The sequence below is a fragment of the Castanea sativa genome, chromosome 1, assembly GCF_040712315.1.
Source record: "Castanea sativa cultivar Marrone di Chiusa Pesio chromosome 1, ASM4071231v1".
NCBI lineage: Eukaryota > Viridiplantae > Streptophyta > Magnoliopsida > Fagales > Fagaceae > Castanea > Castanea sativa.
The window spans coordinates 58,985,589-59,129,767 of record NC_134013.1 but is presented as its reverse complement, the minus strand read 5'-3'; the positions used below and the strand labels follow the sequence as shown (position 1 = coordinate 59,129,767).

The following is a 144,179-nucleotide window of genomic DNA, read 5'->3' as shown; positions in this document are numbered from 1 at the left end:
CATGCATGAAGTCCACCAACAACTCAGTGCAATTACTCATAGTCTATAGATATATTTTTTTTGATACACTATAGAAAGTGAATGAAGTAGAACAAAGGAGGCAACAACAATAGACAACAAGAGTTACTACCACCCAAGCAGAGAATGCTCTTCCTATCAACCTTCCAAAACCCATGAAACTTGAATTTTCAAGGTTTAAGGTGGAAGTACCTGCTGCATGGGTGTAAAAGGCTACCCACTACTATCATACTCCAGCCAATGTGAAGATTTTGATGGCCTTTTTCCACATGGATGGGGAGGTTAGGAGTCTCTAATTAATTGAACTTATACTATAACATATAGACTTAATAGAGATGAAAAATATTTCTTTCTTTTTGAATTTGAATCATTTTATTATGCATTCAGTAGCACATCATTTAAAATCTATAAAACCACCACATAAATAAGAAATATAAATTTATGGATTTAAATTTCATTATGTTATATTAACTTTTTGATTGATTGATTTATTTATTGATATAGCTAGGATAGGACTTTGACATGCATCATGCATGTCTATATCCAAAATATTTAAAGTGTTTTAAGTCTGATAAAACTTCATGCCTACCCTAAAAGAATCTCTTACAAAAGCTCCAGCGCCCTAGAGAAGCAGAAACACTGCCTCTCAAAGGACCTATTACAACCCTTTAAGAAATAATAAAAGGACTAGTGTATCATTGCACTGTTCCACCAAGCAAGCCAGTAGTGTATTGATGACATTGATTGAAATGCCAATATATCATAGACAGACTTGTATCATTTTACTACATAGACCAGGAACAAGTTCCGATATATAGTATGAGTATTTTTTTTTTTTTTGAATTACGTTTTTTTTTTCTAATGAAAATAATTATGTTGGATTGTTGCTTATATTAGAGATTTAGAGGTGTGGTTTGAAAATTTTTTGACTAAAAGATTTACTCATAATCTATGCACCTTGATTATCCTGATTGGTTAACTTTTCTATTTTTGTATTACCTAGCATGCTCAAAACACTTGAGAGGTACCAAAAATGCAGTTATGGTGCGGTTGAAGTAAACAAACCTGGCAAGGAGCTCGAGGTATAGCTTAACCGTTTACTGTATCTTTTTTAATGCGACAACTGTTTTATTGTATCTCACTGCCTTTTTTTTTTTTTTTGAGAATCATATCTCTCACTGCTTATACCTGACTTTGAAGTAATCATCAGATTTTTACCATCATAGGAACCAATAGGTCTAGGGACACCTAATTCTATATCTAATTTCACATGTATCCAATTAATTAATGTGTATAGGTATGATTGATGAGTAATAAAAATAGTATCAGCAGTAAATTCATGGGAAAATAATATTGCTTCCATTATTAATAGTCAACTTAATTAGCAATATATTAAATTGAGTGTGTCCGTAGGATTGTTGGAGGGATTGTAATCTAGTGCTCTTTTGGTTTGTTGTCTCACTGTTAGAATGTGGCAAATATGGATGTCAATTTTTTTTTTTTTTTTTGAGCGACTAATTTATGGTATAAAGTATAAACTAAATAATTTTTTATTTATTTATTTTGTCTAAACCTTGTACTATGCCTCAGTTTGTGATTTTAATATCACTGTTATCATGTAATGTAACAGATCAGTTACCGGGAGTACTTGAAACTGAAAGCTAGGTTTGAGTCCCTACAACGAACTCAGAGGTAATTATTGTTTGGAAAAATTAAATTTGGCTAGTATTTTTATTTAGTGCTGTTATAAAATGATTGAGATGGATGATTTCTTTGGATAATGGTGTAAAATGATAATATATATATATATATATATATATATATATATATATATATATATATATATATATAGCTATTAAACCTTAAACCTGTGTAACAAAGTAAATCTTATAGTTTCAAAAGTGACATTAAATCATGACATTAACAAAAATAAAAATAAAATAAACCTTTTAGTTTCACAATTAACAAATTAACCCTAAAGTTCAAAAAATTAAAAGTTAAATCTCAAGCCATTTTAGTGGAACAGTATTGTGTTTGAAGTTTAATATAGCCTGAGGGTTTACTTGGTGACTTTACAATATTTCAAGGTTTAATTTGTTACTTTTTGAAATTATAAATTATAATTTGATACTCTTGAAAATGCAATTTTTTTTTTTCACTCCTAAATTATAGGGCTTAAAATATAACTATCCCAAAAAAATTTATAGCTTTAGCATTGGATTAGAAATATTGTGGCATCCGTTGTTTATGAGCTCAGCTGTTTTTCTACCACACAAGTGCATTCACTCATGAAAGGTTTCTCCTTGGTCCTTCAGAAACCTTCTTGGGGAAGATTTGGGCCCATTAAACACAAATGACCTTGAGAGGCTTGAGCGGCAATTGGACTCATCCTTGAAACAAGTCAGGTCCACTAAGGTAATTGAATTTATGTTAATGCCTTGCATAAGCACGTTTTACTTTGCTTGACACATTTTATATTTTGTAATATGCAGAAATTGAGTAAATTTTAAAATTTTCTTCTTGGGAAATTACCATTTACCCTATGTTGTTTAGTTTTATTAATAATATTATTTTTTTAATCAATAGTTTTATAACTCAATTAGTACTTCTAATTTTTTTTAACAAAAACATCTAAGATTTAAATCTTCCTTCCTCAATGTAATTACTGAAAATAATAATAATAATAATAATAATTAACAAAGTGCTTTAAACATAATTTAGTTCAACTCCTTTAAATTGCTGTCCAAATCCTATGGGGGATCAATGTAATGTAAAAGTTAAAAGATCTTGTGGAACAAAGTCATCGTGATTAGGCAAAACCACAAGGGATAATTTGTAATCAAAGGTTTGTCCACAATAGAAAGACATAAGTATATTTGGTGAGGTAATATATCGTTTGGGATTATATTGATACAAAAATTTGCTCACACAAAAGTAATGCACAAAATAATCTGTACCCGTGTGCCGTTGATTTTGTATACAATTTTGAAAAAATAAGATGTGACAATTTGATTTGATCATTTTAACAGTGTAGATTGATTTTGTGAGTTTTTATATAATTTATGTTTTTAATAGCATAATCCTATCTTTTGTGTTGGTAAGTATACATGCGTATATATGTAATATATTTGAACTTTTAAGGATCTAATTGGTGTCATGTCAAGGTTGTTTCACTCAAAATTCTTGTTTTGAAAGTTGGTGAATTCACAAAGAACTCTTTGCTTTTTATTTCTTTCTTTCACTCCTGGTTTGAGTAGATGGGTTTTAAAAACTTTCATAAACTCCACACATATACTCCATGCTCATTTAATGCATAAAGCTCTTGCTCTTCATAAACTTAGTTTAATTTAAAAATAAATAAAAACAAACAAACTTAACTTTTAATTAATGTCTTCCTTTAAACTCATTCTGATCATTCCTAACAATGCCTAGAATTTATAATAGATGTCATATATTAGTGGATTGGTGAGTACGTATGGAATTTGATCATGGCTTCATAAACTCAAGTTCAACATGTTTTCAGGCAATAGATTCTCAAATAATGGAAAACTTGATGTGCTTATTTCTATAATGGAAAACTGATTCTTTGTCAGACCTATTGTTGATTTGTTATGAACTTCTCTCTTTATTATATTTTCATGTGAATGTAGCATCGCCCATGTATAACGCAAACCCTGTTCTATTTTTGTCGTCCATTTCTCCAACTCAATTGCTATCACTCTATAACCTACACACTTGAATCTTTTAAGGATGAATAAAAATTATAAAACAATCCAAAATCAAGTGACCTTTCGCATGGTAAAAAAATTCTATTGGCAATCTTCAAATGAGACACGGTAGGCAATTTTATATATCAACTAACAAGTCGAACACCAAAAAGGCTTGAGAATTACAATCAAACTCTTAAAAAATATTGAAATTTCTCTCTCCATTGTCATCTTTGATAATTTAACACCACATTTCACAGGGTGCTTACTAGCTAGTAATCTAGCATTTCAAATTCATTAGGGGTCTCTTTAGAAAAGCCTTCTTGAGAAAATAAAAATCTCAATCTCATTCTCCATTTGCTTTACCTCAATGCCAAGATAGTAGGCCACAGTTCAATATCAATCATTTCAAATTTATGACCCATTACTTTCTTCAAAGATACTTGGATTGTTACCTATAAGAATTAAATCAACCATAGAAAAAAAAGGTCAAGATATATCTCAATTTTCATGCACTTTAGAAAAAAGTGTGTTCATGTGGACAGTGAGTCCAAAAAACTCTTCTTTAGAAAGATTCTTACATTATCAAATAAAAAATTGTCTTCCGGGACATTTAGAGAATCTATTCTTGTGAAAGTATCTATCAACTGCATTGTTTCAAGTATTTAATGCCTCTACAACCTCTTTAAAAGTCATGCTTAATAGGCTTTCTATTAGGGTTACAAAAAATATCCCATCAGATCAAATACTGAATCTGCAATCCATGATCAATCCAGGATGTATCGAGAATTTGTCAAGATTATATCTCGATCAATTGAGCATGTGTCAAAATTTCAAAAACATCATTTTCTTCGATAGATCTTGAGTCTTCGTTTTAGATTCACAAATACTCATCAAAGACTCAACAATACTGAAACCTTTTTGTCATTTGACATTATTAATACATTGTCATTAGATTGTTGAGCATATATTAAAACATTTGACTAAAAGGTGATCATGTAATCATATATACGGATCTTACAAAAATCCATGGGAGGTTTCTAAAATTTTTGAATTTAATTTGATCGAATGACATATGGAAATTGGATCATTATATGCCTATTTCACCGTATGCTGTCTGGTCAGACAACAAAGACTTTGTCTTCTTTATTTCTTTGGGAAAAAAAAAGGTTTTTTTTTATATATATATATATTTTTATATGTGATATATAAGTCATTATCTTTTATGTTTATATATATATATATATATATATATATATATATATATATATGGACAAAACTTAAATATAAAATAGATTAAGCCTAAGGTTACAATATTCTTACTCCATATCTTTTAATTGGAGGTGAATTTTGACAAATCTATGATTGGATTTCATTTTTTTTTTATATCTTCACACTTGCAAAATTTCTAGATAGTTAAAATCAATAGATATGTTGTCAATAAATTTTTTAAGTTACAAGTTTTTGTTATTTAAAATTATGCATAAAATATAAGCCTATAGAACATATAGTAAATAGTATTTGATTGACACAAAATTTGATATGTGTATTAAGAGCATAAAGAATATGCAATTCTATGGTTAGATTTTCAAAAACATAAAGAATATACAATCTTATGGTTAGATTTTCAAAATACATAGTAAAGTTAATGATATAGTTTCTAAAAACTATTTTGTAGTTAAATTTTGTCCTATATATATTATTTTACCTGAAAAATAGATGGCTTTGTCTATAAAATCAAATCCTGATATGGTTTCTAAAAAATTTAACAAGTTGAAATTCCAGTTTCATGTGAGGAGAGCTCTCTCTAACCGTCTCAATCTACTTTGCAGACACAATATATGCTGGACCAGCTTTCTGATCTCCAAAATAAGGTATCCACATACGGCATGATAATGATGGTAATTCTATTTTATTTGCTTCTAATGTCAACATTCTACTGTTTAAGTACAGGAACACTTATTAGTGGAAGCAAACAGGGCTTTGACAATAAAGGTAATGTCTGTGCTGATTATCATTTTCATAAATAGTTGGGCGTTGTTCACTACTATGTGGAACTCAAGTACCACTCTCTGCATGGTCTGCTACTTTGCTCTTTTCATGTGCTTGTCTTTGCAGAACTTTTAGCACAGCCAGTTAAAAGTTGACTCTTGATTACCTAGACACTGAAGCCCCTGAATCATTTTCATTCACTGCCTTTTTTTTCCTCACAACCTTCATGAGTATACATTCAAGTCTCAATCTTGGGCAAAAATTGCTAACTGGGTTTCTTAATATGGAGGCAAATCAATGCTCCTTTGTTTCAATTCTCTATAAAAGTTTCCATTTGATATTTCTTTGGGAAAAAATCAAAATACTGAAAGATTGAATTTTTGAGAAAACCATGGCAGTGGTATACATAAATGGTGGGATGGCAACTACTCCTATTATCCAAGGCTCATATATTTTACGTCCATTGTCTCTTTTCCTCCTACGACACAAAAATTTTTCATGGCTAATATGATTGTTATTCGTTAACCACTCACTTATGTTTTCAAATTTGCTTTCTCGCAGCTGGATGAAATTAGTTCAAGAAATAACCTTAGACAATCATGGGAATGCGGTGAGCAAAGTATGTCATATGGTCCTCAGAATGCTCATTCTCAGAGTTTTTTCCAGCCTTTAGATTGCAATCCCACATTGCAAATAGGGTAAGCATCCAAACCATATTTAATTAGTTTCAATACTCAAACCGTTGTGACTATCTAACTTCTTGTGTCTTTAATTCCTTTTTTGGGACAGGTATAATGCATCTGGTTCCGACCAGCAGTTAAGTGGCACAACTCATGCTCAACAAGTCAATGGGTTCATCCCTGGTTGGATGCTTTGAGTCATTTGCCAAGCACGTACGTAGCTAAATGCTTCTTGTTGGTGGCAATATCTAAATGATTTCATGAGCATTTATAGCTTATATTGTCATAAAAGCAGCAGTGACTGACTTTCAAAGCACTATGGAACTTTAAGCCACAAGCATTGAAGCATATAAGGATTTTTATAATTAATGTGTTGAAAACCCTTACGGGAGATATTTATTATACTTTTAAGATAACATAAGGTTGTGGTTTTACCTACCTCTTGATGATCTTCACAGTTTTTATCGATATTCTGTGTTGAAATTGAAAGTTTGAAATACCATAACATTGAAGTTGCTCAAAACTTTCTGACTTGCAAATGCTCGCTGCACTTATAGGCCTCCCAACCACTCATTCATAAAGATGCTTGCACTTTGTGATTCCAACAACATATGTTTTTCCATAATATATTTTTAGGGGAAAAAATTATTTGCTTTTCTCCATAGACACTTGTCCATAGGCTGCTCAGGTCTTTCATATGCAGCTCAGTTGTCAGGGTTCTTGCATATATGAGCCGATTGGATTCTCATCCCTTACACAACACCTCCAATTCTGCAGAACACCCTTTGCCCTTGGAGAGCACTGAAGTTCAAAAATTCTCTTTATGGGACTGTTCCTCACAAAAGTATAATGATCTGCCCATGATATCATGTGCAGATCATTAGTTTTGGCGGGGGGGGGGGGGGGGGTGTGTTGGGGGGTGGGGGGAGGGAACTAATAGTCCCATATTTCACTATACTGGACTTTCACATGAACTATGGGTCATTAGGCTCCTGCCTCTTGGGTTACAGCTTAAAGGGTAGATTGATTCGTCTAATATATACTTCATTTTGGACGCTTAAGTTTGGCATTTGTTGGGCTCACTTTGCTACATGACCCCGTAATATCATGAGCTTCTTGCCCATTTAAGCCATTATCTGAATCTCCCAATGGGCCTCCAAGAAGTCATATCATATCTAGATTCAATCGCCAGCCCAACCCGTCCCCTGATTCCCCAACTTCAAAATGAATTCTCTATTTCTCTATGCAAACTCCAAACCATTAGCCAACCACCACCACAACCAATGCCAGTCAACCCAAATTGCAACCACTCTGTCGCCTTCGCTCGAGAGAGGGAGAAGAGAGAAGTCTAAAATCAACCAACACCGATCTCATCATGTTGTCACCATCCACCAACTTGTCATTGCTCAAAATGGAGCGAGGAGAGAGAGGTATGAGAATAGACGGTAGAGGAAAGAGTGAGAGACAACTGAAAGGAAGAGAGAAGAGTGGAACTGCTACATAGCTAATGCTAAAAACATTTGGCATTAGACATACTCAAATGGAGAGGTTTTTTTGTGCTAAATTATAAATATGTTAGAAATTAGGACATCCAATATTAGTGCTCTTCCCCAGTACTAATGCTCTTAGTACTCCAATGCTAATGCACTAATTGATTGACTAATTTAAACTCTCACTTTAAACAGGTGGGGTCAATTGGATTTTAGTCCAAAATTAAAGGGATGTTTTTGGGATCATATCAGATGGCCAAATTTGCAATTTCGACAATGCTCCATTAAGAAAACACAATCTTATAAAATATTAAATAAATAAATAAAACATTAGCACCAACTCATTATTTGACTTTTCAAACCCAAAATAAACAATCTCAATACTCAAATCTCCTTCACGCAACCAGCCTCCACTTTCACTTACCAGACCAATAGCCTCTCTACTCCTTCTCTCATAAACTCTCTTCTCTTTCAAGAAAGAAGAATTGACAATGCTGTACAAGAAGAAAGGACGCTGCCTTGCACTTCCAATTAACCCAGTTCTCCAAGTGCGTTGAGGTCCTTCACTAGATCTTGCTCCACAAACAACACGATCCCAAAATAAACTTCCCTCACTCATTCTCTTGCACTTACATTCATATTGCGCCAAATTTTCCAAATAGCACTATTTTAGCAATATTTTAAGAAAAGAGCACCATAGCAAAGTTATAACAAAGTTATTTAATTATATAGCATATTTTTGGAACTCAAGTTCCAACTCAAATTCTAGATATACATAACTAAATAACTTTGCCATAATGCGTTTTTCCTAAACTTTTGCTACAATTGTGCTATTTGGCTCATATCTTGCTCAAAAAATAACCCATGTTGTTTTTATATTGATAACATAATTTAATAGAATTACTACCTTTTTATATGAGAAACATGTGGAGGTTGATGCAATTTTTGGCTGTGAAGTTCAAGCCCTTATATGTGTGTGCTTTTAGCTTGAATGAGTGAAAGTGGAAATAAGGATTTGTGATTGAAGGGTGTGAAAGAGAAAAAGGGAATCTGATTGGTACGTCCAGTGAAGCTAGAGGCCAAGGAAACAAGGGAGATTTGAGGGTAAGTTCGCTTGTTTTGGATTTGAGTATTTGACACATCACATGATGAGTTGGAGTTAATGTTGATGTATTATTTTTATTAAATAACACTTTTTATTGTATCATTATTTTTTTTGAATGACATTTTTTATTGTACCATGACAAAGATTTCATATTTAGCAATGGTAAGTGATATGGTCTCATGTTATTGCATTTTATTCCCTTTTGTTTTATACGATAAAATACAAAAATCACCTTTAGTTTGGTTTAATACTAGCTAAGTATTACAAAGACTTTTAAAAAATATTCAATTTGTTCTTTAAAGACAAACTACACTTAACATTGTTTAAAATTTTCTTGCTTTTCTAAGTTCTCTACTTATTTCCAACAATTTGTCTTAACTGCATAGGTCTCACAATAATTGCATAATAAAATTTATATGTGCGATGGAGAGAGTTTTTGGGTAACTGATGGTAAATAGATAGCAGGCAAATTTTTTATTTACTTATTTATTTTTAAATGTAGCAATAGGAGCAGCGGCATTTTCAAATGGTGAGTGGCATTTGTATCTAAGAAAGTAAATTTGATATTTTTGAAGAATTTTTATAGTGTCTGATATTTGTCCAAACCTCAGATATAGTTTTTGTATTTTTATCTTAGATTTTGTCCAAACCTAAGAGCATACATTAATTTATTATTTTTAGAAAAAAAATTTCTTGAAAATTGAAAAAATTTTACAACTTTTTCAATTCTAGAAATTTTTTTTTTCAAAAATAGATGAGTTAATATATGCCCTTAAGGCACACGTTAACGGGATCCATTTACCTTTTATTTTATTTTATTTTATTTTATAGACATTTGCTGCCCCACTCACCACAAACAATGCATATAAAATATAAATACTTCTGCTTTGATAAGATAACCTATTACGGTAATACCTATACGTGAGACTGACTGGCCCCCCACATAGCATATATAGTGAACGAGGATTTTACATAATGGGTTGCATATTTTAATCACTCATTACGAAAACCAATTAATCATTATAAAATAAGTCAGCACCAAAAAAAAAAATTCATTATGAAATGGCCCCGTTTCCAAGTTTCCTTCCTAGGTAAAAAAATAAAAAAAATAAAAAAAACCTTGCTATTCTTGACTCTTGAGTGTATAAAGAAAATGATAGGAGCAGTATCAGAATCACACCTAGACTAGCAATGGCCATATAAAGTAACCAAGAAATAATGGGAATCCTTTGACGCCTTGTACCATCGGCTAAAATATTGGTAAGTTTGCGTTCATACTATTTAGAGAGAGAGAGAAAAAAAAATGTCTAAAATATTCTCTTCCATTTCTAATTTTGGCCAATCATTTTTAAATTATAAAAAAGTAGATACCTAATAATTCAATTATTTAACCTTGGGCAACTATAGCCCACCATAAAACATTTTAATATTGTAATTATTCTTTAACTACTTTAAAGGTTAATTTTCCCCAATAAACAAAGCTTTTTTTTTGTGTGTGTGTGGGTAAATTCTTGTTTTTAATTTCCCATGTATAGTGAAGGAGAATAAAAATATATGTGACGGATCTATGTGGCTGGATGCGACGGTACAAAGATGATAGGTTTATAGTTGACGAAACCAAGGAGCACGGATCCACAATGGACGAACGGATACAACATAGCAGTCATCCTTCCAGGTTTGACTCCAAGGATCCCTAAATGGAATTTGCATTTTACGATTAAATCTGATGTGGCTTTGCTTGATCTTCAAGCAAACATGTATAAGGAGAGTTCTTGCGTCACACATTTAACCCTAATTAAAGGACTCCTATAAAGAAAAGAATTCTAGAAGGTATGCAAAAGGGAAGAGTTTCAATCCTAGAAGTAAAGGACTTTATGGTCAAGGCATGGATGTTAACCCTAGACCCCTATAAATACCCCAAAACCCTCACAAATCAAGGTACGCATAATGCACTCAACTCTGACATTCTAGGGTTACGAAAAATTCTAACTTGACTTTCAGAGGGTTTTTGGCCGGCACCACATCAGTGCTCTCTGTGAGGTCTTTTCTTTTCGTTTTGTAGGTATTGTTTTGGTTTGTGAAAGCGTGCAGCTTATTAGTGATTTTTCGACATCATCATATAGAATTCTTTAAATCCTTATAGCACACATTAGCAAAATCCTATAAATATATATATATATATATATACACAATCAAACTCAGTTGTATTTTTATCAACAAAAAAAAAACTGTTGTATTATGTCTCATGAAGCGAAAATCACTGTCGTGAATATCTCTTTCCTTTCTCCATTCTCTCTTTTTTTCTTATAGGATTTTTTTTTTCCATTCTCTTGAGTACAAATAAATATTAAAAAATCAATAAGTTAAAAAAAAAAAACCTTAAAATTTCTAGGTTCCACTACGGTCTTATAGATAAATTAGTTTTTCTTTTTTGATAACCATAATTAGACTTTAGCGCTAGTGTACTACCTAGGGTGCGATATCTTAAAAGACTCAAAATCTATTATATTGATCAGTGTACAAAATGTATAAAAGATTGGCTTTATATTGGCAAAATAATGAGTGTTGTACAAAATTCATAATTTTGCTACAACACTAATAATTTTGCCAATATAAAGTGAATATTTATACATTTTACACTGCATTATAGTAGAGGGGATGCAAAAATATGTTTTGATGTTCTATCCAAAGAGGAAGAACCTAGTGATTGGTCTATTTCTATTATTATTTGTAATGTTTTTGAATTAAATTTATCTTTCGATGATTGTGAGTTTTGCAGGATTAGGAGATATCTAAACTCAACAGCTCATTCTATGACTAAACTTGCTTTTACTCTTAAAGCAAGTTTCTCTTATAATAATTGTAATTTGTCTTCTCCTATCTTGGAAGCTTGTAGGCATAATTGTTGTACTGCCTTTGTCTCTGTTTAGCCTTAATAAAATTGAAATGGCAATTTATCAAAAAAAAAAAATTACAAATAAAGGAGTGCAGTACAAGTAATTAGTAAGGTACAATAGGCCTAAAGTCTGTTGGGATTGTAGTCTAACTGTTCCTCTCAAACCCATATTGGGTAAAGCAAAACCAAAGTTAAGTTTGAAAACTAAATTACTAATGTGATGCCCCAATTTGATTAATTGTGTGATATGTGTGGGTGTGTGATGAGTCCTACATCGAGTATTTTCTAGGTAGATCTGGACTTTATTAATAACTATAAAGAGTTTCAATTGTGACTAGTCCTTTTGAGATATTGGCGTGGTGGCGAGGCGGGTGGCGTGGTTGAGATCAGCGTGGAGACTGACATGGAGAATGGCATAGAGACCGATGTCGAGAGTGTGTTTTTTTGTGGTTGTTGTGGCGAGTGTTAGGGTTTGGCTGTCATGTGGTTTCTGGGTTTGGTGGTGGCATGGTGGTTGGTTTCTTGTGGCTGTTGTGGAGGTTTCTTGGTGGTTCTTGCTGTGGCTGTAGTGTTTGGTGGGTGTCCATCTGAATATAGGGTGGTGTGTTTTGATTTGGGTTTGATTTTTTCCTTTGATTATCACCATGGGTGTGACTGGTGTTTGGTGTGTTTTTTAGTGTTAGTTTTGTGGGTTTTGTGTGTGGAGGTGGTGGTGGATTTTATGGGTTTTGTTCCTGATGGTAGGGTGGGTTTTTTTCACGATGGTGGTGGTGGGTTTCTTGTGGCAAATGTGGTGGTGATGGGTGGTTGAAAGAGAGAAATAGTGAGTAAAATATAATCAGAGTGATGGGGGAGATGAGAGAGAGAGAGAGAGAGAGAGAGAGAGATTAGATTAGATTATTTTATTAGGTAGTATATATTATTTTAATGGATTGAATAGAAAAATAAAAATTGGAATATTAGGTGTGTTGTAAAATGGTATGATATAATAGATAAAATAACTTTTAAAATGGTAAAATGAAATTTTTTAAAGAAACCGGATGTAAATGCTCTTATGAGAAGATAGGTTGTATTGTAAGGTATCCTAAAGTAAATAATGATCAACGAAGTAGCAATCAATTTCAATATAGTTAGCGTGCACATGGAAGTTGTCATTGTCAGAACTTTGAATGGCAATTCGACTACCACAATATAGTAAGTCTTGTGTCACACATTTTGACACAACAAATGCCACAATTCGCCACATGACGAGTTGTTGTTGGTGGAGGAGTGATAGTGGGTCCATGTGGGAACACCCTTCCACCAACCACAATTAGCTATGTGGCGAGTTGTAGCATTTATTGTGCCAAAATGTGTGGTACTAGACTTATTTTTTCTTAGTGTATCAAGAGACGGGGGAGCCACAAAAAAGAAAGCAAAATCCTAATGAAATAGTGGTCTATTGGATTTCTTGCGTAGTCTGCATCAAAGTTAGCCAACAAGATAGGCTAATGGTGACTGCTGGAAGAAGTGAAGTTCATAAAACAAGGTGCTTTCAAATACTGAAGAACTCGGAGAATAACTGCATAGCGAGAGAATCATGGTGCAACCATGAATTGACTGACATTATGGAGTACATAGGAGACATCTTAACAAATAATAGTGAAATAGGCTAGAATCTAAACTAGTTGTCTATAGAGGATAGCATGTATAAATTATATAAATGACTGTCTTTAATCTTTGCAGAATTGTTTCAAAAAAAAAATTCTTTGCAGAATTGAGTTCTATACAAATAATAAGATTGCACTACGAATAAGTGAATAATAAGAGCATTCTCATTAAGAATGTTAAATGTTATAAATGCTAAATTTTAACATCAAGTTTGTAAAAATTATCAAAAAACAAGTTACAACAAACATGCTAAACTTAAAAAAAAAAATAACAAGTGAGCTTTTCAAAGATGAAAAGCTCACTGTAGCTCCAATTAAAAAATTATTATTATTTTTATACTTGTGGTGAAAAAGATGATTTGTGTAGTTGTTTTTTATTATTTTAATGAGTAGTTTCTATTATTTTAAACAAAATGATAAAAAAATAAAACTTTTAATGTTAATTGTATTATAAAATAAATTGTTAAAATTAATAAAATGATATTTTGAGACGTTAAATGTTAAAGTTTTAAAAAACTGGAATGCTTTAATAGGTCTAAAGCCCGTTGAACTTGTACTCTTAATTAACAAATAAAAATTACCCAGAAAACAATAACAAACTAACAAGACTCTAGTTTATTGATATTGGTAAAAGCAAGCTGCATACGTGGCAAAGGGTTAATTTCCTTTGTAGTAATTAACCAATTATGGATCTACAACACGGGTCATATTGACTACTCCCACCCCTGTTTAATCTTACAGAATAATTTTGCGATAACCTTTTGTCCTCCACTCTAATTCCTTTTTAGTGAAGTTTCTTTCTAGCATAACTAGGGAACAGCTATACGGCTATTCCTCTAGCAGGAGCAGCTAATGGGATTTAAAAGTATGATTTGACAACAGAGACTAGTAGTTCGTTCACCCAAAAAGTGCCTCAGTGAAGGTAGTAGGCTGGTAGCTAGCTAGCTATGATGCTCGGGTATAGGTTTTTTTTTAGAGTTTTGAGGAAGGCAGAAGGGTTTGGCTTTTCTGGCAAACCTAAATCAACTCTCTAGACTATTATTAACGGTGGCAAGGTTTTCAAAATCAGGGTTTTAATTAGAATCGCAAGGGGTAGGTGAAATCATGAATTATAAGATTGGATCGTGAATTGTAAAATTTTATATCATTTGAAAAAATAAAAAAAAATACATATTAGTATGTTAAATAATCACATAATTTTTTTTGGTGAAAAGGAGATTCATTAACAGAACTAACTGACCTAAAAAACAAAGGCTACATCACGAGATTAAAAAGTACAAGCAGAATCTAAGTTAAGAAGAAAAGCTACATCAAATGGAGGATCCATGAAAATAGTAAAATCCTGATTCAGATTGGCTCCCCTACGTGCAAGAGCATCTACACATTTATTCGCCTCTCTGTAACAATGTTGAATACGCACCAAAGGAATCTCCTTCAGCCCTTCTCTGCAATCAGCAACCAATACGCCAATACCATTCAGGTTTTCCACATCTTTCTCCAAAAGATCAATGACCAACTTCGCATCGAGCTCAACCACAAGTGCTGGGATTTTAAGGGAGATACAAAGCCGGATACTATCTCTTAACGCCCATAACTCCGATGCAACACTGGAAGCACAGCCAATAGCTCTTGCATAGCCTTTCACCCACTCCCCACAATCATTACGGATTAGCCCGCCTCCCCCAGCCAGACCGGGGTTTCCCATGGAAGAACCATCCGATTTTAACTTCAACCAATTGGTTGGAGGGTTTAGCCACTTGACCTGGATATTTGTTCTAGCTTTCATGTGCTTCTCGGCAATCCCCAGATACACCATCTCAACAGCTTTTGCTAGGGTCTCAGCCTTTAAATCTTTTTGAGTGAAGGACTTACCAAAAACTATATTATTCCGGTTTAACCAAAGAACCCAAACCGTAATGGGGAAAATAATAGCCCAATCTAACTCAGAGCCATGACACTGCCTCATCGTCTTACAATTAGTTCTCAACCACACCATAAGGTAAGGACCATAAAAGGAAGCGGCAGAGCAAGGGGGAGAAAGGAATTCCAGAAGAGTTGGACCTTAGGACAATCTCTAAGGCCATGAATGATTGTTTCAGGGGCTGCATTACAAATAGGACACAGAGGAGTGATGTTCATACCTCTTTGGGTGAGGATCGCACGAACTGGGATGCTATAATGACTGCATTGCCAAAGGAAGCACTTTATTTCCGGAATTGTAGAAATTTTCCAAACCCACTCCTCACTGTAAGGCCGAGTCATGAGCTTAGGATCATTGGTAATTGCTTTACGATAGGCATCTTTGAGCTGGAATTCTCCACTAGGGGAAGGACCCCACGACAACTTGCCCTCTCTTCGACTTGAAAAAGGCATTGGGGTAACTTTAATGTCCAACAAAACCTATTTGGGAAGAATAAAATACAACCTCTCCCATTTCCAGCCAAAGAAACCAGCCACATCCTTTAATTTGATATCCTCTTCATCTCTGTTTAGTGGACCAGAAATGCAGCTTCTGAGAGTACTAATGTCCATCCATTTATCAAACCAAAGAGAAAGGCAGCTATCACTTCCAACTACCCACTTTACTCTCTTTTTAAAAGTATCTTCACCCATCTTAATGCCAGTCCAAGTGGTTGAGCAAGAGGCAATGTTAAGTAAGTTTGGGGGTCTTCTCCTCTGCCCTCGGTACTTAAGGGACAGAATTCGAACCCATAACGCTGCTTTCTCAGTTTTAAACCTCTAATTTAGCTTAGCTAATAGGGCAGTATTTTTCGGCTTCGCTGCTGGAATGCCTAAACCTCCTTCCTCCTTATCCCTCGTAACTTTGTTCCATCCAATAAGATGAAGTTTCTTCTTACTATCCGATGAACCCCATATAAAGTTTCTATTTAACCTGTCAACACCTTTAAGGATTTTGGGAGGGAGAGCCACGCACTGCATTGTATAGTTGGGAATGGTGGAAGTCACTGATTGGGTCAGCACAATTCTCCCCGCAAAAGATAACAAATTAGCCTTCCAACCTGCTAATTTACTTTGAATTCGATCAATAATGAGCCCAAAATCTTGCGGAGTACCCTTGTGCTTAATGGGAAACCCCAAATACTTCCCAAGGGAAGGGGTAGATCTAAAACCCAACACATCGCTAAGCTCTTCTCTAGAATTCTGATCCACATTAGGAGAAAAATAGACCCGAGACTTCTCTTCACTGATTTTCTACACCGAGAAAGAACAAAAGGTATCTAGCATATCCCTGATTGCAATGCAATTTTTCCGGTCTACCTTTGCAAAAAGCATAAGGTCATCCACAAAAAATAAGTGCGAAAAAGCCGGACCACTCTACGAAGATTTGATAGGATTCCAAAGCCCCTCCTTACATTTATCTTCAATTAAAGCCCCCGACACCTCCATACAAAGGATGAAAAGGTAAGGCGACAAAGGATCTCCTTGTCGGATTCCTTGCGAGGGGTGAAAAGCCTCCAAAGCACCCCCATTGAATAGAACAGATATCGCCAATGAAGATATACATCTCATAATTAGGGAAATCAAGTTATTGGGAAACCTAAAAAGCTTTAAGGTGTCTCTAATGAAACTCCACTCTAGGCGGTCATAGGCCTTTTCCAAATCTAGCTTAATTACCATCACCCCTCCCTTCCCTTTCTTCTTGTCCATCGTATGGATGATTTCTTGGACAATTATCGCATTATCCATACCCTTCCTCCCTAGCACAAAGGCTGACTGAAAAGGAGAGACAAGATTTGACAAAAAAGGCCGGATACGAGCAACGATTATCTTAGTCACCAGCTTATAGATAGTGTTACACAAGCTGATAGGCCGGTAGTTGTTCAAGGATTCGAGGTTCTTACACTTGGGAATCAACGTGATGAGAGTTTTATTCAAGTATTCTAGCATAGTTCCAGAGCTGAAAATAGACTTCACCTCATTTTTCACAGATTTCCCCACAACAAGCCAAAACCGTTGGAAGAAACCTGCGTGAAGGCCATCTGGGCCAGGGGCCTTAAAAGGTTTCAGACCCTATAACCCGGCTGAAATCTCCTCACCAGACACAAAATTATCAATGGAGGCAGCTTCTTCCTCATTAAGATAGGAGTACCAGAACGGAGGATCCCAATCCGCTTAGGAGGCAGAGCAGTGATCACTTTTAAAAAGCTCCATGAAACCTTTTCTAATGTAATCTGCAATCTCTATATCTCCACTCAACCAATTCCCTACTTTGTCTTTCATGCATAAAATTTGATTCCTCCTTATGCGAACAAGGGCTGAGGTATGGTAAAAGGCAATATTCCGATCCCCCTCTACCAGCCAGAGGATTCGAGCCTTCATTGCCCAAAACTCTTCCTCCAACCTAACCACTTCAGCATATTCTAACCTCAGATTTCTATCCAGTTCCACCAAATAATCGTTTGGCCGAATTGATAAATTCTCCTGAATTCCCTTAAGCCTAGCCGATATTCTCCTTTTCCCATGGAAAAGATTTCCAAAAACTGTCTTGTTCCAAGTAATCACCTTATCAGAGAAAGAAGACAGAGCTTGATTCAGAGAAGGAAAACTTGACCATGCATCTCTCACAACCCCCGGAAAAGAGGGGTGGGAAAGCCATATAGGTTGGAACTGGAAAGGCCTAGGAGGATTAAAATTCCTATTATTATCAAGGCACAACTTAACTGGGCAGTGGTCAAAGTGGGTTTTTTCTAAGTGGAGAACTACCGCTTCAGGGTGAAGGCCATTCCACTCGACGTTAACAAAAACCCTATCAATACACTCTTGGACCAAATGAGCTACTGGCCGATGGTTGGACCAGATGTATCTAGGGCCAGAGAAACCAATATCTATCATATTACAAGTGTCCAAGCATTCTTGAAAAAGCAGGGCTCTTACTAAACTGACTGGTCTACCTCCAAACTTATCCTCCCCCATCAAGACTTCATTAAAATCTCCTGCAATAACACACAATATGGAATGGAGCCCAACTACAGTTTTAAGATTATCCCACAACAACCGTCTTTCAGCAAATCTTGGGCTGCCATACACAATTGACAACAACCAGGAAGGTTTACTTGTGGATGAAATTATGGCGTGAATCTCTTGTTCAATTGAGGATAACTCTATTACATCCACCTGATTAGTATCCCAAAGAACCCACAAACCACCAGAAAAACCAAACGAGTTTGCAATGATTGCCCCATCCAGAGGGAGCGTGTTAGCAATCCTTTGAGCTTGGTCACCACTAACTTTAGTCTCAATGCCAATCATAATAGCAGGGGAATGAACACGGACTAAATCACTAATATTAGTACCAAAGGTGGGGCTTAGCGCACCCCGACAATTTCATATCAACAAATTCATTATTAAAGGAAAAGGAAAAAAAGTTTTATGCAGGAAAATTAAATGGAAGGTTGGAGAATGTCACCTCCCTGTTTGATTTGCAAATCCGCCTCAATGGGCTTCCCATCTCTCTTCTGGTGATCATCTTCATCTCCATACACTGCTATTCTAGACCGAAGGGTAGGATCAATTCCTTTCAGCTCCACGCTAGCTATCTTCTGAGCATCCTTATCCACGCAGTTACTCAAATGTATTTCCTTTGATACAGGACAATTTAAGGTTTCTGCCAAAGGTTTTCTACCCGTCACTAGGAGGTGATGTGTTTGCATCATATCTTCCATGCATTCCATCTCCGAAGTGGGTTCAAAAGACATCTCCGAACTTTCAATCTGCTTACTTTCCTTTCGGCCTTCAACATCGGAGTTTAAGATAGGATCACTCGGCCTTGGTACTAGTTCCATAGAGCAACCAGCATGAAATCCATTGAAGTCCATTCCTAGACTAGAGAAATCTATCCTTTCTGAGCCTCTATTGAGAGAAGGACTTGACCCAAATGACTTGGATTTTGCAATTCTCCATTCAGAGGATTTTTTTTTTGCTATGGCTACTTTGCTGTCTACGGCTGGAAACCTTTCCCTTTTGAGCTCTTTGCTTAGCTGTGGACGTGTCAAGACTTGGATTGCTCATAGTGCGATCTACACTTATCCCATTATCTCCTGTCAAATCACCGAAAGTGTGCTTTTCCTTGTTTGACCTCAGTCCTAGCGTGACAGGCCCTGTTGATGGCGATCTGCACTTATACATTCATTGATATAATTATCATACATTACTACATCCATTTGTAAGCATCATTTAAAGTGGCCAAAAATCTTAAGACGTGACACTCTGTTGTGATATTTTTTATTTGAGTCCAATTGAACACTTTCTACATTAAAGTAGAATAACTTGGTTTATTGAGATTTTATTCTTCATTTGGGTCTAACTGAGCCTTCTATTAAGTTCAAGAAGATTACAAAAAATTAAAGTCATTTAGGATTGTCAGAATTGTACGATCCTATCAATCTCAAACGATCGCTAAGATCCTTGAAAAATTCAAATCGTTTTAGGCAGGTGGGATCGTAAAATCGTAGGATCGTAGGATTCGGATCGGAGTTTTGACAACCATGAATGGTGGTGTTAAAAAGTTATATTACTATTTTTAATACCATCAATTACAAAATTGAGGCTACATTAATGGAGCTAAAATCAAATAATTTGGCTTTTCAGTTATAATGCACAACTACTTTTGGCTATGCATTGTAACTTAAATTTAAAAAAAAATAGGGGTAATTACACTAAACCTACTTGTGGTTTAAACGAAAATTACTTTGCTTACCCGTAGTTTGAAAAGTATCACTTAACCCACCTGTGATATGTTTTGTTTGTTTTTTGTAACCCATCTCTGTTAAAATTAGGAATAAACAGGTATTTTTGCTATGTCTCTCTCCTCCTAAAACAAAAAATAGCACAAAAATGCAAGAGAAACAAAATCAAAAAGTAGTATTGGCCTCTCTCTCAATTCACATAAATCTTGAACATGAAGAACATACCCAGTTTTCTTAGTAACCAAACAGAGGTAGAAAATAAATTTTATGCAAAAAACAAAATTCTTATATTAACTTTAGCATAATAGAGGCAAGCTTCTAAATTCAGGTAACATAAATCATTAAACCCATAATTTTTTTTTTCACATTCCTAAGGTCTCTCAAATTTTCTCAGCAACCATATAACTATAAAAAGAAATCAAACTCTTCAATCTTAGTTTTAAACACCCATTTGGCTCAACTTTCAGTAAGTCTCTCATCTTTACAAGAACCTCAACAACGTAAATCACAAAACCCAAAATTTCTTTCTCCTTCCCAATCGAAAACAAATCAAAAGTTTCAACCTTTACACAGCAATATAAAGCTCAAACAGCACAAACTACAATACCCAATATTTTTTTCCCTTTTATTTTCTTGGAAACCAAACATAGAGAGAAAATTGAATAATGGGTATGTGTTAAACCTTTATAAAAATAAAAAAAAAAAAAAGCTTACCAACATACAAGGACGATTTGGAGAAGAATTTAGAGAAGCCAAATGCTTGATATGACTGTGGTGAGATTGGGATTGTAAACCCATAACCAAATTCTCTAAAATCCAAAACCTCTATCTTTATTTTCTCTCTATTATGAACCCATGACCAAATCCACCAATAACCACTGGCCACCATGATTTCTGGAAAAAAAAAAAAAAAAAAAAGCAAACCCAAATGCAAAAACCAACAAAACCCACAAATGATGACACAAAACCACCAAATGGAGAGCCACAACCCATTAATGGTGAGAAAATTTGTAACCACTTATCGGGAGCCAAAACCACCGTGACGAGATGAAACCACCGAGCCGGGACAGGCCGAAAAAGAGATATAAAAACACATGTTTTCTCCCCTAGCTTCGATGTTGCAAAACATGTGTTTTCTCCCCCTCCAGACACTCCAAACCATAAAGAACACGTTGATCTCACCACAAGTCTCTCTCTCAAAAAGTTAATGAGATTTTGGTGTTTTGATTCACTTTATGTTGTGTTTTGGGGGTTAAGAAGTGTTTTTATAATGGCTAGGCTTGAGGTGGGTTACGGAGATTGTTAGAAATATACCACAGGTGGGTTAAGTGATACTTTTCAAACCACGAGTAGGCAAAGTGATTTTCGCCCAAACCACAGATGGGTTATGTGTAATTATCCAAAAAAAAAAATATATATATATATATATATATATATATTTCTCTCTCTCTCTCTCTCTCATTTTCTTCAACGTCTCTTTTTCTCTCCAACGCCACCCCTATCTCCCTCTCAACTGAACCAAGTCTTTCTTCTCTTTGTGGTGTCACCTAAGTTCATTGAGATCGCCAATGTGGGTTCGTGGTAGTGGTCCAGTGTGGGTCAGTTGGGTGGGTTCGTGGTGGAGGGTCAGTGTGGGTCGGGTTTCTCTAGGTTTGTATGGTTGGGTGGTTTGAACCGGTGGTCTTAATGGTGGTGTGGGTTGTTGCTGGGATCGGTGGCCAGCTAGGTTGTTGTTGGGATCAATGGGTCGGTGGTGGTTATTGTTGTTGTTGTTTTTTTTTTTTTTTTTAAATTAGAGTTGTGGAGGTGGATTTTTGGGTGTTGATTTTTGGGTTTTTAGTGATTTTTGGGTGTTGATTTTTGGATTTGCCTTGATTAGTGATGGTTGTGGGTTGTGATTTGTGGTTGTAGTGGTGATAGATGTGACCGGCGGTGGTGTGGGTGTGTTGTTTGTTCACAAACAGGGAGAGGAAGAGAGAGAGGGGAAGAATAAAAATAATATTTAAATGAAGTAGCTAAAAAAATAGAACCATTGATGTTGGGTGTGTTGTGAAATGGTTAGTTAAAATAGATAAAGTGGCTTTTTGTGGAGCCAAAAAAACTAAAAATTTGCCTCCACCAATGTGGATGCTCTGTAGTCTTCTTATATATTTATATCCCCCAACTATTTTACCCAAAATATTTAATTTGTGCCAATGTATGTATTACACAATGAAGCACTGAGGCTGAATTGGTCAAGTACTATTGTTTGGCAAAATATGTATGGATTGACCACTGTTTGCAAAATAATTAGGATCTACTACTTTTTTAAAACTCCAGTTTGTCATGTAACTCAAGTTTTACAAACTCGAGTTCCATGAAATTTTTTTTATGAAACTTGAGTTCCATAAAAAATAGCATGACAAATTTGGAAGCTATTTTTTCAAAGAATTCGAATTTCTAGAACTCGAGTTTCATGACAAACTCGAGTTCCAAAAAGGTGGTAGATTGCTAATCACAAACAGTGATATATTGTTAAATATTTTACCAAATTGTGGGTATATAGCCATTTTGGCCGAAGCACTGGGCTATTTGTCCGACTTGAGCAGTTTCCCAAGGCTGTCAATGTACATGAGGGCATGACCCTCCCTCAAACTTTTTATTATTATTATTTAATAATTCAATAGTTTTGAGAAATAGATAATTCAAATTTTAGGTATTTTTGTTGATAATACCACAATGAGGCTCTCGGTTGCTTCCCCAAACAAATGGGGGACACTAAAGGCAAAATTTGCTCAACAACATTTTTTCAGAAAAATATTAGATACACAACATGTGTTTGAAGTTATTTAGTAAGTTGAACTGTTTTTTGAAAATCGTGTTTGTGAAACTCGAGTTCCAACCCAAAATCGACTTTCTCAAACTTGATTTACGCCAAACCTTGATTTTTTTTTTTTTTTAAAAGGTGGAACTCGAGTTTACTAAACTTGAGTTTCATTTAAAAAAAAATAACATAACTTGTGTTTCCTACACGCGAGTTCCATTTGGGTTTTTTTTTTTTTTAAAAGCATGGAATTCGAGATTGTTATACTCGAGTTCCACCTCTTTTTTTTTTTTTTTTAAATCAAGTTCGGCGTAAATCGAGTTTGAGAAACTTGATTTTGGGTTGGAACTCGAGTTTCACAAACTCGATTTTCAAAAAACAGTCCAACTTACTAAATAACTTCAAACACGTGCCAGCCACCGAATGTTTTCCAAAAAATGTACTGTTGAGCAAATTTTGCCGACACTAAACTTAAAAACTATATGCAGAGGTGACTTTAGCAGATGCGATAGGACCCATAATAAAGAAAATAGAATAAAATTTTAGGTCCTATTAATGATACCCATTTCTTTTTTATCAACAAACTTGTGTGAGTTCCGGTTAATTAGTTCAATCGATAAAATCTCTGATAGTTCAATAAGAGATTTGGGGTTCAATCTCCGTCTACACTAAAAACTGATTGGTATCTTAATCTAATGATAAAAAACCATTATCAAGAGCGAACGTCATGGATTGAAATTATCTTTAAAAAAAAGAAAACATGTGAGAAGTTATTTTGTAAGATGAAATATTTGACAATATGGAAACAAATCTAGAGCTAAAATTAATGAGCGTTAATTCTGAAGTTGGCATCGTTGCGCATGATTAGGTTAAAGGTTGAATGTTTAAGTGGGGTCACATCCTAAACCTAATAATAGATTATATTATAAGTAAAGACTGAAAGATTGAGTGAACGGTTAGAAGAAGAACACGGCGAGTCTTGGGAATCTTTTCTTCTTTAATTTTTGAGGAAAAGGAAAATCGCAATTCGCAACCCACCCTTTTTTTTTGTTTTATTGGATGCGATGGGACTGGATATGATTCTGTCTGGTTTCTCGTACTAATTCGCAACCCACCCTTCGTTCACACTGAAAATGACATCCACCTTGTAATTCACTAATTCTAAACGGTTTTGGGTTTTTTGAATGGTCCAATATTGGCATTTAAAGAATAAAAACAAAAAAACAAAAACAAAAACAAAAATGAAAAAGAAAAAGAAGAAGGAAGAAGTATCTGTCAAATTTCTATAAAAAAAAAAAAAAAAAAAGGTATCTGTCAAATTTATGGTTAAGAAACGTGTTCGACTTGCACAATTCAACAGAAGTTGGTGTATTTTGTTTTAATATTTATTTACCATTCGATTTTTAATATATATACATAACTCAGACCTATATACAAATTTCGTTTGATTTCTATCTCAATTATGTGGCCTCTAAAAAGCCACTCAGGATGTATAAGAGGGGCGAAACTCAGCCTCCAAAACATTTTTCCTATGACATGTAAAATCCTTATGCCATATGGAAAAAGTTTGTTCAATCTAATAATATCAGTTAATTTGTTATATCTAATTCTCTATTTAGTTCAATACTTTCAAGTAATCTTCTATATTTCATTAGTTGTTTACTATCTTAACCCGCTTCCAAAATTATCTTCTTACACCCCTTTGAATCTATGTGTCCCTTCCCTTGTGTCACTCTTTCGCTCTATATTTGATATTAGAGCCATACCATTTTCACCTCATTTGATTAGTATATTTTGATTATTATCCTGATTAGTATGCTCTATGATTTACAGTTACCACAATATGTGGATTCTTTGTACTAATCACATCAAAACATTGGATTTGATCATCAAATAGAACACTTAGGAGTTTGCTTTTCAAAGGATCCAACTAATCCAGTTTACCGCAATCACCTTGTGGACATAGGAGCCTAGAGTCAACATTATTGTCCTATTAGGTTTTGGGTCAACTATTCTTTCCTAAAGAAAGCACTATGGCCAGTTCATCTTCCGCAGATATTGATACCTCCAATTTCTCCTCTGAACTTCCCCTTCATAAATCTACTACAAATAGACTAGACTACCTGTATGAATTCTCTCATGTACCCGAAGACAGTAAGATACCTATTACTAACTTCCCCATTGTAAATACACTATATTTAATAAACTCCAGTCTTCACTCAAAAAACCATAAAAAAAATATATTGGCCCTTCTCAATCCTTTACTGTAAAAGAATATATCCAAACTTCTAAGTTTGACCAGTCCAATATCCTAGCAAATGACAATGAAAATTTCATTACCCTTGCTCTCCCTAAGAATTTTTATTCCATGGAAAAAACAAGAGTACACTCATCTCCATTTTGGTGCTATAAGATTAGCACTAACCTTTCACAGAAGAAAATGACTCCCTGCAATCTCTAGAATTGCACTCCTTAACTCCAAATTTTTGGAGTATCAACATGCAATTATAAGAACTGTTCAAACAACACTCAATGCGAAAACTATCATTGTCACACTTTTTCCAAACTTCAACATGCCTCTCAAAGATCATCATCTTCGTGATGCTCTCAAAGTTCAAGTTCAAATTATGGGAGCTTCCTAAATACAAGACACTTATGTAGCCACCCTTCATTATCAACTTGCTTATTGGCTTCAAAATCATGCCTTTGATATGGCAGTCTCAGATATGGCTCAAACTAATGATGCTCTACTTATCCAAGTTGATTTAGGACTTACATCCCAAGACAACTAACAAGGGACCAGATGACTTCGCTCTTTCCAAAATCATAGATTATGAAATATGAAGAGCTTCACTAAGCAGTTAAGCCAATTTAGTCTAACAATCCTTTCTTCATCAAGAAAGAAAATGGCAAAGTTGAGACAAGATTTTTGAAGGTCCCATCAGGAAAGAAAGATATGGCAGTTTCCCAACCCAGATGACAATGCTTCAACCTGTGTCATATGTTTTTGAATATAGCCTTAAAATTAAAGCATTTTGTGAAGATGGAAAACCTTATTATGAAAGAAAATCACCTTCTGGCCACATATGGTGGGATATTTGTGATTGAAATGCATGCAAAGAAGTAGTAATCTAAGATGATGACCAACCAAGAAAAAGGAAGAAAAAATCGTCCCAACAACACCTGAAAGAGAGATATGAAACAAGTGATCCAGAAGTAGATCTCCTTAGAGAATCCTCGGGGAAATTTGACTTTTATGTCTCTTATCCTAGAACCAGAAAGCAAAAACCCCAATTCCCTCCAAATAAAGAATCCAAGCCTAGATACGATGGTGACTAAGAGCCCAAACCACCACTAATCCCATACTACAAAAATAACCTTTCCCAACTACCTAAATATCAAACCTTCCCTAGCAGATAAACCCAAACACAAAAATCTTTCCCTTGTTACATGTTTGATAGAGCTCCACCCTCTTATTCACAAGATTTTCCTCCTTTTGAAAGTTTTGAGCACCCCCAAGCCAACACAAAACATGTTTGGAAAATCAAAACCCTTGTTGGAACCAACCCAGATAGGGCTTGAAAACATGTTTTGTCAGCAGATTCAACTTTAAATTGGCAAGTAGAAAATGATGTGGCATAAAATCAGGCCCTTTCAAAGATACTTGATAATCAACAAAAGTTTGCTGAAGTTATGACTCGGACCCTTTCATCCTTAGATTCTCTGGTTAATGATTTGAAGAAAAAAATCAAGATGATTGAACAAGAGCTTGCAACAATTGCATCCACAGTTAAAGACATGTCTGTTTTCTTCCCTTTCATAGGGCAAAAAGAAAATGAAAGAAAGCAATTATCGACACAACTCCAGTCCATAAAGATCTCATAAGACAATTGCACAAGCCTCCCCCATGATTGTCTACACCTCTCACCAACCTAGGCAATCATTGTATAAAGATCTTTCTATACCCTTAGCCTCCTCGTTTTTATCAAACCCTCCAAGTCAAAATTTTCAACCTCTAGCCATAATACATCCTGATTACAACCTCCTCAAGACAAGTGGAATCTTCCCAACAATAACTTACCTGTTACAACTTTAGCTAGAATCCCCAAACCAATCACAAAAAAAAAAAAAAAAACCCTTTCTTGTCGGGAAGAACAAAGATCCATTGTTTCAACTTTCAAACCCAACTGTTGGTGCATCCTCAAAACGCCCAAACCTAAGCATGTTGGCCATAGACCCTGATCCTCCAAATTCAATCTCATAATTTCTAAAAAACCTTACTCTTGAAGATTCAAGATCCTCTTCTGTGCTCCCAGTAATTAGGGATAATAATTTTTACCCAACCCACAGGTACCCGACCAGACTCGACCCTTATGGGCCGAGTTTAACCCAACTCACGAAATAGTAGGGTCAAGTCTAAGTTTTTAAAATAAAACTTGAAGCGGGTTCGGGTTGGGTGTAGGTTTTAGTGATATCCGCCTTGAATCTGACCCGTATACATATATAATATCAAAAAAATTAAAAAACCCTAGGTATAAATACTCCTCTTTCTCATTTCTTAGTCACCGTCTCTCTCTCTCTCTCTCTCTCTCTCTCTCTCTCTCTCTCTCTCTCTCAAGCTTTTACGCGTAGCTGCCATTCACCCTCCTCAGCCTCCCCTCATGGCCTCACTTAGATGCTCCACTCTCTTTCAAGCCCTCCTCGGCCTCCTCTCAAGCTTTCACAGATGAGTTTTTTTTTTTTTTGGGTTCATTTCGTCTCTCGTTGTTCTTTCTTTGTTCTTTTTGTGTTTGTGTTTTTTATTTTGAAAGGGAAAATCATAATAAATCTGAAATTTTTGTGTGGTTGTTTGTGGTGGCTTCAGATTGGTTTAGGTGGGTGGGCTTCGAATCAGCCTTGGCAGGTTGTGGATTGTCGGTGAGTCGTGGTAGGCGTGGAGGCCGTGGGGTTGTGGGGTTGTGTTGAGTCGTTGTGGGCGTGGGACCGTGGTGGGTCTTGGTAGGTGTGGGTTGTGTGATATGGGTTATGTGGGTTTGGGTTTTGGTGGGTCATTAGGTGGTGGAGATTTGGTTTTTTTTTTTTTTTTTATTTGAGTTTGTGGGTATGGATTTGGCAGTGGTGGTGGTGGTGGTGTTGGATTTTAGTTGGTGGTGGTGGCTAGTGTACTGTGGGTGAGGGTGGTGACTGGTGTGCTGTGGTAGTTTAGTTTTTTTTTTTGCTATGAGATTGATTTTTAGACTAATTTGGCATTTGGGCCACAATATTAGGCTTAAATCTAGGTGAATAATTTTTCTATATTGGGCCACAATATATGCTTTAGTCCAACATAATTTTTTTATTGGGCCATGGATTAGGCCATGAAGTGGTATGGATGGATAGGGCCCACATGGGCCCGACAAGGTGGGTTTGGAGATTTTAAAAAAACCCGTGTAATAAACGGAGTGGGGTTGGGTAACAGGGGTAGGTTCGGGCATAAAGAAACTCACCCCAAACCCAACTTGTTGCCATTCCTAACAATGATCGCTAACACTGATTTAGACCTTTCTAATCTAGGTCTAGAAGAGGTATTTATGCATTAACCAGGGGATCAACCAATTGTAGAAGAAGATAATGCTCTTCATCTTCCACCGCCACCGCCTATTTTTCCTCCTCCACCTTTTGTCCCAAACAACTAGACTTGCCTTACTTATTCATCAATTACAGATTCAAAACACTTGTTTACCATTGATGATATTCCTCCTTCTAGATGACATGAAAAATTCTTTGATATGTATTCTTGGTACACAATTGAGCTCCAAACTCCAAATTCCACAATTACTCAAGTCATTGTTAAGTTCATTGCAAGACTTATAGGAAGAATAAGAGAATGGTGGGTTGCCTTAGGAGAATTTCAACAAAGGCATGCAGCCTAATCCCAAACACTAGAAGAATTTTTCACAATCCTTCATAACGAGTTCCTTGGCGCAGTAACATATTATACATTAGTTGCACAAGAAGAATTCCTGGCCATGAAATGTTGTTCATTTGAAAGGAAAGATCTGGAAGACACTTTGATAGAATGTCAAGACGATTTTATTTTATCAACGGTATGGATGATGTAAACATCAAGCGCACCTTCCTAAACTCCCTCTTAGAGCCATTTGGAGATGAAACTCTTCACATGATGAACATCCAAAGAATAACCTTGCATCAAGCCTCCTTAGGAGAAATCTATCAACACATGCCCATTGCTCTGGAAAAGCTCTGTAACCAGTGAAAATTCCTTTTAGAAATGGAAAAGGTTCATAATAAGCTCAAACACAGTTGTAAAAGGAAAGATTTGCAAATAAAATGCTATGACAAAAGCTGTGATTGCTCATAGAGAAGGAGTCACTTCAAGAAGTATCATTTGAGAAAGAAATACCATACAAAACCAAAAAAAAAAAATTCAAAAAAATAAAATGGAAATTTCTTAGAAGGAAGCAATTGAAAGGAAAATTTTTAAAAGTTTGTTTCATGTGTAGAAAGCCAAACCACTTTGCCAAAAACTACCCAAAAAAGGAAAAGGCAGTAAAGCTTCTTGAACAAGCCCAAATTCATGCAAAAGACAATCCATTCTTTGGTGTAGAATCACTCTTTTCACTTGATGACGAATACTCTCCCCAAGCTCTAGTAGTCATGGGACATTCTACAAGAGAAGAAGACTTAGATTCACTTAATTCAGACATCTCAGACCTAGGAATCCAAACCATCTATACTTCCCAGCCTATTATATCCCTCTTAACCAGTCTTACTCCCATAGCCCAAGTACATGTAGTTATAGCCCTTTTTGACATTAGAGTCAGAGCAACAATTCTCCATCCCAAAATTTTACCTAAAGAATTCAGGTTGCTTATTATGTTTCGAACAGCAAATAGAGAAACATTTCTAGTAACCCAAAGGAGCAAGCCTATCCCATCAGAATTTTCCCAAAACTTACCATAAAACACTAAGTCCTTGGATTCCCTCTCACGGGCAGAGTCTTTCTTATAGGTTTTGATATTCTTCACCAAATACATAGCCTCAGGTGTTCCTTAAAAGAACTCTCACACAAACAACATCTTCTCACTAGGATCCAAGTCCCCTACCTATTCATTGTTGATCCTTATGATTCCCCAAGAATCCAGATCATCAATGATTGTTGTGCAAATAGCCATTCTGACTTTCTCCTTAAGAATCCAAATCCTTTATGGAAGAACCCAAACTTCTTTCTACATCTCCCTTTCAAGAAAAATGAAGATGTAAATCCCACAAAAGCCATCCATTGAAGAATGAACCCAAAACATTTAGCTCTTGCTAGACAAGAGTTATCAACACTCCTCATAGAAGTCCTTATTGAACCCACATCCTCCCTGTGGGCATGTGAAGCCTTTTATGTCAATAAGCATTCTGAGAAAATCCGTGGAAAACTCAGATTGATGATCAATTACCAAGATCTCAACCACTTCTTGGCTGCTGAAAAGTTCCATTTGCCAAACAAATGTGCTCTCTTCTATCAACTTTCAAATGCAAAAGTATTTTCAAATTTAATCTTAAAGTAGGATTTTGGCAACTAGGAATCCACCCAAAAGAAAGGTATAAAATAGCATTTGGCATCTCAGATCATCTTTACCAATGTACAATTATGTTCTTTGGACTCAAAAATGCCCCATCTCATTTCCAAAAGGCAATGGTAACTCTGTTCTAACCTCTCTTGGCTAATGCATCAATCTATGAAGATGATATTCTTCTGTTCTCAAAAGATACATATCCCATGAAAAATTCCTCACTGAATTTTACAATTTAGTGAAATCTCAAGGGATTATGCTCTTAGAAAAGATGGTCATTCAACAATCATCTATAGAGTTTTTAGGAGTAGACATTGCAGATGGGAAATACTCTTTGTAGCCAGACATTGCTACCTCTCTTGCCGAGTTTCTAGATTAGCTCACAAGTGTTAAACAAATACAAAAGTTTCTTAGAATTGTTAATAACATGTCTGATTTCATTTCAAAAATCTCTAGATACAAGAAATGTCTAGCCCAACTCCTGAAGAAAGCCCTTCCAAAATGGAACTCCTTTCACACAGAAGCAGTCCAGCAATTGAAAAAAATTAGTAGAGAAGCTTCCCCCGCTACAGATTCCGAGACCAGGCAAACGAATACTACAACAGATGCAAGTGATGACTATTGGGCAGCAGCCCATTTTGAAGAAAATAATGGAAAAAAAAATATTTGTGGATATACAAGTGGTGCATTCAAGCCCTTGGAATTTCATTACCATTCCACGTTCAAGGAAATACTTGCAGTAAATCATGGAATTGAAAGTTACACTAATGTATACAAAGTGACACTAAAGTACAATTTTTGTAGAGATTGTGTACATTTTTCTTGATGTTATTATGCCTATTCATTTTTATTAAATTTATAATTTAAAAATTTTGACATTAGATTAAATTTTCTTTATATTGTTAAAATGCATAGCCAATTATGTGTTAATAAGATTTTATTTACTAATCAAGATATAAAAAAAAAATTATGCATAATTTTAAAATACAAAAACTTGAAATTTAAACATTTATAGATGATATAACTATTGATCTAATTGTCAAAATTTTTGCAAGAATAAAGTGTATAAGAAGAAAATATTATCTTGTTAGAGAATTAGCATTTGGGATTGTATAAAATTTGCTATTATACAATACAACTTTACAATACACCCAACATCTCAAACTTTATTTTTTTATCACTTCATTTAATTATTCCTTTATTATTATTATTATTATTATTATTATTATTATTTATTTCTTTATTTACTATTTCTTTTGTTCTTTATTTATTATCTCTCTCTCTCTCTCTCTCTCTCTCTCTCTCTCTCTCTCTCTCTCTCTCTCTCTCTCTCCAAGCAACCATCACCCTACAACCAAACTCCCAACCACGCAACCACCATTGCCAAACCTACCACCCCACCACCATTGCACCACACATAGCAACCACCTCTTTCTCTCTTTTCCTCTTCCACTTAAGCAACCAACAACCACAACAACACACTACCACCACCACTCATATCCCAACAAACCCATAGACCGCCACCCAGAAACCGCCACTGCGAACCCACATCAACCACCACAACCATAATACCCACCACCATGCCAACCACCAAAACCCATTAAGAAAAACCATAAAACCAAAACGTCACAACCATAACAGCCACCACCATGTCAACCCCCAAAACCCATTAAAAAAAACCATCAAACCAAAACCAAAACCACACTGCAACCACTGTAAATTACACAACTCAACCACCATCGGACCAACACCCAGCAAGCAACAAATTGGTGGAGACCAGACTGAAACCCACATCCTTAATCTTTGCTTCTCATCTCCCACCAATCTTTGCTTCTTTGTTCTATTGGCTTGGAGGCCTAACACCAGCATCAAAGGGGTAGGTGTTAGGTGAGAGAGAGAGAGAGAGAGAGAGAGAGAGTGAATAAAACCTATTATTTTATTTTACCCACATTGCTACAATGAGTTATATTTTTTAAGATATCACCGTAACCGAGTTGTAAAAATTTTTACAACTAGAAACTCAGGTAATGCATGTGTTTTGTGGTTTAAGACTATAAAACAGCAAATTGGGAGTTTTAAAATTCCCAATGCTAATACTCTTAGATTTTATTTTATGTTAGAAAATCATGAACAAAACATGTCTTGTAAGTTGTTTCAATGCTTTATTTTTTAAGATTTTAGGGTCATATTTATTGTAATTGGCTAATCCTTTGACAAAATGCACTTTACTTGTAATTGGGTAGACCTAAGATGAGTTTAGTACTTCAAGAAACATGTTGATCAAGTCAAGTATTAAAGACATGGAAATTGATCTAAGAAACAAGTGAAGAAAAACTACTCATTAAGTTTCGACAAATAGCTCGACAGATGTCTGCTATCGAGACTTAATATAAAGCTCGATAGATAGTTCAATAGTAGTTCAATATATTAAGAATTATGATTTCAGAATTTTCAGATCTGAAATTCGTCATGGTCTTGTATATTTGTTTGGGGTTTCTTTTCTCACAACCCTAGATATATATAAGACTTATTCTAAAAGCCGTCATATACGGAAAGAGAGTCCAAGGGACTTATATTCTTTGTGTGAAGCTATTGCGTTTGTATGCCATAAGATTTTGTAACTGATTTGTTCTAGATCTTCATTGTTAATGAAATGAAGAACTTTGCAGTCAACAATATCTGTTCAAGTTGCTAAAGTTAGTCACATACTTGAGATCCGTGCAAAGGGTTAGTCACAAATTAGAGGTTCGTGCATCAAAGGAAAGAATGCTACTACAAGAATAAGTACAATTGGGTATTGGAGTTAAGATTCAACTGTAGGTTAATATTTCAGGATAGGCCAAGGTTAGTTAGTAAGATTCCTTATACTTGTAACCGCTTGATTATTGATTAGTAGATTCTTAGGAGTGGTGACTTTAAAATCACTCGATGGTGTTTTTGCCTTGCAAGTTTTTCCCATTTGTAAACAAATCATCATATCTTTTTTTTTTTCTTTTTTTTTTTGCATTTAGTATTTTTGGTGATTTGTTGGTGCCTCCATGATTTGCATGTAATTTGACCTAATTAATCAACTTGTGTAATTAAATTAATTAATCGGGGTCAAGCTATCTTAACCCAACAAGTGGTATAAGAGTAGGCACACTCTGATTATATTTTAATCTTTGCTGTGTGATCCATTGACCTATGTTGTTATGGATCGTGAATAATCTTTGATTATTCCTCTTTTATTTGATGGGACTAACTATGCATACTTTAAAGTACGCATGAGAACATTTTTGCAGTCCTTAGATGAGAAAGTCTAGCTGGCAGTTGAAGTAAATTGGAAAAAGCTTGAAGAGCCACTTGCAACATGGGATGATACCAAGATCAAGGCTGCTAACTTCAATAGTAAGACACTGAATGCTCTATTTAGTGTTGTAACGAATGAAGAATTCAAAAAGTTCTCTTCCACTGACAATGCCAAGGAAGCTTGGACTATTCTTTAGAATACTTATGTGGGCACTAAAGTTGTTAAGAACTCTAAGCTTCAAATTCTCACTACTTGCTTTGAGGAAATTAGGATGGATGAGGATGAATCGTTTGATGAATTCTATGCCAAGTTCAAGGACATAGTGAATTCAACATTCAATCTGGGAGAATAGATTCTAGAGCCTAAGATTGTTAGGAAGATCCTCAGATTACTTTTAGAGAGATTCCATGCCAAGATTATTGTCATTGAAGAATCAAAGGACCTTGACCCTATTCCTTTGATAGAACTCATTGGGAACTTGCAAACCTATGAACTAGGGTTAGCAAGGGTTGGCAAAGGTGGCAAAGGTAAGAACATGGCCTTAAAGACCAAGAACGATGACAATGATGAGTTATCTGATGATGAGAATACCAAGCTAAAGTCATATATCACCAGACAATTCAAGAAGTTCATTAAAAATGCAAATGTCAAAGCTGATGATAAGGATCAGAAACAGACTACTTTCTCTCAATGTAAGTCCTAAGACAAAGGCTAGAGAGAATCCAAGGATGCTCGCCAAGGCAATGGTATTTCTGCTGGATCGAAGTGCTATGGGTGTCATGGATTTGGACATATGAAACAAGAGTGTACTACATACCTTAAATTCATTAGCAAGAGCAAAGCCCTAGCTGCCACCTTGAGTGATTTAGAACTAGAAGTAGATTCTGATGAGAATGACCAAAAAGGGATTGTAGGTTCTTTTACAGCTACTGTTGAATCTACTAAGGGAGAAGTAGTGGTAGTTGATGAAGAAGAAGAGCTGATGGAGTCAAAGTTTAAAAAGATAGATGATCAGGATGACATTCATACTACTTACACCAAGCTCTACAAAGTCTCTGAGAAGCTTGAGAAGCTCTACAAGGTTGACCACAAGAAAACTCAGTGAAGTGAAGTTGGAACGTGAGGAACTGTCCATCAAGTTTGATGAAACTAATCAGACTATTGGAGTACTAAGATTTGAGAATAATGTTCTTGTTTAAAATGCCAAGAAGCTGGATACTAAACTATTTCAAGTTAGAGCACAACTGGAAAGGACTTCAAGTGCCAAACTGAATAAAATGATGAATGTTCAGAAGTCGATATCTGACAGAACAAGTCTCAGGTATGATCACTCTCTCTCCTCTTGTAGTATCTCTTCTAATGCTTTGAATAGAGTTATTTTTGTTCCTTCTGCTAATAATGATATCTCTGAAAACAATAAGGTAACTGATATTAAAATTGGGAGTGTAAGTGAAGATAGGGGCACCCCCTAAGGTTGGTAAGAAAGAGACTAAGAAAAAAAATCATCGCTCCACCAACAAGAAGTCTCCACCAAAGAAGCCTCATTTCTGTCACTACTATGGAGCATCCGGGCACACACGTCCAAATTGCTATAAGTGGTTATCCACTCAACAAAGTAATAGTGTATCATCTTTGGGGAACCAAATTCAACTCCAACTCTCTTTAGCCCCTCTTGGTGAACTTTTTAAGATGGTCATGCTTCTTTCGAACTTCAACAGTTTCAACTCTCCTCCTTATCCATCGGGAAAAAAGTTCATGTAGAAGAAAGGATCTCCATCCAGGTCTCCTGTCTAGAAGGAAAAAGATCCTAAGTGATTTCTCCTCTTTTGATCTTTTGCATGGTTTGCGTTGTGATTGGAATCAATCTAGTTTTGATACTTTACTAGTTTGTTTGTTTGTTTGTTTGTTTTTGCTTTATTTTAAGTCTTTTTTAATAAATAAATAAATATATATATATATATCAGAAAAATACAAAAACAGTGTGTGTTTATTTATATTAGTACTTATGTACCTTGGATGGCCTTTGAAACAAAGTTTCCCAACTTTGTATCACTTGTAGCTTAGATGAACATCTTCATGCACAACTAAGCAATGTGAACTTTGTGGCTCGTTTTATGTGATTTGTATGATTTGGTTGATCTCTTATCTTTCATATCTTAAATCACTCTTTTTGATGGGAAGGATTAGAAAATCCTAAGAGAAATGCATAGATAAACATCTCACCACTAAAACTCGTCAATCATAAAACATCTATGTGCAATTCATAAAAGCCATGCTTGGTAAGGTGTAGCACTTGCACAGCAAAGTAAGGATGTTCAAGCTTACGTAATTGGGTATTTTCTTTTCTCTCTCTTATATGTCCATGCATGATATGCTTAAAAGTATATTATGCAAAGAACATGAATAGAAAAAAGAATCAAAATGCTTTTAATATGGTTGCAAGCGTGTTTTTAGGAGATATGGGAGTTATATGATGTACCTCGGAGGTGATAGTCTCCATCAAACAGTTATGATTGTGTGCGATTGTGTTTGATCCTCCTATATCATTACTTGTCATATAATGATAACCTTGCTCTCTTGCAAAAGTTTCACACACAACATGCATAATCTTTGCTACCTTTGATACTGTGATTTGGCCATCACAGGGAATATATGTGGTAGTATATGCTCTCTAAACTGTCCAAACTTATTTTGAAATAAAATTTGGCTTGATATGTTTAGTGTGTTTTGATCTAAGAATGTTTTACATCTAGAGTTAAGGTTGTGTTTCTATGCTTAAACATGCTCTTTGAATGCTTGCTTTGATAGTTATCTTGGTTGCATTCATCTTGTGTTGTTTCTCCTCCTTAAAATCTCTTGTTCAGGGCTTTCGACAGATACCTTGATACCTCCTTGATACTTGCTCAACACCTCCTCGATACAAGCCTTTCTATCGAGCTTTCTTGGATTTTCTCAATACCTCTCGATAGATAGCCCAATCCATCGAGCCAAATTCTTTGGGGTCTCTGTCTACTCGATAGCTTCTCTATACCTTCCTCGATCTATCAAGATTTTTTCCATTGACACCTCCTCAATACCTCTCAATCTATTGAGCTTTTTTTCTCGATTGAAGCTTAATACCTCTTCGATCTATCGAGCTGTGTTTTCTATATATAGTTTGAGATCTGACCCGATTTTGTAATTTCTCAAATATTTCTCTCTCTCTCTCTCCTCTTGTGACCTAAACACGTCTCTCTCTCACTAAAATCACTCCTCCCATCAGATATTTGGCCAAACCCAAGTCTCCCTCACTTGGTAAGTGTTCTTAATCTCTTCTTTTTCCTTTTCTTCATGCATTCATGCATCTTTTGACCTAAGTTTTCAATTTTTGGGAAATTTTTAGGGTTTTTGTGATTTTGTCAAAAAATTTGCATTAGGTGTTGTTAAAATGAACTCATATGATCATGCATTGCATTCTAAGTTCATTATAACTTTGTTTCATGCATTCTAGGATTGTGTGTTTGTTTATATCTTGTGAGTGTTGTTAGGTTGGATTGGGTATTTGCCCATGATACTATTTATTTTTGCATGTCACATCTTCATGCATTGCACATTCTTTTTCCTTCTTTCCTGTAGTTTCTGTTGTGCTTCTGTTGTTCTCTCTATCTCTCTCACTTAGTCTCCTCATCATGGCACCCAAAAAGTCTATTCCTTCTAAAAACCCGATTCATTGTGGTTCTTCATCTTCTTCCTTTCCTCCTGATTATATTCGGTTTCGTGATAAGAAAGCCCGAGATGACTTCTTTAAGAACTTTTCTAACTAGGTGATTCATTCAGAACGCCAGGTCATTCTATCTAATTTTCCAGACACTCCTCTACCCGGTGCGTTTAGCTCTAGGGTATGGGCTTCTCTTTGTGAGAAACCCTCGAGGTGTCCCGACGTGTTCATACATGAGTTTTACTCCAACATGCACGCCATCGATACCTTTATACCTAGATTTACTATGGTATTCCAAGATACACATATCGTAGTCACCCTGGATTTCATTTTCAAGGTACTACAAGGTCCTAGGGTGGTTCGTCCGGATTACCCTAGTCACTCTTCTATGAGAAGGCCATGTTATGGGGAGGTGCCCTTAATTTCTCCACAACCGAGTTTGCTAAGGGTCCATAGATCCTTAATATGGTAATGACCTTTATACTCACTCCACGGTCACACTATTTTTGAGCCTCGTGCTCATTTCAATCTTTCTTTTATGGAGGGTCTCTTTATAGACTTTACTTCACACACGATAAAGTATATTATAGATTGTTATCGCAACACGGCTACACGTGATAAGCTCATCTTTCTATCGACTATCACGCGTATTCTCACACACCTGCACATCACTATCCCTCTCTCTCCTCACTTCTACGTCATTGGTGACATTAGTAGGGACTCTATTTGGCGGAGTGCAACGTAGCTTGTTGCAAAGCGACCATGGGTGGAGCCTTCCGATGCAACCCCAGCAGATCCTGCAACTCCTTCCTCTCAACCTTCTTCATCCTTTGCCCCTTCTTCCTTATCTTGGCCCACTGTCTCCCTTGCTAATATCATGGAGCAACTTCAGCTCATGCGTGCTGATTTTGGTAGTCATCTGGACCATCTATCAAATGTGATGTGTCAGATGAATACCAGAATCAGTTGCATCGCTCGTTGCCAATCTCGGCTTGGTGGTTTCACACCCTCATCTTCACCAGAACCTGTTGAGGAGTCCTCTTCTTCGGATGGTGAAGATGATGATGATGATGCTTCTAGCTTAGAGTATGATGATGAAATGACGACCTCTCAGTGATACACCATGTGTCACTCATGACAAAAAGGAGGAGTAGTTTTTCTTCACCTTTGTCTCACATGTGTTGTTTCTTTTCTATCTTTATACACATGTTTCTTCGTGTATAAAACTTGTCTATGTTTCACACTTGATGCCTTGATGAATCTTGTTTAAGTGTTGTAGTTAAGACAGGTTGCAATTCTATCATGCCATGATCTCTCTTCTTGCAAAGTTTTTCAAGAGTTTGTGTTTGGGTTGGACTTATGTACTTTTGCATATTGTGGTATAGTTATGTTAGACTTCTCTCATAATTGCTTTTTGTGGTTATGTCATAGATTGCCAAAGAGGGAGATTGTTAGGATCATATTTTGTTGTGATTGGCTAATCTTTTGACAAAATGCACTTTACCTATAATTGGGTAGATCTAAGATGGGTTTATTACTTTAAGAAACATGTTGTTTAAGTCAAGTATTAAAGACATGAAGATTGATCCAAGAAACAAGTGAAGAAAAACTGTTCATTAAGTCTCGACAGATAGCTCAACAGATGCCTGCTATCGAGACTTAATGTGAAGCTCGATAGATAGCTCGACAGCAGCTCGATTTATCGAGAATTAGAATTTCAGAATTTCTAGATCTGAAATTTAGCCCAGTCTTGTATATTTGTTTAGGATTTCTTTTCTCACAACCCTAGACATATATAAGGCATATTTTAAAGGCATATGGAAACAGAGACCAAGAGACATATATTCTCTGTGTGAAGCTACTGCATTTGTATGCTATAGGATTTCGTAACCGAGTGCTTCTAGATCTTCATTGTTGATGAAGTAAAGAACTTTGCAACCAATAACAACTGTTCAAGTTGCTGGAGTTAGCCACGTACTTGGGATCCGTGCAAAGGGTTAGTCACAAATTGGAGGTTTGTGCATCAAGAGAAAATAGGCTACTATAAGACCAAGTACAATTGGGTATTGGAGTAAAGGTTTAATTGTTGGTTGGTATTTCGGGATAGGCCAAAGCTAGTTAGTAAGATTCCTTATACATGTAACTGCTTGATTATTGATTAGTAGATTCTTAGGAGTTATGATTTTAAAATCATCCGGTGGGGTTTTTGCCTTGCAAAATTTTCCCCATTTATCAACAAATCATCATATCTAATTTATGTTTCGCTGCATTTAGTATTTTTGGTGATTTGTTGGTGTCTCCACGATTTACATGTAATTTGACCTAATTAATCAACTTAAGTAATTAAATTAATTAATCGAGGTCAAGCTATCTTAACCCAACATAAGACAAGATAGTTGTATAGTTTTGCATATTACTTTCAAGTTTCTATCATTTCAACCAAAAGTCTTATAACTTAATTGACATCTCCCAATACATAAAGTGCTTGAAATAGTTTGAGTTGTGAATTTAGCTACCTAAAAAAAATTATATCATTTCAACAGTTTTTGACAATTAGTCAGTTGATCGAGATTGTAAGTTTTAGATTGTTAGAGAACTTAGGTCTATTGGTCAAAAAAATTAGATTAGAATGTAAATTTCAAGCCCAACCCATTGCCCGAACTTCTAGGGTTTCGTGCCACTTGTTTCAAACTACTAAAAAAAAAAAAGGCATGTAAGATGTGATTACAGAGAGAAAAGGGTTTCTTATTTTGTATGTATATAGGGTTTGTATGCCCAAAACTCTCTCAAAACTTCTACTAGTGATATTCTTTGAAGAAACTGAAGATGCAATGCCGTAGAAATTGTTGCAGACTCCAAAAAAACATAAGTTGCTGGAATCAAAATCTTCAAGTGAGTACTTGGAGTCAGGGAATGGTGGTTCACGTTCAAAAAAGTTTGCTAATTAAGGGAATCCTTGGACTCAAAGCTGAATTGGGTAATATTAGTAAGTTTTACTAGGAATAAGGTGATTCAGTATTGTACAACTTCTACTCAGTTAATGGATTTGTTTTACCTTGAAGTTGATAAGTTAAATCCCTCTAAGATTTTTACTATGGAGTTTCAATTCCATTGTTTTCCCAAGTTCACCGTATCACTATCTTATGTATTTTCCGCTATTCTTACTATTTTGTTGGTGACATATTTAATTCATGGAAATTAACCTAGAAATCAATCTTAATTCATAACTCATTGATTTTTTAAAGTTGATTAATTCTACTGTAAATAAAATCAACTAAGAGTATATAAAAATAAAAAAATAATAAAAAAAAACCTTAAAAATCTAACAATAGATTTATCAAAATTATTAGATAGTGTAAACTAACTGCTAAAAGTTACTTTACGTGTAATTTGAGTCCAACCTTAATATTCTTTTAACAAGTGTTTTTAGTGTGAAAGTTGTTGTGTGATTGTGTGTGATGATTGAATGATGAGCGGAAGCATCAAAAAGAGAACACATACAAAAATTTAAGTGGTTTGACCTAACGGCTCATGACCATAGTGAGAAAGCCTTGGTGGCTACATATTATTTTAAACACCTATGTTACAATGAACATAATGTAGGGTTTATATACTAGAGAATATATGACTAACCCTAAGCTAACCATGGACTAATCTAAGATTAATATGCTTGTCTTAAAAGTACATGGGTCTACCAAAGCTTGAGTTTGGAATGTCTATAGCTTAATGTGGCACCTATGCTACTCGATTCACATGGCAAGATCTTGTGTCGCTGACATGTATGCGGATGTCCTAGTTGGTATGACAGAACTACTATGGCAGATAGGATTCTATGTCAATACCTTGTATAGAATTACACTACTTAAAAACAAGTTATATGTGGGTACGGCTGACGTGGTAGCACCTTGTGAATTTTTATTTTTGAGATACTTGAAAGTTGAATCCCTTAGGTTTTTGAAACCAACCATAGTGACGCTGTGAAACCCCTTGTGTGAGTGACTCCATAGTCTATAATATGCTTGCAAAAGCTTGTGGACACATTTAATCTTAGCCAAAAGGCGGAGAAAGGTATAGGCTTGTGGACACATGTAGACAGACTTGGATTAAAAGTCGTAGACCCACAATGTTGTTCAGCAATATGAAACATTGAATAATGTTTCCCCGTGTACCTTGTTTGGTGACCACGCCTATATGATTTGGCACTGGAAAGTACCCCACCACTACCATATTGTCCACCATATTCTTTAGCGGAGTCACTCATTCACATCTGAGCACGTTAGCGATTCAAGAGATGGGAAACTGTGGTGATGGTTGAAGGCAGAGGCAGATGACGGCGGTGCCTCATGGCTTGATGGAGGACCTGGTGTCTTCGGTTCTGTCTTCGAGTGCAGCGTCTATAGTTGGTGAACGCGAAGAACAGATCTGGGTCAAGCTTGGGTTGGTGGCGACTGGCGACTGGCGACAAATGAGTTTGTGAGTGTACACGATTGTTACGATTGTTTGGGTTTCTCAGCCAAAATCTCCGGTACCATGAAAGTTGTTATGGGATTGTATGTAATAATTGAATGTTGAGTGAAGTTCTAAAGAGAGAGCACACACTTTTCCATGGGACGGCCTAATGACCTACGGCTACATTGAAAAAGCAAATATACTTGTGTTACAATGGACTTAGAATATATGACTAACTTTAAGTTAACCAAGATCTAACCTAAAATTAATATGCCAAAGCTCAAGAAGCCTATTTTGATTTTTAACTATTTTTCGAAATTAATACAATTTGTTTTAAAGATCAGCTAGCTAGTAATCATTTAAAGAACTCTCCATCTTACCACAAACCTCCCCTCCAAATAAACTTTGGGCTTCATTGGTAGAGTTTATTAAAAGTGTTATAAAAAAAATTCTAATTTTTTAAAGATTAAAAACAAAATATTTTTTTATTATTTAAAAAAATGTGTTTAGAATGATATGAATAAAATAAAATAAAAAAATAAACCTAAAGTAAAAACTTGTTTTATAAAATAAAGCGAAAGCTCAAAATCAATTTTTTTTAATCTCAACATTTTGACTAAATTCCCTCGTTTTTGTCATACCCACCCATGACTAAAGGGGTGTTTGGTTGTGTTGTTTAAATAACACAACACATATTTCTACAATACTTTTTTACCTACACGTATTTCTACAATATTTAAACAACGTTGCTAGGATAACATTATCAAACGGACCCTAACAAATCCAAAACCACATCTCAAGAATCCCGTCACATCATCAACGATAAAGATAAAGATAATTACAATACTCAAAAAACTAATCAAACTCGTCCTCAAAATAACATATAGAATCTCAAAATTTTATCTCAAAGCTAATAAACTAATCTGACAACAATCAAAGTTTCAACAAAAAGTTACATCATTCAATTTTTTTCTCATTAGATGCAAATTTTGAAAAATTCATTGTTAGATTTTTTTTTTCTTATACCATTATACTTAAAATATTTCAAAATGATTATAAACCAATAATTATATGATCAATTAAATATTTAACTTAAAAATTTTTTTTAGTTTAAATTATGCATAAAAAATAAGTTAATAGACAAATAATAAATAACATCTAATTATTACAAAATTTAACGTAGAATTTTCAAATATAAATCCACTAAAAATTATTAGGTAAACTTAAATATTTTCTCTAGAGAAATAAGCATATTATAATTGTCAATCTAATTTAGAGATTTCATTCTTTAAAAAGTAGAAAATGGGTTGATAAATTGGATATTAAAGAGGAGGTGAGTGATTATTATATACTTTATAGTACATTGCAATTTTTTTTGTTTAAAAGACGAAAAAACTATTCAAGTTTTAACGCACCGTCCTATCAAAAAATATAAAAAATTAAAAAAAAAAAGTTTTAATCCATTGTTGTTGTTGTTTGTTTACGTAATAAGTGATGCCATCAGCCTCACTAGAAAACAAACGAGGCCCCGCGTAAACGCTATGAAAGTGAAATTAGTCGATTACAACTTTACAAGGGTGCGAGGGGAATAAAAATACCTTAATTATTTGATTTTTTTTTGTCTTTTTCTAAAAGGACAAGTGGGGCTTCCATTGCTTGTACCTCATCACATGCTACAAGGCTTATCTTATCCCCCAATTTCAGGATTTATTATTTATAATTTGTGCACAAATTATATATATATATAATAAATAAAAAAAGATTCCCTTCTTTCAATAGAATTTTTTTGTGATTCAATTTTTTTAAAAGAAAATTATGACATTAGACAAAAAAAAAAAAACTTCATTCATTTTGAATTTAAAAAGAGAATTTCTAAAATTAAGGATTTTTTTTTCCTTCACGTTCATAAAAGAAATTACAGTTAGTACTTATCTCTAAAATTTATCTTTTTTATTTATTTGAAAAATAAAATATATATTTTTAAATTATAATAGGTGCAAATTATTAACTTTTACTCCAAAAAATAGAAAAGCTTCTATGCATTTACGTGAGCATGTGCTCAGAAGCTATTATATATATACTAAAACTCAATAAATCAATGGTATACCTTAGATAAGCAAACATAAATAAATTACCAACAAGTTATGTGCACACTCAACACATGGTCCAGACGAATCTTCCCTTTTATGCTTCTCCTTTTAAAAGGGCTCTTGATGAAGGTAAGCAACCATAATCTCTAAAAGGAATTATCTAAGTTCTGTCTAATATTAAGAGTGGAAAGAGGACTTAAAAGTTTATATATATATATCAGCCCGTAAAGAATTTAAAAGGCACACATATATGATAGATACTAAAACCCAAAGACTCACATATAGATTAAGACTAAAAACCTACACTCTAACTTACATAAGTCCAAAAAAATAATGTTTACCAAGGCCCAATACTGAATTTGATCCTAACATACTTATTCACATCTAGAATCTTCGAACTATTTTATTTTACCATCTCAAAAACTACTTTATTAATTATACCATACTATTTTACAATACATCCAATATCTCATTTCTTATTTATCTCATCTATTCACTAAAATATTAATTTCACCAACTCTTTCTCTCTCTTCCTCTTCATAAAAAAATAATTAAAAATACACACCCACCATCTCTAGGGAAAAAAACATATAAAAATGTATACAAGTTGCTACAGTGCCATCATAAAAATAGGATGGCACTGTAGCACAATTACAAATTTTTTTGTAATTGCAAGACTTTGCAAGACCAGGTAATGAGGGTTTTGAGGTACTGATACTAAATATTGCCAACATATAGCATATACAATACCCAATATGAATGCTCCTCCCTCAGGTTAAATAACTGTCTCACATTCTAACTTATATTACCTCTAATTTCTGAGGCAGAGTGAAGGTGGATCTTAATTTGACTTGAAATCAACACTCATAGGAAGCTTTGTCCTCTTGAAGAAAAATAATATACCACTGCATATGCGGGTTCCGTCAAGCTTTAGTAGCGTAACTTGTGAAAATAGAACATTAAGAGCTCGTTTGGTACATGTATTTAAAAACTGAAAATTGTTGTTTGAAAATATTTGTGGAAATACGTGTGGGTGAAAAAGTGTGTGAAAATACGTCTAATGTTGTTTAAAAACTGAAAATGGTTGTTTAAAAACACAAACCAAACACCCCCTATAGTGTTTAAAGACTTGGATTTGAAAAGGATTTATACCGTTTACCAAAAAAAAAAACAGAAAAGGATAGATACTGACTACTAAATATCAGCATGCCTTTTTGACATGGGTACAAGAGCATTCACATTTGGTGGGCTAAAAGATTTAGGTTTTAGCACACTAAGGAATTACCTTGTCTATTTTAGTATACCCCACCTAACTATACATCATAGGCAAAATTTGTTTAACAGTACTTTTTTAGAAAAAAAAAAAAAAAAGGGTGAATAGCATATGTTTAAAGTTTTTTAGTTAGTTAGACTATTTTTGAAACTCAAGTTTGGGCTAGAAGTTGAGTTTGAGAAACTCGACTTCCAAGCATTGTTTTAAAAATCGAACCAAACCGGCCGGTCCGACCGGTTCAACCGGGAAAACCGGTGCAGTCCGATCAGGTTAAATGCCTCAAAATCGGTCAATAACCGATCAAAAATTGAGAAAAACCGGTCAAAAATCGAAAATTTTGAAAAAAACGGTTTGATTCTCGGTTCGGTTTTTAAAACCATGCTTCCAAGCAATATTGATGCATCCTACTTGGTCCTGCTTGGAAGTCGAGTTTGTCAAACTCGACTTCCAGCCCAAACCCGACTTTCAAAAACAGTCTAACTAATTAAATAACTTCTTTTGTGTGTTGCTTTCCTAAATTTTTTCTAAAAACATACTATTTGGCAAATTTTGCCATACATCATGCATCTCACCTTCTTCTTCTTTTTTTTCTTTTAATCATGCATCTCATCTTCTATTTTAACACAAAACATAGTAAAACATTATAAACAACCAATTAAAATAATATAAACGGCCTATTAATATCAGCCACACCATGAGAGAGGGAATAAATATTAAAATACTAGTAGTAACTTGCTATGTTTTTTTTTTTTTTTTAAAATAGCACTTCAGGATGTAGCATAATTTTTGGTATTTGAGCTACTTAAAATAACGTTTTTGTTAATTTAGCAGCACCTATATGAATGCTCTAAATACACCTCCACTAAATAAGTACCGATTATTAATTGTTTTAATTAAGGATGTGTATATTCCAAAGAAAATGGATTAGTTAATCGATCTGTAGCTCATTCCCTTTAATTAAAGGAAGTATTTCAAGGAAGCACAGGCAGATTATGAAGAAAACAGATTAAGAGTTTGTAAGAGCTCTCATTCTATCTCATCCCCGGAATAAATTTTTTGGGTATGTGTAAAATTTAAAATGGTCCCCAACTCCCCATGTTTCAAGAGAATAAACAAGTTTTATTTTCATCAAACCTCAAATAGGTATCCACACTAATATTTGTGTACCATATGGTCCCCAGCAGTTTCATATCCCAGGACTAGAGTAGGGGTTGCATAGCTTTTCATATTAAGATGATACAAATATGTTCATAGTACTAACGGGACCACGTTTATGAAAATTTAATAAGTTTAGAGCTAAATAGTACAGCACTATATTGAAATAATAATAAATCACAACTACCAACAACATTTTCTTTAAATTTTCGTTTCCCTTAAGTATGGACCACAAGAGCAATTAAAAATAAAAACAAAAACAAAGGGGATAGAAATATCCTAATCCCTTTATCCCATAAATATGTGTTAGTTGGGTTAAACCTCAACTTCAAAAAACTTGAAATTTATACATCGATCTTATAGATAAGATAGTTATTAATCTTTGGTACATAGTACCATCTTAAATTATTTATCTGATTATATTTTGTACTATAAATTTGTCAAATGTATATTTTGTACCCTAAATTATGACACTTGTTATACTTTGCACCCCGTCGTCAAGTTTGTTATTAACTTGAATGTAAAAACATATGACACCATGTGAAAAAACTCAATTGTCAATCTTCTCAACCTCTTAAAAACAAAGAAGAAATTACACTTACCTCCCTAAATTATACTCCCGATTACATTTTGGACTCTAAACTTTAAATTTTCATCCAAATTAATAGCAAACTTGACGTAGGGTGCAAAGTGTAATATGAAGTATAGTTTATGGTAGTAATGTATAATTTTTCCCTGATATTTTACAGGTATGAAGGGTATAAATAAATAATGTAACCCAATGTTGGGTTTATCAAAAACACATCTATTAGAAAGTTATTGAATATATAATATTGAGAAAACATCTATCTCATAAACTCAATGAAACACAAGTAATCTTAGAAATTACGCACAAACACGTTAAATGCGTAGAGAACATGGTATATATGAACAACAACCTTATCAATCCAAAGATTCCAGGAGCCTCTGCAGTATCTAACTTTCAAACAATTGGCCTTTGTAAAGTGGCCTATAAGGTAATCTAAAAACCATAGCCTCAAAAGTGAGAAAGTTACTGAATGTATAATGTTGAGAAAACATCTCATAAACTCAATTAATGTAACACAAGTAATCTTAGAAACCACGCACAAACACATTAAATGCATAGAGAACATGGTATATATGAACAACAACCTTATCAATCCAGAGATTCAAGGAGCCTCTACAGTATCTAACTTTCAAACAATTGGCCTTTGTAAAGTGGCCTATAAGGTAATCTAAAAACCATAGCCTCAAAAGTGAGAAAGTTATTGAATGTACAATATTTAGAAAACATCTCATAAACTCAATTAATGTAACACAAGTAATCTTCGAAACCACGCACAAACACATTAAATGCATAGAGAACATGGTATATATGAACAACAACCTTATCAATCCAGAGATTTAAGGAGCCTCTACAGTATCTAACTTTCAAACAATTGGCCTATAAGTTAATCTAAAAACCATAGCCTCAAAAGTGAATTAATTCTTCCTAAAATCATCAATCACTCTATGGCAGGGGGATTATGTCCTAAGTCAGCTAAATAAAGGCAATAACTCGATGTTCACGAGGTCATTCACTCAAAGAGTAAAAAGGATAGGAAAGAAATTATTCACGGCAACTAGACTTGAAAAGGGCTTTCGAAAAAATGGAATGGTTATTCATCATCAAAATCCTTTGTTATTTTAGGTTTCAATACTCGTTAGATAAAGATGATTGAATAACGCATCTCAATTCTTGTCTTCTCTATTCTCATTAATGGAAGCCCTTTCTATTACTATTACTTCAACTCCTCAAGAGGGTTAAGGCAAAGAGATCCCTTATCTCTCATCCTCTTAATTTATAATTGGGGCGGAAGTTGTCAAGAATTCTTTAGAAGATAGAAAGAGAAGACCAGTTCATGGTTTTAAGGTGTCAAGATCTAGCCTCAGTGTTAATTATCATCAATTTGTAGACGATTACTCATTTTGGGGAGAGTGCTAGTGCTTGCAAAAGTATCAACAATAGTCAGTTTAAACAATAGCAAAATTTCGATAAAAATGTAAAAGAAAGGCTGGTAAGAAAAATTTCCCACGATGTCTATCTGAGAGTGCCAATGAACACCAACAAAATCCAAAAGCAAACCTTTGAAGGAGTGGTGGAGGGGATTAAAGGCAGAATTCAAGGGTGGAAGATGAAGGTCATGTCACAAGTTGCAAGGTTCTGCTTGATAAGATCAATGGTCACAGCCTCACCGTAAATACCTAATGTCTTTCTCTTAGGGAAAAGTATGGAATGAAAGGAATTATTTTGGAATATTCATTTCATTCTTTTGTTTGAGGATTTTAATGGAGAAAATGAAAAGATCACTCTCATTTTTTTTTTTGGGATCACTCTCTTATTTATAAGTTTAAATGAGAGTGAATGAAATTAGTATAAATGAACACTAATTCCCTTCTATTCTCTTAAAACCTCAAATTTTTATTTGCTTTAGGAATGAAATTAAATTTAGGATCATGCTAACAGGTATCTTTAAGTCAATGGTTAACAATCTATTCTAAAAAAGTTTTGACACAACTTTTATGAAAAATGGAAATAACTATCAAAACATTAATTGCTTTTATTTCATTCCCATAAAAATTTTCTTTTAAAAGATTATTAACCATTGCCCTAAGGGCATTCGTTAGGATTTCCCTTAAATTTAATAAAATTTTCACTAAAACTCTGAAAATATTCCTATATATCCAATCATTTATTTTAAAATATGGGTCTAACAGTAATTTTGTCATAAAATGATTTTATTTATTTTTGTTCTCAAACAAAATTACTTACTTTTCATTCTTTTATTTTAAAACATCCAAATCAAATTAATTACTTCATTTTATTCATTTATATTACTTAAATGTATTTCATTCCTTTATACAAGAAATTATTAGGTCCATCAGGTGGACTGCTGATGTGGTCCTCCCTAACCTCCCAACCAATAAAATGTTATTATTTATGCAAATGTGATATCACTTGGTAATTTTTTTTATTTTTTATTCCTTGTATTGATTAGAAAGCTCACTCATACATTTGTATAAATGACATCACCTCATTGGTTGGGAGGACCGCATTAGCAGTCCTCCTAGTGTACCTAACAATTTCTCCCTTTATACACTCTCAAAATGAGCCGTTAGATTTCAAAAGTCAGTTTGCTCCCACATAAACTATATCCTCAAGGTGTGGGGAAGTTTGATTTGAAATCATGGGACTCGATTTGCTAACCTAATATATAGTAGATTTGGAACATATCAAAAAGTTCCAAAACCCACAAATCAAAACACAGTTTTGAAACCCACAAATTACAAGTTTACCCACAGCAAGTTTTTTTCTTACAAATAAAAATTAAATTAACCCATAGCAAATAATAAAATAATATTTTATATATTTTAATAAAATATATATATAATATTTGTACATATTTATAAATAGTTTAGTGCGATTTTTGTCAAAATCCTAAAAGCTAAACCAATAACCACACCACCCAATAATCAAACATGCCAAAATAGCTGATCCCTGAATCATAATCAGTTGGAAGCAGCCAAGAGTTATGTAGAATCGTAGATAGCTTGGCTCCGATCATTAGAGCATTCACATCAGTTTGTATAAAAATTCTTATTTATTTTAGTATAAGAGCATACTTTTTTTACTTTACACGACCATTTTTCAAAAACACCAACATTAGATTATCAATTCTACATTATTTCATTAAAATATTAATTTTTCTTGATTTTTTAAATTGTTTCTCTTTCTTCACACACAACAACTACCTAATCCACTTTCTTCCTTCATTCTCGGGATACATAAAATAAGAAAAAAAAAATTATATGCAAAATATATAATGATAATGTAAATTTACATAATTACTATAGCAACTTTGCAAATTTATACATTTTTTAGCTCAGCTGATGTGGGTTATTTTAGGATTTAGATGTGTAAAATTGAGCACTTTTTTTTCTACTTTACATTGACCAATGCAAAAGCTCTAATTGTCAATTTCAGTTGAAACCTAAACAACAGCCCTAACAGTAGATACCTTCTCACGCTTCATCAAATCACATTTAATTCAACTCATACCTCTATGTTAGGATTTGATTTGAACCTTACTTTTATCACTACATCTTGTTGGCCGCTCTTCTTTTTTTTCTTTTTCTTTTTTCCTAGTAATCCATTTAGATTTTAGAGGATCACTAAATCTTGTTAGTTTTTTCAAGTCTTTCTTGCACCAACCAAGAAAATTATGAGCAAATTTTTCTCTACTTAATGATTCAGAATAAGTATTACAAATCTAAAAGTGCATTTAGTGATATATCTATTTTAAAATTTTAGATGATTATATACAAGAAATAAAATTTAAACCATAAATTGATTCTCTCCATTTATCCTTGAAAATGAGAGAATCATTGTTCGAAAAATTGGGGATCTGCCAAGGCATAAAAAATTTGACTTTATCCCATGACGAGCACCATCCTTCGCAACTCAAAAGCAATGGTAACATTAGAGCAATGGCAGTAGCTTACCCTTTTTTTTTTCTCCCTATTTTTTACTTTCCCTATTTTAGGTAATCACTTTTCTTTTTCGTCTACATTAGATTTTATATTCTAAACTCTATTTCATTTAAATGAGTAACCACATTAAATTCCCCAGATATAGGTAACTTTGTAGCTTAAATGGGTATGGGTAAGCTGATGTGAAAGGTTTTGGGTGTTTGGTTTCCTATTGTCACACTTTTACCCATCTTAAGTAATCTACTACCAATTTTATGGCTATAAAATTTGTTATTTTGTAAATAAATTTTAGGTAAAGTTGGGATTGGACTAGCTTTTACCCTTGAGTCCAATCTTGAAAGCTCCCACTTCCTTCATCCTAATTTAATTGCTAATAAGCTAATAAAAGAGTTATGTTTTTAGACAAAATGCAACATTTCTTATTTGCATACTTATGCAAATAGTGAGGTTAAGCTCCTTAAATAACAATTTCTAGCCATTTAAAGTATTATGATCATCTCTATTTGAAATAGGTTAATTTCATAATTCACATCAGATATTACGAACTTAAAAATAGGAGTGTGCAGCCAATCCATTGATCCACAAAAACTAACCCAATCTAATGGGTTGGGTCAATTTTTAGGGATTGCTGGGTTGGGTGCAAGTCGGTAGATTCATAAATCCGCCTAACTCAACCCAACCCACCTATATTTAATATACATTTAAAATATATATTATATGGTTTTGTTAATTACTCTTTTGCCCATCTCCTTGAAGAAAAAAAAAATTAAAAATAAAAAAAAAAAAACTCCTAGCCTATTTTCTAATTTATTTAAATCTCATATTATTTGTGTTGTTTAATATATACACTAATCAAGTAGTTTGTGATGGTTTGGTGCTATGCTTAGATGTGTAAGGTTATAAATTTGTTGTTACTTGTGTTGATTTGGTACTATGCTCAGGTTTGATTAGTGCATCAAACCAACACAAATAAAATTATAAATCTTCTGTTATTTTTATTAATAATCTTATAAATTTGCTATTAATGCTCAATTTTTTTTTATAAAATAAAATAATAACAAAATATTGTCCAATCCATGGGTCTAACCCAATCCACGTGGGTTGGGTTAAGTTAAACCCTTGTGATGGGTTAGGTTAGGTAGCATTTTTTTCAACCTAACTAAAATGGGTTGGATTGAAAATTTCCCTCAATCTCACCCACTCATGCACAACTAAAGTATATTTTGTACAATTTCGAAGAAGTTAATTTAGGCTATGTTTGTTTCAGGTGTAAAGGAAATTGGAAAAATATTTTACACCCATAAGGGTGTTTAGGTATACATGAAAATACAGTCAAACTGAAAATAAATTTCAATTGATTGTAAAATAACACTCCCTAGACCCATAAATCATTTTACATACTCATTTTACCTTCATTTCATTTTCGGTCTCACTCACAACAGCTACCTAGAGAGAGAGAGAGAAAGCATTAGAAGGTTCTTCCGCCATCACACCAACTGTCATCCCTTGTGCACGCTCCGTCCACTGGTGAATGTAACCTCCTCCTCTCTATTCCTCCTCTCTTTTCTCTTTTCATCATCTCTTCTTCTCTTCCATTTTGTTCGAGCTCTTCCATTCGTCTCTCTCAAACAAAACCTTTGACCAACCAAGGCCAAATCGGACACTACATGTACCCAATCTAGTGCTTACCATCAAGACCCACACCCGAAACTTCCCAATTTAAAAGCTCCATCAACCTCCCTCACCATTAGTCCACTCTCTCTCACTGATTTGTCATTCTCCCTCACATTACCTTTCCAACCACTTCAGTCTCCCTCTGTCTCTCAAGCTCATCCCTCAATCCCACCTTAGATTCACTATCACTCAATTTTTTGTCTCATATTATTATATCGATTAATGTGTTTCTCTTGTGACCAGTTGTTGCTGAATTTTTATGGAAAATAACATGTTTGAATCGCATACAAAACATACGCAGCGGAAAAACAATGGATCTGCTTCATTTATAAATGTTAACGTGCACTACATAAGTTTCAGAATTTAAGAACAAGAGAGTGTACCTTGAAGCGGTGAATTTCAAAACTGAAGATCAGAAGCACTTGGGAACACTTTCAATCTTCACTCCAATTCCACTAACGCCTAAGATGTGTGGTCTCTCAATCAGTTCCAAAGGGAGAATGTCAAAGTGTCTAACACTTCTTTACACCACTTCACAATAGTGTTCTTACAATTCTCTTTTGAAAATTCTATATGTTTCTCCCTTTGTATCTAACCGATTATCTAATTGGACTGGCCTTTTAGGCCTTTCCAATTGAGCTTAAGTGTGTGGCTTAGAGTGAGACCAAAAGAGACCAATAAGACACTAGCTCTAATAGGCCTTGGGCTTTTCTGTCAACTCTTAACAAGTCCAAAGTTACTATTAATTATATTTAATACCACTATATAAATATAATTGCACTCTAGGCCTTATTTATAAATTATATCACAAGACTTTATTGTACATGCAACCCCTTCATAAAATATTCATAGTAATACAAAGTCATGAATGTAGACTGCCACTTTGTTGATTACTACATCTTATCCTTGAGTACCCGGTTTAATCTTTTAAGTTATTAATCATATATTTATGAAATCTAATTCCATAAATATATACTTTAGTAACTCCTTACTAAAGTGGTTAGGCCTAACTCTCTGAATAACAAACCCATTAAACTTATCTCAAGGGAATATTTTGTATCTCCGTTAAGAGACTATGAATTCCATCTTGAAAATATATGTTCCATCAACACTAAATGTGGTTGCCCAACATACTGAGGTTTTGACCGTAACTTTAGATCTCACTCCTGATATATCAAAGTAACCTACCCCTCACGATCAAGTCCATTATTCTCTCAAGATTAAGAGTTCATGCAAATATAAGTTGTGAGTTTATTATTCATTTGACAGTTGTTAGGGGAATAATAAAGCTCACAGCGGTCTAGTTCAACATGTTTTAACTCTTAAAACATATCAACATACCAACTACAAATCTCCATTTCCATAATCAAGACAAATCATCTTAGTTGATATGTTATAGTCTTCGCAGATGAAATGCCCAATTTCATCACCGACTACGAACTACATTTTGAGTTTACAAGGAACTTGTGATTTACATCTTCTGTGACTAAATTACATACAATGCATCTCATGTGCTATATGATAATGTCACAATATTCATGTTACCATTATTTTTAGATAATAATAAACAACTTTAAGTCATACATAATAACATATATAGCATCATACAATAGGATTTAAAGACACACATTCTAACAATTTTTTGATAACCTGATTATGGCATTGTTCCTTTATTGGACTTGTTGATGGTAATATATATGCGTGTGTGTGCACACGCGCGTGTTTGGACTTGTAACAATATATTTTTTCGTGTCTGATTAATACTAATTATGCTAATGGTAGATATTATATATGTATGTGTATTTGGATAGTTGAACAACAATGATTGTGGAGGTATGTGTAGACTGTGATTTTTTTTTGGTAAACCGATTATAGCATTGTTCTTGTAATGGACTTGTTAAAATATATGTTTGGACCTGTTATATTATATATTTTTTGTCTAATTAGTAATAATTATGGTAAATTTGTATGTGTATTTGGATAGTTCAACAACAATTATTGTGGAGGTATATGCAGATTGTGGTTATAGGACCAATGTTGTTGTGTTTATTGACAGGTATCGTTGTGCTATTTTGTTTGTTGATTGTGTGTTTTGGGCTGTGGATTTACTTTACTGTTGTAAATGTTGTATTCTATATACTGACTATGTCTATAATAGCATGCCTGTTTATATACCTCTTATACCACAATATTTGTTATTTTTAGATGAAGAAAAAAAAATCAAAGTAGCACTTCTTGTCTTTCAGTTGCATCTATCCTCATTGAGAGGTTGTAATGTTAAAGAAATTGAGGCGTAAACGATTGGTTAGAGCACCTAATGTTAATCATGCAGCCGAAATAAAGCATTACATATATAGTATTCTTCATAGAAGTGAGAGGCATTGTGTAAGTCAGATTAGGATGAAGCTTATAGCTTTCCACGAGTTATGTAACATCCTCACTAAAAGAGAGCTCATATAATAGATTGTTCACATGTCCATTAGGAAGCAAATAATGATTTACACCATTGTTCATAATATGAGGTGTCATGTAGTTTATAGCTAGTCTATTCCATAGATCAATTGAGATTGTTCATAGATATTTTAGGATTGTCCTTAAGGGGTTTTTGAAATTACATATACTTCTAATAAGACTACCTAGCAAAGATACATCTGTAGAGATAAGGGAAAGCAAAAGGTTTTACCCATATTTTAAGGTAAATATTGGGACTTACTGAATTTTTTGTATATTGTGAAGATTTTGTGTAATTTTTAAAGCATGATATCTGTCAAAAATTAGGACTGTGGTGGTGTGATAGATAGTACACATGTTCATGCATATGTGCCACCTGAAATACAAGGAAAGTTTCATGGTCGAAAAGATGAAACCACTCATAATGTGTTAGCTGCCATTAGTTTTGACTTGAAGTTCACATATGTCTTTGCTAGATGGGAAGGCAGTGCACATGATTTTTGTGTGTTAAATGATGCACTCACTAGGCCAGGGGGATATAAAATTCCCAAAGGTATTATAGGAAGACTTGACTTTTATGGTTTATTATTTTAAAGTTTTGATTTTTTTTTTCTTTAAAGAATAGTAGTGATTTTGTTTAATTTATTGAATATATAGAGGTAAATACTATCTTGGTAATGTTGGGTATGGTAATAAAAATGGACTTTTGTCAATTTATCAGAGTGTTTGATATCATTTGAAAGAGTTTAGTGACCATCCAACTAAGAATGCACGTGAATTGTTCAACCTTCGTCACTCTTCCTTGCAAACTACCATTGAGTGAGGGTTTGGAGTATTGAAGAAATGTTTGCAAGTCTTGGATGCAAAAGCATTTTGGTCATTTGAAACGCAAGTGTAAGTAGTTTTAGTATGTTATGTCATTCATAATCACATTATGGGATTGATCCTAGTGACTATATTATGGAAGTTGCAATGCATCAAGTAGATTCTAGAAGTAGAGAACTGGAAACGTGTTTACGTCGGGACTCCACTCAAGAAAGTAGAGAATGGAATGTTAAAAGAGATGAGATATGTCAAGCCATGTGGACTGATTATACAATGAGTAGAGAATAGTAGTATATGTGTGATTGAATTATCTATATCTTCAATGTGTAATGTATTAATCTATGGTTGATATTGTACTCTGTAAAGTTGTAATTTACAATTGTGCTTTATATTGGCTTTAATTTCATATCAAATTTAATTGTAATTATGTTCAATCATTTCCCTGTATTTTTGTGGGATTTAATGTAAGGGTTGTGTGTGAGAGTTTGGTGAAGAATTTGTAAAAATGAGGATTTCGCAACTAGCTCGCAAGTGCCAACCCGCGAAACAAGCCAAGTAAAAAGCACATGCTAGAATTTGAAGAGCCTTTGTAGGATGGATTTCGCGAGTCGTCATTCGCAACTTAGGCCAAGTCATGAGTGACCCATGAAACTCTCTACCTGATTACTTTTGAGTGTGCCTTTTTTCATTCCTTTACCAACACTATATAAACCCTTATTACCCACGAAATGTAAGATGGTGAAGGAGTATTCACAAGAAAATTTTGAGAGAAAAAACCCTAGCCAAACACTTGGGAGTTAGAGATTGTATAGCCACAATCCTCTACATCATTTTTCTAGATTTTCCATTTACTCCTACCTCTCCATCTACACATTCTTGAAAGGTTCTTAGCTCAAACACTTACCTCACTCATTCTAAGTGTTGAGAGAAGTTTTGGTGCCTATAGGAAGCTTTGGAAGAAGCCATTGAGTGGCAGATGCAATCAAGCAGAATTGCGGGATTCAGATAACTAGTGAAGATAAGACTCCGAGAAGTCCATTGGTAGTCGGAGCGTGGAGGGCTCAAGTACATTAGGTAGATTAGGCTTGAAGGGTCTTTTTGATATTCGTGTACTCCAACTTATTCACTAGTAGATCAATTTCAGCTTGGAGGGACGCAGAGAGGTTTTTTGCCAAGTACTTCAGTTTCCTTTTCGATAACATATCTCGGTGTTATCTTGTGTTTGCATCTCTCTTCCCTACTCTCTCAGCTTTACATTTATCACTTATTGTACTTGCTTATGCATTAGAGTAGTGTTCCGGTTTATTACGCTTCATTTAGTCTTGTTCTACACATAGATAAGTTAGAGTAAAAGCAATTAAGCTGTAATTTAAAATTGGGAGTCTAAACAAGTATTTGTGTTTCTATACTAATTGAGCTTCATACTCTAATATGTTAACTATGTCTTGTGTAAAGACAATATTTACTATGGTCTTGGTAGGTGGATTGAAGTGACTATATTTTGGTTTGTTGTAACGACAATTATCTTATGTTTGTGTTAGTTATAACAAATATTGGTTTGGTTGTTTGTGCAACTCTAAAGGTTGATTGAAGATAATAACTCATTGTTAGTGGCATGCATATTTGTATATATGTTTATTTGTTGCAATCATTTTTAAGTATTTATCAATACCTGTTCTGTTGTTTGTGCAATTCTGAAACTTGATTTTAGATAATAACTCTTTGTCAGTGTTATTTATATTTGTATACATTTTTAAATGTTACTCTCATTGTGAAGTGTTGTGTTTATATGTAGCAATGTTGAAAGAGAATGTGGAGTCTAAGCAATTCTAATGGTTACTACCAATGTACACTACCATGCTTACTCTACTTGTCGAGGAGGCTATGAAAAGAAATATGCCTTCCAATATTTTTAAAGCAGACTCCTTTGGTACTATAGCTAAGGCTATCTCTGTGAAATTTGGAGTCGAGTGTTACCCTTCATTTATTGAGAACCAATTCCGGACTTTGAGGACTATGTGGTCTACCATCCAAGAACTTCGAAAGAAAAGTGGATTTGGATGAGATGACAACTTGAAGATGATTACATGCGATGCCAAAACATATCGGGAGGAAGTTATGGTATGCCATTAAACTCTATATGTTGAATGTATGTTGTTTTTGCTATTCTTGAGATGTGTAGTGCCTTAAATGTGAATAAATATTGAAAAAATCCATATGTTCAACATATTAGGGGAATGATGGTTACAAGTGAATCTTGAAATCTATATGTTTATCTTTTCTCTTACAAGCTCATCGCAAACATGCTAAGTTCTTAAACAAAATGATGGAAATGTATGATGAGTTGTCAATTTTTGTAGGGAAGGATATGGCAATAGATAGTTTTGCCCAAGTCTTAAGTTGATCTTGATTCAAAGCAAGAGAACATTGATGACACTGAGAATGTTACTGCTAATGGCAAGGATAGTGTTGTGGATAAAGGGAAGAATGTCGTACAATCATCCACCATAGGATCAACAATTTCAAAGTCCCACAAGAGAAGTCGTGCGCCTCCCATTAATGACAGTGTTTTCACTGACTCTCTAAGCAATTGAAGGAAATTGTTGTGGCCTTGAAATATATCAACCAGGGGCCTATTCATTACACTCATCTTTATGTTGAGGTAATGGCCATGTCGGTGAAGGGGTATAGCGAAGATATGCTTGCAACTGTATTTGATCATCTCTGTGCAACTTTCACCATTTGGTGTATCGTAAGTAACGGTGTTGTACTGCTCTTCAATCTCAACTAATTTCTTTATCATGGAGGGATCCGCAAGATAGTCAACATCTAAGGAAGCCTTTAGCTTTACTGACTTCTGGTAGGTCCTCTTCAAATCATACACAGACCCTAGACTTTATGACTGGTAGGTTTTATAGCGGACCTGCCTTACTGACAGGGAGGATATGAAATAGATAATTGCGCTTGCCTTCACTTATAAAGGCTATAGACTCTCTCCACATAGAAGTACCCTTCTTCAGTGAGCTTACATTCCAAATCATCCCACACAGACAACAAATACTTGTCATCTGGATGACACGATTCCAATATATCACACCATATCAAGGTGATAGCAATTAACTACTAACCCAGCTAAAAAACCTAACCAGATAGGAAATGATAGTGGTATGATTCGACCAGGCGAGAAGGCCACCAAAACGTGCCTATACTAGTGTCGGTTGAATTAAGGAAATTTTAGATTTCCAACTTCGGGACAAGATCTCAAAGAATGAGAACGAAATAAGAAGGGTCCTTGAAGGGCTGAATGATAGAACCTATAGCTTTTTCTGCGGCCGATGCCTTTGGTATTAGGCCTGACCGCTGGTTGGAAAATTCTTTTAGCTCATCTCACAAGAGAGCTCATATTCAAAGGGCGGACCTTGGCCCTATTAGTGTTATTACATTCTTAGTCTTACTATCACAAAATGAAGCTTGAAGTCAGAAATACAAGACTATATTCTAATAAAGGAAGAAGGCACATCGTCTAACTAGTCTGATCTATCAACTAGAAATAGGGAAAATGAAAAAGCGGCAGCCCTTATTGATTGAGCTAACAGAGAGGATTGTAGTCAAACAGGAAAGAGGAAAGAAAAAGAAGTGACTTATGAGAATACAGAATACTAGAGCAACGCTAGGGGATTTTTGGCCAAAGAATGCTAAGCTTCGAAAGTTTTGGATGAATGGTTACTTTTTTACTCAGCTCTGATGACTTTGGATGGTGTTGGCTTGTAATGGTAGGATTTTTTGTGATGGTGCCATTTTTACTCTTCACTTGTGATGGTACCATTTATGTGACAAATATATATTAACTATAAACATTAGCTGGTATAACTAGGTTATGTATGTATTAGTACCCTTGGACTTCTGATGGTGGTACGTATATTTTATGGATTGTTATACTCCAAGGGATAACAGTCATGTACCTTGACTACTAAGATGTAGTATGTTGTGGACTTGAGATGATACAATGACCCAAGTTATGTATCTTCAATGTTGTTGTGTAAGCTTGGTGGGTATAGGTGTAATATTCAGGTAACTGTCGTAGGTATCATTTTTGTAGACCATGGAGGTTTATACTTCCAACAGTGAATGTTACATTGACATAGATATGTACTCATGTACCAAATATTATGAATGGTAATTCCAATGTTCATCTCTTCCATTTGTGTATTGGATGCTTTGCAATTTTCCAAGAATGTGAAATTTTTCTTGGGATGAGTTTATATTTTTTGAAATTATTATGCACAAACCAAATATTGGAAAATAAATACTGGAAAAAAAAATTCCGTCCAAGACAAACACCGAAAATCATTTTCAGTCATATTTTATGGATCGCAACCAAACATCCGAAAAGTATTTTCCTTACTAGAAAATATTTTTACTTGAAAATATTTCACACTCAGAAAGAGATTTACATAAGAGCCAAACATAGCCTTAATATGAGTTTTAATAATGTATGTCATTAGGAAATATATTAGTAAACCATTTTTAAAAACTTTTTTCTTTTATTGAAAAAACGAAAAAGTTACTTACTTACAACTTTTTAAATTCTCTATAAAATATTTCTAAAAATGATTGATTAATATATGCCGAACATATATTAATCGGATCTATTTAGGGTCTGTTTGGATACCGTTTATTTGTTGAAAACTTTTTGCTGAAAATATTATAGCAAAATAATTTTTAAAGGTATGAATAGTGTGTGTGGGACCCAAATTTATCTAAAAATCTGTATTTTGCTGAGTTTGGTGGTCCCATAAACAGTGTCATGGGACCCAAAAAACGTAAAACACAACTGAAATATAATTTCAAACAAACGCACGCTTAATAATTAAATGACTTGACATTTTATCTATATTTAAATGACTTGACATTTTATCTACCGTCAAATCTATAAAATAAAAATCTTCAATTATGAAATCATAAATGAAACACAGAAGTATGATTAAAAATCTTCAACCATGAAGTCATAAATGAACACGGGAGAGTTTTTCAGGGGAGTTTTTCAGTTGGTCGAGAGGGAGAGTTTTTCAGGGGAGAGATGGGTAGAGAGAGAGAGAGAGCAACAAACAGAAATGGGTAGAGAGAGAGAGAGGCGCGTATATATATCCGGGTAGTTAGAGAAATAATAAAAAATGTGAGAAAATTGATTATTTAATTAAAAGATGTGTAGAATAGATGAACTGATGTGGGTGTTTTGTAAAATTGGATGTGTAAAATAGAAAAAGTAGGTTTTTAGTGTAAAAATTGATGAGTAAAATGAAAGAACTGATGTGGTTGCTCTTAGGGTCTGTTTGGATACCGCTTATTTGCTGAAAACTGAAAACTTACTACTGAAAATACTGTAGCAAAATAATTTTTAAAGGTGTGAATAGTGTTATGAAACCCAAATTTACCTAAAAATTTAGGTTTTGCTGAGTTTGGTAGTCCCATAAACAGTGTCGTGGGACCCAAAAAACGTAAAACACAACTAAAATATAATTTGAGAAATGATATGTTCACAACATTTTTACAATATTTTTACAATAAATTCTAAGTGGCAAGTCGTTACTGGTTATTATTGTTGGGGTAAAAAAGTAATCTTAGTATTAGGTTCAAATTTGAACCAATAACAACTAACCACTTATGATTTGTTATGAAAATATTGTAAAAATGTTGTGGACGTAGCACCTCCCATATAATTTCAATATTGGACAAATGCATGCTTAATATTTAAATGACTTGACATTTTATCTACTGTCATATCTATAAAATAAAAATCTTCAATTATGAAATCATAAATGAAACACGGAAGTATGATTAAAAATCTTCAACCATGAAGTCATAAATGAACACGGAAGTATGATTTGGATTTGTTGGTGACACTTACCTCTCAGTACTACATTAATTTTATTTTGTAAAAATTTAGGCATAAGGTATATAGGAATGACAAAGAAAAATAAACACCAATTATTCTTAGTACATATATATATTGAGTAAAGCTTCAATCCCGTCATCCAGTACAACCTGATGGAACAAGAGAGAGTGACACATGGTGGTACATATATGTTTTTTTTTTTTTGGGGGAACTCATCATGTCTGTATTGATATCTGTCAACAGTAAAAGTTATATCAGTGAAAAATGGGGAAAAAGAGAAAAAGAGAATTAAAACATGCATGTGACAGAAGCTATTGCACAATGAATGCTTTGTTGAGTTGTTGCTATAACAGTGAAAGTGAAAGAGAAGAAGATAGAAGCGCCGTCAGCCAAGTGGGGTGGGGGAGAGAGAGAGAGAGAGAGTGACTCTCAAAATTGCAAAAGACAGAATGCCCCCTTCTGGTCCCGCAAAACTCAGCTGACAAGATCTCTGTACGGACTGCTCTTCAAACCTGTGGCTCAAATTGAGACAGTAACGACTATGTCCCACTCTCCACCAATGGGAGCTCGACAACACAATTGCTTATACTGTCCTGGTTTCCTTACTCCCACCCTGGTTTCCACAATACCATTCCCACTCACTCTCACTACTTGTTTATTATTTCTTTCTCTTTCTCTCTCTGTGTTTGTGTGTGAGACTTTGTTCTCATTCTCTCTTTTCTTTCCCATATATACATAGAGAGCCTTTTGTTTCATATTATATATAACTAAAATTCCTTCCACAAACACAAAAATAGAAAGTTGCAAATATTGCACTAAAAACACTAAATACACACCCAGTTCCCTTCTTCGTTATGCGTTTTTGTTTATCTCCATAAAATGAACTCTCTTTAGGGTTTCTTGAAAAATATTCTTCTGCTTTTGCTTTCTTTCTTTTTTCCATTGGTTGGAAAAAAAAAATTTTGGGGTTGGGAAAAAGAGAAAGTGTACACAAATTGAAATGGGGAGAGGTAGGGTTCAGCTGAAGCGAATCGAGAACAAAATCAGCCGGCAAGTGACGTTTTCGAAGCGCCGGAGTGGGTTGCTGAAGAAAGCTCATGAGATCTCGGTGCTTTGCGACGCCGAGGTTGCTTTGATTGTGTTTTCAACCAAAGGGAAGCTTTTTGAGTATTCCAGTGATTCCAGGTTCTTACTTCTATTCTGTGTTTAATCTTTCATTTTTCTTTTGTTGTTTCTGCTTTTTTTTTAATAAATATTATGTTGGTTATGAAGCATTTTATTAGTCTGGGTTCTTTGCAGAAAAATGAATTTTCTTTTATTTTTCAATCTATTTGGTCAACTGGGTATTCACTATTTTCGTTGTCCTTACTAACTGTTACTGATAGCTTTGCAAATAATATACCTGAAATAACCGAAGCTAGTTAATTTTCCACTTATGTGTCTGTAAATCATGGCCTTCATATTACACCAATATATTTAGTGTATCTTACACTGTTGTTTAGGACAATTGTTAAGTTTTCTTAGATCATACACAAGGTATTTTTTTTTTTTTCCTCTTGTCTCCCAAGTACAAGTAAGGCTGCTGAATAAGGCTATACGAAATAGAAGGTTTTTCTTTATAAAAAAAAAAAATTTAAAAAAATAAATGAGTTTAGTCTCGAGGGGAAGGAAGAAGGGAAAGTGGTTTCTAACCATTGTGCTATCCTTTTTTCTTTTTATTTTTTGATAACCAATGTGCTATCCTTTTGTTTTTTTCTTTTTGATAACCATTGTGCTATCCAATTGTTATGTTTTGACAACCATTGTGCTATCGCTTATGCTATACTAAAAAGAAGTTTGATCTTTGTTAGGGAGCAGTATAATTATTTTTTCCTATATTTCTTCTAGCAGCTACCGGAAACAAAGAAAACTCTAGAGTTCCACTGATTTTGGTTTCTATTTTTGAAAGTGGGACATAGTGTTGGTTGAGTCCAAAGAAAGTTCTTAGTAAATATCCTTTTTCTTTTCGTACAGATACTGTCACACAGTCTCTAAGACACTACATTGCATCTATTGGGTTAGAGATATAGTGGACATCTTTAATACTAATAATAATGCAGTACAAGGAAGAAATTATGAATATAATACAGACACCAGGAGTCCTTGAGCTACGTGTCAATGGGGCGTGGTGTTATTTTTACTCGATTTTGTAACCTAGTATTTGCCATATCCAATGCTGGTGGTGCACCAAGGAGCTAGGAGGTCTCCTCAATGATGGAAAGGGTTGGAAATGAAAAGTTCGTTATTTAAGATCTCCACGAAGATCTTCCACCCACAACCATTTTTAAACCAAACCATGAAAGCAAGGTATAGGTTTAGTGTTACTTATAAAACTTTTTTAGGCTATTTTTCAATTTTTTTCTCATCTTGATTATATATGGTGAATTGCGATGCACAGCAGCATAGTTTGCAATGGGTATAATTGCTCTCATAAAGGGTTCTTAACTGTAGATGTCTTCAGTTAGATTAATGATGGCACAGGATTAGACAATTAAGCTATATATAATGCCACAATTGGTCTCCTTTATTGCTGCTGTACTCTATCAACAGTAATGAATGAGGGGCTGTTAGCACCGTTTTATTAGATCATGATGTAATGGATCTATAGAGTTTCAGTACGTAAGAGAGAAAGCCAACTGATCATATAATTGAAGACTGAAAAAACATAGGTGGCTCAACGCATTATAACTATCGAATTATTAAAAAAAAAAAAACAAGTACGGAAAGTATATAGAATAATAGCAAAGGCTCTTTTTCAAACATTCAAAAAGGTTCTTCAAATTAAATAGGACAAGGACACTTAATGAATAGGAAAAAGCAACAAAACCATATGATTTTCCATAAAACATAAAACCCCTAAAGTTTTGAATGTAACATTAATTTTCTTGTGTTATTGTTTTATGTGTAAACGGTTAAAGATCTGAAAATAAATGGTAAGTTGCTTTATGATGACATTTGTTCATATTTAAAGCAACCGTTTTATGTAAAACGATAGAGGTTTTGTGCTACACTTAAAAATCTCAAGGAGTTTAGTATATACCTAATTCACAGTTTAGGGATAAAATACAACATGAGTATTAAGTGTAATAGTTTAAACCTCAAAGAATGTTCTATATTTTTAGGAGAGATCACCAAGGAGGTTTGTGTGTTTTTCCCTAATAAACAAGAGCCACGGTTAGATTTGAAATGTATGACTAATTTATGCTGCTTGAGTTTGTATAAACTTTTTGTGAAAATTAATTTGTTTCTATATATTGCATCCTTAAAAGTAATGGCAAAGAATTCATTCTACTCTTTTAAAATAAGTCCCAAATGGATGACGTTTTCACTAATCACTAACACAATTATGCAATAACAATACTTGCCTTCAAAAGAAGTTGAACCAAAGAGTACATGGACAGAAGGAAAAGAAGATACCTAGGTAATTATAGTATGAATTCCACAAGGGGTTAGTTATTTCCATCAACTGGGTTCAAGTTGACTTTGGAAGCCATAGCTAACCCCTTGGTTGCTAACTGCACACACCTATATTGAGAATAAGAAGACTGCACATACCTAAGGATTAGTTAATTACTCCAATAGCCTTGAATATATATAGACGAAGCTAACAGAGATATCAAGGCCCAAACCTGTTATAACAAGTCCAGACTCAATGTACAATGACCTACCTATAGTACAATTAAAGTAAATATAATCCTACCTGTGGTAACGTTACTTGTAGTGTAAGTAAAGCAACCTTAGCGTTAATCTAGAGTTTAGTATACTATATATATCCTTTAATAAGCTCATTGTAACACATACTTAAAGACAATAATAATGATTTCACTTAATGGCATTTCGTTGTGGAAATTATCAAGCTGAACCACGTTAATTTTTGTGTTTTCAATTTTTGTGTCTCTTTTCTTGCTCTCATTCTCAGTCCCAATATAAATTCTAACATAATATCAAAGCTATGCCTCAATAATTATAACATGGAATTAGAGCTAGCCTCCACGTTTGGTTCCCCAAAGGTAACTAACTCTATTATGCGCATCACCATAAAAATATGTTTAGCTAATGTCTTCAATATCCCACAATGATATCCTCAAACAATGTCTTCCGACAAGTAGTGTCGCTCTCCATTGGTCTTTTTTGTTGTTGTCCTCAAACCATCATTTGTTGCTAACCACTGATGTTTATCTTGCATATGCCATCTTAAAGCCATTATTCCTCTGCCAATGTCCCCCAGGCCACCTGTGTAGCCATATATACTCCAACTATAGAAGCCATCCTTCAGACATATAAGTCATCATTTGATCTAGGTGCGACCATCGTTTGCCCAAAGTAAGTGCCTTTTGGCCTCCATCCATCACTAATCGTTGTTGTATACTACAGCACTAATTGACTCACTCACTCCACGCTACATTATATCCAATTCATTTTATATTCAATCCGATCCTTCATGGTCATTACTTCCTTCACAACTTCACATTGAAACTTAATGCATCTTCAAGCTTCAAGCTTGAATTTGAAGGGGTGTTAGAGATATTAAGGCCCGAGCCCATTGTAACTTATAGTGTAACTAAAGTAATTCTAATCCTACTTGAAGTACCATTACTTGTAGTGCATGTAAAATAATCTAAGGATTACTTTAAAGTTTAGTCTATTATATAGAGCATTCAATAGACTCATAGTAGAACACAATTTAAGATCATGTAACCACTTAATGGCTTTAAACTATTGACATAAGCTATCAAGCCAAACCATGTTAACTTCTATATGCTTCCCCCCCCCCCCCCCTCTCTCTCTCACTCTCTCTCTCTCTCTCTCTCTCTCTCCCCCAATATATATTTTAATATGGTATCAAAGCTACTTACCGATTTTAATGAAGGGATTGTCCCTCCCCTTTTACCCACTCACCCCACCCAAAAATAGCCTTGCTCATATAAAAACTGAAAATCTGCCTACTTTCTCCGTCCCTCCCTTCCTATAAGAAATGATCTCTCTTTTATTATCTTTAAGATTTCAAAAAATGAGGGAATGAATATACAATAAAAGAATGTGTTGGGGTTTTAGACCCTAGTTAATCTTTATGTGGATTAACCAAGTTGTTCAATTAGTCCAATTATGCCAATTGGCAAGTCACAAACACAAACAATTAAAAGCATATATGGAATGTGAAGTAACGTGTCCATTCAAATGGAGATGGCAATATGGTGATGAAGTAGAAAACCCAAGGAAAACTATTTAAGGGGAAAACCACTACGGGGGAAACCTTCCCCAATGAAGCAATTCCACTATAGTAAGATAAATTTTACCATCTTAGGATTTTTTTTTTCCCCCTCAATACTCTATGACCCATAGAAAACTTCTAGAGAAAACATCTCATTGCACCCAAACGTCTAGATTCTTCAATCATATGGATTGCCACCACAGATGATGCACCCGTGATCATGACCAAAACCTCCAATCGACTTCAAGGACTTCTCAAAAAATTTCTTTATAGCAACAAGTTTGTGGTAGGCATTGTGGCTTTAGCTTTTTCAACTAATCTGCAAATCTACTTGAATAAGGTAAAATTTGAGAGAAACTAGGTTACAAAATCCTAGCCACACAAACAAAGAGTTCTCTTCTCTAAAAAACCTCCTTAGGGATGACTTATAATGTATCTTCTATATCTCAACAAGTACGGCTCAAATTAGGCTTGAAATCGACAAGTTGTTTGGCTTTTTCGTGTTATTGATTTTTGTTAATTTGTGTAGTCTTGACCTATTGAGGTGAATTCGAGGTAGCTCAATCAATAGAGGTTGCTGTCGTGCTTAGAGTCGAGAATACAAAAAGTTTGTTGTTCAAGGTTTAATCAATCAAGATGTTATTGAGGTTGGAGTTTAGCTTGCTGTAAGGCTCATATCAAATATGTATTGACAATTCTGAGATCAAAACGCACTCTATATGTAATTGAGTCTTAGTCTCCAGTGTTTCAAGAAGTACAACAAGTGGCACACAAGTGATATTATTTAAGACACAAGACTGCTCAAGAAACTACTAAAGAAAAGCTGCACCAGTAGGTCTCGATACCTATCAATCTATCGAGAATTAATGAATCTCAATACTAAGCTCGACACCTCTCAATCAATCGATCTTCAAGAAAACTGAATGTTAAGTTCTGTTTTCGGCCTACGATGACTTGAATTTCTATAAATTTGTGCAGTAGGGTTCCAGAGCATATAAAAAACATATTTAACCGTCGTCATCATAATAAGAGGGAGACACATATATCAGGAGTTGCTAAGATGATTGTGCACCTAGGGTTTTGTGCCAAGCTACTTTCGATTCATCCAAATGTGAATTGAAGAACTCTACAAAGTTACAACAATAATATAAAATAAAATAAAAAAGTTGTTATGGAGTTTGTCACGGTTAGGGAGATTCGTGCAAAGGAAAATTCTTCTGCAAGATCATGCCCAATTGGGGAATGTAGCTAAGATTGGTATAGCTCAGTAGGTTATATTGTAGGTAGGTACTTCGAGATAAACCTATAGGGTAAGATTCCTTGTGTTCGTAAATGCTTTTTTTGCTAGTGGATTCTTCGGGAGTGGTAACTTGAAATTCACCCAGTGGAGTTTTGCCTCTGAAGGTTTTCTCCATTGTGATCAAATCGCCGTGTCAAACTTATTTTCCACTACACTTAATTTAGTTTGGTGATTCAATTGTACCTTAATCTGATTTGCCTGTAATTTGACTAATAATCAATTTGGGTAATTGAATTAATTAACTAAAGTCAATCTAAAAGCCAAAAATTGCTATTAAATGGATATGAGCTTGGTATCCCAGTTGGATTCGAGGTCACAAAAACTTATCTTTTCTTGAGAAATTTTTATTTCTTCAACTTGATTTTTAATTACCACTTTAAGACAATGAATATCACAACTCGAAACACAATTTGACATAATTTGTCAACACTAAACCATATAGACCTAAGATAATGGAATGAAAATTAACGAATGAAATATTCTTTTCTCTTTTTGTTACTAAGTTTAGTATTTTATAAAAGTAGTGTGAATCCACAGGGAGTTAATTATTGCCATCAATCGGTTTTAAGGTGACATAAGAAACCATGGCTAACCCATGGCTGACATTCTCCACCATTTATTTTAATAAATATCCCATACCTTGGGAATAAGAAGAATACACATACCTAAGTACTAGTTAATTACTCTAAGAGCCTTGACCACACATAGACAAAGCTAAGTAAGGCCTAAGGGATTCATTGTACTATGATATCTTTATAGTACAACTAAAATAACTATAGCCTACTTTTAGTAACATTACTTGTAGTGCAAGTAAACAACCTTAGGGTTAATCTAGAGTTTAGTTTACTATATATACCCTTCATTAAACTCATTGTAACACAATTCAAGACAGTAAAGATGGTGCTACTCAATTGCTTTTCATTGTGGAATTAGGTTTTCAACTTGAACCATGTTCATTTTTATATGCTTTTCTTTCTCTTCTCACTCTCACTAACAACAACAGCACCTTAGTCCTGAAATTTGGGGTTGGCTAAGAATGCTCAATAGATTAATTAAGGTCAGCCACATATTCTTTTCATCCATTCTACTTTATCTAAAGTCATATTTTATGTTACTTTTTTAATTGCCATGTCCTTTTAAATTACCTCTAATAATGTTTGTTTGTTTGTTTGTTTAGACCCTTTAAACCAGATTGTTTAACCTAATTAATTAACCAAGTTGATTATTAAATTTATTATTCAGATATAGGTTAAACAAGCATATATCATACCATGCATAAAAGCAGAAAAGTAAATAACACCACAATATGATGACTCGAGAAAACCAATGAAACTAATTGTTTCAAGGTAAAAGCCTAAGGAGAATTTGACCTAACTATCCTTAAAGTAAAATAAATCTACTATAAGATAATTGAAATTTTTACAATAAGATTTAACATTAAATCTATTGCTACCTCATGTAGTAACTTATTGACACGACCACATGTAAGCTCCGAATCCACGGGCTCCTTCTCTTCTTAGATTTACACCAACACAAGTAGCCTTGCTTGTGACTTTGAAATCCCACTCAAAGGTTTCTGATCACCTTCAATAATGATCTTGATGCAACAACTATGATCTATCAACACTTGATTGTAGTTCTAGTTTCAGTAGATTCTCGTGAGATCTCACAAAGAGTAACATGCAAGTTTTTCAAAAGTCTTCAAAACATAGTTAGAGTTTCCCTTTTATATGTAGAGAAGTTAAAATGAAACCTTAAACGTTTTCGTGGGCTTAGGCCTATTTAAAAAATTTTGTAGAATTCTATTCCTGCAATTTTCGATCAGTCGAGTCTAATTCTTGATCGGTTGAGCAAGGCAAAACTACACTTCTTTTTTCCGCAGTCAGCTGGACTTGAACCTTAAAACAAATAGATTTAAGCATTGCCTAACACCTAGAATAGACATGTTTTGTTCTCGGTTTGCCAACACAATAAAAATATTATCTAAACATTTACACCTAAATCTTTAGAACCTAACAATGTTATTTTTGGTCTTTTCAATCTTTTTTGATTTCCTCAACTTAGTAAAATTATTATTTCTTACCAGTATATTAATTACTCTCACTCACAATCCAATATAAATTCTAACATTGTATTAGAGGTATGTCAACAATTTTAACACGATACCAGAGCCAGCCTCCTTTTCAGGTTCTTCAAAGGTAACTAAGTCTAACATGACACCATGTATTTGTCTTTCAGCTAATATATTTAGTTTCCCACGATGGTATCCTCAATCGATATCTTTCCACAAACAATGCCACTCTCCACCAGTCTTTGGTGTTGTTGTCCTCTGACCATCATTCAATGCTTACAACCACTATCACCAATGTTTATCTTGCATAGGGCATATTTAAACTTATTTGATCTAGATGCAGCTATCCTTTTGGCTGAACTAATCACCTTTTGGCTTCCATCTATCACTGATCATTGGCGTTTGCAACTGCAACGATTGTGTCATGTGTTCCACTCTACATTATAAGCAGTCCATTCTATATGTATTCAATCTAATCCTCCATCATCATACTTTCTTTCACAATTTCACATTCAAACTCAATGTGTCTTCAAGCTTCCAGCTTGAATTTGAGGGGTGATGTTAGAGATATTAAGGTTCAAGCCCATTGTAACTAGTTCATATTCAATGTATTAGAACCTACTTATAGTGTGAGTGAAGTAATTCTAATCCTATTTGTAGTGCGAGTAAAATAATCTTAAGATTATTTTAGAGTTATTCTACTATGCATACCATTCAATGGGCTCATTGAAACACACAATTCAAGATTGTGTAACCACTGATCAAGACACGTAGCCATCAAGCCGAACCATACTAAGTTCTATTTGCTTTCCTTTTCTTTTGATTTCTCTTTTGTTTCTTTGTCTCACTCTCACAACCCTAATATGAAATCTAATATGGTATCAAGGCTATGTCCTAACCAGCCCCCTACCTGCTTACCACCACCCAAAAAAATTGTCCATATAAAAACTGAAAATTAGCCTACCTTCTTTGTCCCTATAAGAAATGCTCTCTCTCTATGTCTAAGAGTTCATAAATATATAAGAACGGAATGGAAATGAAAAGAATATATGGTGTCCCGATGCGGAGCTACTATTGGTAGAGTTTCCAATCCTAAGCATGGTGCACGTATAATACATACATATATACATACATATATATATATATATATATATATATATATATATATTGGTGTTGGGGGGGGGGAGATTGTGGTTGTTTGATAGTTTATGTAAGAATTTCGACCCTTGGAAAACACAATATGCTTAAATTGATTAGCCAAGTAGTTACTTAGGTTAATTATGCAAGTCTTAGGTTAAAACATAATCAATTATATCATGCATAGTGGAAAATTAAATAACACAATAACATGATGACCCAGGAAAATCAATGAAACAAACTAATTTCAAGGTAAAATAAAAAATAAAAATAAAAAACGGTAAGAACTATCCCAAGAGAACAATCCACTATATCAAATTGAGATTTACAGTCAAGAATACCAATTCGTAGTAAATCTAACACAGTTACCAAATTAGGCTCTAAACTCCTCAGACTTCTTTGATTTGGATCTGCTTTCACATGAACCTTCAGCTCATGTCTTGATCTTCAGTACACTTGATAGCTGAAGGCTTGGCTACAACTTTACTCCACTAATACTAACAACATGAATTTGATCTCCGGTAGGTGCTTGATAGAGTTAGAAGGTACAAAATCTCACAAGTGTAACTCTCAAGACTTTGAAAATATATATTAGGGTTTTCCTTATATACCTAGCAGTGTTGGACTCAAACCTAATTGTTTCGCGAGCTGTTGGGCTTTATCTAAAATTTTGCAAATTCATAGTTCAATCGATCGAGCTTGATAGATTTTAAATTCTTCTTTCTGCAACTTGTACATTCTTAACTTGTATCAACTTGAGCAATGTCTAAAACACTTCAAAGACCCTAAGATCTAATCCTAGACAAGTTTTTGTTCTTGGTTTGCCAACATTCAACATATTTAGAACCTAAACATTAATGACTAAATATTTAGAATCTAACCATTTATAAAAGAAGTTAAGGAAAATAATCAAAATAAATGTATAATTTTGTGGGTGGACAAAGTTCGGCCCAAACCAAACTCGGGCTGAGGCCCACTAACCTTTAGCCCAGTCCACATGTACAAAGTCCTAACTGGGCCATCACATGAGTGACCAAGTTACAACAATAGGATCCGAACAGACCCCACCTATTTCCCGAGGAGTGGAATTAACGTTGATGAGAAATAGTGCCTTGGGGGAAGTCCGCCATCCGAGCACAAGCCTCAATGCTAGGTTCAAATTACTAGGAAATCATTACAACGACAGAGTTAAAAGGACCCACCCACTTGATGTGAGATTAGACATGCTAAAATAATAACCTAAACTTAAAGGGCCACCCAAATCCTACAAATGGCAGGGCCCACACACAGGTGGAATATTCTCATCACTACCAATCCATTAACAAAAGAGTATATAAGGAGAGAAACACGAGTGAACGAGAAAAGGCCACGTGATAGTTGGAAAGAATAGTCCAGCTCAGGATACTTTAAGGGCACCTCGGCCACCTAAAAACCTCCTTGAACAACTAGGATACAACAGATAACCACCTTACAACCACCTCCAATTACCAAATATCAGCCAACACTTCTTGGAACCTTCCATTGTGAGCTATACTTAAAATATCACACAAATTACTTGGAGGTGCAGGCCCAACAGTCACCGCATAGTCGTGGGCCATACCACCACAAATTTTACTTTGTGATGATTGCTTGTTATGAGCCTTCAACCAAAAAAGTTCATTCTGCTACTACTCCTTATAGAAACAATATCTCTGAAATTATATATACATATATATAATAAATTTTAAACTTTATTCAAAATTTAAATTGTTCATTAAATAGTAGAATATATTATTTCATATATAAGCATAAACACAATCATAATAAACATTTAATGCTCGAATATATGATGGTAAATAAAATCATAATCAATATAAAAACCTATTAAAATCTCTACTAGAATTATCAAAATTCATATATAAATAAAAGATAAAAGAGAGAAAAATTATACCATTATGTTTAACTTTCTTTTCTCAAAAATAAAAATGTTAAACTTTCCCATATATTGCACAAATTATCAACTAACATATTCTAGTTGAATGACTGCAAACTACTCTTCCGTAAGTAGGGCTTTAAATATGCAAAAGTAATTAATAGACCATGATGTGAAGCTCTATTTTCAGCAAGCATATAAATGATTTCATTTGAGTTTTGGCAATTAGGACTTGTGGCTCAACAAGGTGTGTAATCGGCAATCCTACTCAATCCTTAAGAAGTTCAATTTTTTTTTTTTTTTTTGATAAGTAATAAAGATAATTTCATTGATATAAAAAAAAAAGAGTCTCCCAAGTACACAGGGAGTATACGAGGGAGAACAAATCAAAGACGAACATTACAAAAGTCAAGAAAATCCAAAATAGAAAGAAAATGATGGCTTCTTCACACGAAGAACCAATCAAGTAAGGTTCGGAAAAAAAGAGACTTAAGGTCAGGCATGGAACTCTCGATGTCTTCAAAACATCTATTATTTCTCTCCTTCCAAATACACCACAACAAGCAATGAGGAACGGCCTTCCAGATATCTTCATTACGATGGCGACCAAAACGACCTTGCCAACAAGCCAAAAGCCCAACAACAGACCTTGGCATAACCCAGCAAACTCCGAATAAACCGAAGACCATATCCCACAACTCCATGGCAACCGGGCAATGAAGGAAAAGATGGTCAACACTTTCACAATTGCACTTGCACATATAACACCAATCCAGAATGCAAACTTTTCTTTTTCTTAAGTTGTCAACAGTCAGACATTTTCCCAAAGCTGCGGTCCAAACAAGGAAAGCAACTCTAGAGGGAATCTTCTGCTTCCAAATACTTTTCCAAGGGAAAATTTGCTCCTTATGGCCAACTAGAAGATGGTAGTAAGTACTAACCGTGAACCCCTTACTCTTACAGGGCAGCCAACAACTCTTGTCCTCCCCATTCCCCCTTACAGGAGTGCTATAAATGGAATTGATGAAGCTCTTGAAAGCTTCCAATTCACGATTATGCATCTCCCTACAAAACTGAAGCTCCCAATGGAGGACACCATTGGTGAACCTCATAAGATCCGCCACAGTTGCCTCTTTTCTACGACAAATCCTATATAATTCCGGATAGCGAACGGCAAGAGAAGAAGATCTACACCAATGATCTAGCCAGAACAGCACCTTTGAACCATCTCCAATATCAAACATAATAAAACGAGAAAAAGAGAGCCACCCCCGTCTAATATTTTTCCATAAACTGACACCATAAGGACCAGAGAAAGAGCTAGAACACCAACCACCCCAATCACAACCATACTTCACCTCAATCACTTGACGCCAAAGAGCATCCCTTTCTTGCCCAAATCTCCATAACCACTTCCCTAGTAAGGCAACATTGAAGGTTCTCAGGTTCCTAATCCCCAACCCACCTGAAGAGAGAGGAGTACACACTGAAGACCAATCAACCAAGCATATACTCCTCGCAAGCTCCTCCCTCCCACCTAATCTCGCCGGCAACAGCAGAAACAGGTAGCGATGAGCCTGTCGCTGTGCCTTCGCCTTCGCACATGGAACCCACGAGCACCGAGAAGTTTCTCTCAGTGCCCGACAACTTCGAAGCCTCCGTGACTGAGTCTAGCTGTTCCGATGCTTCGGTGGATGGGTCCCTATGCTCCGATAATGAAGTGGCCTTGCATCGTGACATACAACGGATCATCCATGAGCACACAAACAACACCATCAGGAAATGGGGAAATTCTAAGCAGTGGGTTCTCGAATTACGCGACGGGAAGAGAATGGCAATCCCGATTCATATTTCTTTGCCACCGGAAGCTGCGGTTGTTGGAGTAGATGAGTTGAACCAGCTGGCGTTGGTTCCAGAGGAGTCATCGGAACTTAGTGAGTTAAATTTAGAACTGGATAAAGGGGTTGAGGTTAGCGTGGAGGATTGGGTATCAGATATTTGTTCTGAGGATACTTCCCAGTTTTCTAATTTACCGCCTCCTCTAAATGTCGAACCTCTGGCCTTCTCCTTACCTATGGGTGTCAGGGATATTCCTGAAGAGTTAGCAACTTTGGTTGTGGAAAGTTTGCTGGGAAAGGACAAGTACTCAGAATGGTTTCAGGATAAATTCAATGGCTTTGATGATTTTCTTGGGACATCTCTCAAAGGTTTGGAAGAGCCAGCTACCAAATTCCTATTGGCTGTTGAAGCTGAGTTACAGCAAAGGGATATTAAGGAAAAATTTGACAAAGCCTTGAAGAGCTCAGGGAGGAAAGGGATAAGGGAATTGAGGGGTTTGTTTAGCTCTGTCAATTATGGTCCAGACTCTTATAGGCGCAGCCTTTTATTAGATTATGATGTCCATCTTAATCTAGAGTAACAAAAATATTAAGTATCTTAGGGCTTTTGGAATTTAGGATTTTGTTTCAAGGTACCGTGGGAGAAGAGGAACCTTAAAAGATAGACAGACAAGTAAGCAGTGAATTGTTAACTAGCATAAACTATAGACATGCATGATGCATTGATGCATCATACAAAATTACAAATCAATCAAGAAATTGAAAAAACCAGTGAACATGTTCATCTATTCAAGAACATTGCATTTGAACCATGTTTAAGTTCCCTAATAACATTATTGGATTTGAACTTTAGTACACAAATTCCATGTGATTCACGCTTTGTTCTCTTCTTTTTTTTCTTTTTTTTTCTTTTCTCTTCGCTCCTCACTACTTGAATTGCCCTCGTTTAGACTTTCCATCATTTTTTTTCTTTTGATACTTGCATCTTGGTTATATTGGCTCTCCTTGTGTTCTACGTGTTCTTTATAGCCCTGCACTAGCTGGCTTCTTGTCTTCACTTAGGCTTAGTCAAGTTGAAGGGGGTGAAAAAAGCCTGCTCTTTAGGCTCCAAAATAAGCAAATACTGTGTTACAAACAAGAAATTAGGAAGAAAGTGTAGGGCAGCCGTACCTTCAAAATTCAAACTCAAAACAATATACCAAATTTTAATGCCTAATGTTGCTTGGTATGAAAACCTTTTTTTTTCTTTAATAATTCCATTGTTACAAAAGGGAGAGAAGATTTTAACCTTGGATATCTCAATTAGAAATACTAAAATGCACCAATTAAATTATAAAGCTCATGAAAAAAAATTAAATTAATACATATATATTTACTTAAACTTCAAGACATTCATTTTGGAATCATCCAAATGGAATCTCAGTAAAGTAACAAAAAACTACTAAAAACATGCCTCAAAAAGAAGGATGTGTTAGAAGAGAATAAGATAAACAAGAACAATAAGACTCAACTAATCTACGAGTTGTCAAGTCATGCGGTCAAGAAGAAGAGAATATAATAATAATAATAATAAAAATGCTGAAGCAACTCTATATATTTCATCTTAAATTATTATTAAATGATAATAAGTTATTTTCTTAGCCTCATGCTTTTATTATTCTGATCTTAATCCTTGTCTCTTTTTTTTAAGAGAAATCTTAATCCTTGTCTTAGTTGTCAATAAGAAACACAACTAATTATATACATGAATCCTGCCCGAATAAGCAAAAAACAAAACCAAATTCAAAAAAGGAAATGTAATCTATAATAGAATAGCAAATCCTAGCAAACAATAAACATTATCTTTCAATTAGGTTGGCTATTCTAACCCGGCTAGCTTTCTATTTGATGGTCTTTATAGTCCTTTTATTCAGGCCTCCACCAATATCAATACTATTTGAGCTATAAAGGCTACTTTCTTCTCAAGTTACAATCTTTCCCAAGGATTATTTTTCTTAAGACCTTTTTTCCTTTGTTGTGGAGGTAGAGGTGTGGGGAGTTAGTATGCTTTTATGAGAACACTTTCCTCAACCTTTCTACTTGTGGCAGTTTTATTAAATTTACGTATCTTTATATAAATTTAGTCTTATGCATTCTGTTCATTTTAACAGACTCTACATGCTTAAAGGCTTCATGATGTTTAAACTTAGACATATCCTTTTGTGACAGCATGGAGACTATTCTTGAACGATATGAAAGATATTCATTTGCAGAACGACAGCTTGTCGCCACAGATTCTGAATCCCAGGTACCAACTGATTATGCTAAATGTCACCTTAACATGACCTATCTTGTGTTCCATGCATCCTCTCTATGAATATTTACAAAGATGCACCCTACTACCTAAATCATTTCGTCTCGACCCATCGAGGATTGCTACTATATGCAAGTAAAAGGGAGAGAAAACAACACACAGAATTTACCTAGGTCGGTAATGTTTCAATATTTTAAAAAGAATAAGATTTATAACGTATATATACTTCCCCAGTTAAAACCCTAATTTGAATTATTAAAATTTCCAAGATATCCTCATTGAATTGCCTAGGACTTTGCTCCCCATACCCTAACCTATTATTGGTCCCAAGCATAACATACTTATTAAGTTGTAGGGGCCCTCAAGAGCTCACTCCGTGCCACTACATTGGTTTACACTCCTCCCATAAAGGCGTAGTATACAAGGTCAATGTTACTCTCTTTTATTTCTTCTCTTTTTGGAAAAATAATTAGAACATGCTGTTAATTTCGCAGTTCGAATTATTTCCTCCTTTAACCTCCAAGCACTTTGTACATAAGGAAGTGTCAATTCAATTACAAAGGCCCTTAACACATCAGTACATTACTTTCTCATTTAGAATATAAGTCACCATCTCTAATGCTCTCCACCTTAGACAATTATTCAGTCATTTAGGAACTATCAAATTCTTACGTCTCCACCTTTGAACCAATAGGCGGGGAAGTTTCTCCTTTTGATATAAAGAAGCACTAACCAAGTCCAAGAAATGCTTGAACTTGGCCATGGGAACAGACTTTGACAACATATTAGTTGCCTTCTCAAAAGCGTGAATTTTTTTTCCCAAGCGCCATGTCACTTCACCTATCTCTATTACAATCAATCGATTTTTCTTGTGAAACCTCACACCAATATGCTATATTCTGGCATGGTGCTTTGCCAACTAAATCGCATTCTAACTGTCACCATACATCTATACTCTACCTTGCTCTATTTTAAACTCTGACTTAGCCTCTTCAACCACATTGCTTGTTTAGTATCTTCAACCATATACAATGTATTCAACTTTTGTAGTAAACATTGCTATCAAGGGTTGTAACATGGATATCCAACAAATAGGTGCACTTGCTAGTGAGAAAACATCGTCTGTAATGGACCTTCTATCATCCAAATCACCTTCATATTCTGAATCTACAAATCCCACAAATGATGCACAATCTTGTTACCTTGCAAGCATAATTTCATAATTTGTTGTACGCTTAAGTACCTGAAATCCACATGACTACTTTCCAGTTCCCTTTTCTTGGGTTTGTCTTGTACTTGTTAACCATGCTGACTATGTGAGCCAAATCAAGCATGGTACAAACCATTGCTACACCAAAATCCTACTATACTAGCATATGGAACCTGTTATATATCTTCAATTTCTTCTTCTAATTTTGGGTATTGACTAACCAAGAACCTGAAATTCGTCACCAATGGTATACTTTATCGGTTGGCATTCTCCATACCAAACTTTTCTAACACCTTCTTGACAGATTTTTTTAGACACCTATAATTTTTTTTTTTTTGAATACTAAATTTTTTTAACACACACAGAAAGATGGGAGAAAGTCTTAAAGAAACTTAATGACTTATCATCCATAATTTTTGACATCCTTGTCCCTATGAATCTGCATACCCATAATCTTCCTAGTAGTTTCCAAATCTTTCATATCAAAATCTTTGCATAACAAATATTTAAGTACGTCAACCTCACACGCTCTTTACAACAGTCAGTATATCATCCACATCAAGAATAGAAAAATATGAGAACCATCTGCAAGAGCTATAAGATAGACAAAACAATCATACTCACAGTGCTTGTAGCCAATTTGAATCCTATGGGAGTCACTACAGACAAGGTGCATCATCTTAGGTTAGATTCTTTTCTAACTTAATCTCATTTTCCTGTAGCAGGACATTGATCTCTTGTTTTTGCTTCCTTCTTACTCCTTTAGTTGCAATTTTGAGACTAATAGGAGCACATTCACATGAATAAGAAAATAAAACATCCACATAAGACAACAATAGTTAATGTGGTTCAGCCAACTCTACTTTTACATCACAGGCAACACCAACCGAAATCCATTATTAATGATATGTAGTACAACCATTCTCAATCAAACCTTACAAACCAAACTCACGTACTCACACAAACATAAACAATATCTCTAACACAAATTAACTCATAAACTTTACACATACAAACTCACAATTTTATAACCCCAATACCCAATAACTATCACACAAAAAAATAGAAAAACACTCAAACCACTCTTAAAGAGACCTACTTTATGATCTTCTAAGAGTCTTCTCCTCTCCCCATGCGGAAGGCCCTTTAGGCCAAAGCCACCAAAATCTTTACAACAATACCTATTTATAAGGTTTCAATTCTATTCTTTGATGTATTAGGAATGCTCAACTCCTTGATCCATCATCACAATGAAATCACAGAAATATTATGTGTTAGCTTCGCATGGTCTTTTTCTTCTTCTTCTTTTTTTTTTTTTAGTGAGTAATTTTCTGCTTATTGAATTAAATCTAGGATCACTCTGTATTGGTTATGAAATGCACTTAACCACTTTGAATCCTGTGGGCTGGCTCTGTGATCCTCCAAATGAAAATGATCTATTCGTATAATGCTTATTAAAAGCATTTGATGTAAAAGAATACTGTTAAATCTTAACCTTTTTATAAATGCTGTCTAGGGAGGCTGGTGTATGGAATTCCCTAAGCTTACCGCTAGAGTGGAAGTCTTACAAAGGAACATCAGGTAATGTGACTTGAGTTGTCATGTCATTTTGAACGGTAATGCCTTTGTATGGGAATTTAAAGAATTAGAATGTACAGGGGAAAAAAAGGCAGAAAAGTGATGATATCTTGTCCAATAGATTTTATTCAAGGAGAACTGCTTTCAAGATTTTCAAGACTTTCACACGACTGAGCTGTTAAGTAGGGTTCACCAAAGTTGAAGAAAAAAAATTATATTGTGCATCGGGTATATGTCCACCAATCTTTCACACAAGCATGGAACTCAGTCTCACCCCTATGTGAGAGGGCGGTTACATATACCCTTTATATTAGATATTGGGCTTGAATCCTGAAAATACAATTAAGTGTATGGCACAAAACATTGCTAAATTAATGTAACTACATGCTTCTTGATTGGATGAAGGCATTATTGGCCAACTTTCAGCAGGATGATGATAAGTCTCAGATATATTTTACACTGATTAATGTAGGAACTTCATGGGAGAAGATCTCGATCCCTTGAGTTTCAGAGAGCTTCAAAATTTGGAACAACAGATTGATGCAGGTCTGAAGCGCATACGAACAAGAAAGGTAATTAACTTGGTGCTTCCTAATTAAGTTTTCATGCCATTTTTTTCAAGACACACATGCACATGAGTAAACACATTTGAATTTCACTTTCTACTATCATATGAATCCAAATTAATGTATGAATCACTTTGACGTGTGCAGAACCAACTTATGCATGAATCTGTTATGGAGCTGCAAAAGAAGGTAAAGATGGTTATGCATATCTGACCTGTTTTTAGAGTGAAATTTTATCTAAGGTTATTCAGCTTAAAAACTTCTAAAAGACAAGGACAGAAAATGATAATTAAAGAAGACTAGTATTTTACCTCCATACTGGGATAAACCAGAAAGTGGCACTTTTGAAAGTCCAGAAAGTAAAATATGGCAAGAATTTGCCTGTCTAATCATCAAATGGTAACCTTTACTGCACCTTCTTAAGCCCCCAAGGTTGCACCCAACAGGTTTAGAGACTATATTACCATGTGAGGGATTGCACGTTTAGTTAACATCCTAAATAAAATTTGGGCAATGAGTTCTAATATAATAGAATCCGTATCCAAACGGATACAAAGAGCAACCATATGCTTCAGACTGTACTAGATGTAAACTATGTACTGAAAAACCATATACTTGTGACGGTTCAAGATGTTAACTAACATTGTGGCTTGTGACAGGAAAAATCTTTGCAGGAACAAAACAGTGTGCTAGCAAAAAAGGTAAAATCTACTCCATATATTTGCCAAAGAATGGTATTCCATAGTAGGGACTTGGGAAGTCACTTCCATTTTCCATTGGGCCATTACAAAAATTATCTGATGTTTACAAACAATTTCTATGACAAATAGCTCAAAGAAAATGAGAAGAACATTCCTGAGCAAGCACACCAAGAGCAACCAAGCCTAGGCCTGCTATCCCTACCGCAGCAGCCAATGCCATCAACGCTGTCACTTCCTTCTCTAACTATCGGGTATACACCCTCTCTCTCTCTCTCTCTCTCTCTCTCTCTCTCTCTCTCTTAAAGGCACATGATTGGGAAGAAGGAACATGCGTGTTAAATTGAATGACATATGCAAGTTTTAATAGACTGCATTGAAAATACAATTAATGAGAAAAGCAGCCTTGATCTCCAGGACGATGGTTTCTTGGTCAGTATTGACAAGGTATTGATGACACTAGTGGTGATCTTACTGACATTAGATTTATAGGTTTGGGTTGAAAATTAGCAGTAGCATATATAGCCAGATCTCTAGCATCAGTTTAATGGGTCTAATCTCTGATTATGCATGAAAACTGCCAAGAAAAAAGAGTACATCGAAGTCCCATCCTAGTGGCTCTCTCTGATTGTTCAAGAACACCTGAACTAACATAGTTTTTTTTTTTTTATCTTCAAAATAAATTATGCAGAGGGGCTTTCCAGGAAAGAGCAGTAGATGAAGATGCTGGAGTTCAGACTCGGCCTACACTCATGCCACCTTGGATGCTTCGTCATGTGAATGGATAGAGAGCTCTCCCTAGCCACCCAAATGCGTTTTGGCGGTGGAAGATATGACATCAAAGTTCTCTATGATCACAAAATTTCTGTACCACATGACTGTATTTTGAAAATTGAACTATCCCAACACTGCAACTTCTAGCGTCAATAATAATTTTATAAGGTCTAAACTTCACGTTGCATGTGACTGTGGCTTGCTTGCGTGCACAAGCGCATTAAAGAAGCCATGGATTGAGCGAAGAGTCCAACAGTCCTAGAAGGGCCGGGCCCTATACACCTGGTCATTTACGAAAAAGTTATCCCAAACAAACAATAGAGCGGATATGAAAGTTACCCCAAATGAACAAGCTCAAGTAGAGCTGATCTCTCCTTTTTTTGGTAAGTAATATAGAGCAGATCACTAATCAAAAAGTACATCAACCTCACTGTTCACTGCTATGGATGGTGGTTCAATGGTCACCAGGCTTGCTCAAGTGATTTGGTGGCACTAGATCCTAGATTTTGACTCCCGCGATGGGAAGCGCCGGCTTAACGCTCATTGTTGCCCCCACAAAACTGGGATAGCTATGACTCATTAAACTTAATAGGTAGGATGTTATTATGGTCACACAGGCCCACGTAGAAAAGCCACCTTCAGTCATCCACCTGCCATGAGCGGCTTGCATTAACAAGAAATACTTTCTCCTCAGTATAGAATCCACTATAATAAAAGCCATGATTCAACAAGGAAATTCAAACCCATGTCTAATTGCACCGCAGCTCAACACTACAGTTCCCAAAAAATGCACAAAGTTATCGATAACTAATAAGTGGCTTTTTGTTTTTTGGGTTGCTGAATAAGAAGTGGCTAAAGTTAAAAACTCTATAACAAACTGCTCGAGTCCAGTAACCTTAAAGTTTCAGCAATACAAACTTCACCATCTTATTATCGTTCTTGACTTAATTTCCTAATCAAATTAGTATCAGAATTACAAACTGAATGAATTATATGTTCATTAAAGATGAGATTCCCCTAACCCATTTGAATAAAGCAGTACTTGATTTTACAGTCCTAACCAAATTGGTCTAATAAAAAAGACCAAAAGGAAAAAATGACTATAACAATGATCAGCCATCTTAAGCCAATTCAATTGTTTCTTCAGTTCTGCATACCATTGACCTCATCAGCTACATGCTCACTTTCACTGCCATCAAGCATATGTTCCCTGTGAAAACAAAGAAGTTAGCAATGGCATCTACATCATGCCTCCCCCCACTCTTCTATATATTATTTGTAACACATGCAATGGTATCTGTATCATACTTGAGCATGGCAAGCATGAAAAATAAAACAAACACAAACCAATGAGGAAATTGCCACATAATCCCAGTTTGAGGCCACACAACTGGTAGTGATGGAATATGCAATAACTACATTATCCACTCACACAAACTAGGCAAATGTCACATATAAATAACGCATGTGAGAGGAAATGGTTGGGTTTGGGTAATTGCGTGTGTGTGCGCGCGCGTGTGTGTGTGTGTTAGAGAGAGATAGTGAGAGAATGAGATAGAGGTCACTGAACTTAACTACCTAACAGAACTCTACTGGGCAGTTTAAATGTGTTTTATATTTAAATATATGATTTTGACATATAACGCTAAAGGATGAAACAAATGCAAATAAAAATTGGCTAAAATACATTTCATTCCCTTCCTTGAGCTTGAAGTCAATTTTTTTTTTTTTGAGAAAGAAGTCAATTTGGTCCTTCAAGTTTCAAAATTAACAATTTAAACCCTTTACTTTTGAAAGGATATCAATATAACCCTTCCGTAAAAATCAATTAACTGCAGACCGTTAAGTGTTCAACACATCATTTTGTCAAGTTTTTGAATTTTTCGAAAATTTATAATAAATAATAATAGTGGTGGAAGAATTCAAGACAGAGACATTCTGATGTGGAATTTTCCATCACAATTGAGGCCTAGGCCAAGCTTAGCGGAGGAACATTCTGTTTTTGTTCTTGTACATTAAAAATAGCAGCAATAATGAGTATTTATTCAAAACTAGCAATGACAGCATCAACACCTTCAACAAGATTCTACGCTTCAGTACTTGGGTCAGGCTTGGACCCAACAGGAGCTCATTTTGGGATGGCTCCTTTGAAATGTGTGGATATTAATTTTTCCTTTTTTTTTCTTTTGACTTTTCAAACTCTTCTTGTGCTCATGTTAGCATTAGGCTGAGCAGCCTTACAGAAATTATTTTTGCTGTTTTGGCTTTGTTTGTCTCAATTCATGGTTGTCATGTTGCTTGGGTGCCATATCAGTTGTCAGGTTGGCCAATGGCCATGGGTGTAAATTGGCTCACTTTGGGTGGCGCCAAAAGGATTGGATTTTGTGCATTTCAGGTAATGAGCTTTGGGTGTTTTTTGGCCATTGAGCTGCTGTGGTGTTTGTTTTGGGTGACTAGATTTCAGATATTTGGGCCATGAATAGTCTTAGGGAGGCAGTGAGCCAGTGACGGTTAAGGAGGGCAATGGTGCATGGATATGGATGTAACCATTGGTATGGGGACAGTTCTTTTTTCCATAAGTGGCATCTAGTGGCACCCATTAAAACAATGTCATTTTAGTGGGGCATGTGGCCATCTTGGTGGGCGATTTACTTATTTAAAAAAAGCATCAAAGATTGTAAAAATTAGAAAAAATGCATTGTTTCACAAACTTAACAGTGGAGAAGTTGACAGAGCATGACAGAAGGACCAAATTAACAATTCAGAAGTTAGAAAGTGACAAATTTTCAACATTGATACTTGAAAAACCAAAACGACAGCAACCTAAAAGTTAAGAGGAATAAATTGTATTTTAACCTGCAATTTTATTGTATATTTTTGCAGCTTTTTCTGTATTAGTAGTATATCTGTGCACATGTGTGTAAGATTCTTTACACAAAAGTCATAACAATTTTAAGAAGCACAAGGAAAAGTATAATCAAATAACTTGTTTCTAACAACCCTTTAGAAACCCTAAATTTTGAGCACAAAAAGAACTCATGGCATGAGCTCTTGGTTTAAAGAGAGCAGATATTAATAATGTGAACAATAACCTTGTTTATTCTTCAAGCACCTTTCAGTTTCCAAATACTCAAATGTAAACATCAATGCAGATATCCATCAGCCATAAACAAGAGATTACCTTAATCTTTCACAAAGACGTGCCAAAGCATCTGATCCTGTTCTGGAAGCAACATCCTCAATCTCAGAAGCATTTGATAGAGTCACACCATCTGCAAGGCTAAACTCACACAACTCCTTTAAGGAACATGCATCAGTCAACACAGCTGAATGGCCACCACCAGCTGCTAATTTTCGCACTTCCCCAACACACCTGCAATATAGAATTTTCATCAGCGTAGGAGGCAATATAACTGTGAAAACCTTACTGATCATGATATTAGCTATACTATACCAGTCAATCGGTGATGGAAACCAAGCATATGTAGATTTATCATTAGCTGCCTGACCATAGTTATTGTAGCCCCATCCATGGATTCTTCCATCCCTCATGGAAATTAGAGTGTGAGAATGTCCACATGCAACAAGTTGCACACCATTTGGGACAACCAAAACAGGGAAATTGCGGAAAAATGTATCAGAATCATTAGGAGTGCATGAAAAGAATCCAGTTTGGGGGCCAAGGCCTAACTGCCCTGCTTGACCACCACCCCAAGCATAAAGAGCTCCCTTCAAAGTCACAGCACATGTATGTACACCACCACAAGCAACATCCTTTATGAATATTCCATCAAGGGCAACCACTCTCCTAGGCAATAACTCCTTATCCCCAGACTGGAGGGAACAATGCCCAAGTTGACCCATATTTCCTAACCCCCAAGTATAGCTGTGATGAGAAAAGGAAATTATCATGATCAAGAATTCTATGTAAGTCAAACACTAACAGTTGTACCAAAAAAGTAAGAGGAGAACGACAAGAGAGCTTTGATGATCTAATCTTATTAACAGAAACTTGTCAATATCCAATAAAAAATCCAATAATTTTAACTTTGTAAGTGCAAAATTCATGATAATAAGCCAATGAGCCCTAGCTCACTGGCACCTCCTCCCCTTAAAAGTGCTTAGTGGAGGGTGAGGTTGTGGATTCACGATAATAAATGTAGGGGTCACTAAAAAACAAATCAGGACACGCAAGCATGGGTGCGCACACAGGCACACACGTGTGTCTGCATCCCAGCCAAAAAGAATCACTTATTCTATATGGTAATTCTTATCCATTTTTTAATGTTTGTCTTAAGAGTTCATTTTTATATCACATATTTATGAAGATGGTCCCATTTCAAAGAAGGGATATTAGTGCATCTCACAAATGGATGCGCATATAAAAACGCGCAAGCACATATACAAACGCGCAAATGCACACACAAAATCACATATTTACTATCTTTTGTTCTAGCATTCTGTGATGTAATAATAACCAAATCAATTCATAAAAGATGGTGAGATTTTCAACTTGCGAGTTTTAGCCAACTTGGGTTATCAAGAAGAACAATTAAGGAGAACTGCAATAACATGTGCGTTACCTCTAATTTTGTCCAAAATTCAATTCAGTCTTGTAACTTCAGATTTATTCATTTTAGTCCTATAAATTCCATTCATTTTTCAATGTGTCCCAAAACGATGTAGTTTTTGTTATTTATGAATTTCCAAAATGATATCATTTTAGGACACCTATTGACACAATGTGACAAAATTAGACGGAAGGACAACATTGAATAAAAGTAAAAGTTATTGGACCGACTGACATGAATAAATCAGAAGTAACATAACTGAATTGAATTTTGGCAAAATTAGTAATTTGTAATTTAGCCTTATAATACGAACCTCTCCGACCCTACAGTTTTTTTTTTTTTCTTTCTATTTTTGGCAGCAAACCTATAGCTCAGGATAAAATTCAAGCATAAGAGTACTTTATAGCATCATTATGAGTTAGTGGCAGAAACAGCTATATAGCTGTAATGAAATTAAGCTTTCAATGGTATAACCAAGTTAGCAGGACAGCAGACTTGCATATCAAAAATGCACCCCAATTCCATGGCATCCGTTCTCCTGACTAGGCGTGAGATTCCCATAAGAAGATTTTGTCAAACCTTCAGATTTACATGTGCCATGGGGATAACCACAATTTTCATGCTTATATGTAGAACTTATCTCCACCTAAAAGGTCCTTCAGATCACTTACACCTCGCCTATTTCAGATATTGCTGCAGTGTGGTACTCCCCGCATGACACTTGGGTAATCTTCACAAGCTCAGGAGCTTCGTCAAGGAACTTCGCATAAGCATTTATTACACGAGCCCCCTGTAGTCCTTCACAGGTAACACCTCTGCCAAGCTGACCATATTCATTGTAGCCTGGTTTTTCAGAACAATGATAAATTTCTAATTAATATGTATCAGGAAACTAGAGTACAAACACAAGTTCCCTTTCCTATATCGTATGATCCATCTATTACCAAAAGAATGCACAAGCATAAACATCATTAGAACAAAGAGTTATGCATAGAACTGCCAGTGCTAAAATAATTACAAAGTTTACAATTACTTTAATTAAAACAATGGTAAGTTATGATTTTAAAAGACACTTTACCCCACGCTTGTAGCAGGCCATCCTCTGATAAAGCCACCACATGCACTGCCCCACAGGACACTTGACGGATAATCTGTAATAAATGTACTATACAATCAGGTTTAAGGGACAACTAACCAAGAAGAATGTAAACAGAGGCTGACGCTTGACAAGAAATTACAATTTAATTGTAAATTAAAATGATGATCAGCAGATTTAAAAGATTTGATGGCACAAAACCCATGATAAAAACTTCCTCTGTTCATGAACTAAACAGTTTCAGTAATGCCAATTCGCCAAAGCAATGTGAATATAATTTTTCAAAATTGGGAAAACCTAACATGTGAAGTCGTGAATATGACTCTTAGATATATGTTCAAGTGAAAGGTATCCCCAGCATATACATTCTACGAAATAGATGACGGTAACCCTTCCCTTGATTCTGGGAAAGAACAAATAAATAAAAAAAGTAAACATTTAGAAGGAAACTTTTTTACATTTTTTTAATAACTATTTTTCTTGTAACTGACAAGAAGCAATGGTGCCTCAAAACTAATCCATATAAATATCAAAAGGACACATCCAACCACAATAGCAAAAATTATTGCACTTAATTGAGGACAGATTGTCTTCTATCTCAAGCTACTTTTGATGAACTCTATAATTCGCTTCACATATAAAATCCAAATCTACGGTCCTTTTTTTTCCTAAGAAATAATTTAGGTAGATATTTTTTTTAATAGTATCCACAACCAAATGTCAACAATTTGGACCTCCCCAACCAAAAACAAAAACAAAAACTTGCATAAATAATAAAATCAAACTTAACAAGAAAAATATATAAAATACCGTGTTAGGAGAAAAGGCCCCCCAATATAAGCGAGGAAAATTTGATCCCTGTATGAGAAGTAGAACAAAATAAATAATGCTATAAAATATTATCTGCAAAAGAACATTTAGTTGGGAAGAGAGGGGGGGGGGGGGGGGGGGGGGGTGTGGTGTGGAGGATGCAAAAGAATTACAGATACTACCTGATTTTGGCCCCAAACCCAGAGCCTACTTGTTGAGATGGTTCCATCATTTTCACGAGGTTCTGCAACACAAGCAGTACAATGTGCTCCACAAGACACAGATTTCACAAACTCTGTCTGCAATTGTTTCACTTTTCTAGGGTGCTTGCTTCGCTCCTCAGTTCCATCTCCCAATTGACCAAAGTCATTGGCCCCTAGACAATGGAATACATTTATAAAGATTCTTGGTCACTTATGTTGTATAATCAGTAAACAACATGATGATATATGCAGTAAAAGGACACGATGCTATCTTAGTGATAATAATATTACAACCAAAAAAAAAAAAAAACCCATTTCTGCAAAAAATAAAAATATATATAAATATTACTACCCCATAAAAAAAAAATTTAGCTACAACCACAAGTAAAACCAACTATAACCAAGAAGAACATGTTGTCACAAACAAAATGGCCTTCAACCAAACTATTACTAATACACAATTGTTAAGCCAGAATGCCACCAATAGCCTCCTAGCCTAGTGGCATCTCCCGAGCTCCCCACAGAGGTTGCAAGGGTTCAAACGATAGAACGTATATGTAAATTTGTACTCAAGAGAAATTTTACCTATCTAGTCTATGTATTAAAATAAACGCTAAGAGATTAATTTCAACATTTCCTATCAGCTTAAGCTCCCCCGACTAGTTGTAATTTACCACTTGGAACAAGATCCTCTCCATTTCTTTTCACCCTCTTCACGGAAACTAACGGTGCATAAATTGCCACATCGTTTAATTTTTAAATAATGGGCCATTCTATACAGCTTGAAATGGATCTACTTCAAATGGCAATGTGATAATTACATTGTACCCAAAAAAAAGAGCCATAACATTATAATCATCATGATAAGCCAATGAACAAACACAAAAGGGTATGCAATAATGCAATGAAGGAATATATTATACCCCAAGTGAAAAGCGACCCATCAGAGGCGACAGCCGCGGTATGCTCACGACCACAAGCAATATCAAACCACCGCGAATTGGGTCCCGTGGCGGCCGGACACCCGAAAAGCTGAGGAGGAAGCTGTCTAGGGATCCTCAATTGCCACTGCTTGCCTTTCCTACCAGTCTGTCCAGACTCGTTGTAACCCCACACATATATTGCGCTCTTCTTTGTTGTTGTTTCGCTTATTGCTCTTCTTGTCCCAAATATTTCTTCCATTTTTTTTTTTTAATTATATACACAAAAATTAGAGATAGCCTGAATATATTTAAAAATCAATCACATCAAATGATTTTGGAAAAAGTACGGAAGAAAAAAAAAAAAAAACAAACGTAAATTGTTTCTGAAATTAGAAATGTGGTGTTGTGATTTTGCAGGAAATGAATTGAGAAACGGGAAAGTCTGTTCCGGCGACTAAACAGAGTTTCGCTGCCACGTGTTGTTATGGGATAACATAATGCAAAAAAAAAAAAAAAAATTCCCGGGGAATTAGAAATTGGATGGTGAAAATGAATCTGTGAAAACAGCACGTACCTGAATCTGGGTACGTGAATTCCTGGAAATCGGAATTTGGAAAACTAAAAACTTGAGTTTGTGTGAATTGAAGGCACGGTTCGATGGTCAATGCACAATATGGCGTAAAGAATCTTTCTCTTTCTTTTTCTTGTTTTTGGATAAAGGCCTAAAGAATCTTCTAGACAATAATACCCGTTCTGACACGTTTACGAAATTCACTTTCTTGTAAATATAGTAAGATTTTTTCAAAAAATAAAATAGAGGTTAAATCTAAATTGCACGTAAAATTAGACGTTAATTACTAACCTAACATACACAACATCAAATTAGTAGATTATGAGTTAAATCTCAATAAGTTCATGTTATTTTTGGGTTAATATGATTGACGTGTTTAATAAATTGGTTGAATTAGTATCTATCACATGGTAACTGTTTGACTCGTTTAATTAAATGATATTTTATCAATATGCCCTTTAAATTATAGGTGATGGGTATGATAAAATGCAACTCTAGCATCGTCCATGAAGGTCTTCCAGGACAGGACCAAAAAAGCAAATGTTGAAAAAACCTCGTCCTGGTAGATCGTCCTTGCAGGAGAATGCTTGGACGACGTTCTCATAGTCAGATTTTACAAAAATTCACCATCTCGTCCAAGGGGACCATCAACCTTGTCCTTACAAAGGTCATCCATAGGGGAACGACCTTCTTGGGAGGCTAAATACGCTCGACAGGAGGACCCCTAGACAAGCCTTTGGCACTTAGGAAAATTTCTGAGTGTGCACCACGATTTCTTATTACATGCATAACTTCCAATGACCGTTATGTAAGAAAAACGTAACTCCTAAGCAGTTGTGAAAGTTATCCATGAAAACTCACACCTCCTCAAATCTATGGAAAGTTACGAGTTTGATAACTGTCTTTAAGACACTATATAAACGCTTATTCAGACCAAACAAATAGACTTTTTTTACACATCCTAAAAAGTTGGAACTCCAAAATTTGAGAGAGAAAAACTAACTTTTCCATTGGAGGGTTCATGGCCGGCGACCCCGGTCACCTTTAATTGTTTTTCTTCCTTTTTCAAGCTATCAAGACAGCCAATGGTCCTTTCAAGTCCGAAGCATCCAACCTACTAATTTTCTTTGCATCATCAATAGGTATATAAGCTTATTAATTGTTGTGTTTTATTTTCTTTGACATATTATGATTAATTATTTGTGCTATTAAGATATGTTTTAGTTTTGAATGATTATTTGTGATGCAGTTACTTGTTAATTCTGAATTTTATATTAAAAATATTAGTTTGTTTGGTTTTTCATAATTCATATCAATTTAGTTAATACTAAAATTAGTTTTTTTTTCATTTTGATAAAATTTGATAAACAGGTTGATACAACTAACCCATTTAATAAATAGATTGTGTTAAGGTTAAGGAATCCTGACCCTTTTAATAAATATATTGAGTTAGGGTTAACCCATATAGTCGAATACTCGTGAGTCGACACGATACAAACTCAATACGCGAACACAAATTGCCACCCCTATGTTTAAGTACTAAAATAAATTTCAATAATTTAACTTTATTCTCGATTATTTGACTTTACTAAGGGTCCGTTTGGATAGAATTTATTGCTAAAAATACTGTAGCAAAATAATTTTTAAATCTGTAAATAGTGCTGTGGGACCCATTTTTAATATTTTTTATTGAATAAAGTGTTTGTGGGTCCCATGAACAGTTAAAATTGTCTCCTGCACAGTGAAATAACGTGCATGAACAGTACCGGTTACTGTTCATGCACGTTGAAAAAAAAAAGGGAAACCGCAAAACGCAGCCAAAATTAATCTGGATTCAAACGATCACTAAGTTTTAAATTTATCCAATTCAAGCCTTCTATCCAATTTTATTAAAAATTTGCCATTAAAAATTTTTTTCATATAAAAAAATATTAATTTTTTATATTAAAAAAATTTTCATAAATTAATTCTATACTTAACAGCAATTTTTTATTAGATTTGAACGAAAAACCTGAATTGAATAAATTTAAAATTTTAAAAACTCAATTGAAATAAAATAAAATTAGAAGATTGAATTTCATTGAAACTTAGAATGTACAATTTGTATTTTAACCTAAAATAAATATAGTAACATACCAATAAAAAATATGATAAATATTTTTTTATACAAAATATAGGATAAAATAAGATTAATATTGTTTCAAGTCATAATTTTCTTCTTCTTTTTTTCAGTTGGGAGTAAAAGTGAGTATTCTAAACACAACTAAATATATATATATATATATATATATATATATATATATATATATATATATATATATATATATAAATAGTTGATGGGAAATGAAAAATCAAATCATCTTCAATTCGTCCATAAGAGTCGTTCAAAGCCAAAGATCAGTCCAGCACAAGAAGGCCGTCCATGATTAAAAGGTCGTACATGGACGACCCTCTAGCACTTGGGAAATTTTCAAAGATGGGTTTATCTACAATAACTCATAATTCGAATCACGTGATACCATTTTGAAACATAAGCAAAATCTTTGTACTTAACTCCCAATAGCAGTTGTAAAAGATAGGATTGAACATAATAACTTCTATAGCAGTTGTGGAAGTTAAGTCTGAACTTTTTAATTTCCACAAATATTGGAAAGTTATTAAACAAGTAACCACTTCAAGACTTACTATATAAGGACTCATCTACATCAAATAAAAGTAAGTTTTTTACTGCCCCTAAAAAGTGGAAATTCTTGAATTCTAGAGAAAAACTAACTTAAGTATTGGAGGGTTCTTGGTCGGTTCACTCCGATTTCCTTTGATTCTTGTGTATTTTTCTTTTCAAGCATTCCAAGCAATCATTAGTCCATTAAAGTCCGGAACATTCAACCTACTGATTTTCTGTGCATCATCAATAATAATATAGCAAAGTTGAAAGTTTCCAACTTTCCTACACAAAAAATCATACCCTCTCCTAGAAGTGTTTTTTATTTTTTTAAAGAAGATTATTTAAATAATTACAAAAATATTTTGGGCATTGCAAATATGTGATTAATCATTTTCAGCGTACCAATAATAATTTTAAATTCATAAAAAAAATACAAATGAATTAAAAAAAAAAAAAAAAAACCCTAAACGGGGGTTGTTGGTAAAAGGTGACGTGTGAAAATGAAAACGGTCGTCTCTTTCATTTGAGAAGATCAAACCTCAAATAGGTATTTATTGAACTGGCAATGCGTTTGGTGAGTGTCAAATCCAATCTCCTCCACAAAGTCTCACCGTCTCTTCTCTTTCAGGTAACATTTCTCTATCCCTTACCATTTCCAATACCCACCTTTTCATTTCTTCTCATTTTTTTTTTATATTGCATTTTTTTTTTTTTGAGAATCTAATTTCCAATACTTTATGCAGTATTCTTCTGCCACTATATGATGCTTTGGCTGAAATTCTGCATTTAAGAAGAGAAAAAAAAAATCAGTGTTCATCTTCTATGCTAAAAATATGAATTATTTCTTTGGGGGTTTGTCATGGGAAGTGAAATTCTTGGAATGGTTGTGTGTAGCAAACCCATGTCCATTTGTCATGTTTATTTTCTAATTTCTTTCTTTCTGATATGTGTAATAATCGAAAGAAAGAAACAAAATCTCCTAATCGATGTTGTGGGGTAGCTTTCAATTGTCTTTGTTTGTGCTAAATTCTTAAAATGAGATAATTTTGATAACCCTTTTTCTTTTCCTTTTTCTGTGTTGCGAAATCTGATTAAAATGGCTACATTAGATAAGGGTTGTTGGAAGATTTCATTCTTAATTTTCACAAAGAAAGGGTATGTTTAAAATTTAAATTAAAAAATAAATAAATATAGGGCTTTTTAATGACTAATGAGTAAGACAAAAGGGTACCTCTCTGATAATGAAAAAAAAAAAAAAATTGATAATTCAATAATTGGGTGAGGGAGGATTTGAACCTTGAACATCTTCGTTGGAAATACTAAGAAGTGTCAATTGAGCTACAAGGTTTTTTTAGAAAAGTTAAAAAAAATAAAATAAAATAAAATAAAAATGATTCCTTTTGTTTTCTCTGCTCCTTTGTAAAATTAGTAATTGAATATGGATATGAGGCATTATGGAGGAGAGTCCTTAAGTGGTCATTTGAATAGCATGCAGTTTCCTTCTTCTTTGTCATGACTAGACTTTAAGTCCTGTTCTTCAGGTAGCTCTCAGGTAGGGTTGCTTAAAAGTTAGTGAATTTAGGGCAGAAGTACTACTGCAGGTAGTAATAATTTACATAGATTTAAACATCAAGCAGAGTCTCACAGAAAAGAAGGCCCTTGCTTGGACTGAAGGGCAGGATTTATTGACAAATTTCAACTGCTTAAAATTTAGGATTTGTGTAGAATAAAAAGTTAGTGCTTTGAATAATACAGCTTTTCAAGTAGTCATGGGTTATGCACCTGGCTTCATTTTGAACCAGGGGTTCCAATTCAAATGAGTACATGTGTTTGTAATTTGTTCAGTTAATAATTCTTTGGTAGAAAATGTTATCTTCAGTTATAACATGTGAAGAAGAAAAACTACTGTACTTCACTGCATTCAAAACTGAATCAATATATTTCAGAAAGCTTGCAGATACAAAGGCATCATGTCTGCATCCGAGTCAGTTGGAAACAACACTGAGAAAAAGCTTATAAAAATTGATATCAGTTCAGACACTGTGTGTCCATGGTGCTTTGTGGGCAAAAAAAATCTTGACAAAGCTATAGCTGCATCTAAGGATCAATATGACTTTGAGGTTTGCTCTCTCTCTCTCTCTCTCTCTCTCTCTCTCTCTCTCTCTCTCTGTGTGTTTGTGTGTTTGCGTGTGCGTGTGCACACATGTTTGTGTTCCCACTCTTATCTATTATCAACTACATTTGCAGATTAGATGGCATCCATTTCAACTTAATCCCTCTGCTCCAAAAGAAGGCATCAATAAGAAAGAGTTTTACAGGAACAAGTTTGGATCTCAAACTGAGAGGATAGAAGCTCGGATGTCAGAGGTTTTCCAAAAAATCTCTGAATAACTTATATACATATCATTGATTTGTTTGCATTAAGTTTGATTTTGCTGGTCATTGTATGCAATAAATAATTATGACTGCTTTGCAAATTTTCAGGTTTTTAGGGGCCATGGATTGGAATATAACCTTTCAGGACTCACGTAAGCATGAAAACAGTTTTAAATATATGGATAAATTTATATAGGTGAGGAAGCTATGAAGCGACCTTAATCTATTGGAGATTCCACTGACATTGTCTTAAATGCACACAGGGGAAATACTCTAGACAGCCACAGGCTTATGCATTTTGCTGGGAAAAAGGGTCTTGATAAGCAACATAATCTTATGGAGGTGCTCTCTCTTGGCTACTTCACTCAGGCAAAATTTATTGGTGACCAGTAAGTTTGGCTGTAACTTTTGATCTTTATATTTTCTAAATGTTTAGGCTGTTTGAATAAATTTTATTTTCCTGTAAACAATTCTTAATATTAATTATCTTATAGATTGATGTTTTGTTTAGAGATTAAACAACTGGACAGATCCTCATTTTGACTTTAGCTCCACATGTTCAACTCACTTATCAAAATAAAATTGTAGAAATTTTATTGCTTTCTAGAACCAAAATTTCTGCAAATATTGACCATTCTACTTTAGTTTGACATGGCACTGGCAGTCAACTAAAACTGCTGGTCCCCAGTTGGTTCTTTCCTGGAAATATAATCCATTATGAGAACAATGATACACTAGGGGCCAGTATTTGAAAGTTAAAAAACAACTTGGGAAACACCATTATTCTTGCTATTATTTAACCTGAGTTGTTTGGCATGAAATGTTCCTCACCAGGGTAACCCAATAAGGATATAAGATCCTCCTAAGCAGCAGGCTTATTTTGTTTATTATCAGGGTAGAGTTGATTATCTTTGCACATCCTACCTCAAGATATTAACAAACACCAATATTCGCAGGGAATTTCTTCTGGAATCTGCTAAAGAGGTTGGGATAGAGGGGGCAGAAGAGTTTCTTCGAGACCCCAACAATGGGTTAAAGGAGGTCTTTTTCTTTGCTAATTCTTATGCTGCAATTGGTTGCCAAAGATGATATAATAGGAGAAAATAAAATCTGACTTATTATAGCATTTTGGGATTGAACTTTTAAGTTTTAGATATATTTTTTTCAGCAATGTGGGCAACCAACTGGAGTGTCAAGTAAATTTTTTCTTCTGTGCTCCTTTTGGTTGCTGAGAAAGTAAAAACTTATAATTCTGCAAATGCATACCTGTCTCAATGTTTGTGAAAATCATTATTTATTTTCGAATTGTATTCTCCATAATAGACCACGCCACAAGTTCTCTTTTGATGTTTTTGATAGAACTAACCTTACTCCTTTTGTCTGCTAAGGTTAATGAGGAGCTTGAGAAGTACTCAGCAAGTATTACAGGCGTCCCATATTTTGTGGTGGGTGATAAAAATTCACAATTTGTGAACTCTATTTTTCGGTATAATTACCCAAGCAGGTCCATTCATACTATTGGTTTTTCTTGACAGATTAATGGAAGCCAGAAATTGAGTGGTGCCCAACCCCCAGAGGTCTTTCTAAGGGCTTTCCAAGTAGTCTAGTTGAGAACCTTACAGATAAAAGCTTCTATTTCAGTTGTTAATAAGAAGGCAGCATATCTTTGCCTGCTTTAATATTATGATATGTGTGGTTGAGATACTTATTGGTCCCTGTATTATGCCTTGTGTTTACAGTTACAGTGACATGTATATCTTATAGTAAAATGGTGTGAATAAGATTGGCTTCATATAATAATGCTTTGCAACAACATTTTCAATGATTTAAATTATGATGAGAAGTCTCCAAGTTGACAATTTTAACATTGCTGACTGTGAAATGAAAAAGGTTGGAGACTTCGAAAGAGTTAAAAAAAAAAAATTTAGATTTGAATTACTGTCAGGCTCAAAAATTAATCTGGGAATATAAAGATAAGAGTCACACCTCTTCAAATCTGGATAAAATCGCACCTCCAAGTTGACAATTTTTTTTTTCTTGAGAAATAGTGTTTTTACTACTAAAGAGCATTCACATAAACTTATATTTATATACAATTTCTCTAATTAAATCACCAAAAACATTACTTTTTCTAAAGAACCACTTACAGAATATACCCTTTATCTCATTCTATATTTTGTAATGCATTGTATTAAAATTTTTTTTTCTCTCACAAATAGGATCAACGCAACCCAAATCACTCAACCCCCACAGCTACCTATCACAAAACCTGATCAAAACATTTCAAATTATCTTGCCTCTGGCAACCCAACGCCACCACAACCTGTCAATGCAAAACCCAGCGCCACTGCATGTCTGCAACCCAGCAATCATGGCCAACAACCTGCAACCCACACCCAACATTTTTTGCCTTCTAAATATCTCAAAGATAAAACAATATTTATATTCAAAAGTAAATATTAAAAGAAAATTAATAAGGCAGAATAGTTGGAGATCTTTTTCTCAAGCTGCCTACCTACCCTTTTGAAGGGATCAAGTCATAACATAGTGCATACCTCTTCTTCCTTACTTCGCTAGCAAGGTCTTCCCAACAAAGATCTTAACGTATCTGCCCTCGTGAGAAGATATTAGGATTTGAAATCCCCCTTCCTCACTCTGTTTGTTCTTAGTCATCTTTCGAGCAATGATTGGTCTATGAGACTAGCCCAATTAAGAACACAAAGTGCAAATGAGCAACCCTCAATGCTGCAACGAGTTTACTTCAATGCATTCGTGATAACCACCATGAGAACCACCACGCATTTGGTTTACTTCAACGTGTTCGCGAGAATCACCATGCCAACACCGCCATGCTGATGGGGAACTGAGCCTCGATGCCAAGAGTGAAAAAAAGGCTAAAGAGAGTCTTTTTTAGGAGAGAGTTTGAATGAAAAAAGAAAAAGTAATAAATACAAATGTTACCGTGCTCCTTCAAATTTAAAGGAGAATTATATCATTTTGCAAATTCTGACACTAATAAAGAATCAAATATATAGTGTTTTCTGTAATCTTGTGAACAGTATCATCTTATTTGACTTTTAATAGATTTTAAGAGGATCGATGATCTAAGAGTTAATGCATTTGGTTTGATGTAAAAGCAAGGACACAGAAAATGGTAGATTAATATTTTTGTTCTTGTTTGGTAGGGTAAAATGAATGAAAAAAATTGCGGTTTTTTTCTATCCATGTCCATTTTTAATCTTCACAAAATCAAGGCAAATTTTACAAGTAAATACAAAATCTCTGTGAATGCTTGGTTTCTCTAGAGAAATGGGTCCATAGTTCATGTGAAAAATATTAGAATAAAATTTAACTACAAAATTAGTTGTATCTTAAGACTACAATCTTACTCAATAAAATAAACATTACTACATATTTTGAAAATCTAACCCTTGAATTGCATGTTCTTTACGCTCTTAATATACATGTTAAATTTTGGATCAATTGGATATTATTTATTATATAATCTATAAACTCATATGTTATGCATAATTTTAAATAACAAAAACTTGCAATTTAAACAATTTATTAATGACACAACTATTAATTTTCAAAAAAATTTACAGGCATGGAGAATATTAAGAAAAAAATGTAATCTAATGGTAGATTTGTCCAAATTCATCTTTAATAAAAAAATATATTAAGTAAACTTTGTAGCTAAACTTTGTCCAAAATATTATTCAACTTCAACAATTTAATTATAAACTTAATAACCTAACATAAATTATAGTAACTAATAAAGAGTTTAACCAGACTCGTTAAAGTAAGAAAGTCATTATTTTACAAGATAAATAATAGCCCTAAAGTAATCAATTTCATTTTCATTGGAATAAATTAATATTTTAGAATAAACTAAGTAAATTATAAGAGGGAAAAACCCTTAATAATTTTAATATTTGATAAAAACAAGAAAAGTAATACATGCCATATGATTGAACCCCATAAAATTTATTTAGTGGGCTCAATTATAAAAGATTTAAAAACTGTCTAATATTTTACTTATACCCTATATTCTTTTTAAATATGTGGCCCTGCTATCAGTGCTATGACCTCAAGTCCTCTCTCTCTCTCTCTCTCTCTCTCTCTCTCACACACACACACACACACACGCGCACACACACACGCACACTGATCACTGATGCACAAACAAATGTGTCTGCCTCTTGTGCATCTTTCTTTAATAATTAAAGCGAAAGCCCTGTTCAAGCTTGACTCGTCATCTACCAGATGTATAGCCAACAATGCAAATAATAACACCAAAATATAAAAGAAAAACCCAAAGCTATACAGTTACACCTAGAGGGACTTCAAATGCTTCTCCTCCGTCCATTCATGAGACTCTGTATAATGCCATACTGAAGAAACCATAGCCGTATTTCAAATACAATTGCAAGCTTGTTTCAATTAGAAACAGTGAAGGAATTAAGGATATTTGGAACACGTACTCACAACAATCGATATGAGGAACAGTTTTTAATATTTACTATATATAACAAACACTTTAACCTCTGATATTCACAATGACTACACTTTGGTTTTCTTTCTCCTCTCCGTGTGTTGCTGGCTTCCTCTACAACGAAAACCTTTCAATCAAGATTATGTTGTTTCATCGAATACCATCACCTATAGAAGCCAACCAAGTACACACTAAGTCAGAATAAGTAAAGATTAAGGAAACAACATAATTTGTTAACAAAAATTTAGAAATATAACTTTTAGAAATTCTTTTTTTTTTTGGGTCCAATAATAAGCCATCCAATTTCTACAACTTACAAAGCATCATCAGGAATGAGAAGATGCAGCTATAATGTCACCATTTCTGCAGAACTACCCAATCCAACTTGGGGTACTCATAAAATGATGATGAAACTTCACATATCAATAAAATGTAAGGTCACCTAAGTATGAAACCTTAATTGCTTTGCTTGAAAAAACAGTTGTTAAATACATAAAACACGTAGGACACCTACATTTAAGCTGCAAAAGCTCAGCAAATTGATTACCTCTTCAATGCACACTAAGAGCGATACTTCAAGATACTAGCTGTTGTGATGCGGTGCATTAAAGCAATTGCACACACTCTTGTAACAGCTTGTGCATTCTTTTTGTAACAATTACTTCCTTCTTGTAACAAATTGTAATTGGCATATTCAAGAAATCTTGGCCAAGAATTACCAAGTTTAGCCAAGAATTGCCAACAAGTAGTCATAAAGTAGTTTAGCCTGAGCCACACAACTTTGCATCTATAAAAGCCAATTCTAGGCATTCGTAAAGTGGTCTTTGAGTGAATTTTACAAACCATTCAGTTTAGAACTGAGTTTTCCTAGAGCAATCTTAAGGAGTTGTTCCCTTAGTTTCCCCTGTAAGCAACTTAACATCCTTCCCATTCCTTCGCTATTTTGTCTATTGCATCCTACCACATCATGCACATACTCTGGTTTTCAGGTGTTCTGCAAGTTTTCTTATCCTCCACCCCTTTTTCAATAAATTTACAAAATGCTCCTCACATATTCTATTCCATCCAAACAACCTACAAAATATCTGTTCATCTGATAAACCAATATATATATTCAAACTCTGTTTATATATATATATATATATATATATATATTGGGTTCTCATAAGTAAGCTTTGGCCCAAAACAGAGGGTGATGGGAAGATTCAAAGTAGTGAACTCCACTTCATGAGGTATAGTAGAAGGGTGATGGGAAGATTTCAAGGACCCATTGTTTTCCCTTACAAGAGTAGAAGGGATGGTGATATCATGGATTTAAACCATTGAATTCTTATACCAATAACTGACCAAAAAAAAATGCACTTCTAGTATTGGTTGTAAATGAAATCTCTAAGTGGGTTTTCTAAATGGCAGACCTTGATCCTCAAAAATATGCACACAGGGCACGAAGAATGTTTGTTCAGTACACAGGGCATGTAGAGTGTTTGTTCAGTATAAATGCAATTTGAGATCTCATACATTCAGTATAAATGCATTTTGAGATCTCATAAGAACATCCAGTATAAATGCATTTCGAGATCTCATAAGAACATGTGTTTTTTTTTTAAAGAGAAGATCTAACTTAGTGAGAGGGGAAAAAATGGTTTCATGGATTAAAACTTTAAACAAATGACCTTTTCTGAATAGTCAATTACCTTTTCAGGTATTTGAAAATATATTTCAAGGGACTTGTTTGGACTTTTCAATCATATAACTACAATTTTTAATTGTGCCTTGAAGTGATGGAATGAGCCAAAAATTTTATGCAAGTAGTAAAAACACTTGTCTATCCAAAAAACCCGCACATATTAATAATATAGCCAATGGCATGGGTCTTGGCAACAAAAATTCTACATCCTATGTTAACAAAGAAAGAGAACTAATGTGACAAGATATCTACATATATGCTTCTAGAGCTAATTTTCAATCTGATGCAGATCAGGAGCAATAATCTTTCTTCCACTAGTAGAATAATACTATCATGATCAGAAAAGAAACATGAATATGCATATACTACAAAGAAACTAAGGAAATTTGTGGATGGTAGGGAAACAAACCTTCATCACAAGTTCTTTTAAAATGATAATGATGATGCCATACCTTGCTTTCAAACAAATAAATAAATATACATACATCCATGCGCACCCATGTAGACACATGCATAGATACATACATACATTACATACCTACATACATATATGAATGTGTGTTGTGTGTGTATATACAATGAACAAACATGCATAAAAGAAAATTTTACCTATCAAAAAAAAAAGTTACCTTGCCACAAACTGGACAACTTTCACTTCTCTCCATCCACTCATAAATGCAACCCAGGTGAAAATGATGAGAGCATTTGGTCATTATCTTGGGGTTCTCTGTAGTATATTCTGCACATCAAATGTAAGCTTCAAAGATGTGAGAATTTACACAACAAAAGATGTACTCCATAAAAGTACATTTTCGAAGATAAGGTATCAATTGCAACACGTATCACAAATCCACAAAATGCGGCTCCGAATTAACAGATTGGATTATATGCCCTCTGTCCTTACTAAGATAGCACTCTTGATCAATGCACAATCAACAGGTCTGTGCCTCCCACCTTCGAGCCCAGTTTAGCAAAAGGTCAAAAAATATGGAGATATAAGTGAACTGTGTGAAACATTCACCATTGATTCACCACATTTCAGCTTCCAGCTTTCACAGAAATGACCCTTATAGATCAGGCTGTTGGGAAAATCTGCTATTGCCCTTTCATAGGAGGTTTGGAAGGACATGAATACTAAAAAATTTTAAGGGTTAAAACTTTTCTAAAATAGAAATAGAAGAAAATTTTTTAAGATCTGTACTGTGATTTTCAAAAGTTTAATAGCTTCCAATAAGGTTATCTCTTTGGGGTTTTTTTCTGGCCTGTAATATTAACAATGCTCTCTGGCATTCTTGAGCATGGAGATCCAGTTTTTCAGCATCCTCCATCCTTTCTTAAGATAAAACAGTTACATGCATCTCAAACTCTTAACTTTGGAAAACTACACATTTCTCTAATACACGATAACTGAATAATGAAATGCTCAAATATATAAAATAAACTTAAGACAAGACTTGTTAAACACTTGGTGGATCACACTCAAAGTGGACTAATTCATGAATGGAATCAAATGGAACCTTTTAATTAAGAGGTAGAGTTGTTCTTTTTAAATGTAGTTCTTCAGAGAGGTGTCAAAAGAAAATAAACAAAAATACTTATTAAATTCCCAATCTAGTCCTAGCACGTGTCAAGTCATGTCTGTGTCAATTACCTTCCAACATATTAGAGAGTAACAGAAAAGTTGCTACAATTAAATGTTCTCCACAATGCAAAAGTGAATATTAAAAGAAGAATTCAAAAATTTTACCTTCAAGACATGTTGGACAGACATCCTCATCTTCTGATGATGTATAAAAGTTTCCAACTCCAGTTATAGTGGTTTTTGCCGATGAGATCTTAAGTGAGGACTTAGAACGGTATTCTTTTGATCCATCTTCACAAGCAGATTCATTCCATTTGTCTCCTGAATTTAAAGATTCCGGATCTGTATCAACATCACTTCTTAGAGGCTCTGTCTCCTCATGTGAATGACTTGATCCCTTCTCACGTCTAGAGACAAGTCCATCCCGCTGCAAGCGGAAATATCTGGGGTCAGCATCATAAGGCAAGGGCCTTGGAGGAGAACGATACATGCCAGATAGAGAGTTGTCCAGTGATGCTGTTGAAGTCATAGATGCTGCCCCCTGAATAGACGAAGGGATGGAATTCACTTCTCCTCTTCTAAATAGTGATGTATACTACAAAATATGAAAAAGAGCCCAAAAGTCAAAAGAAAAATATACGTTTTCATACTAAAGGTAATGATCTCATCATTAACATTAATATCTTTGTGAATAATTTTAGACTAATATGTGCCTCATAATGAACTTGTATCAACATAAGCTTGTCCTACAAATTCAGAATAGCAAATGCTGCTGAACATTTTTTAAACTGAGAAATGTAAAATAATCTTTTAACATGTTTCCATTTCTTTCAACGACCTTTGTATACAGTTCTTCAAAGAAACAAGCAAGCAATACATCAGCTTTCAATACAAAACCACAGCAGAGGGCAGGGGTTAAAACAAAAATAGTATACCTATGAGTCTATGACTAATGCAGTAAAAGCAACACTTTCCCCGCGTAGTGTCAAAATTGGATATCTTCTGTATATTACAATGCTGAAATGTTTGTAAAAAGAAAACAATTGAAGATGCACGTGGTTGCACATAAAATTCTTAGGCTTGATAATAAGAGAACAAACTTAAAGACTCCAACAGTAAAACATAGCAATAGAAGGGAAATGCTGGATTAAGTAACAGTATCGCAACTGCAGGTATTGAATGTAAAATTTGTAATTCAAACAGATATCGCCCACAAAAAAGATAGATCCCCCTCCTCTCTCCCAAAAAAAAAAAAAAAAAGAGTAATAGGAGTTAGATATATACCACATTAAGAAGGTTCTGAACAAAGCAACTGAGACACGTACAGTTCCTATATACAGCACTAGTTGGATTCACATACTCTTCGAAGTCATCATTATTCAAACAACAACAGACAGAACCCATTTTGCCAGCCGTAATCTTTTTCTACCACTTAAAACCCTCCACAGAAACTCTCCAATCTCATCGACAGAAATCAATTGTGGTATGCATGTGCCTCAAGAAGAAACAGCTCATGTCACAATAAATCTACTTTGATAAATAAGAAACAACAAATAAGAGAGGACGCTCAGCTCGCAGAAGTCCCACAGCCTCCGCAAACAAGTACCCTCTCTCTTCTGTTTATAAATCACAAATTTCTTGATACTACTAACTTATGGCTATATATCTGCACCTGTAGCAAAATGAAAATAACTAAGTTGAACAAATATATGAATACTAGAAATCAAAAGGAGCCGGAAAAGGCATCCTCAAAGCAAACTGATGAATCAAAATAAGCAACGTCCATTTACAGAACCCAGAAGCTACTCTCTAATAATGTAATCAGAGCTCACAATTCTTAGAGTAATCCAGTTATTACCATCTTAATCTTTTAAAAAAATTAATGATATTAATAATCTTTGGGTGCTCAATTACTGCTGCAATGCTACAAGCCAATTATCCATACAAAGTTTGACAAATCAAAAAACTGTCAAAATTGGTAAGTCATTACCAGAAAATTCAACAAGAAGTAAAATTTTCCTGTCAAAATTTTTACAGTTCTTCAAATTTAGGAAAAGGGTTCTTTCCTTTAGCAGTAAAGAATGGTATTAGTATTACATCAAACAACAGCAAAAATCCACCCATAAACAAAGATGATGATCATAATTATGGAACATATAATTGAGCCAAACACATCCATTCGATAAAAAGACACAGAATTGAACAGAAAAACAAACAAATTTCACATAGCGTTGAAAACCCAGGAAAGATTCTATCAATTTAGGCCGATCAACCAAGAGATAACACATAGAATCAACAAAATAAGAGAGACCCATTTGAGATAATCGATGAGAGAGAGACCGAGAAGTACCTTAAGGAAGAGCTGAGGACTTGACAGGGAGAAAGAAAGAGATATTCTAGTCGTGTTATTGTAATTTTTTTTATTTTTTTTTTAATTAATGGGTTTTGTGGGAAAGACAAGGACAAAGAGTCAAAGACAGAGAACCCTGGAACTCCGAAATTTGAGCGGTCGGATCAGATTAGATTGTTACTAAACTTACTATATGCTTTGGAAATCGAATACTATGAATGGGTTTGTGCGTGTGCCCGGATTTTTTTTTTTTTCTTTTCTTTTGAGGAAAAAAAGAAAAGCCTATGAAAGCGCGCAATTAAAGCCAATCCTCTCTCTCACTTTTGTCTCTCTGTGCCGGTTGTTGGAAGAATCTAATCCAACTTTATTCATTAAATGATAAGAATTGTTTTTTTAACATGAAAGTATTGTATATTATTGGTGTATAGATAAATTTGAACATTATTATAGTACCATTATTTTTTAGTGGCTCACTTAAGGATTCATTACTTTGTCTACTTTAAAAAATATATATTAGTATTAAATATGAAGTAGAGCATGCTTAAAAAAGACAATACATGGTGTATAGGTTCTAATAAAGAAGTATTCATAGGATACTTAGACCTATCAAAGGAAAAAAAAAAAAAAAAAGTATCCATAGGCATTTTTAGCTTCGAGTATCTATAGGTCTTGTTTCATGTTTATGACATGTTCAAATGAGAAAGAATCATTAAAATATCTTACAAAACAAATAATAATGAATATTGTGCATAGGGGTGGCAATTCGTGTTCGCGTGTCGGGTTCGTGTCGTGTCAAGTCATGAGTATTCGATTACATAGGTCAACACTAACCCGACATGTTTATAAAAAAGGGGCAAGATTCCTCAACCCTAACACGACCCATTTATTAAACGGATCAGTCGTGTCGACCTGTTTATCAGATTTTATCAAAATGAAAAATAAAAATTAATGAAAAAACAAACAAATAAATATTTTTAATATAAAATTCAGAACTAACAAGTAACTGCATCACAAATAATCATTCAAAATTAAAGCATATCCCAATATCACAAATAATCAATCACAATATGTCAAAGAATATAAATCACAACAACTAATAAGTTCATATAACTAGAGTTTGAAGGGTATATTGGTAAAATATCATTTAATTAAACGGGTCAGACAGGTCAAACGGGTTCTATGTGTTCAACACTAACCCAACCCATTTATTAAACGGGTTAGCCGTGTCAACCCGAATATGACACGAACCCGTTAAACGTCAACCCATAACCTGTTAATTTCGTGTCGTGTTGGGTTCGCAGGTCGTGTCAAATTTTGCCACCCCTAATTGTGCATATATATATATATATATATATATGGTTTTTTTTTTATATAGGAATATATTTATATATATATATATATATATATATATATAGTTTTTGTTTAGTGATTATTAATAGGGGTGGCAATTGGGCGGGTTAGGTCATAAATGGGTTGGGTGTGTAATTACCCATTTATATATAAATTAATTATCCATTACCAACCCAACCCATTTAATTAGTAACCCACACATTTAACCCAATATGACCCAAATACCTCTAAAATTACTTGAATACTCTCTTGACCTCCAAAATTACCAAAATATCCTTAAATATCTAAAATGACACAAATACCCCTACACTTCTAAAATTACCAATATACCCTTGGACATCCAAAAGTATCCCAAAATCTCTAAAATAACCAAAATATCGTCAAAATCTCTAAAATGAGCAAAATACCCATGAAACCTCTAAAATAACTAAAATACCCCCCGATATCTCTAAAATTTCCTAATATGTTCAAAAACTACTAAAATGACCAAAATACCCCCAAAATCTCTAAAATGAGTAAAATACTCAAGAAACCTCTAAAATGACCAAAATATCTCCGATATCTCTAAAATCACTGAATATGCTTAAAAACCACTAAAATGACCAAAATAACTCCAAAATCTCTAAAATGAGCAAAATACCTCCCAAACCTCTAAAATGTCCAAAATATCCTTAAAACCTAAAAAATTACCAAAATACTCCCAAAACCCAAAAAATGACCAAAGTACCCCCCAAAATCCAAAAAATTAACCAAAATACCCCCGAAACCAAAAAAAGACCAAAATACCCCCCAAAACCTAAAAATTACCAAAATACCCCCAAATCCTAAAAATTACCAAAATACCCCCAAATCCCTAAAAATAACCAAAATACCCCTCAAAACTAAAAATGACCAAAATACCCCTGAAACCTAAAAATGACCAAAATACCCCCAAAACCCAAAAAATTACCAAAACACCTCCTAAAACCCAAAAAAAAATGCAGAAAATACTCCCCAAAATCCAAAAATTGACTAAAATATCCCTTAAAACCTAAAAATGACCAAAATACCCCCAAAACCCAGAAAATGACCAAAATACCCCCAAACCCACAAAATGACCAAAATACCCCCTAAAACCCACAAAATGACCAAAATACCCCCTAAAACCCACAAAATGACCAAAATACCCCTGAAACCTATAAAATTACCAAAATACCCCAAAACCTACAAATTACCAAAATACTTCTGAACCCTAAAAATTTTAAAATACCGAAATAACCAAAAAAATCTAAAAATTATTGTAATAACCCTAAAACCTAAAAGTTGACAGAAATGTCCTTGTAACCTAAAAAACGACTAAAATATTCTTAGAATCTAAAAAATTACCAAAATTCCCTCGAAACCTATAAAATTACCGAAATTCCCTCGAAACCTATAAAATGACTGAAATACTCTTAGAACCTTTAATTTTTCAAAAATATCCTCGAAACATCCAAAATACCCTAAATCTCTATTTCAGTAATTTTAGATGCTTCAGGTGTATGTCGGTCATCTTACATGTTTAGGGGTATTTTGGTCATAATTTAGGTTTCAGGGGTTTTTATCGATCATTTTTTGTAGGTTTTGGGGTTATTTTGGTTATTTTTTAGGTTTTGGGGTATTTCGATCAATTTTTAGGTTTTGGGGGTATTTTAGTCATTTTTTAGGTTTCGGGTGTGATAATGTGAAGAAAATCGGTAGGCTGGATGCTTCTGACTCGAAAGGACTATCGACTGTCTTAATGGCCTGAAAAAGGAAGAAAAACAATCAAGGGTGACCGGGGTCGCCGGCCAAGAACCCTCCGATGGCAAAGTTAGTTTTTCTCTCTCAAATTTTGGAGTTCCAACTTTTTAGAATATGTAAAATACCTACCTTTGTTTGGTCTGAATGAGTGTTTATATAGTGTCTTAAAGACAGTTATCAAACTTGAAACCTCTCTTGGATTTGAGGAGGTGTGATGGTTCAAAGATAACTTCCACAACTGCTTAGGAGTTACATACTTCTCACATAACGGTCACTGGAAGTTATGCATGTAATAAAGAGTTGTAATACACACTCAGGAATTTTCCTAAGTGTCAGGGCCTCGTCCGAGGGTCCTCCAGTTGAGTATACCTCGCTTAGAAGGAAGGTCATTCCTCTATGGACGACCTTGTTCAGGACAAGGTTTATGGCTTCCTTGGACAAGAGGGCACAGTTTTGTCCCTTGACGATTAAACAATCCTTGCTTTATTGACCTTATCCTGGATGAGCTTCATGGACGATGCTGGAGTTAGTATTTTATCATATCCCATCAGGGTGTATTTTGGTTATTTTTAGGTTTCGGGGATATTTCGGTTATTTTAAAAGTTTTTGGGGTATTTTGGTCATTTTATAGGTTTTGGGGGGTATTTTGGTCATTTTTTAGGTTTCGGGTGTATTTTAGTCATTTTTTTAGGTTTCAGGGTATTTTGGTCATTTTTTTAAATTTAAGAGGTATTTTGGTAATTTTATGGGTTTTAGGGGTATGTTAAACATTTTTTAGATAACAGGGTAATTTGGTAATTTTTACAGGTTTCAGAGATATTTTGGTTATTTTTTTGGTTTTTGGGGTATTTCGATTATTTTTTAGATTTCAGGGGTATTTTTGGTAATTTTAAGGTTTCAGAGGTATTTCAGTCATTTTTAAGGTTTAGGGGGTATTTTGGTCACTTTTGGGTTTTGGGGTTATTTTGGACATTTTAGAGTTTTGGAGGGTATTTTGCTCATTTTAGAGATTTTGGAAGTATTTTGATTATTTTGTGGGTTTTGGGGGTATTTTGGTCATTTTTAGGTTTCAGGGGTATTTTGGTCATTTTTTGGGTTTTGGGGATATTTTGGTCATTTGTTTGGATTTTAGGGGTATTTTGATTATTTTGTGGGTTACAGGGGTATTTTGGTCATTTGTTTGGATTTGGGGGTATTTTGGTCATTTTCAGGTTTCGAGGGTATTTTGGTCATTTTTGGGTTATGGGGATATTTTTTGTAATCTTTAGGTTTTTGGGGTATTTTGGTCATCTTTTAGGCTTTAAGGGTATTTTGGTAATTTTTAAGTTTCGGGGGTATTTTGGTTATTTTTGGGTTTTGGGGGCATTTTGGTAATTTTTAAATTTTGGGAGTATTTTGGTTATTTTTGGGGTTTTGGGGGTATTTTTGTAGTTTTTAGGTTTTAGAGGTATTTTGGTCATTTTATAGGTTTTGGGGATATTTTGGTAATTTTTAGGTTTTGGGAGTATTTTGGTCATTTTTTAAGTTTCAGAGGTATTTTGGTCATTTTCTAAAAATTTAGATTTTATGTTGTTTATTTAAATTTTAGATGGGTTTTAGTGGGTTTATCCATTAACACCCATATAATTAAATAACCTTTTTTTTTTATACAAAATAGAATTTATACTCTAGCCTAATTTAAGTGTATATGTGTGTAAAGCTCCCTCCTGGAGACTTGAACCCTGACCTTTACCCCCACACTCCACAAATATTTATACTTGTAGAGTGACCACCGTACCAAGGGTGCGCGGTGGTATATAATTAAATAACCTAATGGGTCTTTACTCATTTAACCCAAATATTCAAATGGGTTGGGTTAAGAATTAGCCACATTAGGTGGATTCATAGATATGGATAAAAATTGACATCCCTAGTGATTACATATGCATCTATGAATTTAATATGGTTTTCTTTTTTATCGCTTTGGACTAAAACGAAAAAATTGTGTGACATGGTTTCATTTACGATGAGTCTGAATTGATATTCTATGAATGCTAATTATTTGAGTTCATTTTGACATGTTAGTGACACGAGTTCATTGACAAATAGTTTCAATTGATACTCCATTAAAAAAATGGTAACGTATTCCTAATGCTACATACCAACAAAAACCAAAGAGTGACGGCAAAGTTACAATTTATTGACAACTATTTTAAGATGGATATTGTAGGGTGTTTAATACCTTATTCACATGTAATAAAAATTTTAGGTTAATATTTTTGGTTGAAGACACGTCTCCCTTTTTAGATTAAGAATCCTTATGATTCCTTTAGTTTTTTTTATTTATTTATTTGATAAACACACACACACACACACATATATATAGGGGAATGGGGATAAGATAAGGGAATACACTCACACGCCAACACCACAACTGCATGCGGCAGTTAGTGTCACAGAGCAAATGATAAACTCCTTCTCAATATTACACCTTACCGATGTGGGATGACTTGACAACACTGAGTATCTTTTTTTATTTGATAAACACACACACACATAAGGGAGGAGGGATGAGATAAGAGAATACACTCACATGCCAACACCAAAACTGCACAGGTGACTAATCATACTTTAAAAACTCATAATTGGCAACGACTCCTGAATATAGAAAAATAAACAAAATGACTCATTAATGCACACACATCATTCAAATGTCTACATAAGTCACGCATTTTATACAAATGTGTCGCCAAGAACTCTCAAAAGAGTGGTAAGCACAAGGATTTGACATCAACATGAACCATGAGGGGGAGTTTGCTACCTGAGCTTGGAGAACGTGAGATCATATATGTATGGCCTTTGAGAGGAAGATTGGCATATGAGAAAGGACCTCGAGGGGAAGATGTCCTTGCCTCAAAATTCATTGGGAAAAGTATCATCTCAAGTTACATCCTTATCTCTGATTCTATCTCAACTAGGGGATCCAAAACTTCGACATTATTCACTTTTGCATGCAAGGCATAACCTGAAGAATTTTTGCATTGAAAACTATTCTTCACTTTATTTTCATATTGAAACTTTAACTTGAATCATTTTAGGTCGAAAAGTAACTCCTCGCTCATTTTCACTTTAAAACTTTAATGTCATTCATTTTCGCAATTGAGGCTCATCCTGATGAATCTTCACACTGAGAGTTATTCACGACTTTTTTTTCACATCGAAACTTTCACTCAAGTCATTTTGGCCTAAAAAGTGACTCCTCACTTGCTTTTGCACCAAAACTTCGACTTCATTTATGTATCCCCGTCCATAGAGATTTCTTTTGTCCTATAGGTCCGGATTTGTTTCAACTTTTGAGAGACTCTTGCTGAAACAAGCAACCTTCAAGGCTTTTAAGTATTGTTCAATCACACGGTAAGTTCTCTCTTTTTGGTTTAGTGTAAATAAATTTCTTTTTTTAATTTATTTTTGGATTTATAACAACTTTCTTATGTACACTTGTGTGAGTGTGTGTCTAAAGTGTGTGTGTGCGTGTATGTATATATACATGTTGTTTATTAAAAAAATAACTATGTTGTTTTTGTTTTGTATTAAGGTCATGAGTGATAGCAATTATTATACTAAGACGATAGTCAATTGGTTCGAAAATTGAATTTTGAAGATGAGGATTCACCACTTGTTATAATTGAACAACCAAAATCAATATCAATAGATAGCAACAATAAAATTCATGCTAACGAAAAAGAAGAAATGATTCTGAAATTAGGAATTGAGTTTGAGACTGAGCAAGATGTGTATGATATCTATGATAGTTATGCATGTGTAGTTGGATTTAGCATTAGGCGAAATAAAGGCCACAAGGGTGATAAAGATGGTTCACGTAAATGGTTAGATAGAGTTTTTTGTTACTTTTGTGAGGGTATACGAGGGAATGACAAAAGAGATGATAATGTGAAATGCCATCATCCAGAAACAAGATGCGATTGCTTGGCAAAGATGAAAATTAGTTGTAGATGTAGTAAAAAATATTGTGTGGTAAAATTTGTGTCAGAGCACACACGTCTTAGCTTCTCCTTGTAAGCGTATATTCCTTAGATCTGAAAGGTCTATTAATCCAGCACAAGCTGTTGCGGCTGAATTAGCAGATAGTTTTGGAATTGCACCAAGAGCAAGTGTAGGACTAATGGCCAAAAGGGTGGGTGGACTTGACAATCTTGGCTTCATTCTTGAGGATTATAATAATTATTTGCGTACAAGACAAACAAATGAGATGAAAAGCGGGGATACAGGAGGCCTACTTGAATATCTTCAAAGAATGCAATATGAAGACCTTAATTTTTCTTATGCAATTCAAGTTGACCTTGATGATCTAATTACAAATATTTTTTGGGCAGATGGTAGAATGAAGTTGGATTATGAATATTTTGGGGATGTAGTGTGCTTTGATACAACTTAAAAAAAAAATAAAGAAGGAAAGAAGCCAAGATTGTCATCATAAACAAACTATCATCTTTAGTGTTGCATTGTTATATGATGAAACATCTGAGACTTTCATGCAGTTTTTTGATTCTTTTCAGAAGACAATGTTTGGTAAGAAACCACAGACTATCCTTATAGACTAAGCTACTACAATGACAAAGGCATTAGCTTCACAATGGCCAGAAACACATCATCGTTTATGTGTTTGGCATATGTACCAGAATGCAGCTAAGCAACTCAAAGAAGTGTTTGGAAGGTACAGTACTTTTGCAGCAAATTTTAGTAGTTGTGTATATGACCATGACTATGAAGATGATTTTTTAGATGCATGGGATAATATGCTTGATAAATATGATCTAAAGAATAACAGTTGGTTGCAAAGACAATTTGAGTTAAGGGAGAAATGGGCTTTTGTTTATGGGAGGAAAACATTTTGTGATGATATGTCTACTACTTAGAGAAGTGAGAGTATGAACAGTCAAATTAAAAGGTAAATAACTTATAATTATGACTTGTTGCATTTCTTTCGTCACTTTCAAAGGTTGGTTGATGATAGACTTTTTGAAGAGTTGAGAGCGGATTTTAAAGCAACTCAAAGTAAACCATCATTAGAATATTCAATAGAAATATTGAAGCATGCAGCGAGTGTTTATACTCCTGCAGTATTTAAGCTGTTTAATCGTGAATTATGGCTCGCTTGGGATTGTGAATTGCATAAGGATGGTGAGGTTGGATCTGTGGTAAAATATAAAGTTATTTCTCCTTGTAAATCTTGCCAACACATTGTTCAATTTGATTCATTGGCTTTTATAGTGATGTGTAGTTGTAATAAATTTGAATTTGTTAGAATTATGTGCCCATGCCTTAAAAGTGTTAGAGCATCCACAGCAGATGTGTCAAATGTGCCAAATGCCAAATATTTGGCACATTTGGCACACCAACACCAAAAAACCCCTTTTATCAGATGTGCTAAATGTGTCAAATTTTTGCAACATTGAACAGTACCGTTGCAATTTGCCACTTTATAGACGAGCCATGGCAGAATATATATATTCTTATTTTATTCTGTTTTCTCTCTCCTCATCATAGATATCTCTCTCTCCGTCTTCTCATCTCTGTCTTCTCTCTTTGTCTTCCACAGCACGCCAATCACCAAAGGCCACCACTCGATGCCCCCGATCTCACCAAAGACAACCACTTGACGCCGCCGACCATCTATCTTCTCTATTTCGCTTCGAGTTCTTTTTTTTTCCTTTTTTTTTTTTTTTCCATTCACGTTTTTTGGCTGTGGTTTGATGGGTGGGTTGGGCAATGGGTGGGTTCGGATGGGCAGATCAGTGGTGGGTGGGTTCGGGTTCGGGTTGTGGGTTATGGCAGTGGGTGGGTTGAGTTTCATGGGTTGTGGGTTGTGGGTTATAGCGGTGGGTGGGTTGAGATGGTGATGGGCGGATCAGTGGTGGTGGGTGGGTCGGCTAGTGATGGGTGAATCGGTGATGGCGAATCGGTGGTGGTGCCGATCTCTGTTTTGATTTGTTTTTGTTTTTCTGTTTTGGTGGTTGTGATTTTATGGTGGATTTGGCGGCGGTTGTGGGTTGATTTTGGTGGTTGTTTTTATTTTTTATTTTCTATGGTGATTGTGGCGGTGGCCGCAACAATTTTTCTGGTTGTTGTTGTAGTTGATGTTGTTGGTGTTGTTGATGATGATGATGGGGGAGGAATTTAATATATTATTTTATTATGTTGTAAATATTATTTTAATGTATAGGATTGAAGAATAAAACATTTGATAAATGGGATGTTGTAAAATGATGTGGTAAAATAATAAAGTAGGGTTTTGGTGTTGCAAAATGACCTTTTTTTTGCAACATCTGTTACGGATGCTCTTATCTCTTCAAAATTGTAAAAGGGTGCCAAATCAGTATGTTTTAAAAAGGTGGACAAAAGATGCAAAGGATGATTCTGCAATGAATAATTATATGCATGTAGGACCACATGACCAAAATGCAGATGTGGGAAGTCATTATAAAGTGTTGCTTAAATTGTATTCTAATTTGGCAGCAAGAGCTGCACTGACTGATGAGTCTTTTCGTATTTCTTTGGATGCTCATGAAAGTACTTTGAACAAAGTAGAGACAAATTTGAAAAATTGATCAATTGAAGAATCTGCTGTTGGGGGCACCTATTTCAAATCAAAGGCTCAACAAGCTAATGACAATGTGCAGCCTACTAACTGTGAAGGAAATAAAATTAAAGGAATTAGGCTTAAAGGGAGACAAGCATGTGTAGGGACATCTCATAGAAGAAAGGGTGCATTAGAGAAAGCTACAAGAAAGAGAAAATGTCAAACTAAAGCATCCTCTCATATTCAACAGCTCATACCAGTATGAAAATGTGTGTTGTGTTTTGTTACTTTATGCTTACAATTCGTTAGACAATAGTATGTACTAATTCTCTACATTATTTATATGATTTTCATTGTGAAATGTCTTAGGAAGATAGCATGGCAAATTTAAATACACATGGCTTTACTGATATGTTGAACTTGATACAGGTAATTAAATGAAAGTTTATTTATTGATTTATTTTTTTCTTTGATTTTTATTTGTTTCGTTGTTAAATGTATCAGGAAGATAGCCTGACAAATTTAAATACACCTAGCTTTACTAATATGTTGAACTTGATACAGGTAATAGATGAAAGTTGATTTAATTATTAATTTTTTGCTTCCTTTTTATTGATTTATGATTTGTTATACATTGATATGTAGGCACAATTATCCAAAATGGGAAATCAAAGAAATTATGAAGATGTTGAATAACAAGATAGAATTGAAGATATAAGTGTGATTGCTTGTAGGACTTTATCAGCCATGCTCCATAGAGATCATACATTGAGATATTAACTTAATTTTGCAAATTTTTTATCTTTTACTATGGTTTTCCAGATGTGTCTTTTAGTGAGATCTTGTTAGCAAAAAGGCTCCTTGAACTTCTGTATTTGGGGGAGGAGCAACGTTTTTTGTTTGTTTGTAGGCCTAAAACTTCTGCTTCCTTTAAAAATTCTCTCTTGCTCTGCTACACTGCATATATCATTAGTAAAGCTACTGTGGCACATGCCTAATTTTGTTCATGGAGTCCTATTTTAATTGTAGTGACAAAGTTCTTGACTCTAGAGTCAATTGAAAGTCATAATCCATATAGAGAAAATACTGGTAGATTTTAAATTTCATATATGAGATCCTATTAGCCTAGCATGACAGTATAATTGTAACTAGCCTCACTTGCCAAGGTTACTCCTTGCCTATGGATTAGCCTCTTCTTGATAGCTCTAAGCAATGCCCAAAGCACAGTGGCTAGCCAAGCAACACAACTGACAACACAATTAGCCTTGAGAAGCAAAACCCATGTCACTTGCTTTGCATTCTTGCCACTACTTTTCTCTATAGGCCTGAAGGCAGAGTCTGGACCATCAATCTCCACAATTGAGAAATTTGGGTTCTCCATTGTGACCGCCTTTGGGTTTCCTTTGTAGGTATCTTTTGCCCACCAAGTAGAAAAGTCCAATCTTGGAGCCATTAAAGTTTGGAACTTGGAACCTCAAACTAAAAAAGTTACACAAAAATTAAGAACCTTTGAAGAAATTTTTTTTTTCAGAATCTAGATCTCAAAATTGAGAAATGAGCAAAACCCAATTGAGAAACCAACTAAGGATATCAAAGAAAAGCTAAAAGGAATTCACTTTCAAGGCTATGCATTAATTCCACACACACATAATGTGAGAAAGTAAAAACAAGGAAAAAAAAACCAAGAAAGAGAAGGAGGCCCTAGGGGGTGAGTGCTTGTTCAGTTCTATGTAATTGTAATTGTACTCTCACAAACTCAAAAGCCACTCTCACTCACTCTTCAACATGGGAAAAGCCACATTATGAGGGAAGGTATCTATCTGCAGCGATAAGTGTCCCTTGAAACCATGTGGGGTATTTGTCAAGCAATCCAGACAATAAAAGCACAACCTCCCAAATAACTCCCTCAAAATTTTTACTATTCTTAATTTTTGGTGTATAATTTCCAGCTTATAGAATCTAGCTTTAGTACTTTAAAATGGCATTAAGGTTTTTTTTCCCTTTAATACTATGAATTTCAATGCAATGTTTGGTGACAAGCTTTTTTAAGCAATCAAATGATAATTCACCATCATCAAGGGATGTGTACAACTTCAAGCAGATAATGTTTCTATTTTTGCAAAATAGGTTCGATTTCTCTGTTTTGTTTTCTACAAATTTTTTTTTCTTGCATAATGTTTCTGTTTCTGCAGAATCGGTATGGTTCCCCTATTTTTGTTTCTATAGAAACTGTTTTTCCTGCATATAATGTTCTTGCAGAATAGGTCCGGTTTCATCTAAAAAAAAAAAAAAAAAATCTATTGAGACATGTTCGATCTTATCTCAATTGAAACACAAAACAAAAACATATTAGTCTAAGTATTCTCAGCAGATATCCATTAATCCAATCAGTCCTTATCAAATAGAGTTTGATAAAATAATGAAATATGGAATTTAAATAAAATGTTATCTATATATTCAAATCAAATTGTAATCTCTATAATAATATATATACAAGAGAGCTTCTATGGAGGAGCTTCTTGCCCCAGTCACTCATCTAAGAATTTCAACAAACATGTGACATACAAAATCTAGCAACCCTAATTATTTACTGACTACAACCTTTAAATCGTCCAAAAACGTTTTTCTTTCCACATGATTCATAATGGAACAAAAATCAAACACCATTATCACCATAGACAAGTCACTTTGCTTCTCTTCACACTTTACTCTCACATCAAAACCTCGAAACGTTCGATAACAAAAAAATCTAGAAGATTTCCTTTCCAAAAACCAATAGAAGCAAATGAACACTTGAAGATGAAAATGAAGTGAGGATGTGTCTATAACTAGGGCGAAGTGAGGATGAAGATGAACACTTGAGATGTCAACCACGCAGAGAAGAGAAAAAAAAGAAAAAGAAACCAAAAGCCACAACCATAGAGAAGAAACAAAAGTTGCGGAAGAGAAAAAAAAATGGTATGATTTTAAAAATTTGGGAGAAAGATATACAATGAGACAATAGAGGGAAGAGTCCAAATCAAAAACAAAAGCTGCGGCAAGAGACAAAACTCAAAAGAGTTCTTGTTAACGTCAACCAAATAGAGAATAATATTCACTAGAAATAAAAGCCGCAACTAGAGAGAAGAAATAAAAGCTGCGGAAGAGAAAAAAAAAGTATGATTTTAACGTTAACGTTAGTGTTAAAGTCAGGGTTATCTCACTTAATAGGAGAGACCAACTATCTAAGGTTTATTGGTGGAGTATGGAGTGGAGCACAGTTGATGAGACAAAAGATTTGGACTCCTATTCAGAGTTGGTTTTTCTCACATACTGTTAGACAATGTAATTCTGTTGTGGATGCCTAGGCTAGGAGAGCTAGGCTATTTGCTCTATTGTTAGTTTGGATGGAGTTTGCCACTCTAGATATAGTCAATTTTGTTTCTGTTGATTTACTAGCTTCTTGCTTAATATTATGGCTGATTTTCTTCTCAAAAAAAGAAAAAGAAAAAAAAAGGGTAGAAATTGAGTTTAATAAATATTAACAAAAAAGACATGTTCCTAAAAAAAAAAAAAAAAAAACAAAAAATGACATCTTTATCAGAAGAGGCAGGGGAAAAATAAAATAAAACTAATGGCCTTTTTTTTTTGGATGGAAAACTAATTGACTTTTGGTTGCATTGAAACCGCACATCTATATTTTCTTTAACTCAAGTTTCCATACTAGTTTAATAAGGTTTACATCAAGATAAATCATAATTTATGTAATGAGATTCAACTACTATATACATCGATTTGTGGCATCAACCCGGTCATTCTAATCAAAGTCTCAACAACCTCTTCTTAGTTATCTAAGAGAATATTCAAAGATAGAGTTATGTTAATTTATGTCTTTATTTTCAAAGAACTATTTTAGATAAATTTTGATGTTACTTTTATAGAAAATATAAAAAATTATTAAAATAAAAAATTAATATAAAAAGTCTATAAAAGTATTTCCTAAGCAAATGACCGTAAGACCAAATTAACAGACATTATGGATTGAATGTCTCTAATTACAACATTTGAAATTAAACTAATAAAATTAAAAATTACCCCCAACGGGAGACTGTAGTCTGTCTGTAGTGTACATGCAAATACAAGAGCGGGAATAACATACGGTTTAATTTTATATATTTTTAGCAATTTTTTTTTTTAAAAATATCTGATTCTGATCTCTGCTTCAGCCTTGAAGGACAAACAGTACACTACAGACTCAGACACACTCACTCCTCTTTCCTTCGCCGGCCACTCTCTCTCTCTCTCTCTCTCTCTCTGTCTCTCTCTATTATATACTATTCTATATATTAGCATTTTCAAAATTGGGAATTACAAGTCGTAGTACCAATTTGAATCGGATCTAACTCGAATTCCACGAAATGCGAACAACTCCGCTTTCTATTTCGATAGATTTCTCTCAAATTTTACCCTAATGCCGATTTAGTCGCCGATCGAAGCAGGCCCTAGGGTTTTGGTTGATTCACTCACAACAACAATGCAGCATCAGAGCTCGACGAGCTCGTCGTCGTCGTCGGCGGCGGCGCAACCGGAGGCCATACTGGAATGGCTTCAGAAGGAGATGAATTACAGACCGTTAGGTCCGTACACCGGGTCGAGCAACAAGTCACACTTACCTTCCATTGACTCGCTCCGCAAGATTTGCCGCGGTAACATGATCCCCGTCTGGAATTTCCTCCTCACTCGCGTCAAGTCCGAGAAGACCGTCGAGAATATCCGCCGCAACATCACGGTTCACGGAGGTGGCGGTGGCGGTGGCGGCGATGGCGGAGAGAGTGGAGGCGGCGGCGGACGAGGTGGCAGTTCGGTGAATTTGGGGAAAGAGGAGGGTAGGAGTAGAGGAAGTGGGAGGAGGAAGGAGAAGGCGGTGGTGGTGGAGGAGGGATTGGGCCCGGCGGAGGCGAGGGAGGCGGCGTTGCAGGAGAGGGACGCGGCGGCGAAGGAAGTCGAGAGGTTGAGGAATATTGTGAGGAGACAGAGAAAAGATTTGAGGGCTAAGATGTTGGAGGTTTCGAGAGAAGAGGCTGAGCGGAAGAGAATGCTTGATGAGCGCACCAATTACAGGTTTGTTTGTTCACTTTTTATAAAATGTGTCATTTACCGTATGTATTTTTTGCTTGTTGAACAGATTGAGGAATGGAATGATTGTATTATGATATTAGGAATGAGGAAAATTTGTTTAAGGTCTAGTATGTTTGTTCATTTTAAGGGGTTGTAGTTCTACACATTGCATAGTTTGTGTTAGTACTTATATAGTTACATTGACTTAATATATTTGAACACATTCTTGGTTGTTGGAAAGTGGATAGAGTGCTATGAGCCTTGTAGTTTAGTGGCATTGCTGGGTTTCTCCCATGTAGAGAATCTGAATTCAAATCACCACAACCCACTTATTGTAAGCAAAGAGAAAGTGCGCTGAGTTTGTTGAAGTAGATGGAGGATGCCAATGAGTGATTGCTCAACTGACACTTCCTCCTTTGATAATAATGGGGCGGAGGGTGAGGATTTGATTGCGAGACCCATTGGGTATAATGTGTATAACTTATCAATAAAAGAAAGAAGATAAGCAGCATTAGTATGAATTATCATAAACTGAATTGCATAGACCTTTTCCCAATATTGGTAGTTAATGTTTTAACTGTGTTACTTTTTCTGTTGGTGTGTTTTCGTAATTTGTCAATGTAATGTTTAAACTCAATCCTACAAAGCAATATACTGCAATTAATTGGGCTGGCTTCATAGCCTATTTACACCTACCCTACTTGCAATGGATATTCAAATAATTAAACATTTCGTGTTGTTCCTGGTAAATTTTATTGAAGAATCAGGTGCTGAAGTTGATGGCGTTTTCAAATAAGCTACCATCTTATTTCTTATTCATATATATAGAGAATCTATTCCATATAAAAACAAATAAGTGCATGGCTACATGTTCAAGAATAAAACTGTTGAATTTCATATGATTATGTATATTTTTGAGATATGTGGACCACATTGATATATGAAACTCATGGCCTTTTCTGTGAATGGATTTTTCTAAAGGGTACTATGTATCTGGAGTTTTCAATGTGGACAGGTCTCATATATGCTTACACATAGTGCAGGCACAAGCAGGTGATGCTGAAGGCTTATGAACAACAGTGTGATGAAGCAGCAAAAATATTTGCAGAGTATCACAAACGACTCTGTTACTATGTTAATCAAGCAAGGGATGCTCAAAGGTTAAGTGTTGATTCTTCAGTTGAGCTTATTAACAGCTTCAGTTTAAACAGTGAGAAAGAAGCAGTTTATTCAACTGTTAAGGGCAGTAAATCTGCAGATGACGTCATTGTTATCGAAACCAATCGGGAAAGAAATATCCGAAAGGCATGTGAATCTCTTGCTATGCATATGATTGAAAAAATACGCAATTCTTTTCCTGCTTATGAAGGAAATGGCATTCATTTGAATCCTCAATTGGAAGCAGCCAAGTTAGGATTTGATTTTGATGGTGAAATACCTGATGAGGTTAGAACTGTTATTGCAAATTGCTTGAAGAGTCCTCCTCAGTTGCTTCATTTAATTACTGCATATGCTTTACGGCTGAAGACTATTATTTCTAGAGAAATCGAGAAAATTGATGTTAGAGCTGATGCAGAAACTCTAAGGTATAACTAAACATTCTTTTTGTGTTCTATTTGTGCTCATATGACTCTCTTTAGTCTTGGTTCTGCTTTTTCAATGTTTGACTTTGGTTGTTCAGTTGGTGATATCTAATTAAAGTCTTCTACTTAGTACTTGTGGGAATCTTCGATCGTTGTTTGTTAATGAGATTGTTGCTAGCCTTATCTACCATACATTTAAAAAGTTTCTTGTTAAGTTCTTTTGAGGTCTTCTTGAATGATCTTTTATGGTGTTTTGGTGTTTGACTCAGGGCAGCCCGGTTATTGATTTACAAAAATACCCTCTTGACTCTAGGAAATTAAATAAAATAGTAATTAACTTAATTAACTAATAAGACCTTAAATGTTTATCAAAAAAAAAAAAAAAACTAATAAGACCTTAAATAAAATCTACTTGACCAATGAATATGCAATTGACTTCTAGAATTGAATAAAAATAAATTAAAATAAAATGTTCTTTATGCTTCACTCATCATTGCTTTTAGATAGAATAACCAAGCTTTGTTTGGTCCTATACTACACTCTTCATGTTTAACTATACGCACCCAAATTTATCGCAAAGCTTGGAGCCGGTTTTGATAGCTACAATGGAATCTTTATATAATTGAGTTTTAATGGATCATAGTGTTGCTCACAGAATGAACCATTTGATTCATCCATTTGATCCGACTTGACCCAATGGCAAATAAATGGTTTCAACTTGATCTGAAGTGGGTTGTTTTGGCCTTTAAACCTGACTTGTATCGGTCAGCTGGTGGGGTGTAGGTGCTTGCCACCTGCATAACCCGACTCTCCCATTGATTCCCCCACCCTTCTATGGCAGCTCCTCTCTCTTGTTTCAAACTTCCAATCGGTTTTTACTATTTTCTTGTATTATGAGGCTATTTGAGGTGCGCCAAAACACTTTTTCCCTGAAAGAGTGCTTGGCGTGTTAAGGCTCTTAAGGTCTCATCTATTGTTGGAACAGCAGCTTGAGGGAAGATTCTTACTTGTGATAATCTTATCAAGCGAAGAATTACCTAAGTTGGATGGCATTGTATGTGTTGGCAGAGTGGAGAGATGGTAGATCATTTGTTGATTCACTGTGATGTAGCCTATGATTTGTGGAGCTTGGTTTTTAGAACCTTTGGGATGCGGTGGGTGTTACCAAGGCATGTGGCTGATCTTTTGTTTGGGTGGAGGAATTGGTTTGGGAGGCAAAATTTGGAGATTTGGTACGTTATACCGTTATGCTTGATGCAGTTATTGTGGAGGGAGACGTATAACGATACTTTTGAAGATACAGACAACTGAAAGAATGATCAATTGGAAGCATTGTTGGTCTCGTGCGTGAGGGTCTTACAGCTAGCAATAATCTTTTAGAGTTTACAAAATCACTTTCATTTTGTGCTTACTTTTTTGTAGTTCTTTTAGGTTACATAATGCTCATCATCGTGAGCATGAAGTAACTTGTTTTATTAATAAATTTTATTACTTATATTAAAAAAAACCTTCCAATTGACCTTGGCACTGGTGTCCCTATATTCAGCTCTGGCAGTGTTAGGAATCCCAAATATAGTTTAGATGGATGAGATCCTAAGGGTTGAATTAGATTAGGAAAGTTAGTTACAATTAGAAGTAAGAAGCTGGTTAGTAGCCTAGCACACTAATCACTTTTATCACATGTGTATCTTATAAACATGTGATATTAGTTAGAGCACTTTGGAGATTAATTAATCAATAGTCTTAAGCCATGTGGGCCAATTAGATTAGGGCTAGTTATCTATAAATAGATCCATGTAGTCCCCTTTTTTTCATGTTGAATAATAAAGCAATTTGTTGCTTTTGGCATTTCCTTTCTCTCTTAATAATTCTTTGGAGGTTGAATAAAATGAATTAAGTCAATTTCCATATAATTTTCATCCATTTCCATGCACTTCCCATCCATCTCCTTTTGGAACCACTGGGTTCCTAACAGGCAGCCCCAGATCCATCACCAATGATCCCAGATTGGCAAGGAGCAATGCCAAACTCTCCTCTCTCCCTTGTCGTTTAACTGCCATCCTCACTAGATGAAACTGTCATAACCTACTGGTGATCTGAACACTCAATCCGGTTGAGTGGCCTAATTCTCCTCAATTGACATGGTTGGGTTGAGTGGTGGCTTTAACCCCTTCCTGAGCTTGACTGACCGGTGAACAGCCCTAATGGATCTCTATATGGTGACTTAAATTTCTCTTGCTACTTCAGAAACAAATGCTCTTACTTATTCTGTACACCAATTTGGATAGCATGGGCTATGCTACAGGGTTGTGTTGCTGGAAGAAGGTGGAGGATTTGACTATTCATTTGAGTAGAGCTTTGAGAATTGGAATGTGGTATTATTTTTTGGGTTAATGCTTTAAAAGTTATTAATTTGGCAACGATGTCAACTCAAGCATCTTGGAAATATGTAAATTTGTTGAAGGTCCTTTATTTGATTTATACTCATCTTTGGTTTAAAGGCTGCAGTGTCCCCATTTAGCATCCCTGTGGGCCAGTGTATATAATTTATTTCTCTAACTGCTGACATGGCGTTGTTTTCTTCTTGATCAAGTTAGATTTGTGGGTGTTCCACTGGTTTTATTGCTTTTATTCTGTCATTCTTTGCTAAAGAATTCATCATTTGTGCTTATAGTTCTCATTTTTTCTAACTTACTAAAAAAAATGGTTGTTTGAAGAAATGCTTTTTATGAGCCAGCTTAAATTTTTTCCCAATTGTGTCCAAAGTTAACCTTGATTTTAGCCTTTTTATTCATGAACATCAGGTGTTCTTTTTTTCTTGGTTATTTTGGCCCTTAAGGGGAGTTTGTTGATGCTTGAATTGGTGTTAAGTTGCGTGGAACATCATGCTGTACACCCATATCAACTATCATAGTATATCCCATATGTTTTACACCTTCAGCCGACTCTGGCTTTTATTTGGATTGGAGTTTTTGTGCCAACGTTGGAGTGTACATTCAGATTGTGCTTTTGTTTGTAGTGCTCTGTCTTGTGTGCCATGACTAGATATTAGGACAGAAAAATTCTCTTTGCCTCCATTGAGAGAGAGAGAGCGAGATTTGGTGTACCCAGTCTCCTTACTTTGTTTTCTGAAGTCTATGCTGCCCATGGGCGTAGGCATAAGGCCAATCACACAAATCTTGTCTCTGTTATGATTTATACTTCCATTTGACCTAAACTCGCCATACTTGATTTCACTCACAACAGAGTTTTTTCTGGAATTTTTATTAGTTAGCTGGTCTGTGTCACAAATTTAATGGATTCAGTTACACAAATTTTGTTCCCTTATTAGGTTACATCTACCTCTAAGGTTTGTTATGTTCCTATGCTACATCTGAATATCTAATGGAGAAGGATTGAGGCCAATGCGTTAATCACTAGAAGTTAGTAGGTTTCAGTTGTTTGTTGAGATCTGGTATGGATCTCTCATTATCTTCAAAACACCTACTATTTCTTTCCCTCCAACGACACCACATTAAACAATGGGGAACAATAATTGGATTGGTTGATGACTGCTTTGCGAAATCAATCATTCTCTTATATTCTTGATTTTGATTTTTGTAATTTTTGTACTTGGTTTGTCGACTCCTGTGCACTCCCTGCGCATTGGGGTGTCCCTTTTTTGATATCAATAAAACTTATTACTTTTCAAAAAAAGGTTTCAGTTGTTTAGTCACTAATAAATGAGAGCACACTAATGAGTCCCATCGAAATGACAGGGCGTTAAGTGTCACGAGTTTTCGAAGATCTAATGACTGGGCGTTAAACTTTACAATCTTTCGAAGATCCTTTTTAGATAATGTGCCTATATGAAATGCTGTTTTTGGTTTTCAAATTAACTCATACATAGTGGTATATATAGCAACATTACGTTTCTTATTTTTTGATTTTGATTTATAGGATGCTTGCCATTCATTTTAATTGATATCTTGTTGTGCTCAAGAAATGGATCATAATTTCTAGTCAATCATCCATCTATGTGTGTGTCCACAAATTGAAGTGGATAATAGTCTGTTTGGCCCCTGGTTTTCGAGTAGTAAAAGTGCGTTTATAACAAAAAAGGTGAAAAATATTGTGTTTGGTCCCATAGTTTCAGAAAAATTGTGTTTTGTGAAAATTCCCAAAAAATTGCATTTTAAAATCTGAGGTCACTCCCAACTTTTTTGGAAATGCTACTTTCAAATTGTATATTCACATTTTCACACATAATATTTTTAGGGTGTCAATCCCACAAATATCCTTAAAACATTTGCTTAAATGACCAAAATACTAGAAGCTGGTATTTATGCATAAAAATATCATGTAACTGTCATTGTAAATAGTTAACAAAAGATCTCACTAGTAAGCTACATGACTCAAATCTCAATCTTGTACTCTGCAAGGATTCAGAACTCTACCCCATAAACCTTACAACAATCAAATTTGAGTGCTGGGCTCCACGAACGGCTTACTTTTTAAATCAAACATGAGTGAGGACATTGAATTTTTCATGTGTGTGCGAGTTAATAAAAATATTGGACAAAGTGATATATAAGCTAGTGACTAGTGAGGATTTTGCAGAAAGAAAGCAACATAACCGAGAAAAGTAGCTTGAGAGCGTGTCTTATGTGGTTAATTTGGAAGGAATGCAATGCCTGAACATTTGAGGACATTGAGAGACCTGTGGATTTGTTGAAGCCTTTGCTAGCTAGGACTTTGTTTGGGTGATCTCGTATTTGGAGTTTTACGCATTGTATTTCCATGTCTGATTTCCTTATTTCTGTTAGCTCTTCCCTCTGATTTGTTTGTATTCGCTTCAAGTGTAGTGAGTTTACTATCGTAAACACATTTCACTTTTCTTATCAATAAAACTTTTATTACCTATCAAAAAAAAAGAAAAGTAGGCCTGCGAGCCAACAAGTGGATAAAAGTCAGAAAGCATGATTAGCTGTTGGGAGAGATGAATGAATAAAAAATGTGGTGAGACTGGTGGAGCAATGCAATGATCAATCATACATCTTTATTCTTTAATGCATTTTTTTATTTGTTTTAATTTTTTTGTGTCTGAATTTATTAGTATCTTCATATAATAATAAAAGCAACCAATTATTATTATTATTATTATTACAAATTTTAACATTGATTGCATTAAAAAAAGTGGCAGGATTACCTTAATAGCATTTTTAAGTCCTATTTGGTAATTTGCACCCAAAACAACAGTTTTAGACTAAAATTATCCAAACACTCAATTGACAGAAACAACAGTTTTTCACAAGTTTTACCAAACATGTTAACTATGATCTCAAAACACATTTAAGATTGCTGTTTTTTAAAAATGCACTGTTTTAAATGGCTGATCGAAGTGGACCCTTACTGGTAGACAGTTTTGAAGTGACATATTTATTTATATACTAAGTAGAAAATTTTTGGCATGATTTATTCCTTTGTTTGACTTTTGTCATCAATGAGCTTCATTTTTGTTCCATTTTGTGATTTTGTCCCAGGTGATACTTGATTTTTTTGTCTGTTCAGATTAATGAGGCCATTTCCTGGTGTTATGTTTCTGGTGAAGTTTCAGTCTCTTTATCAATGTAGAAACACCTTTTTAATGAATAGATACTTTCTGATTTCTTAATAGGTACAAGTATGAGAACAACACAGTCATGGATGTTTCTTCTCCTGATGTGAGCTCGCCATTACACTATCAGCTTTATGGCAATGGAAAGATAGGAGATGCACCTTCTAGAGGAACTCAAAATCAACTTCTTGAAAGACAGGTCCTTTTTTAGATGGTAGTTATTTGCATAGTTGTTTTTATGAGGCCTTGTAATAAGTGTTATCTGTAAGCTACTTTGTTATTGCTCTCTTTGGACCTTGCACTAATCATCTTTATGTTCTAAATTTTATTCAAATTGTAAGTAGTTATATTTCTATATCTGTTCTTATCAAGTTCATCTCTCTCTCTCTCTCTCACACACACACACACGTTTTTTTTTTCTCCATCCCAATAAAAGGCCTCATGCATATCATTGAAAATGGGTTTAAGCTGGTTTTAGAGCCAAACTCACACCTTTTTAACTTGAAAAGTGCTTCAAGTTAACCTTGCCCAATCTAGATCTGCTCTCTCTGTCTCTCTCTTCCCCCTCCCCCCCCCCCCCCCAGTTGATTTCCTTTAGGTGTTGAATTGATTCTAGTATGTCTTCTTGTACACAGAAAGCTCATGTTCAACAATTTTTGGCTACTGAAGATGCACGGAATAAAGCTGCAGAGGCTAGGGACTTGTGTCAAAAACTTGTAAAACGTTTACATGGAAGTAATGATGTAGTTTCCTCAAATTCACTTGGTGTTGGAGGTGCATCGCAAAATGTGGGTAGTCTTAGGCAATTCGAGGTAAGTCTGTGGATAAAATGGTTCCAGTTACCATTTATAAATGATCTCGCTAAAACATTGCCATGATTAGAGTTTGTTTTCTTCATAATTGTTCCATGTCATTTTTCCTTAAAGGTAATTTATTTACTAAAAAATAGATATTTCTGTCTGTTATAATAGATATGATTCTCTTATTGTTAGACTTTCAATATTCTGTTCTTGGTTGGTTTAAAGTGGAACATTGTGTGTTTTTCAGATCAAGATTTTTGTTAAATCTTTTTATACAATTATTGAGGCACCTCCTACATTGCTTAAAGCAAACTGTTGGTAGGTTTCACATATGTCAAAATTGAAGAAGAAATTTGTGTCTTTTTTATTTTTATTTTTTCCCTCTCCTTTTTCCGTAGTGTGACAATAAATTTGATTTTAGACATACATGGTGCACATTTGAGTTCTACAAACATAATGGTTATTGGGCATGAGATATGGAAACCAAGATTTTCTTGTTGATTTTTCAGAACAAAATAATCAATGTCTTTCATATCTTTTTTGTTTTTTGATTGGTAATAAAAGTTTGATTGTAAAAATACCACTTTATGCAAAAAGAAGGCACATATCTTTGTATCGTGATTATTTGTAGAGGATATGTAGTTAAGCGAAACTACTTATGGGTTTCCACTTGTGTAAACATAATATCAATGGGCATGAGATTTTACAATCAAAATTTTCTAATGCAATCAATGTCATTCATCTCTTTAGTATCCTAGTTAGTTAATGTGAAAAAATTGTTTGTGAGGTTGGGGAACTACTTCCAGGCTACTTGCTGCATATTTTCAGAATTTTTTTTGGATAACCTAGTGTGGAACAGATGTAAGAGGTTAATATAACTCATCAATATTATCATCCCAGTTGACACATTGTTATGGTCATTTGTGTGGATCCTTTAGAGGTGTGATAACCTTATGTTGAGCCTTGTATTTTATCATGTAACCTTATGTATTTTTTGGATAACCCTAGTGTGAAACAGATGGAAGAGGATAATAAAACTCATCAATATTGTCATCCCAGTTGACACATTCTTATGGCCATTTGTGTGGATCCTTTAGAGGTGATAACTGATGACCATATGTTGAGCCATGTATTTTATCATGTAACTTTTAATATGCTAGTTTCCATTATCCTGTCTTTCTCAGAAACATATATTGTACTCCTACTTTATAGATTTTTGTGCATGTTAACATGCCATTCTTGGGGGACCAATTCTTGATGCTCATTTGTACTTATCAAAAAAACAAAAATTCTTGATGCTCATTTGTTGCGTATAATCTTGAGGTGCATTTCTTCATTAATGTATATTGTCTTGATGAGTTGTCTTTACACAACTTTCTACACCTTAGTTAAATCCAATCAAATGGCACTTGATGTGTAATTCATTGTAGACTCACATTAAATGTATTTTGTGAACTAAATACAGAAAGTATGCAAGATATGAGGTAATAATATAATAGGTACCTTTTTTATCTATAAACTTTTATTAGGTTTTTGATGGGCTGGACATTATTTCAATTTTTTTTTTTTATGCGAAGAATGGAGGGAATGCCAAAGGAGGGAGGACTGTTTTTTGATTTATTGAGTGGTACTAGTTGGGCTGCTTCATATTCTGCTTCTTTGTTGGTGCAGTTGGAGGTCTGGGCTAAGGAGCGAGAAGCTGCAGGGTTGAGGGCTAGCTTGAACACACTGATGGCTGAAATACAACGTTTGAATAAACTATGTGCAGAGAGGAAAGAAGCTGAAGATTCTTTAAAAAAGAAATGGAAGAAGATTGAAGAGTTTGATGCCCGCAGATCTGAACTTGAAACCATATATACTGCTCTTCTTAAGGCTAACATGGTAAGATATCTCAACTTTAAAATCAGCTCTGTTTGGAGGCTTTGTTAGGGCATAATTTGTTGTTCCATAGAAATTGGACGGTCTTATTTATTTTGTATAGCATTGAGAAATTCAATAAAGCTAGGGATACAATAAAAAATCACAAATTAGCCTTCCACCTCACACATGGGGCCACCACAATTTAAATTATAATTCTTTTATAAGGGAACCTCTCTGCATGGAATTTAGGCTTTGGATTTAGATGCTTGAAAATTCCATGGATTTTTTTGAACATTAGAACTGAGTAAAATTCCATTTCAAAATTCCTCATTCAGGCACAATGTTAGCTTGCCAACTGAAAACAAATAGGGAACATTATTTTAGATTGTTTTCTATATAAAGCCAGGGGGCTCTCAATAGCTATCTGGGCTTTTATGTTCATTTTTCCATTAATGTTTAGTTTTCTAGTCTTCAATTCATTTATGTCCTGCGGCAATATATTTATATTGTAAAAATAAAATATGGATTCATTTTTGCATTTTTGGCTGTTGTTTCTTTTTGTTAAACAACGTAATTCCAACAGTATATAGCTTTTTTATTTGTCATAAATGATTTTCTGGTAATTTCATTATCTTGTAGGATGCCGCTGCATTCTGGAATCAGCAGCCATTAGCTGCAAGGGAGTATGCATCAAGCACTATAATTCCAGCTTGCTCAGTTGTTGTGGACATTTCCAATGGTGCAAAAGATCTTATTGATAAAGAAGTTTCTGCTTTCTATCGAAGTCCTGATAATAGCCTCTACATGCTTCCATCAACCCCACAGGTTTTTGAAACTATGATGGAACAATTTAATGCTAAATTCAATTAACAACTTATCCATAGAATGTTGAGCAATCATTGTTTATGGAAATTGTTGGTTTGGTTGTTTTGTGGAGGAGGTAATCTATATATTATTCTCATTGAGTATGGACTATGTATATTGCTGGTAATCAACTATGCCATTTTATAATCTGACTAATTTTTCTATAGGTAACTACAATTGCTAATTAACAGTCATTGGTTTTTGTAGTAGTTTTAGATCCTTTTTTTCTTAGGTGAGACTCAATTGTTCAAATCTGTTGAAGTAGAGAAGAGTAGGTTTTGAACATGTAACAGAGTTAGATAAGAATCAATTAGTGGTCACATGAGATTAATAGTGGATCATACTAAGGTTTGCTCATTGTGTCTAAGATAGGCATGAACGTAAATCTATAATAAAATAGTTATAATAAGTTTTTATAAAGAAAAGAATATGCATCAAGAGGTGCTGCATTCTTAGGCAGGGTTACATGTCTTTGGTGTCACATTTCTAAGCCATGTCCAGTGCTAGTGATAAATTGGAATTGCTAATGCTGCCTCACTGTATACATGTCAAAAGTTGCATTCTTTTCTTAGCATATAAACTTATGCTGACTGAAAAATCTTTCCTTCAGTGTGAGAAATTTTTTTTCCCCTGAACTCATGGAACTGTCGAACATCCTAATCTAGAGAAAGATTCCTTTATTCTGAAATTTGTGATGGATTGCCGTTGTGATGGTCCTCATGGCTCTTGAGATACTTTTTGTAAAACGCATGAACCTTTTTCTTAACCATTGCCTGCAATGAAGCAATTTGCATCTTTTGCGGGACCTGAAACCTATCATTTATTTGCCTGAGCTATAAAGTGTTGTGTGGTTCAAATACCATAGATACCATTGTCACTTATAAAAAAAACCATTTATAATATTTTGTCAATTCTGTGATACATTGACATCCAAGTTGGATGTTGACAATGTTGTCATGGCCTAATGGGATTCCTAAAATTGATTACTAGTAACTAATTATGATGACATCATTGTATGGAAAACTCAACTTTCTAGTGTGCTTGCCATGGTTTCAACCACATATTTATGGGATTCAAATTTTCTTTATGCTTTTGAGCCCCTAAAATTTTCTGTAAAAGCATGAATCCATGAGCTGTTGGACTTATCTTTTTAATTGCCTTAGGCACTCTTGGAGTCCATGGGGGCTAATGGATCTACCGGACCTGAAGCTGTTGCTGCTGCAGAAAAGAATGCAGCTTTGTTGACTGCAAGAGCTGGTTCCAGGGATCTTTCTGCAATTCCATCAATATGCCGTGTTTCAGCTGCCCTTCAATATCCTGCTGGTGAGTTTTGGTCATTAATATAGAAAATGCTAGTGTCATGGCTTATATAACAGGCCTAGTTACCTTCCTGGGTGTTTTAGATGTGTTTTTAAAGATTTTGATAGTTATTTATTTTAAAATTTTAAAATAAACATTAAATATGCTTATACATGATGTAAGTATAAAATACCTGGGAAGCACGGGTATGGGAATGGGTATAGGTACAGATATGATATGGTGACATAGCAACTTTTGAAAAATTAGCCCTTCCTAGGAAGCATGGGTACGGATACAACACCCCAAATGAAGTGTCATTGCTTCCTAGATAAAATACCTATATATAGATACACACACACACACACACAAATTAATCTTTGTCGTGTTGTGTCCTAATTTTTCAAGAATTTCCGTATCGCCGTGTCTTGTGTCATGTCATGTCCGTGTCCCTGTCCATGCTTATTAGCATAGAACTAATTTCTGGAAATTCTTGGATTCATAGAGTTCTATGAAAAGGTTCAAAGGAAGCACATATGGTTGATTTGGTATGTTCTACAGTTTAAATAAGAACACTCCAAAATCCCTGACATGTTCATCAGGGACAGTCCTGCATTTGTGGAGGAAAAAAAAAATTCCATTGATTTTAAATATGTTTTGAATATTTTTGTTAGTTGTTATTTATTTTGAAAACTTAAAAATAAACATAAAATTTTCCTAAAAATAAATAAAATTTACCTAAAGATATATATATATATATATATATATATTAATTATTGTTATCCCCACTGTGTTGTGTCCTAATTTTTCTAGAATTGCTGTTTCACTGTGTCGTGTCCTTGTCCATGTTCATGCTTCTTAGATTTAAAGCCTCTGATTTTTTTTTGAATTGTCAATTAATAAATTTGTTTGTGTTATTAATACTAAAATATAAGTTTATTAGACTGGACTTCCTCATTTTGCAAGGTGGATAAGGTCCATTTGATTGGTGTGCATCGACATCGACCGAGTGTTCTTTAGACTTGTTTTTCTCTGTAGAGACCATCACTGCTCATCAATTAATACTTGGTTGATGCCCTACTGATTTGAGCAATTGTTGAATGCCCACTTGATGGGCATATGCCTGCTATGGTGTTTTTTTCTTTTAAAAAATCATCAACTAATTTTTTTTACACCATAATCAGGTTTGGAGGGTTCAGATTCTAGTTTATCATCAGTATTGGAGTCCCTGGAATTCTGTTTGAAACTTCGTGGTTCTGAGGCTAGCGTGTTGGAGGACTTGGCAAAGGCAATCAATTTGGTTCATATACGGCAAGATCTTGTTGAAAGTGGTCACGCATTGTTGAACCATGCTTACCGTGCTCAACAAGAATATGAAAGGTGAAGCTGAAAATGTCTTCTTGATTGGCATTTTGTTTGTTTGTTTTTTCTTTTTTAAGCATCCATCTTCTTCCTCACTGAAAATACTATGGTCAATAACTTGAGTATCTTTAAAAACACGACCAGGCTAGGTATTCTACCAATCTGGTTTGTTTTGTTTGTCTGGGCTGTTTCAATTTATTGCTGATATCTGTATCCTTTGATGCATGCATCTAGTTCTATTTATTTTCCGTTCTTTGCCTTGTGCTGTCTTGGAAGATGTTTTACATGATCAAGCCATTCCAATCAGGAATGATCCCATATGCATTGCAATTATCTGTCACTTTTTTGCCTCTCATAATTTTCTAACTTTATAGCAATACAACTTGTTTAATATTGACTACTTCTTGCAGGACAACAAGCTACTGTTTGAATTTGGCTGCTGAACAAGAAAAAACTGTCATGGAGAAATGGTTGCCCGAGCTTAAGACTGCAATCTCAAATGCTCAAAAGTCTTCAGAAGATTGTAAATATGTTAGGGGTTTGGTGAGTAACTACCATTGGTAAAAAAATTAGTCATCTGTTGAAGCACTGTCTGTATGTTTTGTGTCATGCATTTTGCTCTCTCTCTCTCATGCATAATTTTGTTGGTTGAGAAATAGAGTGTGGGTAGGATGAGAGGTGATTTTCTCTTTCCTTCCCATCCCATCCCATCCCCTCCCCCCAAAACAACAAAACACAAGCACACACAAAAAAAGAGCTTTTATGCTGCTTTGCTTGATTTTATGAACTATTAGAGGTTCTATATTTTAAATGGATTAATTTTCAAATAAAGTTTAACATTTTGGGAGTTAAATTAGTATGGGTATTCTAGTTTTTCTTTAGGACTAATGCCTCCTACTTCTTGAAACCATTAGTGCTCTGATTGGGGCTGAGTTCAGGTTATGTCTCAACCACCTAAGGGAGTACTTGTGGCCCCAAGGCATTGGTTTCTCAAAGAATAGAGGAGCTACTATGGCCATGCCTAGGGACAGTTGCCATGGCTGGTCCCTTGCACAAAAAAAAGCCCTTTTCTTCTCAGGAAAAAAAAGTATGGTTTAGATTCTTTGTTTGGGAAACTGCATGGATAATTTATTGTCTGGCCAAATCTCTGAATTTGGTAAGCATGATATAAGAATATTTTAGATAGATCTTAATTTGTCCTTTCCTTGCATTGGCACATTTAGTTGCTGTGCTTTAATATGGTGCAGCTTGAGTCTCTTGTGATAGTTTCTTAATTGAGATTCAAAATCTAGGGATGATAGGTAATGATTATGAGATTATCTGACTGCTTTTCCTTGTGCTTTGTTTGCATGCTTCATAGGAAACATTCTATTTTCCTTTACTTTGCATTTGATGGATGCCCAATTGTGTTTGCCATATCATATTTAGGAACTAATGAAATTGGCTGAGTTTCAAAGTTGTATGGCAAGAACAAAAGATTAATTCCAAGTAGAAGTATGAAGCTACTTCTGTAGGATATTTTCTAAATTCAACAGTTAGCATTCTTGTTCATGCTTGTAAATCACTGATAACATAAAATTGATGTTATCTTTATTTACCTTTAAAATGTGTAGAGCCTCTTATTTTTGCATGTGTTTTTATTTTTTTATGTTTATTTTTTAACAACTTCTTTTAAAAACTTCAATCCCTTATACAGCGTTATTTTCCTTCAGTACTTCAAATTGTATGCATGACTTTTGAAACTCTCTGTTTAAACTCATATATGCTAAACAGCCTGGACGGTATATCTGCGTCTAGGTTTCAGAACCTGTCCCTTCTTCCATATCTTTGCTATAGTCTGTCATTATTAGCTTTTTCTGCAAAATGTCTTTATATGTTTAACTTAAATTCAATGATGGGTGAGAGTAATTGTACTTCAGGTCAATTGTCTTAGGGCCAAAAGGCATCTTCTCCCCTTATACACAAGGGTGCATGGGTTGTAATTGACTATTATGAAAGATTGATTATTTTTCCGTTACAGTCAGTTGGTGGCTTAATCATTCCTTTTTGTTCTTTACTATTTTATTTTAATTATATATATTTATCCGTGTATTGTGCATGACTGCAGCTTGATGAATGGTGGGAGCAGCCAGCATCAACTGTTGTTGACTGGGTTACAGTCGATGGGCAAAATGTTGCAGCTTGGCATAATCATGTGAAGCAGCTTCTTGCATTTTATGATAAGGAGCTGTTGTAAATAAAATCTTTGAGCACTCAGGGCAACAAGATGTTTCCGGAGACTCTGCCTTCATTGTTTTTCCACTTTCGCATCAATATGGTAAACTTCATAAACTGCAGCCTGGTGAAAGTGGCATGCTGCACGGGGTACACTTTGCTGAAGCGTGTGGAGGCATCTATTCAGAACATCTTTTAAGTACGGTTTGATTTGGGGGAGATGGCAGTTGGGGCTTCTATTCATTTTCTGTTTGACTTACATCCAGACCAATCATTTTTCCTTTTCACAATAGAATTTGTACAGGATTGTTCGTCCTCACCAGGATCTTTTGTATCATAGGCCATCATAGTTCTAGAGTTTTGGGTGAGTTGTTCTCTCATTTTGGGGCTTTATTAGTGCTATGTGATTTAACATTTGAAATTTACTTCAGCCACTTTTAGTCTATTTGGCATTACTAAAGGAGATGATTGAGAAGATAAAAGTTCCCACATTCTCCTTCTACTTTCTCCGCAAAAAGTTATTTTCATTGCACATTATATTAAATTATTGGGTGTCGTTGAGTATTTAGAATTGTGGTGTCATTGTTCATATATCCATACCTTCAGAGCATGGAGATGTACTCGAAGCCTTTAATTACAGTTATGACCAATGCTTTAAAGATGTTTCCAAGGTTCTCTTTTTGTCTTACAAGGGCTATTACAAAATTTGACGGATGTAGAGTAAACAGACTCAACGAAGGAAAAGAAAGAAGAAAATCTTCTCGACGCACGATTAGCTTTTTTTGCTATCGTGCGCTAAAGCCTATCTTGGCCGCTTCGTGAGCTCTAGCTCCATCGTCGATCATTCCCTACCCTTCGTGGGTATCTCTTTCCTCCTTAGTGAGCCTCATCTGCCCTGTTCGTGGGTTTCCTTTCCTCCTCGTGGGTATTGTTTCATTGCTATTGTTTCGCCTGCCACCGGTGAGTTTCACTCTGCCAGTAGCAAGTGTTTTTTCTCTAGCTAGTGGGTCTCGCTGCTATTTACTCTTAGCCAACGCCATATGAGCTCCAATCTTCGACAGTGATTACGTCTTTGGTGAGTACGCATCCAACTGGCTGTATTTTTCCGCTGCTATAATTGCTGGGTTTCCTTGAGGTTTGATTTTATTTTGCTTTTGGAATGGTGAAGCTATTTAGATTGGATGTTGTAGTCCTTTAATTTGAGGGTGGGTTTTTTATATTAAATTGTTGCTCTTGTCTTGGGTATGAGAATCCTATCTTGGAATTGTCGGGGTGCTGGTAGAGCCCCAACAGTCAGAGCTCTCAAGGCTCTGGTTCATAGAGAAAGACCAGATATTATCTTCATCTTCGAGTCAAAAGCAAAGTCTCCTAGGGTAGAAAAAATCAAAGAATGTTTGAAGTTTAGAAGATGTTTTTGTGTAAATGCGGAAAATAAATCTGGTAGCTTGGCCTTATATTGGGCTAAGGGAGTTAGTTTGGAAGTTATCTTTGACAATAAAAATATCATTGCGTGTTTAGTATATTCTGATCCTCCTACAGATGTCTGGCTTCTACTCCTGGTTTACGGACCTCCTAAAGTTGCCCACAGAGAAGCATTTTGGGATTTAGTCACAAACATTACAGAATCATTCTCAGGCCCGTGAATGCTGTTGGGCGATTGCAATAGTTACAGTTCAAGCTCAGATAAGTTTGGTGGGAGCAGCAGAGGGGATTACTCCTCCAAGCCTTTTCGTAACTTCCTATCCAATGCAGCAGCTATTGAGCTTGGGTTCCATGGACCCCAATATACATGGGTGGGTCGTAGAAGTGGTGGAGTTCATGCAAGACTTAGATTAGACCAGGGATGCTGCAACCAGGAGTGGCAGGAGACGTTTCCTAATGCAGGAATAAAGCATTTGGTTGCCCCTACATCTGACCACAAGCCAATTCTTCTCGATCCTCATTTTGAAAACAACAATATCAACAAGCCATTTTGCTTTGAGGCAATGTGGGCAAGAGATCCTGAATGTGAGGAAGTCGTTGATCAAGCTTGGAGAAAAATAATTTTTTGGCTCCCATGGATTCAATCTGATGAAAAAAAAAATCCCACGCAGGCTTTTTGCTGAGTAAGTGGAACAAAACTAGTTTTGGACAAACCGAAACAAAAATCCAGGAGCTAGAAAGGTGCATTGAGGTAATTCAGTCAAAACCTTCCAGTAAAGAAGCCTTAGAGGAAGAAGCAATCCTTATGGTGGAATTAGAAGAGTGGCAAACCAGAGAAGAGCTTAGAATGAAGCAAAAGTCCCGTGAGTTATGGCTAAAAGAGGGGGACAGGAACTCAAAATTTTTTCATGCCTCCACTTTGATTAGAAGAAGAAGAAACAATATTTCAGATATTAAATTAGAGAATGGGCAAAGAATTTATGGTAGGGAGGATATTGAAAAGTATTTTGAAGCTCACTTTAATGAGCTATATAGCACTTCAAATCCAGCCTTCCCTGCTGACTTGGAGAATCTAATTGAACCAAGTATATCTGCAGCCGAAAATGCAAAGTTGCTCAAAATCCCTTCAAAAGAAGAATTTAAAGCACTATCTTTGAGATGAACCCACTAAAAGCCTCTGGGCCAGATGGTATGCCTGGATTATTTTTCAAATTTTTTTGGCATATTGTAAGGAACCAACTCATACAATCAGTTCAAAGCTTTTTCAGAGATGGATGGCTTCTAAAGGATATGAACAAGACCTTCATCACCCTAATCCCAAAGGTTCAAGGTGCTTATAACTTTGGGCATTTCAGACCTATCAGCTTGTGCAATTTTTGTTACAAAGTTATTTCAAGAATTTTGGTGGTAAGATTACGACCGCTGCTAGATAAACTAATAGACTCTGCACAAGTAGCTTTTGTCCCTAACAGAAATATAGCTGAGAATGTTTTGTTGGCCCAAGAAGTAGTGCACTCTTTCTCCACCACTAAGAAGAAAAATGGGTTTGTGGGTTTGAAGTTAGACTTCCAAAAGGCTTATGATAGATTGGAGTGGCCTTTCCTAATTCAGGTATTAAAAAATTTCGGTTTTCACTAGAAGTTAATAAATCTCATATACCAATGTATCTCTACTGTGAGTTTCAATCTTTTGCTAAATGGGGGAATTGGCCCAAGCATCAATCTGTCGAGAAGCCTAAGACAAGGGGATCCCCTATCCCCTTATCTTTTCATTATTGGGAGCGAAGTTCTAGCCAGAATGATCAATAGAAGCTCAACCCAAAGATTAATTAATGGCATTAAGATTGCCCTTTCAGCACCTGGAATCTCAAAACTCTTCTATGCAGATGATGTTTTATTGGTCTGCAAGGCAAAACATTCAGAGATCAATGAAATTATGAACATCCTGGGAAAATATTGTGAGTGGTTAGGCCAACAAATCAACTTTGAGAAATCAAGAGTCTTTGCTTCAAAAGGGGTTCAATCTCAATTCCTAAACTAGCTCAGGAATCAAAGAGGTTTAAAGAAGTTATCTTAAGGTACTAAATATTTGGGAGTTCCTTCATTCCTCTCAAGCAGCAAGAAGGACTTTGCTTATCTCAAAGAAAATCTTGAATCTAAGGCAAGCAGTTGGAAGTGCAAATCTTTGTCTTGGATGGGAGGAGCAACGCTAGTGAAAACTGTAGCCTTGGCTACTCCGCTATAAACTATGTCACGCTTTCTCATACCAAAATGTTTATGTGAGGAGATGGACAGTATGCTAAAAAAATTCTGGTGGAGCCCATCAAAGAACTCAAACCGTTATTTTACCCCTCTAGCTTGGGACAGTTTATGCCAACCAAAAAATTTGGGTGGCCTTGGTTTTAGGCACTTCCCAGATATCAATATGGCCATCCTCTCCAAAGTTGCTTGGTGGATTTTAAATCAGTCCAACAGACCATGTGTGGAAGCACTTATTGCCAAATACAAGGTGAGAAGAAATTGGCTCAATGCTGAACCATCCAAAAAGGCTTCTTGGGCATGGAATAGTGTGGAATCTGCTAGGCATTTTCTTGTGGCTGGAGCTTGTAAGCAAGTCAGCAATGGGGAAAGTATCCTCACGTGGGAAGATCCTTGGGTCCCAGACCTATCAACCTACAAAATGGTACCTTGGTCACCTGAAAATCAATCTAGTTGCTTGGTGGTGTCACAGCTTCTAACTCCAGATAAATCAAGGTGGGACGAGTTGAAACTCTATGAATTATTCACTGAAGACTCAGCCAAGGCTATCAAGAAATTTCCTGTCAAAGTGAGCCAAAGCGAGGACAATTGGTTATGGTTGAAATCCCATAATGGAAAACACTCAGTGAAGTTGGCATACAAGGAAATTTTAGCTCTATCCGATTCCATTGAGTCTGACTAGGTGAAGTAAAAAATCTAGAAATCCAAAATACATGATAGACTTAAGATGGTCTTATGGAGAGTTGCCTCAGACATTCTTCCCGCCAAGGAAAATTGATTAGATTCTTTCCATCCATGGATCCTAACTGTCCTCTATGTGATGCCTCACTTGAATCTTCCTTGCATCTTTTTGTATTCTGTCATGCAGCCAAATCTTTGTGGGCTGGTAATGTTTGGGGCTGCAGACCGGATGCAATGCAGTTTGATAATCTAGGTTAGTTTATAAACTTTCTCTTAGCCCCCCAAGTTTCTTTCCATGGCTCTTCTAACAAGGAGGAGTTCCTTTTATTTGGGGCTTTGGTGTTGGAGCATCTTTGGTTTCCTAGAAACCATGTTGTTCACAAAGGAATTAATTTTCCCCAGATAAAGAACTACAAATAATCTTGAAAAAATTTAATGAAAACCTTGCTGTGCTCACTGATGTCCCCCTAGTGTTGCCTAGACCATTTGTTTATTCTTGGAATAGGCCGGAGATAGGAGCTGTAAAGATAAATTGCGATGTGATAGTGACGTATTTTACAGGCTGACGGCACATTAAGAAGGCTGACGGGAATATACAATCCGTCAGCCATTGTCATTGACGCCTTTTTTGACGTTTGAGGCCACACCCCTTACGTGGCGATGTTAGGCTAAAGGATCAAGATAACGAAGTCAAGATTGACGGTCATGGTTGTGAGGGTCCTTAGATGACGTTCTTTTTGGAAACGTACCTAGGCTGACGGTAGTATGGGAGGTACACGTTGGCTGACGACCTTGACAGGTAAAGGCTGAAGGAGTAATCCAACCTCCATTCTTAATCTATCTTGACTTCTACATACATGAATATAAGGAAAGTTCTTTCTCTACACGTTTGACCTTAGTCAAAAAGATCCCTATAAGGAAAATGGCTCTATACGATACGCAAAGATCCGCAAATTACTCTTCTAAAAGGAAAGTACTTCCTTGCCAAGACGTTTATTTCGACTCTACACCACTATATAAGCCCCAGAAACTCTCATGACAAAAGGTACACACAACTATCCCAACTCTGACACTCTAGGGTTGTTTAAGGCTCTAACTTGACCTTCGGAGGGTTTTTGGCTAGCACCACACCGGTGCTCTCTTTTAGGTCACTTTGTTTTCTCTTTGCAGGTGTTGACTCGAGTTGGAGAGTGCCTGTAGCTTACTGGTGATTTTTTTGACCTCATCAGTTGGTGCTGTCTGTGGGAAATCGAAACGAGAGCATAGAGAAGACTATCTAGCTCTTGCTCTATCCCTAAGACAAAAATTTGCATGGTACTCACCAGATCAATGGCAACAACCAACAATCAAGGCGAAGAACCGCACGCTACGGCGCTAGAGAGGCAAGTCCAAACGCTCGCGGCGGCAGTTGAGCGCCTCACCAGACAGAATCAAGATCTAGAGGAGCAACTACGACAAAGGAATGCGCACCAAAGTGCACCAGAGGAGGACCAGGAAGGTGCTAGCCCGGAATGGAGGAATGCGGTAAGGCCTGAGGGTAGCAACACCCCGACTAGACTAGAGCGGCAGGTGACCAACCTACCGTTTGTTTCGGACGCATTGCCGCCTCATATCACAGCTGAGATGCAACAAATGAGGGAACGTATGGACGCAATGATGAGCGCCCTGAGGGGACGAATCTCAAGCGACCTGGACGACCTAGTCCATAGAACAGATTCGCCCTTCACAGCAGTCGTGAATTCGTACCCTCTTCCTCCAAAGTTCTGCATGCCACACATCGAGAACTATGACGGATCCAAGGATCCTTTGGATCATTTGGAATCTTTCAGGACCCTAATGCATCTTCAGGGCGTGCCGGACGAAATCATGTGTAGGGCCTTCCTCACTACGTTGAAAGGACCTGCGAGGGATTGGTACAGCCGACTGACGCCTAACTTCATCAACACTTTTAAGGAATTAGGCGCACAGTTTGTATCACATTTTATCGGGAGTCACCGGCATAAAAAGTCTACTGCGTGTTTGTTGAACATCAAGCAACGAGAGGATGAGACCTTAAGATCGTACTTAGACTGATTCAACAAGGAATCCCTCTCGATAGAGGAGGCCGATGATAAGATACTTGTGGCAGCATTCACCAACGGGCTACGGAAGGGTAAGTTCCTATTTTCCTTGTACAAGAATGACCCAAAAACTATGTCTGACGTATTTTACAGGGCGACGAAGTATATGAACGCGGAAGACGCGTTACTGGCTCGAGAGGACAAGCCCAGAAAGAGGGAGAGGCAGGAAGATGCACAGCCGGACATGCCACGAAAAATGGCCAGAACCAAAGAACGGCGGGATGATCGACGACCCAAACCGCCTACAGGAAGATTCACGAACTTCACTCCCCTAAACGCACCCATCGACCAGGTACTAATGCAGATTAAAGATGAGGAAACTTTAGCCTTTCCTGGCAAGCTGAAGGGAGATCCCAACAGGAGACCAAGGGACAAATACTGCCGTTTTCACCAAGATCATGGCCACGACACCGCCGATTGCTACAACTTGAAACAGCAAATAGAGGCTCTTATTAGGCGAGGAAGGCTGCAGAGGTTCGTCAATAAGGAGAGGGCAGACCTGCCGCAAAATCAAGCCCCTCGGCAAGACAATGATCGCCCCAAGCAACCTGCCAGAGACATAAGGATGATTGTAGGAGGAACTGTGACTGTTGGGTCATCCAAAAAGGCCCGAAAGACATACCTCAGAACGGTTCAGAACGTCCAGATGGCAAGTCCCGCACTTGAAAGGTCGCGGATCGACAATCCCACCATCGAATTTTCAGAAGGAAACGCCCGACGCCTTCATCATCCCTATGACAACGCTCTGGTCGTCACCATACAGGCAGGAGACTACAACATACACCGAGTCCTTGTAGACAACGGTAGTTCGGCAGACATCCTTTACTATCCCGCTTTCTAACAGATGGGGATTGGAAGAGAACGACTAATTCCGACTAACGCCCCGCTCGTTGGCTTTGGGGGAGCAAGGATACTTCCACTTGGCATTGTTACTTTGGCAGTAACCATTGGAGACTACCCACAGCAGGTCACTCGAAACGTGACATTCCTAGTAGTCGATTGTTCGTCGGCCTACAATGCCATCATAGGGCGTCCAACCCTCAACTCGTGGAAAGCTGTGACATCGACATACCATCTGATGATAAAATTCCCCACTGATCATGGGATTGGAGAATTGAGAGGAGATCAAGTATCCGCACGCGAATGTTATATGGCTATGATGGAGATGGACAATCACATCCAGGCCATGAATATAGAGGAGCGTCGGGTGGCGACGGAACCTGCTGAGAAGCTCGAAGACGTGCTTCTCGACGAAGCCCGTCCGGAGCGAACAACCAAAATCGGCACCCTAGCCAGCTCGACGGTACGTCAAGAACTCGCGAACTTCTTGAAAGAAAATAGGGACGTGTTCGCATGGAGCCACGAAGACATGCCAGGGATCGACCCATCAGTCATGGTGCACAGGTTGAACGTGTC

At 35.1% G+C, this 144,179-nt stretch overlaps 9 protein-coding genes across 11 annotated transcripts in view; 7 read left to right on the top strand and 2 right to left on the bottom strand.

The window, feature by feature from the left end:
• Positions 1–6,811, top strand: part of LOC142610004 (agamous-like MADS-box protein MADS2) — an 11,939-nt gene extending 5,128 nt beyond the window's left edge. Inside the window, exons 2-8 of the mRNA XM_075781724.1 lie at positions 1,022–1,100; positions 1,649–1,710; positions 2,334–2,433; positions 5,558–5,599; positions 5,679–5,720; positions 6,279–6,415; positions 6,507–6,811. Coding sequence (XP_075637839.1) covers positions 1,022–1,100; positions 1,649–1,710; positions 2,334–2,433; positions 5,558–5,599; positions 5,679–5,720; positions 6,279–6,415; positions 6,507–6,594 — 550 coding nt within the window. The 3' untranslated portion in view covers positions 6,595–6,811. The remainder of the gene's footprint in view (positions 1–1,021; positions 1,101–1,648; positions 1,711–2,333; positions 2,434–5,557; positions 5,600–5,678; positions 5,721–6,278; positions 6,416–6,506) is intronic.
• A 55,912-nt stretch (positions 6,812–62,723) lies between these two features.
• On the top strand, positions 62,724–82,765 carry LOC142605885 (agamous-like MADS-box protein FUL-L). Its single transcript, XM_075777312.1, has 8 exons — positions 62,724–63,147; positions 77,680–77,758; positions 80,491–80,555; positions 81,025–81,124; positions 81,266–81,307; positions 81,778–81,819; positions 81,949–82,070; positions 82,508–82,765. Exons 1-8 carry the CDS (start codon positions 62,963–62,965, stop codon positions 82,602–82,604), a joined length of 732 nt encoding a protein of 243 aa, XP_075633427.1. The 5' UTR covers positions 62,724–62,962; the 3' UTR covers positions 82,605–82,765.
• Positions 82,766–83,439: 674 nt separating this feature from the next.
• Positions 83,440–90,907, bottom strand: LOC142621456 (ultraviolet-B receptor UVR8). The gene is made up of 9 exons (XM_075794706.1): positions 90,768–90,907; positions 90,194–90,491; positions 89,250–89,443; positions 89,068–89,115; positions 88,240–88,312; positions 87,833–88,004; positions 86,045–86,476; positions 85,772–85,963; positions 83,440–83,800 (listed from the first exon to the last, which is right to left on the bottom strand). The coding sequence occupies exons 2-9, from the start codon at positions 90,450–90,452 to the stop codon at positions 83,734–83,736; spliced, it is 1,437 nt and encodes a 478-aa protein (XP_075650821.1). The 5' UTR covers positions 90,453–90,491; positions 90,768–90,907; the 3' UTR covers positions 83,440–83,733.
• A 2,956-nt stretch (positions 90,908–93,863) lies between these two features.
• On the top strand, positions 93,864–97,636 carry LOC142621805 (uncharacterized). The gene is made up of 8 exons (XM_075795170.1): positions 93,864–94,057; positions 95,376–95,549; positions 95,677–95,796; positions 95,914–95,957; positions 96,069–96,194; positions 96,762–96,846; positions 97,194–97,250; positions 97,341–97,636. The coding sequence occupies exons 1-8, from the start codon at positions 93,995–93,997 to the stop codon at positions 97,410–97,412; spliced, it is 741 nt and encodes a 246-aa protein (XP_075651285.1). The 5' UTR covers positions 93,864–93,994; the 3' UTR covers positions 97,413–97,636.
• Positions 97,637–100,108: 2,472 nt separating this feature from the next.
• LOC142621906 (E3 ubiquitin-protein ligase At3g02290-like) lies at positions 100,109–106,282 on the bottom strand. Of its 3 annotated transcripts, none has more exons than XM_075795279.1 (5): positions 105,920–106,282; positions 104,854–105,241; positions 103,735–104,164; positions 102,617–102,726; positions 100,109–100,467 (listed from the first exon to the last, which is right to left on the bottom strand). In XM_075795279.1, the coding sequence occupies exons 2-5, from the start codon at positions 104,971–104,973 to the stop codon at positions 100,441–100,443; spliced, it is 687 nt and encodes a 228-aa protein (XP_075651394.1). In that variant the 5' UTR covers positions 104,974–105,241; positions 105,920–106,282; the 3' UTR covers positions 100,109–100,440. The 3 variants fall into 3 exon arrangements, with proteins under 3 accessions (XP_075651394.1, XP_075651396.1, XP_075651395.1); XM_075795281.1 differs by having other exon boundaries at positions 103,735–104,110; XM_075795280.1 differs by having other exon boundaries at positions 104,854–105,235.
• Positions 106,283–112,759: 6,477 nt separating this feature from the next.
• Positions 112,760–113,465, top strand: LOC142630876 (protein FAR1-RELATED SEQUENCE 5-like). Its single transcript, XM_075804934.1, has 2 exons — positions 112,760–112,960; positions 113,061–113,465. Exons 1-2 carry the CDS (start codon positions 112,760–112,762, stop codon positions 113,463–113,465), a joined length of 606 nt encoding a protein of 201 aa, XP_075661049.1.
• Positions 113,466–113,640: 175 nt separating this feature from the next.
• Positions 113,641–116,306, top strand: LOC142630865 (protein FAR1-RELATED SEQUENCE 5-like). Its single transcript, XM_075804923.1, has 8 exons — positions 113,641–113,933; positions 114,030–114,228; positions 114,822–114,970; positions 115,395–115,600; positions 115,649–115,869; positions 115,980–116,039; positions 116,115–116,174; positions 116,256–116,306. Exons 1-8 carry the CDS (start codon positions 113,641–113,643, stop codon positions 116,304–116,306), a joined length of 1,239 nt encoding a protein of 412 aa, XP_075661038.1.
• Positions 116,307–119,780: 3,474 nt separating this feature from the next.
• LOC142622750 (AUGMIN subunit 5) lies at positions 119,781–136,764 on the top strand. The gene is made up of 10 exons (XM_075796275.1): positions 119,781–120,710; positions 121,751–122,293; positions 127,947–128,085; positions 128,522–128,698; positions 130,358–130,567; positions 131,186–131,371; positions 132,574–132,733; positions 133,891–134,086; positions 134,479–134,611; positions 136,176–136,764. Exons 1-10 carry the CDS (start codon positions 120,124–120,126, stop codon positions 136,302–136,304), a joined length of 2,460 nt encoding a protein of 819 aa, XP_075652390.1. The 5' UTR covers positions 119,781–120,123; the 3' UTR covers positions 136,305–136,764.
• Positions 136,765–137,925: 1,161 nt separating this feature from the next.
• Positions 137,926–138,866, top strand: LOC142630856 (uncharacterized). The gene is made up of 2 exons (XM_075804912.1): positions 137,926–138,289; positions 138,376–138,866. Exons 1-2 carry the CDS (start codon positions 137,926–137,928, stop codon positions 138,864–138,866), a joined length of 855 nt encoding a protein of 284 aa, XP_075661027.1.
• Positions 138,867–144,179: the final 5,313 nt, after the last annotated feature.

Bases quoted from the DNA above. Each gene is read 5' to 3' on its own strand.
- LOC142621456 (XM_075794706.1), bottom strand. From the start codon at position 90,452: ATGGAAGAAATATTTGGGACAAGAAGAGCAATAAGCGAAACAACAACA. The intron at 89,444-90,193 runs GTATAATATATT...TCCATTGTCTAG, and splicing joins TGGGTCGCTTTTCACTTGGG to GGGCCAATGACTTTGGTCAA. The intron at 88,005-88,239 runs GTAAAGTGTCTT...CTGAAAAACCAG, and splicing joins TGGCCTGCTACAAGCGTGGG to GCTACAATGAATATGGTCAG.
- LOC142630876 (XM_075804934.1), top strand. From the start codon at position 112,760: ATGATTCTGAAATTAGGAATTGAGTTTGAGACTGAGCAAGATGTGTAT. The intron at 112,961-113,060 runs GTGAAATGCCAT...AATTTGTGTCAG, and splicing joins ATGACAAAAGAGATGATAAT to AGCACACACGTCTTAGCTTC.
- LOC142621805 (XM_075795170.1), top strand. From the start codon at position 93,995: ATGCGTTTGGTGAGTGTCAAATCCAATCTCCTCCACAAAGTCTCACCG. The intron at 95,797-95,913 runs GTTTTCCAAAAA...GCAAATTTTCAG, and splicing joins TAGAAGCTCGGATGTCAGAG to GTTTTTAGGGGCCATGGATT. The intron at 96,847-97,193 runs GTCTTTTTCTTT...TTGTCTGCTAAG, and splicing joins CCAACAATGGGTTAAAGGAG to GTTAATGAGGAGCTTGAGAA.
- LOC142621906 (XM_075795279.1), bottom strand. From the start codon at position 104,973: ATGGGTTCTGTCTGTTGTTGTTTGAATAATGATGACTTCGAAGAGTAT. The intron at 104,165-104,853 runs GTATATATCTAA...CATATTTTGTAG, and splicing joins TTCAGAACCTTCTTAATGTG to TATACATCACTATTTAGAAG. The intron at 102,727-103,734 runs GTAAAATTTTTG...TTTGATGTGCAG, and splicing joins CTGTCCAACATGTCTTGAAG to AATATACTACAGAGAACCCC.
- LOC142605885 (XM_075777312.1), top strand. From the start codon at position 62,963: ATGGGGAGAGGTAGGGTTCAGCTGAAGCGAATCGAGAACAAAATCAGC. The intron at 63,148-77,679 runs GTTCTTACTTCT...CTTTTGTGACAG, and splicing joins GAGTATTCCAGTGATTCCAG to CATGGAGACTATTCTTGAAC. The intron at 81,125-81,265 runs GTAATTAACTTG...TGACGTGTGCAG, and splicing joins AGCGCATACGAACAAGAAAG to AACCAACTTATGCATGAATC.
- LOC142622750 (XM_075796275.1), top strand. From the start codon at position 120,124: ATGCAGCATCAGAGCTCGACGAGCTCGTCGTCGTCGTCGGCGGCGGCG. The intron at 120,711-121,750 runs GTTTGTTTGTTC...CACATAGTGCAG, and splicing joins GATGAGCGCACCAATTACAG to GCACAAGCAGGTGATGCTGA. The intron at 134,612-136,175 runs GTGAGTAACTAC...GCATGACTGCAG, and splicing joins GTAAATATGTTAGGGGTTTG to CTTGATGAATGGTGGGAGCA.
- LOC142630865 (XM_075804923.1), top strand. From the start codon at position 113,641: ATGACAAAGGCATTAGCTTCACAATGGCCAGAAACACATCATCGTTTA. The intron at 113,934-114,029 runs GTCTACTACTTA...TCACTTTCAAAG, and splicing joins AAAACATTTTGTGATGATAT to GTTGGTTGATGATAGACTTT. The intron at 115,601-115,648 runs GTACTTTGAACA...GATCAATTGAAG, and splicing joins TTCTTTGGATGCTCATGAAA to AATCTGCTGTTGGGGGCACC.
- LOC142630856 (XM_075804912.1), top strand. From the start codon at position 137,926: ATGCTGTTGGGCGATTGCAATAGTTACAGTTCAAGCTCAGATAAGTTT. The intron at 138,290-138,375 runs GTGAGGAAGTCG...AATCCCACGCAG, and splicing joins GTGGGCAAGAGATCCTGAAT to GCTTTTTGCTGAGTAAGTGG.